This window comes from Carassius auratus, chromosome 24 (assembly GCF_003368295.1).
Source record: "Carassius auratus strain Wakin chromosome 24, ASM336829v1, whole genome shotgun sequence".
NCBI lineage: Eukaryota > Metazoa > Chordata > Actinopteri > Cypriniformes > Cyprinidae > Carassius > Carassius auratus.
In genome coordinates this window covers 19,868,268-20,012,446 of record NC_039266.1, presented here as the reverse complement: position 1 = coordinate 20,012,446, position 144,179 = coordinate 19,868,268, and the positions used below count along the sequence as shown (strand labels likewise).

General features: G+C 34.6%; 9 protein-coding genes, 2 long non-coding RNA genes and 1 pseudogene across 17 annotated transcripts in view; 4 read left to right on the top strand and 8 right to left on the bottom strand.

Annotated features, from left to right (window-relative positions):
- The window catches only part of LOC113042559 (calponin-3-like), a 12,539-nt gene extending 12,415 nt beyond the window's left edge, over positions 1-124 (bottom strand). Inside the window, exon 1 of the mRNA XM_026201499.1 lies at positions 1-124. This exon is cut by the window's left edge and continues 102 nt beyond it. The gene's annotated coding sequence lies outside the window, so the exon portion shown is untranslated.
- Positions 125-2,444: 2,320 nt separating this feature from the next.
- On the bottom strand, positions 2,445-13,585 carry LOC113042558 (UDP-N-acetylglucosamine transferase subunit ALG14 homolog). Its single transcript, XM_026201498.1, has 4 exons — positions 13,263-13,585; positions 12,408-12,559; positions 11,964-12,086; positions 2,445-3,057 (listed from the first exon to the last, which is right to left on the bottom strand). Exons 1-4 carry the CDS (start codon positions 13,402-13,404, stop codon positions 2,827-2,829), a joined length of 648 nt encoding a protein of 215 aa, XP_026057283.1. The 5' UTR covers positions 13,405-13,585; the 3' UTR covers positions 2,445-2,826.
- A 10,623-nt stretch (positions 13,586-24,208) lies between these two features.
- Positions 24,209-29,626, bottom strand: LOC113042775 (uncharacterized). 2 transcript variants are annotated; one of them, XR_003275626.1, is made up of 4 exons: positions 29,532-29,626; positions 28,294-28,427; positions 24,791-24,903; positions 24,209-24,694 (listed from the first exon to the last, which is right to left on the bottom strand). It is a non-coding gene; the product is annotated as an uncharacterized LOC113042775 (long non-coding RNA). The 2 variants fall into 2 exon arrangements; XR_003275627.1 differs by having other exon boundaries at positions 28,307-28,427.
- A 635-nt stretch (positions 29,627-30,261) lies between these two features.
- On the top strand, positions 30,262-34,004 carry LOC113042556 (tissue factor-like). Its single transcript, XM_026201497.1, has 6 exons — positions 30,262-30,451; positions 30,547-30,655; positions 31,412-31,605; positions 31,691-31,875; positions 32,744-32,912; positions 33,308-34,004. The coding sequence occupies exons 1-6, from the start codon at positions 30,373-30,375 to the stop codon at positions 33,448-33,450; spliced, it is 879 nt and encodes a 292-aa protein (XP_026057282.1). The 5' UTR covers positions 30,262-30,372; the 3' UTR covers positions 33,451-34,004.
- Positions 34,005-34,405: 401 nt separating this feature from the next.
- On the bottom strand, positions 34,406-39,420 carry LOC113042555 (tartrate-resistant acid phosphatase type 5). The gene is made up of 6 exons (XM_026201496.1): positions 39,201-39,420; positions 38,803-38,993; positions 37,256-37,383; positions 36,982-37,173; positions 35,476-35,623; positions 34,406-34,827 (listed from the first exon to the last, which is right to left on the bottom strand). The coding sequence occupies exons 1-6, from the start codon at positions 39,271-39,273 to the stop codon at positions 34,570-34,572; spliced, it is 990 nt and encodes a 329-aa protein (XP_026057281.1). The 5' UTR covers positions 39,274-39,420; the 3' UTR covers positions 34,406-34,569.
- A 1,506-nt stretch (positions 39,421-40,926) lies between these two features.
- On the bottom strand, positions 40,927-50,349 carry LOC113042554 (ATP-binding cassette sub-family D member 3-like). Of its 2 annotated transcripts, none has more exons than XM_026201495.1 (23): positions 50,195-50,349; positions 49,676-49,709; positions 49,378-49,476; positions 48,629-48,717; positions 48,452-48,521; positions 47,737-47,834; positions 47,056-47,179; positions 46,909-46,965; positions 46,681-46,823; positions 46,520-46,589; positions 46,002-46,071; positions 45,822-45,919; positions 45,633-45,724; positions 45,449-45,540; positions 45,303-45,369; positions 44,834-44,897; positions 43,853-43,930; positions 43,674-43,739; positions 43,500-43,589; positions 43,267-43,386; positions 42,050-42,154; positions 41,895-41,951; positions 40,927-41,810 (listed from the first exon to the last, which is right to left on the bottom strand). In XM_026201495.1, the coding sequence occupies exons 1-23, from the start codon at positions 50,302-50,304 to the stop codon at positions 41,733-41,735; spliced, it is 1,971 nt and encodes a 656-aa protein (XP_026057280.1). In that variant the 5' UTR covers positions 50,305-50,349; the 3' UTR covers positions 40,927-41,732. The 2 variants fall into 2 exon arrangements, with proteins under 2 accessions (XP_026057280.1, XP_026057279.1); XM_026201494.1 differs by lacking the exon at positions 48,452-48,521 and adding an exon at positions 48,091-48,160.
- Positions 50,350-54,365: 4,016 nt separating this feature from the next.
- Positions 54,366-61,425, top strand: LOC113042552 (cAMP-responsive element modulator). Of its 3 annotated transcripts, XM_026201491.1 has the most exons (6): positions 54,366-54,450; positions 54,862-54,919; positions 55,806-55,971; positions 56,410-56,556; positions 59,697-59,847; positions 60,343-61,425. In XM_026201491.1, exons 2-6 carry the CDS (start codon positions 54,866-54,868, stop codon positions 60,485-60,487), a joined length of 663 nt encoding a protein of 220 aa, XP_026057276.1. In that variant the 5' UTR covers positions 54,366-54,450; positions 54,862-54,865; the 3' UTR covers positions 60,488-61,425. The 3 variants fall into 3 exon arrangements, with proteins under 3 accessions (XP_026057276.1, XP_026057277.1, XP_026057278.1); XM_026201492.1 differs by lacking the exons at positions 54,366-54,450; positions 54,862-54,919; positions 55,806-55,971; positions 56,410-56,556 and adding an exon at positions 57,438-57,586 and having other exon boundaries at positions 60,717-61,425; XM_026201493.1 differs by lacking the exons at positions 54,366-54,450; positions 54,862-54,919; positions 55,806-55,971; positions 56,410-56,556 and adding an exon at positions 57,438-57,586.
- LOC113042553 (uncharacterized) lies at positions 59,273-61,858 on the bottom strand. The gene is made up of 2 exons (XR_003275593.1): positions 61,741-61,858; positions 59,273-59,899 (listed from the first exon to the last, which is right to left on the bottom strand). It is a non-coding gene; the product is annotated as an uncharacterized LOC113042553 (long non-coding RNA).
- Positions 61,859-61,900: 42 nt separating this feature from the next.
- Positions 61,901-73,061, top strand: LOC113042551 (copine-3-like). 3 transcript variants are annotated; one of them, XM_026201488.1, is made up of 17 exons: positions 61,901-62,124; positions 63,658-63,798; positions 63,883-64,062; positions 64,147-64,221; positions 65,484-65,555; positions 65,642-65,722; positions 65,811-65,900; positions 67,192-67,290; positions 67,379-67,465; positions 67,566-67,625; positions 68,698-68,831; positions 68,917-68,971; positions 69,055-69,106; positions 69,192-69,325; positions 69,406-69,642; positions 70,425-70,545; positions 71,862-73,061. In XM_026201488.1, exons 2-16 carry the CDS (start codon positions 63,667-63,669, stop codon positions 70,533-70,535), a joined length of 1,599 nt encoding a protein of 532 aa, XP_026057273.1. In that variant the 5' UTR covers positions 61,901-62,124; positions 63,658-63,666; the 3' UTR covers positions 70,536-70,545; positions 71,862-73,061. The 3 variants fall into 3 exon arrangements, with proteins under 3 accessions (XP_026057273.1, XP_026057275.1, XP_026057272.1); XM_026201490.1 differs by having other exon boundaries at positions 70,425-70,535; positions 71,862-71,991; XM_026201487.1 differs by lacking the exon at positions 70,425-70,545.
- Positions 73,062-73,204: 143 nt separating this feature from the next.
- LOC113042703 (cyclic nucleotide-gated cation channel beta-3-like) lies at positions 73,205-83,425 on the bottom strand. Its single transcript, XM_026201726.1, has 18 exons — positions 83,315-83,425; positions 82,117-82,180; positions 81,663-81,744; positions 79,462-79,622; positions 78,492-78,791; positions 78,207-78,415; positions 77,514-77,564; positions 77,307-77,393; positions 76,369-76,433; positions 76,155-76,277; positions 75,774-75,915; positions 75,538-75,697; positions 75,319-75,416; positions 74,381-74,464; positions 74,156-74,274; positions 73,712-73,864; positions 73,453-73,606; positions 73,205-73,346 (listed from the first exon to the last, which is right to left on the bottom strand). The coding sequence occupies exons 1-18, from the start codon at positions 83,423-83,425 to the stop codon at positions 73,320-73,322; spliced, it is 2,190 nt and encodes a 729-aa protein (XP_026057511.1). The 3' UTR covers positions 73,205-73,319.
- A 757-nt stretch (positions 83,426-84,182) lies between these two features.
- Positions 84,183-93,624, bottom strand: LOC113042774 (cyclic nucleotide-gated cation channel beta-3-like; annotated as a pseudogene).
- A 1,017-nt stretch (positions 93,625-94,641) lies between these two features.
- Positions 94,642-134,924, top strand: cnbd1 (cyclic nucleotide binding domain containing 1). The gene is made up of 13 exons (XM_026201486.1): positions 94,642-95,072; positions 95,319-95,382; positions 95,547-95,642; positions 98,457-98,576; positions 114,740-114,885; positions 118,630-118,721; positions 119,388-119,525; positions 120,792-120,924; positions 128,324-128,430; positions 128,548-128,698; positions 128,894-128,961; positions 129,635-129,694; positions 134,811-134,924. Exons 1-13 carry the CDS (start codon positions 95,024-95,026, stop codon positions 134,922-134,924), a joined length of 1,338 nt encoding a protein of 445 aa, XP_026057271.1. The 5' UTR covers positions 94,642-95,023.
- Positions 134,925-144,179: the final 9,255 nt, after the last annotated feature.

Here is a 144,179-nt window from a genome sequence, read left to right as displayed (position 1 = left end):
CAGGGAACGAGAGAAGTAAAGTCCTAAAGATGCAGTAAGATCACAGTAATTTACAGAAGATTCGGTGCTCCGCGTGCTTGAATAATCCGCGCTCAGTGAGTTTCTTCCACAACAGCGACTCGCGCAAAAACTTCTATCCTCTATCGAGAATTTGGGGTGGAGCTAAATGATGCGTCTCTAGAGCCAATCAGAAGCATCGATTCTGCATATTAAACAGCCTATTGTTTCTCTGGCACTACTTGGCGCCACTGCAGAAAGTAATAGATCACCTAGCACAACTATTATTCGAGTTTCACTTTACTGGAAAGCTGCTGCTTATCTCTGCAGTTATATGGAGTAATAATACTTTCTTTGTCTTCTTCGAGTCTTTATGTTTGCTAGTTTGATAACAGGATAAACGTTTCACGGTTAACTTTTGTCAATTTACAAACCTTATTGCTTAACAGATAAGAATGCAGTAGGCTACATACAAATAATATATTAAAACGAAACTAAATTCTATATATTAAGAATTATCTGAAACATGTTATTAATAATAAGCACTGATTAACTTAAAAAAGAAATTGAATTAAATAAATGACATTTTTACAAAATTTCTGAGTGTGCATTAATGTTTTGTTAAACATTAAATAATTTATTAATATTTGTTTGTTGGAAAGGAGCAACACATCCTGGGGGATACAAACATTAAATTCACATATAAGAATCAAGTTTTGAAAAAAAAAAAAATCATGATTTTGTATTATTTGAGTCCCAATAAGATGAAAAATAGCATTAAATTAATTTTCTGATGTCTCTTTATGGGTTTGCCCTTTTTGAGGTTAAAGTGGTCCAAATTAAGTCCTTAGCAATGCATATTAGTAAACAAAAATTAAGTTGTGATATATTTACAGTACAAAATTTATAAAATATCTACATGGAACATGATCTTTGCTTAACACCCTAATGACTTTTTGCATAAAAGAATCATCAATTATTTTGACCCATACAATGTGTTGTTGGCTATTGGTACAAATATAACCGCGCAACTTGTGATCGCTTTTGTGGTCCAGGGTCACATATAGCATGCAGGGCAATAAAAAAAATGAAGCTTCCAGATTACATGAAGAATAGAAAATGGAATAAGACTCCAGCCTTACTGCGGTAATACTAACTATGGTAAAATACCAGTAACCACAATTTATCAACAGAAATCAAACCATGTCTATCATAAAACACACCAAGTGTATGCATCCAATTTCTGTGTTACCATTTTTTGTATTTTCAAGTAGCTTTAAATGAGCAGTCGATGCTTTGAGCTTGAAGTACTGGGTGGAGCTATGATGTCAGGGTTATTTTTGTCTGAAAGGTTGAAGAGAAAACAACATGAGGAAAAACAACTATCATGGAGGTGGTTTTCTGAGGAGATCAGTATCTCTCACTGTCACTCGACCTGTGCAGTGTCAACAAGGAAGACATTTTCTCTAAGGTTGATTGCGTTTCGTGGATATTTCTAGTACATAAGTATAAACAAAATGCCAGAATGTTGTGTGATTTATCTGAAATAAACATATTGATGATATTGGTGATGTATCACCCAGTGAAAAATGAATGGGTGAGGTGTTTCCTGATAACTCTTATGCTGAATTACTCTTGCCGTTGGTGTTTGGTGCCTGTACCTCCTCCCAAAAAGTTCCATAAATGGTCAGATTTTGGCTTTACAATATGTTAATTGATAGACTGGAGTGGCGTGGATTACTGTGATGTTTTTCTCAGCTGTTTGGACTCTCATTCTGACGGGACCCATTCACTGCATTCATTGTTGGTGAGCAAGTGATGTAATGCTACATTTCTCCAAATCTACTCCAATGAAGAAACAAACTCATCTACAACCTGGAAGGCCTGAGAGCGAGTACATTTTCAGCAAATTGGCATTTTTGGGTGAACTGGTTCTTTAAAAATCGATTTCATAGTGGATAAAATAGATGGTATTTTTATTTCTGCAATGCTACGGTTATCATCTATGCTCATAATAACCGAATTCCACATGACATCACATACCTTTCAGACATGTCTGATGGGATCATCCATTTGCAGCTGTTCAGAAACATCACAGTCGCAGAACCTTATGCTGAGAAGTAAATGACTAAGTTACCTGTATGAACTTGTTATGCAAGACAAAAGAAACCACCAGGTTACGCTCTACCTCATGCTGCAGGAATCAGAGTGCCGTCTCATCTCTAAAAACAAGAAGAACAGGATATTATAGACCCATAAAACACTACAGCTAAGAATTGCAGCTTTTTCATCTGTTTATAGTCTCTCTTTCACACCATTTCCTCTAGAATCACATACCAGCACAGGAAGACAATTAAGTACCACTGAAATGCGTAGTGAGCTGGAAAATATTTCACAACAACACTAAGAAAAAATGCATTCACATTTAAGAATGAGGAATCACAATCTAGATTTAAGACAAGTCTTTTATTTATCTGAATGACAGTATAACCTTGAAAAGGACAAACCTTTGATCAAAAGCCAAATACTGTTTTCCATGAAGTGGTGCATGAAGAAAACACTGAAACTATAAGTGCTAATAGAAGCACCTGCATGTGTAAAAACTTCTCTTGGTTTAGTTTTGTTGACTTCAAAGGCGTAAAAGGTAGAACAGGACATCTCATCAGCCTATCATGTGTGTTTGGCGTAAAAAAACAAAACTCAGAGATAGTTGTCATAGTTGTGTATTCAGCACGTCAGTAACGGCATAGGAATGAATTCACCTTGAAGAACAGCATCAAAATGTAATGGAATTCTCAATACAAAAGTGAAAAAGTCGACAGAAAGGGATCACACCAGTCTCCCTAAGTAGATGGCCTTTGGGTATTTGTCTTTTAGTGGTGCCCACTGCACAAAAAAGTAGTCAGAAAAGTAGTAGAGGATCTTTCCGGATAGAGACAGCGTCTCCACACGACAGATGCTCTCCACATAGACGATCAAGACTCTTTTTAGGCCCAGGATGCCCAGGAGCAACCCAGCGGCACACAGTGGGACACACGTTCCTGGACCGTTACACAGCACCTGAAACACAAACAAACACACAATAAAATAAAAGAAATAATAAAAATTTATAATAGGAAAAAATACAAATTATATGTACATAAAAACGTAATATGGTTATATATAAAGTTTTTTCTCATTAAACATAACACTTAAAATCATTACTCAAATATAAGTTTGAAAGTAATTAATACTTGTATTCAGAAAGGATGCATTAAACACAAATTAATACAAGAATGATAATAGTTACTGATAATAATAATAATAATGTTTCTAATAAAGCAGTTAATCAGTTTATTAGAATGATTTCTAAAGGATCATGTGACTCTGAAGAATGGAGTAATGATGCTAAAAAAAATCAGCTTTGTGTTACAGGAATAAATTATATTTTACAATATACTCAAATAGAAACAGGTACTAGAAATTATTTTATTAACTGTAATAATATTTTACAAAATTACCATTTTTATGGCATTTTTGATAAGGCTTGGTGAGCTTAAAACACTTCTTACAATAATAGCTTCAAAATCTATAAAGATTTTAAGAGAAAAAAAAAAAAAAAATATATGATTTTAAGAATTAAAAATCCATGATTAGTCAACATGCAACATGTTATCTTTAAATAAGTTCACTCTCTGAAACAACCAAGTGAGGTAAACTTGTGGACACACACCATTTTCTGTAAAGCTACTTTCAGACAATGAAAAGTGCTATACAAATGAAAAATGAATGGATTTGACTTAAATAGTAGGGCTGCACGATTATGACAAAACTCATAATTGTCGATTATTCCCTTGAAATTGTAATTGCGATTATATATTATGATTAGCACAATTTAGATTTAATAATTTTTTTAACAGCTTTATGCCATTGTTTGAAGCCACTGCATGCCATATTGTTATATCAAAATAAACCAGCGGAAAACACTCTTCCTGAAAAACTTTTTTTTTTAAGCCTCAAATATCATATATATATATAATTATTATTATTATTTTATTTATTTATTTTTTCTGAGAAACCAAACCAAAGTAAATATATGCATGGTATTATGTTATATTAAAACAAAGAAATTCAAACAATTGGGAAAAAAAACAGTTTAAGATAATCTGTAGAGAGAACAACAACATATCTTATGCACACAGAATGATGTAAGTGAACTTTTTTTTTTGTGTGTAATTGTGCCTTTAAACGATTACATAATTGTGTCATCTGTAATTGTAATTGCGATTACAAATTCGATTAATTGTGCAGCCCTATTAAATAGGCTAAGACACAACATCAGAAAGACGCCAGGATAAAGTCCTCTGAGTTGGAGAAATATGAGCTTTCTGGTTCAAAACCGGAGACAGCGAGCGGCACAGGAAGGCGGTCAGACTTCGGTGGAGATGAGCCATGGGGTCTGGAGAAATCATCTTACACCGACTGCTCAGACACATTAACACTGGAAAAATCCAGCCTCTGTCTGCTCAGAGCTGAAACCGATACGCGGCAGGAACCGAAGACAACGACCCAAGTGAGAACATCAGAGGTGAGGGACGTTTCCACCCACAAACGCTTCAATTCATTTCTGTCTGCTTCAAGGCCCACCGGTGCTCAGATTGAGTTTATTGCCAGTTTCCAAGCAGTCTAAAACACTCCATTTCCCATCCTGCACCTGGAGGCAGATGAGCGATGGGGATGGGCAGGGACAGACCACCAGGTGGGCAATCCATCTCGGCCTGTATTTACATTTCACACACACCTGCGAGTTCACTTGGGGGAATGAGATTACTGTCACCCAACAGAGAGACGCTGACTTCAGCTCTGAAGACTGCTGGACTGTGTACAGAGATTGGGGAGCGTTTGCTATGGGCACAGGCCAAGCTGTCAGAGCGCTATTTGAGTCTGTCATCAGAGTGGTGCAAATTTAAATAGCCATTATGTGAAACTTCAACACGACATAAATCAAGTGTCAGAAAAACACAATTTCAGGGCTGTCAGATCGGCGGGGCACTGAATGCGCATAAAAAAAAAAATTAAAAAAAAGCTTGTTTTTCACAAGTCTCTCTCTTTTTGTGTGTTAAGGAGAAGAAAGACTGAAAGTGAAAGCTGTATATAAAGCACACTCTTTTTAGGCTCTTCTGCATTTTCTCAAAGAAAAAAAACATTTGCCATTAGTAATCGTACAACAGCTAAATACTGCTCCACCAACCTTGACTTCTTAAAAAAAAAATTTGAATGTATATCTAAGCAAACATAGCAATAGCTATATCAAAAGTGCAATCCATATATATATTAAATAAAAGAGCCTGGCCAACATTAAAAGTGTTGAAGTGACTTTCAATCATGTCAACAACCAGAAGCACTAATGCAACCCATTCTACTGCACCGTAAAACACTTTTTTTGGTGCAGTAGTTGTGAGTTATACAAGGAAAGTGAAATTCTCATCAATAGCTGTTGATGGCCAGTGCATGTTAAACTGCTGCTTATCTAAAGCCAGTGGGGATTATACACTAATGCTGAAACATTTTCATAAATCAAAGGTCTCATGGAGTCATTGTTCCTCTGTGAGACATGTTCATATAACAGCTGCACAGACAAGTGCTGAGAAGTAATTAGAAATGAGGTCATTGAGGTGGGGCCACTTTATTACTCCACATCACACAGAGTAGCTCCAGGTGAGATTAAACTGTTACCAGGTTTTGTTACTTCTCAGGCGGCTTCAGATGAGTCAGCACAGACCAGACTGCAGGTGACATGGCTAAATGACAGACGAGTTCATTCTGAGGCCGTCTATACAGTATCGTAAGAGTAGCATAACAAAATAAATGCCCATAGAGGACCATTATTTTACTTGTCTGTGTTACTGCATTAATGGCAGCATCCTATTTTATCCTTTTTTATTTTAAATAGTTTGTATATTGGAATGTGTGATTAGGATTATGCACTGATTTAGATTTGGGGGATATAGTATGTATAATGTACGTACATATTACGAGGGTGATTTTATATTATATATATATATAAAATAGCATAATATGTATAGACATACTTGCATTTGTAAATCAATAAAATAAAATAGAAAATAATAGAAAACTAAATTTAAATTAAATATTATGTATTACATTATATATACTTAGGGGAGTTAAAATAAATAATACATAATTATAATTATAATTATAATTATAAATATATATATATATATATATATATATATATATATATATATATATATATATATATATATATATATATAAGATAATTTAATAGTAAATAATAAATACATATTAAAACATACAAGTATATATGTATAATTGGTGTTTAATTTCCGATTCATTTATTGTAATTCTTTTTAATTATTTAAAGAAAGAAGTTGTATAAAACTTTTAGTTCTTTAACAATCTAGCATGGCTTTTTTTTTTACGTTATTGCTTATATTATATAATGTGACATTAGATTTGTGATTAGGACTACACACACTAACTGCTTGTTTATGAACATTATGCATATCCTGACATATTCTAACATGCAGTTCTTGTTTTATGATCTATCCATCACTAATTATCATAAACATACAGATGAACATTAAATAAATAAAACATACAGTGCTCTGTCTGCTGCATTTCCAAATAAGGCTAAGAAGAAACATATGGATGGAGATGGAGTCAAATAAAAAACTGAGGATCAGGGAGGAGTCTGTGTGGAATGTGAGGGGATGTCCAATCGCACATCGTCCAGACCCCGTTATTTGTTATTGTTAATCGTACAAACCTCCTCCCCCTCTCACAAAATCTATGGAGCTCTTGTTTTCCCGTATTTTTGCATCACAACTGGAATCACATAAGAAACTAAATGCATTTCCCTGACAATCTGATTGCATAAGGTAGATTTCTGTTTAGATTAGTTTATTTGATCAAGATACCGAAAAACTAAGTAAGCACTAATTCAAGTCTAAACTCGTCAATGGAAGTCTAAGAGATAGATAGATAGATCAAAAGTGAAAACAAAAGTCCCACCTCTCCATTAAAATAGCCAGTCATCTTTTCGATATTGCTTTTTTTGATTGCTCAAAAATATTCTTGCTCACACCTAAAAAAAAATTACCATTTTACATTTATTTTGAAGCAAAGAAGCTAAAAATATAAAAAAACAGTGTAATCAGTTCTATTGCTAATTTAAAATAAATCATTAAAACAATCTGATAAACAGTTTTTTAGAATACAGTCTTAGTAAAAATGAGCTGTTGTTATTATGCAACTATATTACGTTTTATACTAATTCAGGCTTTTGCCACGTCATGCCAAATCTGATAAGTAAACAAACAAACGCAAATATTTATTAAAGTCACACAGATGTACACACTTGAGTCTAGACTGACGTATTAACATAATCTGTAAATAGTGAACAGTAGTATTCACTATTAACTGCTCCTCGCGGCATGCAGAACCAGGCCCAGACACTTGGCTTGTGTTGACACATCTGGAGCTCATGAGGACCCGTGACGCACTTATTTCCTTTTATGGCTATAAGAGGACTGATTCCACCTCCTCTTCACCTCCGGATTTCAGACCTGACCCCCCACTTCCCCCATTGCACTCTGGTATGTGGACGAACGGGCCCCAGCTCTCACTGACATGCTCAAGTTTGGTTAAAACAAACAGCTGACATTTGAGTCATGCTGAAGGACGATCTCTCACCGCGCAGACACAATAGGGGTGCCGGACCCCCTAAAGAAGATCTTAGACAACGTCTGCTGGACTAAAAAGGAAATCCTGCTGTCAGAGTGGGCCAGATCAAAGGCCACCTGGTACTTATATTGTAATTTCACATTCCAAATAAACAACAAAATTAAAAAAAGTATAATTTAAACATACATTCATATATATACATACATATATACAATCTCTCTCACACACACATACACACACACACACACACACACAAATCATATATTTTATATATCTTTTGAGGTGGCATTTAGCAGATATTGCATTTATATATATATATATATATATATATATATATATATATATATATATATTTATATTTATTTATATTGTAATTTTTTATTATTATTTAAATTATTATTACTGTTGATAATAACAGAAAGGGTGATTATATAGTATATAATCAATAATGAGAAATGAGCTAAGAGTAAAGAATAAGTAAAAAAAAAGTTATTGAGATATTTATAATTGATATAAACTGAATTTAAATAAAATATAAATATTAGATGTAAACATGAAAATTAGAAATGTGTCATTAAATTGAATTATTAAAATTGTATGTAAATATATAATTATACATAATATATATATATATATATATATATATATATAAATAGTATACATGCATACATACATAAATACATACACACACATATACATATACATATATATATATATATATATATATATATATATATATATATATATATATATATATATATATATATATATATATATATATATATATATAATAGTATACATACATACATACATAAATACATACACACACACACACACCGAACACATACAATATAAACACAATCTACACAATATAATTTTTTTTTCATAATAAAAGACTAAATATATGATCATAGAAATTCATATACAATTGAATTTAACTAAATAAAACATATTTTTCTTGTTTTTCTTTTGCTTTCATGGTCAAATATGACATTACTTTATGAGATGAAGTAAGTTTATCTAAACTATTACCATGAAACTAACGTGACAACAGGTTGTACAAATCTTTCCCATTAAATAAACTCGGCCGACTGGAAAACTGGGAAATGACGTCGGCATGAGATTAAGAGAATACTATAGCGTGGTCGCCTGTGAGAGATTAGACTGGTTTATTCTGACCTTTGAGCTCTACTGCTCGAGCACTGCAGCGCCGGCAGCTTAGTCATGCTCCGCCTCCTCTTGGCCAGTCGCCACAGCAACACAGAAACCCGATGCTGCTTGGGCCCGCCCCCAGGGGAAAGGAGTCAAGCAGCCGGGTCGAGGAGCCAGTCAGGTCTCGCCACATCCTGAGAACAAGACCCCTCGGCTGCTCCGCTCACAACCCTTCATTACACAACCACAGGAGGAGGAGGAGAGAGAAAGAGGCCCTGGATTACAGACCATTCCTGAAAAAGGGCTTAAAGGCTGCCCATCCCTCTCTCTCTTTTCCTAAATCAACCCCCTACCTCACTCCTTTATCTATCTTTGAGAGTTTTCCCAGCAACTCTCTCCCTCTCACTCTCTCTGTTTCTTGCTGAAGACAAGCAGAGAATCAGCAGGACTAGTGTTTGTTTATCCAGCAGATAGTCTTCCAGTAGTAATGCGATAGTCTTATCATCTGCTGAAGGAAAAAAAACATCTTCATCTCCTGCTTAAACATTCCCGGTGCTGCTGCGGGACATGCACAACAACAACTGCTTCTGTGTTAAAGAAGGGTTTAGTTCACACAAAATGACCATTCTGTCAGCATTTACCAAACCTGTATGACTTTCAAAAAAAAAACTATTTTGAAAGTCAGTGGGGTCCAAAAACATTTTCGATACTTGACATAAATGTCAACTGAAGAAAAATGAACCACAAAAAAGGAAAATAGGTCAGTCCGTGTCAACTTGACCAGAGTTCCCCGTCTCAAATGTTTGATTTTGCAAATATCATAATGAGAAAGACAAACATGTAAAATGATGAAAGACAAAATATTAAGATATTATACAATATTTAAAAATATTAAATGTCATTGATGTATTGACTGAGTAACTTGTAGAGGGGATTCAGAGCCAAATTACAGGGGGTTAAAATGACTTCAGAAGGAGGGCAGCATCATTATGTTATTTTTACACAGAGATTGGTAGGCGTGTTAGAAAATCTGTTGCCTTCAGCAATCTTTGTTGCATCTGTGTGCAAAAGGTGACCATTCAAAAATGGAGAAAGGGCAACAAGTTTGCAAGCCTATAACTCAAGTATTAAATATATTTCTATGCCCTTTTAGATTCTCAGTCTTAACACACTTTCCTTTTAGCATCTTCATTTTTAAGGCCCTGTATGGTTCAGTTCCAGAGATACTGGACTTTCAATATGGCTTCAAGGGTAAATTGTTAAATTATACAGATTTCCTTTGGTCAAAAACCAAATATGAGTCACTCTGCATAAAAATGATTCTTCTTTTCTTTTAAAGAGCAATGTCTAAAGAACAACTAATGTTGAAACTAGAACTGTATTTCATTTCCTTCTGTCAAAAAACAACTACACTGAACATACCTGTCTGAGTGCATTCATTTCCAAACTTTGCGTGCCTATAACTCAAGTAGAGTTTAAGATATCACAATAGATTAAATTCTAGTCCTTAATTAAATTTTCTTTTTGAATCTTCATTTTCCTTTAAGGCCCAATAACATTCAGACTTAGAGAAATGGTGACCTCATTGAGACTCCATATTCAGACTGTTGAATATAACCAATATTTAGTGGTCAAAAACCAAATGTGGGATCACATTGACTGCACCATTTTAGATGTTCAATGACATGAGGATGAGGCAATGGTGACCGAATGTTAATTTTTGGGTGAACTTGGTTCAGCCCGGTTTAATTAGCATTTCACACGTCTTTGAATGTCTTAATTTCAGCATAACATTCTCTCATGCACTTATTAATCAAGCCTGCACAGAATCTGTGCCTGCAGATCTGAAAGGCCCATCATTACCCTGTTTTAAAGTCAAAATGCAATTGAAGCCAACTTTACTTCTAAAATGTGACATATTTCAAAGTGCAACTTTAATATTCAATGATCATAAGGTAGGAAAGGATTTGATTTGATCTAACAGGAGTCTAGTGGTCTCTGTGTTGAGCAGTTGAAAAATGAGGGCAGATAAAAAAGGAGTTAATTCAGAAGAATGAAACATTACAAAACAAACATTTAGCTTCCTTGGCAAAACATGCACTGATGGATCACTCACAAAAACCAGAAACACGCAATACGAACGTACTGTAAACAGAGTCTGTTCACATTTCATGCAGACGTTTTTGGCTAATCCGGTAATGTTTTCAGCTACCAATAAGTTTGCATTAAACACATTCTACCATATTTAAATCCATTCCAAAGAATTTCCCTCCACAGTTAGTATAGAAATGAGAAAAAGTATGTGTGCTGACTTAAAAACACTAACACCATAACTGCATTTCTCGGGCTGAACCTTAAGCAAAACTACTGAATTTGGACTAGATTTTGCAGATGATCTGAACTATAAATAATAGAGGGTGGAGATATTTATAAAAAGCTATGTTTTCCAAAACAGTGCACAGGATGTTTGAATTCTAAGGTTATGGACTGGGCAAAAGACGCCACAGCTTTAATCTGAAGGACTGATGTGGCTACAAATATTCACTTTAGAAATGTATTAAAGAAGGATTAACAATGCAGCACATTCATAATACAATATAATACATGTACATGTCACTTAAGCCGGATAATTGCACTATTGTAGAGCTGCCTAGAGCTTAAATTAACTTGTTTCATAATTGATCAACTTTGCAATATTGACATAGTTACTGAAATGGAAATAACTGATCTACATAATAACACTACGGTCTTCATTGTATTGAATTGCACACTGTATTAAAGTGCTAGAAAAATAAATTACATTCGTCCACTTAACATTTTTAAATTCGAGAATGCAAACTAATATTAATCACATCCACGTATATTGTTATTATATATTATATATCTAAAATCCATAATATACTGTATATTTAAATATCCATTTAAATTTCAATATAATGTCTTTATCATCCTCAAAACACAGCTGGAATGCCCTTAGGCATAATCTCATAAATATGTTATGAATGTGTTATTTCTGGGGGGGCGTTACACAAACGTCCTGCAGAAGAAAATAAATTAATACTTAATAGGACATGATGGTGGGATGAATGAGAGGAGAGAGAGCCCACCATATCCGGCTGAAGCCTGAAGACCAGCGGGACAGAGGACATCAGAGCGCTGAGGGAACTCAAAACAGAGGAACTCCACGACTGACGCACCTCCCGACTGCGAGGGATCCGGAGAATGGTGAACTGTGATTAGAAAAAAAAAGAGGAAAACATAAGGGGGGGGGGGGACATATGCAGAAGAACCTGATTAAATGAGGGTATATGGCTGACTTGATTATCTATTTATCGTTTCAAATCCACAGTCATCTGAAAATGCTTGAAAGAAACAGAGGATCTGCTGCCATCTGCTGGTCAAAACATGTCAAAACACAAACTAACACTTCCCACAATTAGTTTCACAGAAGAAAGGAAATCAAATGGGTTTGGGATGAGGACAGAATGGTTATTAATTGGTCAATAAATCCCTAAGTGGTGTACACAGAAATTTAGGATAGACCAATCAACCTGCGATGGTAAACCGCTTTTCTCCCGCTCCGCTTCAAATGTTCGGATCTTCTCTTCGCTCATTTTATCAGTGTCTGCGATCACATAGTGTCGAGGGTTATACGACTGAGATAAACTCCCCATCAGACGGACGATTTCTGTTGTGTGTCCTCCTGGGTGAAACAGAAAAGAAAGATTTATAATAATGATAATAACTATTATTATTATTATTATTATTATTATTATTACTACTAACTAGAAATATTTAAAATATAATTAATTTACTTAATATTATTTTAATTACTTATAATTCAAAAATTTTAAATTGCTAGTTGGCAAATAAAATGGATATGACCTTTATAATCAACCTTTTATAAAAGCTAAACAACAATGAAAACTAATATTTAAAAAAATGATATTTTAAATGACTAATAAATACAATACAAAAAACCTTGAGTTTAAATGTGTTTAAATGATTATTTAACAATGTGTCTGTCTGTGTGTGTGTGTGTGTGTGTGTGTATATATATATATATATAGAGAGAGAGAGAGAGAGAGAGAGAGATTATTTCGTGTTTGTATATATGTATATATAAGTGTTTTAAATTATTATTATAAATGATTGTATGATTAAATGGAATATTACAATGATTAAATTATAAACTATTATGAATGAATGAATGAATGAATGAATGAATGAATGAATGAATGAATGAAAGCAAAAGCAAAACACAGACAGTTTGCATTTCTAAAAACGAAAGGATATCTATGTTTACATGTTATGGTTGGTGACGATTTCCTTCTGCAATTAAAAATCACATTATGGTTTGTTTTACATTCAAAATAAATAAATAAATACAAGAGACTAATTCTTACCTGATCCTGCCACCACCAGGACTGACACAGAGCCCTTCTGTCCGGGTTTATATTCAGAACCATGTCGCAAAATCCCAAATAATCGTAAAATGATGACTGTTAATAACACTAGACTCACCACAACAACATACAGCAACGCCATCAGTTACCAAACTAAACTCTATCAGGGATTCTAACAACCGAGGCTCAAGATGTTAGTAGGCTCATGTCTGTCAAAAACGAACGTACATTTCTCATTTTAACTACTGTATAAACTAAACCTGGACGAAGTGCTGTATTTTTGGAGAATGGATGGAATGATCATTACACGTACAGCCGCTACGGAAAGTCATAAAGGACAAACTTTATATCACACTTTTACTCAGAAGTTTAAAAACAGTGACATCTACTGGCAGCTCTTAAAAGCGAACCTAATCAGAACGTGGTTTTTAATGTTTTTGATGTTAATGCCTTATAATAAATAAATAAATAAATATATATATATATGTATGGAGCTTAATCGTTTTTTGTTTTTTACTAAAATTTTAACAGTAAACAGCTATGAAACACATAAAAGTTACAAATCTACATAATTAAATTTAAATATAACTAATAAAATGTTTACATTTAACCTGGTACATAATAAAAAATTGCCTCGAACTAAACACATTTGTGCGATAAGACTTTTCAGTCAAAAATGGTTTCCACTATCCATATCTATGGGATATAAAATGGTTGAAACACATTTTAATAATGTTAAATAACAATTTAGCTTTAAAATCATTGATTTAGTAAATATAACGCCTATAATTAATGTGACTAAACTGAACTGATATCCCACGATGTGAATTTAAACGGCATTTCCTGAATTCAGAACCAAATGTAAACAACACGCAGCATGGAATCTTTCCGGTGTATTTATTTAAAGTTCTCCTATACTCTATGGGAAATTCTTGTGTTTGTTGTCTCATGGAAATGGTCCTCAGTTGTTTTGTCTGTGGTGATCCGGTGCAGTGCTGCTCTTGTACACTTAACTTTTCCACTTGAGTGTCTTGTAAACTGGCAGACAGACACTGAATATGATTTAAACTCATTGTCACAAGCTCATTTGCTATAAATATTTGTCTGATTGCTTCCAGCCGAGTTAGCGGCCTATTCTGCCACCTCTGATTGCAACATTTCTTGATGTGTTCGTCATAATGAGTTTATATTATGTAATAGTAATGGCTTTTCAGGGCATTACTATAATCAGATGAGACACAAAAACCTTTCACAACAGCTCACACTCAGACCACCCGCAGCTGAGACTGCATTCATACAGAGAAAACTGTCAGTTAACATCTGACATTGTGTTCAACGGCTGCTTTCAAGATGTTAAGATCTCCCATTTTTTCAGTTTCTTCAAGTTTACGTGGTTTGTGCTGGTTTGATGGGCTGTGGCTCAGAGGAAGAGGATGGATAATTTCCGGAACAGGGCCAGGAAACATTATATATATATTATACATGACTTAAGGAGTAAAAAAAAATACATATTAGTTTTATTCCGAGGCCCAAACTGAGTAAAATGTGCATTATATATATATAAACTCTCACATCTCTTATGCATTCCTTTACGTAAGCCTGAACGATACAAAAAGTTTTGTCATAATGGTCAATTTTCTAAATAAATAATCTGAGTAAATAAGCTTTCCATTGATGTATTTTTGTTGTATGGTTTGATAGTAGGCTTCAATATTTGGCAGAGATACAACAATTTGAAAATCTGGAATCTGAGGGTGCATAAAAATCGAAAAATTGAGAAAATCACCTTTAAGGTCATCCAAATGAAGCTCTTAGCAAAGCATATTAAGCAAACATCACATTTTGATTTATTTAAGGTGGGAAATTTACAAAATATCTTTATAGAACATGATCTTTGCTTAATATCCTAATGATATCAGGCATAAAAGAAAAATCAATTGACCCATGCAATGTATTTTTCGCTATTGCTACAAATAGATCCCAGCGACTTGTTACTGCTTTTGTGGTCCAGGGTCAAAAATGCTATGATTAATAACTCTGTCACAATGTAGGTTAGCCTTCAGTCAACAGATCTCAGACTTTATTTATCTAATGCCTTATCTGAGTACAGCCAGATTCCCAGCAATGCAGCCAAATAGGCTTTTTAAAAACGGTTCATTCACGGGCCATGAGGTGTGGTATGTTTGCCTGTAATAATTCTTAAAAGCACCACAAGGGGACTTACTGTGCAGTTTCAAACATCATTGTGGTTCAGATTCCACAACACAAGCCATTGGACAAAAATAGAGTCTGATGATAATTAGTGTGAACATGCACTGCTTTGATGTTAAAGATCTTATATACCACATATATCTTGCTCTCTTCCTCCCACCAGAAACCATCTGTTACAAGATTTCCATGTCTTGTTTAAAATGTCCCACATCAATAACACAAGAATTTACAAGTTGTTTTTGGACAGAGACTTTTGACCTTTGGACCAGATTCCAGACAATCACTGTTGACATCTTACAACTTCCTTCGCATGCAACCATGTTGACCATTTCACACAGGCGTCACTGACTTCATTACTCTCACTGATTTCACTCAATCATTTCTCAGTAACAACCTCTTACTTCTTTCCGACAGCACAGCAATAGCATGTTTAGCTAGTAAAGTTGACCCACAATGAAAAATCCATCATTTATTATTCCACAAAGTTATTCCAAACCTGTATGAACTTCTTTCTTCTGCTGAACACAGAAGAAGATATTTTGAAGAATGTTGGAAACCAAGAAGTTGATGGTCCCATTGTTTTCCATAGTGTTTTATTTCTCTTCAGAAAGGGCCTGTTTGCTTACCAGCATTCTTAGTTTCAAACATCATTATACGTATAGTAAACTAGGATTTGTAATGATAATAAAACCATATTGGACTGCATTAAGATTCAGCTGTAACAGATGTTGCAGTTTTTTTCAGTCGCTTTGGTGCATTTCTCGGTTTAGAAATTAAATTCTCCAAAACTACTTGTTCAACCGCCACATCATCCAAACACTTGTGACTGGCAGATCAAACACTAAACCAATCCAGTTTGCCTGGATGAAGACATGCCAAGAGTCCTGTTGCAGGTCGACATTGTATTTGCACAAAGCTCCTGTTGAACGTGGATCTGGCAAAAACACCAGGGTGTATCCAGCCCTCAGGGAGCAATAAGCAGTGACACTAAATAATCTACAGTTTTAGCAGTGAAAGGAGAGGATCAGGTGCCTTAATGCCGTTACTGACCCACTTTACTAAGCAAAGTGCAATCAACAAGTTTTTTGCATGTGTAACCATGAACAAGTTTTAGGGTGGCTAGTTATAGTCACTCAAGATTTCAGCAACTTCCTTGCTTATTTGTTTCGGCTTTGTTCATGTGACTGTTGCTTGGCTATAGTGGGCTGGATGGAGCAACTTTCAGGTTGACACAGCTGTCTGCTGTGAGACAGGGCTGACTGATGTATGACAATGATAAAGGGGAGAGGTATCATGCCCTAGTCCTTTCGCATCTGCCATTAACCATTTTTAAGCATTTAGTTGTGTTTTAATGAATGTGGGGTGAGTAGGTCATGCACCAAGGATGTGAGCTTCGTGATTAGAATCATTGCTGAAGGTCTTTGAAAACTAGTTTGACAAATAGAAAAATAAATACAACATTTTAATTTGTTACTAAGCAAACTAAAAACTACAGTAATAAAAATGGTTTTCTGATATCTTAAATCAGTGCTCACCACAACCGTTTTATTCAGTTCCTGTTAAAACAACTTTTGTGATGTTTTAATCTATTTGAAAATAATCTAAACACTTACTGTTATCGTTTTGTAGACAAAAAAAATAGACTGGGTAGTCTTTCAGACTGTCATTTTAAACTAAACAAAAAAGTAGTTTATTTATACATTTAAAAAAAAAATGTTTATGTGAATCAGGCTGCACATTCGGTCTGTAGCCTAATTTTTGTTCACTAAAATAAACCAAATAATTTGTTCGGGAATTGGGCTACACTCACTGTGCTGTATGTTTTTGATTCACTGAATGAACCGCTTCATGAGAGTCATTTGTTTGAGATTTGGAGTACACCGGTCACACAACATGCACACACACACACAAAAAAAAGATAAAAGTTCAAAATCATTTGTTCTTGAGTCAGATTACAGTGATCAGGCTGTATTTTTTTATTCACCAAAAGAATAGCCTCATTCATCATAGTCATTTATTCGTGAACTGGGTTACACCGGTCGAGCTCTGGCTTATGGTTTTAATTCTCTAAAAAGAACCGGCTCAATAAGTAGCCTTAATCAATTTGTGAACCCTGCTGTACACTGTAAGTTTTTGATTCACTAAAACAAGCAACTCATAAAAGTCTTTGATTCACTAAAAAGAAGTGAACCACTTCATAAGAGTCATATTTAGTGAATTGGGCTACACTGTGCGCACCGCATGTTTTTGATCGTATAAAAAAGAGCCGCTTCATAAGAGTCGTTTGTTTGAGAATGAAGCGCTTCTTTTAATAAAGTGGTCACTCTGCATCTTTTTCAGTCGATACATGAATAACTGAAGCCTGCGAGGATGACTCATTGCAAACATGTTTTGCTATTATTTCGTGGCACATGATATACAGACTACTCTGAACTCAAATTCAAAACTTAGGTGAAATATTGGTTTCATTTACAGTGTTGAATATTTAGCGGAGGATATCTAGTATTTTTAGATTTTACATGAATCAAATCTTAAAATATAAGCGAAGGTCTGTGAGAAAAGCACCTCCCGTGAACTTAGTAACACAGAGAGGAGTGATCTTAATATGCTTCAGTGTCGCTCCTACACATTAACATACTGTACCATCTCCATCCTACACGCACCGCATGAGCAAGCAGTGACTCCCCTTACTAACTCATTATAATAGTGCTGCAGTGAGCAGAACGGTGATGTCATGTCCTGTCAGCAGCTCTGAGTGGATGGCTGATGACATGAACCATGATGAAGAAGCCTCTGGAATGCAGTGACCCTGTCAGGCCTCCATCTATGTCCACGCCTGATAAAGATGTCACTCCTCAAATCCATTCGGGGTTTGTGATGTCAGCTTTGGCTCTTACCTGCCATACAAGGATGTTGTTTGAGTGATTCTTCCCTATCTAATCCATTGTGTAACTAAACAAGGCCAGTTCATTTCCCTGAAGACGTTTCCCTTGAGGCCCCAGACAGAATTTGGCTGAAATCAGGGTCTCAGAGCCTCCTTCAGAGGAAACTAGACAGCTTTTGGAGTCCAGTGTCTGAAGTACTGTGAGAAAAAGCTGAACGCCGGACAGAAGTGATTTAGACATGAGCTCTAGAGACCGTGGGGCCGCAGAAATTATGCAAACTTCTGATGCATGGTTAGCTGGTTTACCACTGCACACTATTTTTAAGTGATTTCCCAGATATGAGGGGAATTATTAATGCTGGCCACCCAGAATATTCACACCAAATTCATATTTTTATTTCCAATAGAGTTCCATTACTATTTTTAGCCTTTAACTGTAAGCAAATAGTATCAAGCAATGCAATACTGGGGTAACACCTTACAATACTGCATATGTAAAGAATGACAAATGAAATAATACTCAGTTTTTCAGAAACTGACCATTTCTTGAACCTTATATAAAAGAAAATCTAAAAACCTGGTTTATGATAATTGATACAGGCTTTGCTAGTTGATGGCACAGTGAGAACATGACTTAAGGAGTAAAAAAAAATACATATTAGTTTTATTCCGAGGGCCAAACTGAGTAAAATGTGCAATTTTGTGCAGATGATTTTCGAGTTGAAATTCTTAGCTTGTATCTTGAATGAGATTTTTATAATAATAATAAAGGAGAGTAAACTATGTGCTTAAAAAATGCTTTAAAATATCAGTTGTCACACAATATCTCACAATAATATCTTAAGACATTTAAATGTTTAGTTTTATGATCAAAGCTCTGTCATGAGAGCAAATATATAATGCAATGAATTTTAATAATAAACATTATTAAAGCCTTTAGCATTAAAAAAAATGATGTATGGATAATCAAGTAAAAATTCCATAGGATGCTTCTGTCCATAAATGTTCATGGTGAAATATTAATAATAATTTAAAAGTTAATTTTACATAAAAAAAATAAATAAAATATTTTACTTCCAAAAACATAAAGACATAATCAGAATTTTATTAAAAGGCCTGAAATATCGATCAGATGACAGAAGGCATGTAGGACCTTTAGTACACCAGGTTTTTCATCAAGTTATTTCTAGTCAAATCTAGAGATTAGAACATCGTTTGCAACCACCCATCAATCATTCAGAGCATCTTAACCAAAGCAACAAGTTAGCAGAATGTGGTTGGAAAACTGTAAAAAAAAAAAAAAAAAATCTTTTATATCTGATCTTTAATCTCAGAGTTAATTTGAGTCCTGAAACACTGTCTGAAAAGAAGATGACAACTCAAGTTCCCTGAGGAATTCACAACTGAAGTGGAGGGATTGGACCCCTTTGAGGCCCCAGCATTGTTCCCTCGCTCAGAGGATCTTCCACTAGAGTTCATCTAATCTCGTCATTTAATAAGCAAACCAGACACATACTGCTCTGATGACAAAGACTATTCAAATGTTGGTTGAATGATTTCAGACTGACGTGTTTTGTGTTTGCTTACAGTTGGAAAGTCAGCTTTCTGTGCTCTGTGTATTTTGATGTCCTCAAACAGAAAATGTCTAAGATCCGTAATGAACCGGTCACACTCATTTTAAAGGCGTGCGAGAGGAACCACCACAGCTCTTCATTACTCATTGAACACCATTCACCCCAGGAGAGAGCTGAACCTTTGGTCTGAAGGTCACTGTCAAAAACTTTTTCCCAGATGAGAAGATAGATTAATATTTTCATCTCAAAAGGCTTTTGTAAACTGTGAACTGATGCAAAGCTTAGACTGATTTATTGCCATTTTTATGTGTAAACCTGATGATTAAATACTTGTGATAATCTCTTTCCACTCTATTACTGAACTTATCAAAAAATAAACTTTCATATTTAAGCCAAATATAATAAAGGGAAAAGTGTTTTCAGACTGTTTCAGATTTCACAAACAGTCCAACATGCATTGTCTAAAACTGGCCACAATACATCATAGCTGTCAAAATGAGTCTAGATTATTTTAACGTGCACATAGTTCCCTGTGGGCATAGATAATATTAAATTCTGTACAAGTGAGGTAACACCAGTTTGGGTTCGTGTAATTAGCTGGTAAAACATGCTCCTCTTTATATGCAATTGAATTAGTCAATTGCACATGGCTAAACTTAGTGAAATTTCAAAGAAACGCTATAAATATTGACATGATCAGTTCATTGTGACTGCAAATAAATGTGACTGGAAATGTAACCAGCACTAGACTTTCACGTGTCTCGAATAACACTGTAGACTTAACAAACGCAAATGGCACTTGACTGTAGAGGAAATAACCTCAGGATTGCAATCATTAATATTACTGTATTATTGTTGCACTGTTATTGTAAAACTATTTTAAACATAATGTTCAAGTAAAATTATGATTCCGACTCAAATCAATATTTCTTGTCCATATGCTACTTGAGTCCTTTTCATTTTTATAGTTGAATATAAAAGTTTATTTAAGAACAGATAAAACATAATCATTGCAGTGGCATGTTGACAATTTCCTATAAGTTATAATAAGATAAGAAAAATAGTTCACTAACGAGGAATGTCATTTCCATAATAACAATTAGAGGAAGTCAGACGCTTAATGGGGCAACAATAACTACGTAATCCATGAACTACATCCACAACAAGTTCAAGAGCTATTGTTTTAGAAAGAGCTATCTCTTTCTCCATTATACACGTTCAGTCAAAAAGTGTATCATTCTGTATTGGGTTTCATATTTGAATCAATTTCAACAGCAAGATCTGTGTTTGTACAAATGATCCGACAAACTAAATAATAAGCCCATGTAAGCGCAATGGGAATTTATTGCACATTATGTTATATTATTAGTTATGTGATTGTGAGATTGAAGCTCAGTGGTTTCAATATATATTATTAATAAAAAGCCATTATTTAATCATAAACTGCATTTTTTTTGTTTGTTTATCATTTCTTAACTGTGTTGACATTTCTGTATTTCTACAGTTTGCAATATATCATTTATATAAAAGTTACATCAAACTGCAAAAAATAAATACATGAATGTCAGATAATGCTTTGCCATTAATAGAATAATTAGATGACTCAAAATTATACTTTCACATCTCAAAGGCAGGGCCCCTAAAGTGACATTCATAAGATTTTCCCATGTTTGTGAAAAACTTGAAAAAGTTGCAAAGTTTCTTATGCTCAGGTTTTTTTCTGCCAATGTAAACATCGCTCTTTGTTTGACTGAACACTATTAACTTATAACTTTTTACTAAAAAATCATTTCTTTCTAACTTTGAAGGTTAGGATATACAATGATTCTCATGTAAATCATTTTACAAAAATCGACATTTCCAAATTGACCTCCCCATTCCTATCATAAAGATCTCTCAAAGATCGCAATAAGGCATCTTCTCAGTCGTTGTAACATCCTGGCAGCAGGCCATGAGACACATGTTGGAAGGCGTCTGCTTCCACTTAGAAAATAAGAGACTCAGAGGACCACTTGAGTCAGAAATTTGTGTCCCAGACCTGCTTACTCTGCATGCCTGGAGTTTCAGGAGTTACTCCATGTTTATTCATCTCTAGGAGGTGAACATGATACATCCTGAAACCTTCTAGAGATCAGCGTGTTAAGAGTCACAGAGTTGACTTAGTCACCTTGTAAATTCTTACAAAGTATTTGGGTCACAAACGAGGGCGTCAAATCAAGGTAGCAAGTTTGAACGCTACAAAAGCTTTGATTTATCACCATTCTAGCCTTAAGTAATAATGCATGCCCATACACTACACGATCTTCAAAGTCATTCCATCTCTGTTCTTTTAATGACTGTTTGAAGTAGCAGATGATTAAAGGAATAGTTCACCCCAAAATAAAGATTTGCTGAAAATGTAGTTGCCCTCATAACATCCAAGGTATATTTGGATAGATTTGGAGAAATTTAGCGTTGGATCACTTGCTCACCAACAATGGATTGCCTGCAGTGAATGGGTGCCGTCAGAATGAGAGTCTAAACAGCTGATAAAAACCTTGCAATAATCCACAAGTAATCCACATGACAACAGTCCACCAAAATAACATCTTCTGAAGCGATAAAGTTAAGAAATTCATCATTAAGGTGTTTTTATCAGCTGTTAGGACTTTCATTCTGACGGCACCCATTCACTGCAGTGGAACCATTGGTGAGCAAGTGAAGTCATGCTAAATTTCTCCAAATTTGTTCCGATTAAGATACAATGGATGGCCTAAGGGTGAGTAAATCTTTATTTATGAAAACATTAATTTAATAAGAGCTGCTCAAGGCTGGTAACCAGAAGGCTGTTGGTTTTACTCCCACAGAGCAAGTTATGAACTGCCACCACTTTAACCAAAGCTCAGTAGGATCAGAGGAGATTATTATCTCTGTAATGAGGCCTTCTGTTCCCACACATGCCATTGCATGCACATTAGATTTCAATCCAGTTTGTGGGTTACTGTTACTGAAATGCATTTATCATTCAGGGAGAAAAGTGAAGAGGAAGCTCCACATTATTTAAAATCCGACAAGCTGCATCTTTGGTTTGGTCTCTTTTTGCATAGCGGTCTGAATAAGATTATCCTACTAACACCTCCACAAGCCACAATCATACCTGCATGTTTTCTGATATCTGCAATAAATAAGAACTGTTCTTTCCCGGACAAGCATGTCCAGCAAGAAACAACGTGTACTGAGAGAACAGATTATGACATTAAAGCCGTTCTAGTCTACTGTATCATGCAGAGTCATCGTAAAAGAATTTATTTTGTATTTGCTTTGGACACAATGTTCAGTCTTTGATATGTTTAAGGAACAACCCGCCCAAAAATGAAATAAAATAAAAAATCTCTCATCCTAATATCGTGACCTTTGTTTTAGCTCTCAGGCCCAGGGAGTAGTATTTTGTAAATTATTAATTCCCTAAAGTCAAATCTTGTCAGTGAAGCAGTTGAGCCAGTTACTGAACCAGTTCATTAATAATTTATTCATAAATTGAACCAATCAATCTGTTTCTTGCCCAAAGCTACAGTATTTTTATTATTACTATGGTTTGGATACTTTTGCATAAGTTTTTTTAAATATTAATACTATTTTTCTGGAATATTCTGGAAGGATAAAAGTAATACAGGTTTAAAATAACATGAGGATACATTCATTTTAGACAAACTACTTCTTTAATTGTAATAGTGCATGGAAACAAACAAAAGTCATCAGATGATTAAAGAAAATAATAGTCAAATGTTAAGGGTGTGTTAATGTTTCAAATAAAAGGATGTGTTTGCCAAGTAAATATTTGTGTGACTCTTGTGAAATATAAATTTGTTTATGATAATGACTTTGCATCTTCTATTCAGTGTTATGTTAGTATCAGTAAGATACTTTTATTGTTTTAATAATATTTTGAGTCAGTATATTTTCTGTTTTCATTTCAAATTTAGTTAAAGTTGCAGTAATTTTGTTGCATGTTTTTGTCATGTCTGTAATTTTCTGTATTTTAATATGTCTATTTTCTCTTTTATACTGTATATGTTTACTTATTTTTTTATTATAATTTACAATTGCATATTTGTAAGTTATTTTACTACATCAAGTTAAACTTGATTAAAATAAGAAATGCTATTTTGGCAACTATCTGATATATATATATATATATATATATATATATATATATATATATATATATAATTTTTATTTTTTAATTCAGTTAACGTTTATTTTATTTCAAGTATTGGAAATGTTTTTATTTTATGGGATTAATTATATTTTAATTTTAATTTTAGTTAAATATGTATTTTTTTTTTTCCCTTCAAGCAGATGTGTTGTGTTCGTTTTTGTATTTTTGAGTGACTATAAATATATCGTACTTAGAGGAGTGATTTGTCATTTCCGCTTTTAGGCATTTCATTTGTTTTGAGTGTCTGTCTCTGACTCATGGCACTACTGGAAAGCTTTGTCATTACAGTCTTGCATAGTCAGTCGTTTTGACTGTAACTTCAGCTTATCTATAAAGGAAAATGTGGAAAATCCTCAAACAATTGCACAGCAGTGTTGATCACTAGGCAGATGTAAAGAGAATGTAGTGTGAACACAACATGTATTGCTCCTAGTCTATGCACATGTTCATCAAGTTGTGTTTTTTTTCTCTTCCACTCTCTGTAAAGCTTTCTTTGTAACTGGCATCCTAGAGGGAGCAGGCCGAAAGGTCTGAAATCTGGACTTTTAACATCTCTCCAGGATGCCTGTTTGATGAGGGAAGGAAGGTAAACAACTATTAATGAATTTGTGTTGCTCATTGGCTCAAACACAGTCACATGATTGGGGAGAGGCGGACTTACCAGTAACTCGGAGCCAAAGATGCAGCTTTGCATTCTGCTCAGCTAGCAGATGTTCATCATGTTGTTTTGTACTTTTTGGTCTTTTGTGGCTTTTCTGCCCAATGATCACTACACTGAAAAAATCATTAAAAAAATTCATTTAGAAATTGATAAATTTCACACATAATTAAAGTAATGAGTTGAATGTAAACATACTCCAATCTTTGTTTTATTTATTAACTTTGAAAATGTATATATTTTTGTATTTTAGTTTAATCCGTCAGGCAAGGGACTGCATTTATACATAAGTAAAGATTTACATTTGCTTTTAAAATATAACAAATATAAAAATATTGATTGTTTAAGGCAAATATGCTGATGATTTCAACTATTAAAAAAAGCAACGCAAAAAAAAATTTAAGTTCTAAACTTAACTCTTTTTTACAGTGTTTACCGCTATCTTTAATGGCCGCATGTTATTGCCCTTGCTCATAAACCAAAGTCCTCTGAGTGTACAAATCCACTCTGCCACAAGTCAAGCCACATGCAAAAGAATGTGGTCGATCCAGATGTTCTTTTTCCGAAGGGACTCTCAAAGGGGTGCCTGTTTTGTTACAGAGTTCCCTTGAAGAATTGAGTACAAAATAATAACCTTAAAAGTTTCTGTCAATAAACAAAAGAGTTAATGTAGTGTGGGAAAATGCAGTGCATCTGGACCGGATTTTGATGTTGATGTTTCAGACAAGCGAAACTGATCGCCAAGGTGTTGCTATGCAGTTGCTGTGGTTGTTAGTGCTTTGCTATGCTACACATCTTTTGACCGTTGTATGTTTCATTCTTAAGTATGTTGTATGGCTGTCAGCTACTTAGAAGTACTTTGTTTAACACATTTGACCATGTTTGGTAGATTTTCCACAGATTCCACCTGGGCTTTTGCAATAAGCATGTAATGCATAGACAAATAAATCAACAAATTACTCGTTAGCTTTATTGAGAACCGGTCACAGGTTCAAATGAAACTAATTATCTCTCCTGCGAATGTTGGTTTTGTTCAGATTTCAAGAACATGCCAGTAAGTTCATGCCAGCCTGCCAAGAATGATAATGGCAGGACCACATTCTTGCTTTTGTGAGATATTATGTTTAGTTCCCTTGCACGCCTTTTCACCCAGGAATGCAAGTTTGATAAGTTTGTCCACTGTCTTGAAAGAGCTTATATGCTCTTTAAAATTTTTGCAAGCTTGTGTCTATTCATAATTAACCAAGCTAGTAAATAATGATATATTTTTGGCATCGTGTTTTTATAACTGTTGAGCTTTGTATTTAAAATTGCAATCAGTTTGTTTCCTGAAATCTTACTATGTTACCTGAACTCTTTCCTTTTTGCAAGTTCAAATGAAACAGTCGAACATTTTTTTTTTTTTTTTTCTGTTTCAGGACCATAAGGCAACTGTGTATTCAATGCATCCTACAAGAATATCAAAAAAAAAAAAAAAAAAAAAAAAAAAAAATGGCAACACTTTATATTAATGACCAATTCTCACTATTAATTAATTAATTAATGCATTAGTTGTTTATTAGTACTTATAAAGCAGATATAATGCTTTATTCTTATATAATCATTAACTAATTATTTTTTTATATCTCCTGGAGAACTGTATACAGGTTCATAATTATGCATAATGTATAATTAATTCTAAAGTGAAGATCATGATAAACCACTAGTAATGACTCGAGTATTACAAAATGCCTCTAAAGGAACTACTTGAATCAGTATCCTAAAGTGAAATGGATGATAACGTGTCATTGTAAGCGTTAGAAATATGCAATATGTAAGGTTTTCGAATCCAGAGCTGCTGTCTGCTCTGAAACGAGTGAGCAAAATCTGTCCACATGTGCACCGATCCCAATAATGAACATAATTTTGAGAAAAATGCACAAAATCTTGTTTTATGTCACCGGAACTCCAGCCTCTATTTGAACTAACAGTAAAGAGATGACAGATGAGGCCCAGAGTTAGGAAGTTGCTTCCAGACTTGCTGTAATGGTTTGAGTAATAATGCAGGACATGCATTGTCAACCTTCAGCCGATGTGGAATTTCTGTTTCTGGAAGTTCTTACATTGTCAGTATGGAATTATTTATTCACTGGCTATTAGTTTTTGGTTATCAGGGTTTTTTTGCTACTTTTTACAGTAAAAACCTGTCAAAGGTCGATTATAAAGTTTCAGGACGTGTGATTCAGGATGACACACTTAAAAATAAAGTGTAATGACATCTTAGTGTAACGAAGAATAGCCTGGAGACCGTCTGTAAAAACAGAAAGGTTAAACTCACAGCAAATTGTGTTTTTAATTTTTAGTATTTCCTCTGTCAAGAAAACATGAAAACAATTCCATGAAATGACCTCATCAGGCCACAGGAGTCTGTTTACCTGGATTATGAGCAAAGAAATGAATAAATATGTGAAAAAAGTTATCTTCTCTGTGTGTTCTGAAGGAATCGGTTTGGTTTGGTTCTTAAAATGTGTAAAGCACTATGTATATGCATTATGCAGTATATTTAAGTTTGAATATAAACTTGGAAAAATTTTGAAGTAACAAGCTAAGACTAAATAATATTTCAACGGCCCAGGGGACTTTCCAGTGAGGCATAATTTATTGATCCTTAAATTAGGATGTTGTTTTTTTTCCAATATGGAGAGCAAAACTTGCCAAGGCAATACAGAAACATTCATAAACATGAACAATTTGGGTGTGTGATAAAATGAGCTGATTTCCTTATATTGTGCCTTTTTTAAAAGGAATAATTTGGTCAAAAAAAAAAAAAACATACAGTCATCATTTATTCATGTTGTACTTCATGTCATCACCACATGTTGTTTAAAGAATGTTCACACTGTTCTTTATATTGTGACCAAATCCTTTTAAAACAAAAAACATCATAAATGTATGATATGATGTATATTTGGTGCCATAACTATCAACCAATATTAAAAACATTTAAATGTATTGATATTTCAATCGATATTTAATATTCAGTTACAGTCATGACCAGAATTATTGTCACCCTTGGTAAATATGAACAAAGAAAACCTGCATTGCTAATCCTTTAAATCTCTGACAAAATCCTTATCTTTCATTAACTGAAAACGGGTGGAAACTCTCATGATTTAATGAATGCTTTTTCAAATACATGTTGGCCACAATTATTTGGAAAAAAAAAGTGTTTTTATTTATTTGATTAATAAGGTTATTAATGGTTTAAATTAAAATTAAATAATAGATAAATAATTGATATTTTTTATATAGCAAAATACAAAAGGAATCACTTGCACAAAGGTTATAATGTCACTTTGCTGTAATCTCTGGAAAGGTTAAACAATACAGTTATTTTGTGCTTTAATTTTTATGATTATTTTCCTAAATCTATCATTTTTATTAAAGTGCATATGGCATGGTTGTTTTTTAAGCAGCATTGAGTTTCACAGAGTACAAGTGAGTTCAGCCAAACCTCAGGCTCTGACCATTGTTTCTGACCTCACATCCTCTCACAGGTTTCTGGTGAAGCAATTGAGATGATCCGGATAAACAGAGAGGTCAGGAAAACCCCAGAGCCATAATGATGAGGAGGAGGAGGAGACACCGCAGTGGATCAGTTCTATTGTAAAAAATAAATAAATAAATGGATTATGACTTCATTCACATGAGGAATGCAATTCACATATACTAATATATAAAGAATATCAACTTTCCAACTTCTGTTCAAACAGAGCCACTGGCCCTCGAGAGCCTCATGACTCATTGGTTTTATCTCTGGATATTTGGAGTGGTCAAATAATCACATTTTCCTTTATATAAATAATCTGTATTATTCTGTTTTGAATAAACCCATAACCATAAATATCAGCACTGTTTGTGCTCTCAGCATGAATGGTATTTCAAACTGTGCAGAGTCTAATATTTCTAACCCATCAGATTTATCATTTTAATCTTACAGTGGCTAAAAATGGTTGAAAAAAATCTCATATAGTCATAGCTGAAAAAAATATGTCCTGAGAACATTTAGGTAACATTCCCATGAAAATGTTATTTCTATTTCTTGATTATATGAACATTCCATTTCAGCTTTTTGCAAATATTGTGGAAAAATTACTTTTGAATGTTCTCAAAGATGTTGGTTGAATGTTTTGCGCTCACATTTGAAAGCATTATAGTTCAACCAAAAATGAAGATGCTTGATGTGATCATTTGATTTTTTTTTAATCAGCTGTCTGATCTCTCATTCTGACGGCACCCATTCACTGCAGAGGACCACTGGTGACCAAGAGAAGTAATGCAACATTTCTCTAAATCCGTTCTGATAAACTCATCTACTGTTGGATGGCCCGAGATTGAGTACATTTTGAGTACATTTTAATTTTTGGGTGAACTATTCCTTTAAAGACCAGATAACATTGAATGAACATTCTATTAACGTTAAATTAAGAATGTTTGTTCATTCAGAAAAACTTAACATTCCCAAAACAAGCTTATAGGTTTATACTGAATGAGCTCTTTTTTACTTGCACCTGTATGAAACTCCTAACAAAAATGTCTTTGATAAAACATCTTTCAAACAGTTCAAAGTTGTTAATTTTTGACAAACCCTATTGTTTAGGCATTAAATACCCACATTTGGCACAGCCAATTGCCTAAAAGTTGCACAGCCAATTGTGTAAAGAGATTCTCAAATGGCAATAATGAGACTTAAAGGAAAACCAACCTTTTCCAGTCTTATCTTATCCCTTGTGGTTTTGGGTGAGTTTCACTGGAAGCACTGGAAGCATTTTAACATGCAAAGCCACAGGCTAGAGTGAGGTACCAGCTGCTGATTTACATAAGGATCTGAATGGGCAACAGACCCCTGCTGGCATTCAGCGCTCTAGAGGTGCCTGCATCACATACCGGCTGAAACTGGGACAGAACTGGAGTCATGCTTCCCAAAATACAAATCGTGACCATGTCATGAGTAATATGTTGTCATGGTGGTCATCAGAAGAGTTAATGCCCATAAGCAGTTACGTGACATAATGCATGATTAAATCATGTTTAGTTTGCATCTCATCCCTTAGAACAATGCTTCAGATCAAATTTTTAATTCAAACGCAACAATCTCAAAACTGTTATATAAGGTTAAATAAGAATTTTAAATATCAGCACTATCAGTGAATAACTATTAAATTATATATATATATATATATAGTCACATAAATAATTGCATATTATTTGATGATTAAAATATTTTTTTCCTTTTTAACTTGCATTCTTTAATCACTAAAGTTCTTTAGTCGTTTATGTAATAAACTGTGTGAGTATATTTGTGTGTGCATAGACAGAGACAGACTCACTTGTCCTGGAGGGCGGGGCTTCCTGAGGGTCGCTGGAATCTGGGTGGGTTTTCTGAACTCACACACACAAGGAGGGTGCTTCAAAAACCACCTGCGACGAGTTTTCACCGTCATTTTTATCCTGCCTGGTAAAAGGAGTTTTACTTGGTCTTCGTACCGATTTTTTTTCTTGGTCTTCGTACTGAAATTGGATTAATTTTTTCGCCTGGGGACAGTATGGAAAGTAACAGGCAAATGAAATATAGCCGGCTTGAATTGGTACTGGTTTTATTTTTCACGAGCTCTTGCGCCTCAGGTGAGTCGCGTACCTGTGTCGAGATGACTGAATGCGTGTTATTCATTTCTATCGTTCTAGTAATGTATTGATTCATTCGCTTTTCTGTTTCGTAGAAATCTTTCCAAAAGCACAAAACGTATCCTGGTCCTCTGTCAATTTTAAATCCATATTAACATGGAGCCCAAAACCAACCAATTATTCCTACACTGTCGAATTTTCAAAGTAAGTCGTCATTTTTTTTTTTTTTTTTTTATTAATATATAGCACAGTAGTAAGGTTGTATATTTTACATTCACTGTCTTGAATGCAGCATCAGAGTTATGAAAATAATTTGTTTAGGAACCACACCCTTTCCGGGTTCAATTAAAAAACACTTTAAAAGGTATTTTCCATAATAGCGAAGGGTCTAGATCTGTTACAGTTTCTTCTTGCAGGTTTATATAAAGTAAAACGTACACTATGAGCTTCAACGTTTTAGTGTCATACAATAGCGAAAAGACTAATATTACTTAGATCATATTGATTCTGACCAATCAAGTCATAATTCGTTGATTATATCAAAAGGTTTCTCACTGTGTAATCTGAAAAGGGCAATAAACTGATAAAAGATCATAAAAGTGTATTATGTATTTTGTTTCTATTGTTTTAAACTTTTCTGTTAATTTCTACTCAATCAATTTTCCTCAGTAAATGAATTAAAAGTGCATTGCATTTATCTCTGCAGTCAATTTAACTTGATTTGATTTAAATGTTAGTGGGTTTAGATATTCTTTTATTAATATTTAAAGCATAAGAACCTTTATGAACGATAAGCTCTGTATTAATCTCTCACATGAGGCAGATTTGGCAACTCTTGCACTCCACCCCCAGGACTTGTTACAGCAGGGCACCAACCTGTCACTTTTTTCTCATCTAATATCATTTATTATTTCTAAATGTTTGCTTTACTATCTTAATGTCTGTGTAAAATGACTGTAGACTCGGCCAGGACAGAGAACGGATGCAGCACTGTGTCAAGATGATGGAAACTGAATGCGACCTGACAGAAAGGTTAAAAGACCTGAATGCCTCTTACAGCGCTGACGTCCTGTCTGAACCCATGCGGGGCGTCTCCTCAGATATGGTTGAGTTCCCTCATGTCAGCTCGGAGAAATTCTCCCCTTACTATGACAGTCAGTATCTTTTACAACCACCTTTATTTAATGACAAAAAGATATTGAACCATTGTAAAGGTCTTCTGTTTTGATTCTCTTTCAGCTGCCATTGGCAAGCCAGAGTTTACAATAGAAGTAAGCAGCGACAAAAGGAAGATAACGCTGCTCGTAATGGACATCCCCACAGCTCTCTTTAATGAGGATAAAAAGAGACTGAATATTCGGGATGTTTTCGGAGACAACGTGCAGTATAAGGTTGCCTACAGAAAAGCCAAGAGCACAGGAAAGGTTAGTGTTGACTGTAAAGTGTGCTATCTTTCATTTGTCAAATCTTTTTTTATAAGCAGTAAACAGACTTTTCTGAGCTCTTTCACTACTTTTTAAAGTCTAGTGCTATCCCGACTTCTAGTATAAAACAACATTTCAAAAAAAAAAAAAAAAAATTTCTTATTCAAATGTATGTTTAATTCAATGTATTACTGTTTTTCTTTAAAAATATATATTTTTTTAACTTGAAGAGTAATTATATGTCTTTCTAAAAATATGACAATTTAAAAAAATATTTTTATTCACCTAGATTTATTATGTAGTGCACAATAGAAATGACAATTACAAAAATATCTCAAAAGTTCTATTCAGAAGATTTCATAAAGATTAAAAAAATAAATTTATACTTTTATTTATCAAGGATGCAATATATTGTTCAAAACTGACTGTGAAGACAGTTATAATGTTACAAAATATTTATAATTACATTATTTAAACGCTGATTAATATGCTGCTATTTTGAATATCTATTAATCAAAGAATTCTGGAGAAAATTAATTTTTGTTTCCATAAAAAAGCCATCACAACATTCATCTTTAATAATAATCTTGAGCAGTAAATTAGCATATTAAAATAATTTCCGAAGGATCAAGTGACACTGAACACAGGTGTAATATAGCTTGGTATCACAGGAATAAATTATATTTTAAAATAAATTAAAATAGAAAACTTTTATTTTAAATTGTCATACTATTTCACAATATTACTGTTAATAAATGCATAAATAAATGCAACCCTGCTGAGAATAAGCGACATTAGAACATTTTTAAAAATCGTTATTATTGCAAACTTTATATATTAAACATATTTTATGTCTTTGCCTCTTCAGAGAGAGAAGATCAGTAAAGACAGCACCATTGAGCTGACAGATTTGGACCGAGGAGAGAGTTACTGTTTTAACGTTCAGGCTTTCCTACCCTTCCGCGCTCTAGACAAACAACACGGGGAAGTCAGCAACATCCAGTGCTCACCAGAAGAAAACACATCTGTCTTTGCAGGTAATGCTTTCACTTTTTACACTAAAACATGGTCTGTCAGGGATTTTCAACACAACAATCTCAGGAAATGCAAACGTTAGAGCGAATCATTTTCCCAAAATAGACACTCTCCCGATCTGGACTCTGGCTGTAACACATCCCTGTATGAAGTGTCAAAGAGCTGATAAAGTATCACATCACAGATTTCTATGGACTCTATGAATGTGTGCTTCACAGAGACATTTAATCCAACCGATAGCACTCATAATTGCTAAGAAATGTGTCCGTTGGGTGGATTGTAAATTAATCATCACAGCGTCTAGGGACCAATAGAGCTGCAAAATTCCTGCGGTGTCCATCACAAGCTCATCGAACCAAGTCTTGACTTTAATGACGATGATGTAATGTTTTTGCAGAGTATGGTGTGGGTGTCATCTTCGGAGCCATATTCATTATCATTTTGGCAGTAACAACAATCATTTTCATCGTGATGTGCTACAGACGAAGACAGAGAGAAATAAACAAAGGAAAAGAGGGATCACCCCTGAAAGGTGTGTGAGGAGTGAGGATGCTTTGTTTGGTAGATCTCAACTGGACTCCCTTAGGGAGGATGGCGTCCCGTTCTATTAGAAAACAATGGGAGAATTGTGTTTCTGTGAAACCTCAAACTGTAGATATGTTAGACATATTATTTAGCAAGACAAGACCTTTATGCTGTCTGGTGGTGGGTTCTTTAGTCTGGCACTGAAGTGTAAAATATTTTATATTTTATAAGCACTGCCTTATTTCTTCTACTTTCTAACAAACGGAAATACTGTATGGTTTATAATGGGTTTTTATTGCGCGCACTTGGGAGAATCAAAATCAGAGCACATTTTATGAAATGAAAGAACACTAATTTATTTTTTTAGCTATTAATGTGGTAGACTATATTTGTTTGTAAAGTATTTTTGTGACAGCAAAACATTTTATTTTAGGTTTACATGTACGTGGGTAACCAGCAATCATAAAATAATGTTAAATCTGGTTTATTGTTGTCATTTTGATCAACTTTATCATTATTCTACAAACCTGTGAAAACAATAGGAATGGTACTGAGGTGGGATTTTATTTTATTTTTTAAATAAAACTGTTATATATACAAAAATGCACATGTGTCGTTATATTTTATGTTATGTTTCATATTGCTTCATCAAACTCATTTAGATGTCTATCAATTAAATAAATGGCTCAACTGCGCCCTCAAATGTAAATTAGAGGAATTATTCCATTAAATGTAACTTCACCCATCAAATATTTTAAGTGCAAGCCTCATTTCTAAAGAATATATATATATATATATATATATATATATATATATATATATATATATATATATATATATATATATATATATATTAGATCCTTTTTATTTTGATTCACAACCCATCTGACTGCAAACTCACATTTGCAACTTAAATAAAATATATTTTATAAAAAAATATCTGTCTATACAAAGTCCAAGACCAGTGCACTGTATTTTCCAATAATCAACAATAAAATTTTTTTTATTTTGTACACACCAAGCTAAACAGACAGGTAAATCTAAATTAAAATGTACATAAAAATATACAATAAAAAATTGTTGGTGCAATTAGAGTGAACTTTTGTGTTCACTGAGAGTAGACTGGGGCAAATGTTATAATGACGTCAAATGTTGAACGTTGCGTTTTGGGACGGATGTCTGGAACACACACTTCCCGTCTTCCTGGATGTAATTTATCAACATCTCACTAGTGCTGACCTCAAAGTACACAAACGCTCCTGTAGTCTGATTAATTGCGTTGGAGAACAGCTGCCAAGAAGACGGGAAGCTGTTTTTGTGGTCGGTGAAAATGTCCGCATTGATTCCAGTTCCGCTGACAACATATGAACTTCCATCGTCTTCTCTGATAAACTGATGAAATAGAAAACATTTAATAAACAAGTAAGAATCCCCCCAAAATGTATAGATCAAATGTGTGCACCCTCAAGCCTTCCTATATGTAGATGAGAAATTTAAGCACTGCATCACTTGCTCACAAATGGAAATAGGTGCCGTCATAATGAGAGTCCAAACAGCTGATAAAAACGGCATAATCCACAAGTAATCCATACGATTATATCACATCATTTAATATCTTGTGAAATTAAAAACTGCATTTTTATAAGAAACTAATCTATAATTTCTGGAGAAAGCAATACAGTATTATAGAGGACTCGTATTTTAGCAGAAAGCAAAAGTTTCGACAGTTTCACTTCACAAGACATTGATGTACTAGAGTCATGTGGATTACTTGTTAATTATTGTGATGTTTTTATCAGCTGTTTGGATTCTCATTCTGACGGCACCCATTCACTGCAGAGGATCCATTGCTGAGCAAATTATGTAAATTGCTCCAAATTAACGAACAAACTCATCTACATCTAGGATGGCCTAAGGGTGAGTACATTTTCAGAAAATGTTCATTTTTGGGGGTGAACCTTTAATAGAATGTTTTATTGAAAAGTTATAGTACTATTTAGATTTTCTATTACGTGATGATGTGATGTTGAAGATACCGACCTGTAGACTGTGGTCATGACCACTCAGATATAAGGAGACGCGGTACTTCTTCAGAAGAGGTCTGAGTTCTGATATCAAACACTTGGTCGGACCGTGATGCCCAATGGACCAGACTGGATAATGACCGGCCACAATGACAAAATCTGACCTGAGGATTAACAGATGCATTTATTACTAAACGCATTTGATGAACATAAACTTTGTTTCACTTCTGTTGTGGAAAACAGCTGTGAGAGTTGCTGCTATTCTTCTCAGTGGTATTTTTACTGTAATTTCCCCTGCACATGTGAGGCCATGTGCAGTTTGAGTTCAGTTTCATCTGCCTGTTTACGGTTTGTATATTAAACACAAAACTCTCAAGCGCATCACCTTATGTCCATAGTGCTGAAGTCATAAAACTGGGCAAAAAGAATTGCCTTGTAACTTCTAACTTAAATTGTTGCATGAATATTCTTTAACCCTGTCTGAAATATGAATGAGTAGTGTTTTAAATAGTGTTTTTGTTTTGTATCATATCTGACACACCAGGTTCTTGTAGGACTCATATAGTGTATAAATATATAAATATATATATATATATATATATATATATATATATAGACCAAAAGTAGGAAGAGAGAGAAATTCTGATAGCTTGTAATGTAAATCAGTGAGATCTTTATAACCATAAGCTCATCATTTACATAAAATACACATAAATATCAGGTCCAACACAATATCTTTCAGTAGAATGTCCTAATAAGATGATATTTAAATCCTTTTTTGATCAAATATTGGTAAAGGCTGATGTATCATATCTGAAACTCACATTTTAGCATGATTTTTCTAAAACATGACATATGGATAATCAAGTAAACCTAAATTGCTTCAGTCCAGTAAGTGTGTTAATACTGAAATATTAATAGCAATACATAAGTTGTTCTTACATTTACTTTTTAAGATTTAAAAAGACTTACTTTCTAAGATTTCACGTCAAGAAGAAACCTGAAAGTTATTCTAAAAGGCCTTTTACTTTCGAAAAAAGCGTAACTTATCAATCAGACGACATAAGGCCATTTTTTTAAGCAAAGTTTTGATCATGTTGAACAATTAGACACCTTAGAAATGAATGTATCATTATATTTGAAACATTTCTTCTTCGTTGCTGCTCAGAAAACAAAGCTGCATTTACAACTGCAATGACAAAGGGGTAACCGATCTCATTTTTGAGTGAACTATCTCTTTAAGAGCTGGGTCTATTTTTATTATGGAATGCCGGGAGTGTTTTCCAACTCATATCTGGGATTTAGGAGGATGTGATTGACTTGGATCTGAGACAGTGAAGAAGTGAGAGAGAATAAGTGAAAGGCCTTTAAAAACAAGCCCTAAAATTCCTGTAATGTTTGCCCAGTAAAAGGAAAACACATCCTGTGATTATCAATGGATTTCAATGTTGTTTGTTCTTCTATTAGGGCCAGACTGCTTGTATTTGGCTCTCATGTAGCTACTGTTGTTCTAATAACTCACTTGGTGTTTTGAAGTTTCTCCTCGATCCATTTCAGATGTTGTTTGGCAGCAGCGTAGCTCTCCGGACCTACAGGGTCAAGCCCGTCATAGGTGTTCCCACACAGAACCACCGTATCAATCATCAGGACCGTGATGGAAGTGTTGCTGTGGGGAACCTTGAAGCTCAGCTGATAGTAGAGGTCTGGGTAGATCCTGCCACACATTAACACCAGCACACTGAATGCCCATGTTCACGTTCTTGAACACATAGAGCCTGACCTTTGACCTCACTCACCATCTTTCAGATCTGTTTGAGTAGGCGATCTGTGCTGATATGTTTCCACGGTGATCGTGATTTCCTGCTACCAGGTACCACGGCACGGCCATCAGCGCAGGGTGAGAGAACACACTCTCAAAGGTGGACTGAAGAAGAAGAATTCTCTTCTTTATTATTACAATTATGTAATTTATGTGATTTAAAAACTATAATATTATAGTAAATAATAATAATATTTTTTAAGTAAGTAATTATATTTTTAAGTTATTTTACTTAAAACTGGCCATGGTATTATGAAGTTATTTTTGATTCAAAACAACTGAGCACCTGTGGCAGTGCGATTTGTAGTTGTAGAGAAAAGCCACACATGTGTATCAGTAAATTTGAAGCCACAGAGGGAAATGTTTTAAGAGTTGCAAACCTGTAGCCTTTTTTTCTCTCCTACAAACACAACACAACAGTTACACCTTCTCAAATTCTTCATTGCAGGTGCACAAATCCTATTCTACAAATCACACATTTAGAAACTCGTACGCTCGCATTTTTGATACAATTGCTGCAGTGAATGTGGTGCAAAACGCATTTACACACCCGCATCAAGAAATGTGAAGTCGTGGAGAAATGTTAATCATCCGCAAATCAGTACGTCAATTCATCAAATGAGAGTTGCACACTTGTAGAATATTTTCTCAAAAATGTCTTGTATATTTTTCTAACACAAACACAAAGTACATAACTACAGCTGCTTGAATCTGCTGCGATGAATCTCAAACACTGTTTTTCGCTTTCAAGTGACAAGTTTCGCGCTCTCCCTTTTGCACCGAGATATTTGGTTCAAAAGTGATTTGTGCATCTGTAGAGGTAGTGGGCGGGACTATTTAGAGATTACAGAATTTCAATTTTATTTTATTTATTTATTTATCTATCTAAATACTAAATGCAAGAGGTAAACCATATAGAATACCATAAAATATAATATTTTTAATTTAATTTAATTTAATTTAATTTAATTTAATTTAATTTAATTTAATTTAATTTAATTTAATTTAATTTACAAAAAAAAAAATTATTTTATTTGTTTCGACTTTTAATAACAATTTTCATCTAAATATGGTGATGAGGATCCATCCGTGGTTTTACTCGTGTTTACTAAATGCAACAGGTAAACCATATAAAAATACCATAAAATAAAGTACCCTGGTCCTTTTATTTTATTTTATTTTATTTATAATAATGTAAGCTTGTAGGTATGGAGAATATAAGCTTGACTGTATTCTGCTCTTCTGCCACTAGAGGTCACCAATTCATCTGTGACACTGACTATATCAGGTTAGCAGAGAGTGTGAAGAAGAGCTGAAGTACCCTACACACCATTACCATCTGCTCTTTAACATGTCTGGTCCTGGTCATCAAACTTCGATGCTGTAATGCCAGTGTAAACATTAACCTGAGAAAACCCTACATCTTGCATGACAGATCCCTCAAAACGTCTGTGCAAATTCCACAAGCACTTAAGACAGAAATTTCAGAGGTGAATCATACAACTGACTTAACCTGGCGTTCACCTTAAAGCGGGTGTCATCTACATCTCTGACCCCGCTGAAGTAGAAATGATCTCCAAGACTGAGGACAAAGTCCAGCCCTGAGCTCTCAGCAATTCTGCCCAGTTCATTGGCCGTGTCAAACTCATGTGGTGTGTAGTAGGGGTATATAGGAAGTCCACCCCAGTCTCCAATACCAACAAACTTTAGAGAAGCTGAGGAGAAACCAAACATGTAGATAAAGAGTTTATATCAAGGCATATTCCACAGACTCAAAGTGAACTCATGTCACACTTGATCACATGAAAGATTCTTACTGAACCGGTTTGTCTGCACTATAGTCATGTGCCCAGATATGTTTACACTTCCTTAAAGACTATAATAATACAGATCATAAAGAAAATACATCAAATATACTCTACCTTGTTCATTCGCCTGACATGTTGTGTAGAACGTCTGAAGGCAGGAGATAAGAAGGAAGACCAACCGCGCCATATCATGATCCGATCCTGCAAACAGTCCCAGTGTATGAGAGCTTTGAGAGTCACACAGACACTGACAAGCCACAAACAGCTTAACACACAGTTCTGCACCTAAAGGGAAACTGCATGTGGTTTATGACAAGCTTCCTGTATTGAGTACAACATGAAAGAATGAAGCACATGATGACCAACGTTCACCGGTTTATAAAGTAAACAAGTGAATGTTATTATCAGCTATCAGAAAAAAAAGAACTTAGAAATGCAACAACAACCATTACTACTATTATATTAGTTGTTACTGTAAATATATATATATATATATATATATATATATATATTAATAACATGGTCAGCAAGCAAATATGTTCATAAAAATAATGATTTTAATAATTAAATACATTTTTTTCTCACATCTATCTATCATCTATATCTAATATTTTATTTTTAATATTAGCTGCTAACAAAGTAAAAAAACGCAAAAGATAACAACAGCAAAAATAAAGTAGTTCTTGTTTAGTAGAATATTTTATACAGTTTAATTATATTATAATTTGAATAAGCTTACCAGTTACAAACATAAGATTTTCTTTTGTTCTGTATTATTTTAATAATAATTTAAATTAAACTAGAAATAATGTGCAATATTTTACACACACACACACACACACACACACACACACACACACATATATATATATATATATTTCTAATATATTTTCTAGTATTTTTCAGTGTGTTATGACAGCCATGGTAAATCTTTAGTTACACAGCTATTTGCAGTTGCATTGGTAAAATACCAACCCTTATCAAGCGGATTTGTGGTTTAAACGGATCTAGTTAAGAGTTTACAGCAGAAGCTCTCCAGCAGATCTCATAAATGATTAACTACAGTACAAAACAAATGCAGTGTCAGTGTGCAGTGATGGTTTCAGATATTAATACTACGTTCATATATATATATATATATATATATATATATATATATATATATATATATATATATATATATCACAGCACTTAATAATTACTATATACACTTCAGGACAAAAGTATGATTTCTGAAGGATCATGTGATACTGAAGACTGGAGTAATGATGCTGGAAATGTACCTTTGTCATGACATTAAAATATATTTAAACAGAAAACTAAGTTTACACAATATTACTGTTTTAACTGAGCATTAGAGACTTGAAAATATGAATTATTCCACACTTAGGACTGGTAGTCTACATGTGCAATAATGTTTGCATGGTAATGTCATAGTGTTTGTTAAGGACAAAGACTTTTAAAACAATAAAAAGGGATGGACTGTAGTTTGAAACACAGTACAGTGGATCAGGTCAATCCTAAATATCAAATTGAATTTCTCAATCATTCGTTTGACCAATAGGACATCTGAGTTTGTCTTTTACCACCTTTGGCCAAGAACAGGTGACTGAAAAAATATAAAATACATTGTCATGTGGGGGGTGAAAGGTCAAAGCAGTGTCTAATCTAAATGACCTTTCGCTCACATTTGAAGTGTGTTAAAGTTCAACATTCAAAGATTCCCTAAAGTAACCATAATGTGCAGTAAACCAGTCCAACTGAATGCACTCTCTCCTGAAATCATCAACACAATCTCTAACCATTTCTTCAAGATAAAAAAGACCACTAAGAGACTTCATAGTATTAATATCTCCTTTTTTAATGAAAACATACAGCAAAGTGGTTCATTTGCTCAATGTGTGAAGTGCTACAACAATGTCTCTTACAGCTCTTACACACGACAACCGTTCCTGATTCCTTCCACATCAAGAAATGCCAACAGTGCTGAAGTAAACAAGTGCACAGGCAACTTCTCATTGATTAGACGCGTAACGGTTGCACAAGGCTTCCTGGTTTTCCAGAACACCACACCAGGTAAAGTGCACCAAAAAACAACTTGCACACATCCAGACCACCCAACCATGCTGCAATTAGCACGAAAGGCCACTTAGTAGCTTAAAGACAGGCTTAGCTGATGAGAAAAAGGCAATATTAGATCATTATCGGGTATCTAATGCTCAGTTCAGCTCGGCCTATACAGACAAATTTCATTTATTAAACAAATCAGTGCACTGACACAAGACGTATTTCCTTGGTATACGCTCTCACGCGTGATTAACGGATGTCCTATAAATTGGACTGCTTAAATTACAAAATTATATACAATCACTGAGGACAAAAGTAGTGTTAATAAATCTCTAAACACAGTTTCATCCAAAAAAAAGGTTATGGCTATTAAAATCAAACTCCTAGATTAGGTTGGCAGGTGACTCCTTAAAGGGAAAGGCCACCCAAAAACGTCAACAGCTACCTTATTTTGGTTTCAAGAGAAGAAAGAGTAAATTATGACAGAATTGTAATTTCTGGGTGTACTGTCCCTTTAAGAAGTGAACAGTTAGGGCCCCTCACTAGGGCCAATGATAGTATAGAGCTGTTGTTTTTCCTCTAAGAGCCGAACTCCACAGTTTCAGGGGTGATGAGTTTGAATTCATAGTTTCCTCTGCCGTCCATATGGAGGTAGTACTGGAGAGAAGAAAGGACACTTTGTGATTAAGTATACGGTTCATGTCGGTAGATATTGATGACGGGAAGCAGCAATGATCTCACCTCATGATGCTTCCACAAGGACTTTCTGTGAGAGACTGTGAACAGGGTGATGCCAACCTGAGGAACAAGAAGAATAAACCACACATGAAGGGGAATTCCAGCAAAATACACTGCAATGTGAAGGGAAAGTCTCTTTAGGATAGAGAAATGCGCACCTTTCTGCAGTGACTGTAGATGTAGTCCTCCACATCTACGCTCACAGCACTGGTGCACTCGTCCAGGATGGCAAACTGAGGCTTGTGGTAGAACAGCCTGGCCATCTACAGAAAAAAACAACAACACATCTCTGAATTCTCATTTATAAGCATACAAATGTAATTTGCATAATTAGTGGAAATCCATGTGGGATTTGAGTGATTTTTTTCCTATAATATCTGAATTGGTCTGTGCTTGATGTTTAATATACACTACAATTCAAGATTCAGTTTTAGAATTGTATTAAATCTATTATTCATTCAGCAAAAATGCTTAAAATTGTATAAATAATGAGTATAATGTTGATTTCCGTATCAAATAAATGCTTTTATTTTTATTTTTAATGTGTATTTTTTACAAAGAATCCTGATATTATGAAGCAACATTTTTAATACAACAATAATAATGATAAATCTTTCTTGAGCAGCAAATTAGCATATTAGAATGATTCATGCGACGCTGAAGACTGGAGTAATGATGCTGGAATATAATTCCTGCACTTTAAAATCTATTAAAATAGCACAGGTGTGATTTTAAATACTTAATATTTTAAAATATTACTGTTTTGATCAAACAAATGCAGCCGTTGTGAGAAGAAGAGACTTTAAAGTTTAAACATTCTCACTGACCATTAACTATTTAATGGTAGTGTATATGGATTGAGGACCGATATTTTGGACCAATCAGATTTCAGTGAGGCCAGGGATACGCATTGGAAACCGAGTGACCTTATAAAATGCAGTGTCACTCACTGAGGTTGGCAAGGACAAAATAAAATGGATGATATCAGGGTTTTATGAAACAATACTTGTTTTTTATCAAGTTAGGAAGAGTTAATGTCATTTCAGCATTACTGGAATTATTGTAGATCCAAAGAACTCTTTATACATGATAGAAAAACTCTGACCCCTCCCACTTGACTGTTTTAATGTCTTATAAAAACTATAAAACTACTGAAAACAAATGACAAATTAAATTGTGAAAGATCTGTGTTTTAACACAAATTGTGGTGAAGTGGTTCAAAAACAGGATGTTAACGAGACAACAATGTAGCCCTTATCAGTGCCAGTGACTTCTGCTTGTCCCATGAGAACTGCCCCTCCATTTACTGGAAGTCATTTTGCATTACTGTACAAGTATGGGACTTTGTTTGCAGTTGTTAAAAATGTCTGTTTACCGCCATTCTCTGCTTCTCTCCTCCACTGAGCACATCCATCCAGTCCTGAACAATGTCCCATGACCCCTCTCTCTCCAAAATGTGTCCTAACTGGACATTATCCAGGTATTCCTTCAGCACCTGCACAAAAAGAAAAATTGATTGATTGATTACTATGAAATAAATATAGGTAGATCTACACATGTTAAAGGCTTTTTAGAACATTTCAGATTTAAAAAACTAGTTTATAGTACCTGGTCAGAAATGCCTTTCTTCCTTTGGTCCTCATGGGTGTCTGGGTAGATCACCTGATCCCTCAATGAGCCGATGGTCATGTAAGGCCTCTGAAAACAGACAAAAAAGGCAGTTATTCAGCTGTTGTGGACTATTCAGATGGGTAAAGTGGGTTAATCAGGTTAAAGTTTCACCTGAGGGACGTAGAAGAGCTTCCCCCTCTCTGGTTTCGTCAAACTCCCACCAAAAAGGGGCCACAACTAGAGAGAGACCGAAGACCCACGATCGGATTTAGCAGATAAAATGGAAGAATTTTCACAAAGAACTAAGAATGAGAGCAGAATTTCAGTCTGAGTAGCTCAGATGTGCTCACCTCTCCAAGAACCCGGAAAAGTGAACTCTTTCCGCATCCGTTGGGACCACACACCAAAACATTGGCTCCGGATTTCACCTTTGAAGAGCAATACACAGATAAGATGAGCGCACACACATTAACATTATTCTAACAGAAATGGAAGCCCATTTCCATCCCTGACTAAAAAGTAAACAAGGTTATTGTGAAATAAAGTCTAATTATAAAACGCAATAAAGTTGCAATTTCAATATCTAAAGTCATAATCATTAAAAATACTATGCAAGCCTTTTCCGGCATGGATAAAAAAAAAAAAAAACTTTTCTCTCACCATTTTTTTATTATTCCATGCAATTGCGTATTTTATTCCATGTATTTTAATATCTTGCGAACAACTTTTTTCTTCGCAATTTGGACTGACAATTATGACTTAACACGCAACTGAAAAAAGTCAAATCTGTGAGTTAAAAAGTCACAATTACCTTCTATGGGCTTCCATTAAATAGTCACAATTGCGAAAAAATAATTTGATACAATTGTGAGAAAAAGTTGCAAAAGAGAAATATTAAAAGAAAAAAAATTACAATATGAGAAATAAAGTTGCAATAATGAAAAACAAGGTCACAATTGCAGGATATAAAGCTGCAATTTTGAAAAAAAATTGTTAATGTGAGATATTTAATATATTTAATAAGAGAGATTGCAATAATGAAAAACAAATTAAACAAAGAATAAAAGAAACAAAGTCACACTTATCAGAAAAAGACGTGAGAAATTAAATCACACTTTGACAAACAAAGTTCCAAGAGGGAAAAATAAAAGTCACAACTGCGTGAAAAGTCGCAATTATGAGAAACAGTTGATATGTAAAATGAGCGGGAAAAAAAACAAAACTGAAAAGGCACAAGACATAAGAGCCAAAATTTTAAGACATTAAGAATTTCTATTACATTTATTATCAGTGGACTGACAATCGATTTATGGAAATAATGTGAAACACACCTCAAAACACAGATCTCTGATCAGAATGTCTCCATTAGGTGTAGCCAGGGGCGTGTGATCGAACCTGAGGAGAAATTAAACTTAGCATATTTATGTCTCCTAACAGTGAAGTAGGGCTGCACGATAAATCGCATGCAATATTTAATGCGCATCTGGTCAGTAAAGCTTTAAATCTCTATCATGTCCGTGCATATGAGCAGCATTTACTACACAGAGTTGTTATACACTGACAAGCTGCGCAAAAAATGCACATGATATGATTATGGTTTTGCAAAGCTTGTCAGTGAATAACAGCTATGTGTAGTAAATGCTGCTCCATGTGAAAGCACACACATGATAGAGATTTAAAGCTGATTACAGAACCAGCTTTACTGACAAGATGCACATTAAATATTGCATGCGATTTATCGTGCAGCCCTAAAGTGAAGCACTCAATCTGAGATAAAGGACTGAAGGAAACTGCTCTTACTTGATGATATTGTCTACATTGATGATTCTTCCACTTCCAGGTATCAGTGTGAGCTTTTCTGAACCATCTGTTCATAAAAATCTATTAAAACCAATTACATAGTTCTTTGAAGTTTGTTTCGGACTTCAAGAATCTCTGAAGCTCACCCTTCTCTGACTGAGACACCATGGTGCGTTCGTATTTCCCAGAATTCAGCTCTTTCAGGACCTTCATGAGCTCAGTGATGCGAGTGGTGAAGCTGAAGGGAAAAAACAAGTCATTTTATAGCATAGTTCATATTAAATGGTAAGTAACCATGGTGTGATGTGATAAGGATGTGTGAACTTTTACCCTGACAGTCGTGTCATTTCTCTGCCTGCAAGCACAATTCTGCCCAACGCCTGTGACATACGCAGCAGCATACGGCCGCTCTGGTAGTAGTCCTGCAGAAGAACATGTCAAGACTTAAATGCTTTGTAAAAACAATTGAGGGCCACTAGCTAGGAATAATCGTATTATCATTCGGGAGTGAAGTTTTACCTCCAGCAGTTCAGCGTGTGAGCTGGTCAGATGTCGAGGATGAGATAAATCAAGGAAAGGACGACTGACAACTAAATACCCAACAACGGTAGCGAAATCTAAAGCAAGACAGAACAATTTAGTCATCTTTTACTGCCCATGATCATGCATTTTAGGGAAGATAATGAAACGTCCTCTTACACTTGGCAATAACGCTATCAACCATTCCCATGGTGAAACGGAAGAAGATGAATTTGTGCAGATGATCGACCTGCAAACAAACTCGGAAATCAAGATGCAAACCTATAAGGCTATAGATTACTGGCCGATATTAGAGCATTGGATATTTAATTGTATATGCACATGTATTTTTATTTTTAATTCCTTTTAATTTCATCTACTTTTAATAAGTTTTTAGATTTGCCACAAAATTAATTTAAAAAACACACTAATAATTGAATAACACTGTTAAATGTAATTAAAGTAAACATTAATTTGTCATAATGTACATTATAATGTTGTAATGCCTACATTTACTTGCAATTCCAAAATGAATAATTTTAGTCCAGTTTTATTATTATTTAGGTAAAATAGTATACATTTTAATATCGGCCATTTATCAGCGAAATAATTATTGGCTTATCGGTAATTTTTCAGTAAATACTGATGCAACCCTTTTGATAATAAACACTCACAGATTTGTGCAGTCACATACTCACCAGTTTCCTGAAGGTTGAATGAATTGTCTGTTTCTCCCTTACGTTTCCATTGTAGAAGGCGATCTCTTCACTGGGAAGGAAATAATGACATTTGAGTATGCATCAAAATTTGAGAAAAACTAAATTATAGTACAAAAACAGATACAAGGAAGACAAGTCACCTGTTTGTGATGAGACGAGAGTTGACGTATCGGTATTCTCCTTCGTACTTCTGTTCGCTCACTGTCATCTTACCGATAGGTCTACGTAGACGGGTCAGGAAGAGGCCGGAGATCACCAGGTAGGCCATCATAGTTGCAGGACCCTGTGTAAAGAATGCAAAAGATCCTCAAAATAATGTCGAATGGCATTGATTCACAGTAGATTTTCACAATGTCTTACACTCTCACCTGGGCACCAATTGCTGTTGTCAATTTGAAAATGTATAAACCGATATCCAACAGGGGCTGGATGGGGAAAAGCAAGAAGAACTTAGGAAATGCCAGGAAATATACAAAGGAAGTAAAATGGGTATTTTGGACGAAGGCGTGTCGTACCTTGCTGAGGTTGGAGTAAAGATCCACCACACTGTTACAGAACTTTTCCACATCCTGTGTCAGCAGCTGATCTGCATTAGCAATGCGGTTATCCAGGTTTCCCATTTTGTAGTATGTATATCCCCTGTGAACCCAAAGATAGTGACATTAGTAACTAGACTCATAACAAATTAACTTTTTACTCACTCAGAAATAAAAAATAGAAAATATCACCTCAGTTGAACAATCTGGTTCATACCATATCGGTTATCGGCCGATAATAGTTTTTTTTATCATTATTTTATATATATATATATATATATATATATATATATATATATATATATATATATATATATATATATATTCTTTAAAATTACCTTTGTACATAGTGCTCAGCAGCTAATATTTTTTAAGACTTAATGTAAATGCAATCTTCAGCAGATCTTAAAATTATAGTATAACTTGCTGTTCTAAATGTAGTTATACCTAAAGCCTTTTTTTTTTTACACAAAATTATTTTTAATATTAATATCAGCCATTAATCAGAGTTTTAATGTCAATGCATCCATTTTAACAATTTGTATTTAAGCACATTATAACAAACAGTCTGGTGTGAGCAAATATAACTGTAATGCATTTTACTGTTTTTTGTGAATAATATTTAAGTTGGAATAATGTCATGGCAGTGATGGGCCTTACTTAAGGTACTCATCGTAGAGATGCTTGGTAAGTCTCACGCGAAAGCACAGCTTTAGTTCATACAGGCCCAACTTCAGGAAGTTGTTCACCAGGGCGATCTAAAAAATTGAGATGCAGCCATTTACAAATCTATATGTTTTCATAACAACAACTTCACATTTTTTCATGCTGCTCTCTTAGCCTCAGAGATGTTTCTATGTAAACAGGAAGCATATATTTAGTTTGGTTATTTGCTTAAGGTGGTTATATGGAAGCAGTTTTAATTTGATAGTTTTGACATTTAACAATTTCAGAACTCCTCTGACTATTAACATCTACTTCCATGTTCCAACTTTGATAAAAGGAGAGACTTACAACTGGCATGGCTGTGATAAAGTTGATTAAGTACTTCTTGAAACCTTTAGTTGACCGACCAATGATTGCACTGCAAACCACAACATGCACACAAACACATGCAAACATGGTCAGAGTTAATACAGAAAGTGAATAAACACTCATCCCGCTGGCCTGTCCTTCATGTGAAAAATTAATACAAATGATTTGTGAGGAAGCACACATTAACTAAACACAAACGTGCATTTAAACTGCAGCCTAGAGGAGATCTGAGAGGTGAGCATGTGAGGAAACACAATGGACTGGTTCAGTGATGTAAAACACATGACATATATGTAGCAATACATTAGTTTTCACAGCACATGAAGATACAGTAAATTACCCCAGGAATGACAGTCAGGTAGGAATAAAAGTGCCTCTTGAATACTTTGATATCTCTGTTAATGATTCCACTGTTAACATGTCAAAAATAGAATCAAATCACATTCAATTAATATTTAACTGGGTGCTTGGTGTCTTTGCAGAGTGTAATAGTTTGAGATCTAGATCCATACGGTACCTTTCAATCAAAGTGCCGTTCTGAATCATCCAGACGTCGCAATAGGTCCGAGTCACAAGCATTACTGCAATCAGGAGCAGGTACCATGTCTGTGACATACAAAAAAAATCTAAATAAATAATCTGAAAAACAATAATGAGCTGAAATGCTTCGCTTTTATTTAGCAGATTATTTAGGAGTCGATAAGTTTTTATGTTTTAGAACGAGGTTTCTAATGCTCACAAAGGCGGCATTTATTTGATCAAAAATGTAGTATGAACATTTATATTGTGAAATATTACTATTTAAAACAGCTGTTTTAATTTTGAATATGTTTTAATAAAAAAATATTAATGTAATTTATTGTAAAATTTGATTACATTTTTTATTTAACAAAAAAAAATTACATTTTTAATGTAATTTTCTTTTTTCTCTGATGGCGAAACATCATTACTCCAGTCTCCACTGTCACAGAAATCATACCAATATGCTGACTTGCTGCTAAACAAATATTATTATCAATGTTGAAAACAGTTGTGCTGCTTAATATTTTTGTGGACGTTTCTTTGATAAATAGAAAGTTTAAATGCATTGTTGAATTAAAAATGCACAAGAAAATGTGCTATAAATGGCAACACCATGTACAAAATCATGTTCTTGATTATGACATAAAGTAAAGGTGATTGGCTGTTGAAAAAAGGTAAACCTTCAATTTATGCCTCACCTAAACTTGCTGGTTCAGCAACAACATTCATGAAGCCAATTCTCACCTCTTTGCAGAAGAATCTCGGCACCATAACCCTGATGATCCGTGAGATCCGGATGAAAAAGAGCTTGTCCACAGCAGCTTTCTCTTTCTTGACAACTTTCTGCAGGTTGTAAGAAACAAGAAGTGTTGAAAGTCAAAGGAAACTCATGAAATATAGTCACAGTCAGATCTTTAACTAAATCGTCAAGAATGCAAATTATATATTACTTTATTAAATTGACATTACATGAAAGCAACTCACACCGCATTCTCTGTGTATACAGTTTTTAATCAGTTCATGCTGAGATCATTTCTCTTACCTCATTGTTCAGATCATTTGAAGAACCCTTCTTCCTGTTGAGGATGATGAAATAAATCTATATTAATACTAACTATTGCAGTAACGTTACATCCAATAACTTTTAGTGAAGTATTGCATAATAATTGCCATTGCCATAGTTCAAGGTGCAAATATGATCCATTCTTGTCTATCATTCTTGAGTAAAACATTTTTGAATGCATACTGTGGCCACATTTATTCAACTAACACTATCCTTCTATGAAAGAGTCCACTGTTGGGACTGCAACAAGCATAGTAATATTCAAGAAGCCTAATGTGGGTTTCTAGGACTCCATTTCATTATATAGGATTCGTCTCAAAACCTAGTGAGGTACCTACCTACTGTACACTAAACTCTACACGCTCATTAGGTTTTGACACATGGCCACAATGTTGGCCAGGACTCATTTTGCTGTAGTTGAACCGGGGTCACTCTGACACTTAACTTTATTTGTGATCCGATTTCATGCATTAGTACTTTATGTGTGTTTTCACATACCTGTTCAGTCCAGCGGATCTTCGCCTCTGCTTTAGGAAGTACAAAACGAGTAGGATACCGCCAGCTACAGCGGAGTTCTTCGCTGTCAAGTACTTACTGACGGCCGCCATGTTTCCTACTGAGACGACCGGAGAACAGTGGAGGGAGAGAGAGAGAGAGAGAGAGAGAGAGAGAGAGAGAGAGAGAGAGAGAGAGAGAGAGAGAGAGAGAGAGAGACAGAGAGAGAGAATTCCGTCCCTCTGGCTGCCGTACTCATGACCTCATCATCACACCATTATCGTGGACCTGCTCAGTTTATTAACCCCTTAGGGATCAACCATACAAATACACAGTTTGAATACAATACACGGGAGAAAAATTCAGTCATATCAACCGTGCTAAAGTAAAACAATTAACACTTTCATTATACATAAATGAAAGATTCTTATGCATTTTACAAGACTGCCTCACAAACATAATGTAACGTAACGTAACATAACTTTCCCCATAGTTCCCCCTAGAGTTTGAATTATGAAGGTGAATTTTTTTATACATCTATACAGTAATGCTATATATATATATATATATATATATATATATATATATATATATATATATATATGTGTGTGTGTGTGTGTGTGTGTGTGTATGTATATATATATATATATATATATATATATGTGTGTGTGTGTGTGTGTGTGTGTATGTATATATATATATATATATATATATATATATATATATATATATATGTGTGTGTGTGTGTGTGTGTGTGTGTGTGTGTGTGTGTGTGTGTGTGTGTATGTGTGTGTGTGTGTGTGTGTGTGTGTGTCAAGTCTACTTTATGGTAAATCCTTCCACATGTACAGCACATACATTAAGAAAGGTGATGTTGCATTAATCTCAGACCCTTGGTGCATACATATAACACAAAAAGTAGAGCATAAAAATAAAGATTAAATATAAAATACAGGTGTACAAATAAGAGAATGTAAAAAATAAAATGAATAAATAAAATAAAATAAATAATTATAAAATAAATAAATAAATAATAAAGTAAAATAAAGCAGCACAAGGCACAAGGCAGAAAGAGTGCTGTAAGTGCAAATCCCACGTTTGAAAGCTAATAAGGTGCAGTCACATTTACTGTTATGAATTTTCCCAGGCGAAATCTAGTCAGTAGGAGTGTACGAATTATTCCCATTGGAGAATTTCTGGAATTTCTTTTGAGGACGAAAGGTTTCCTCACGCAGATTTTGCATTCGGTTTAAATGGTCACGAAAATTTGCTAACAGACAGATGCGTGGTTTGCAAGTGACTTCATACATCGCTACATTATTTTGTTTATATACGTTACTACCCATGCAGATTTCGTTTCAGATTTATGCGGCGTTCCAGGCAACCCATAACCTGTGTTTTTCCAACAGATAATATTGTGTACGAATGCAGTGTTAATGCAAGTGGTACACGGTGAGAAATAGACTTTACGACAATATAACATTGCAATAAAATTAATAATCTAGCTATAATTCCTTGCGCTCAAGCAGTTTGGCGTGACTTGCTTGGAACGATACAAAGTAGTGAGTCGTAGTTTGAAGTCATGACTTGCAAGCTCAAAAACCTGCCTGGAACGCAGCTTTAGGCCCTGTCCACACAAACACAGGTATTTTCAAAACCGCTGATTTTTTTTTTTTATATGGTTTGGCCATCCGTCCACAGGCAAACGCAGCACCTGGTTACTGAAACCGAACATTTTTGCCAGGGTGAAGATTTTCAAAAACTCGGGTTGAAGTGTTATCGTGTAGACAGCGAAACCTGGAGATTTTGGCTTGTGAAAGTCAGAGCATGTGCTGTTCTCTCCACCTACTGGAAACTTTTTCAGGCTTATGATTGGCCAACATGGCTTTACAATTGAGATTATATCGCCATCTGTTGGCTTGGCATGCTCCTGACAGTGCTTCATAGCATGCTTTTGCTTTTTTATGTGGACGGATATTTTTTTGAAAAAGAAGGAAAAACTTGTTTATAAAAATATCCATGTACGTGTGGACATGGCCTTAGTAGGTCACGCAAATTTGCTGCATTGACTGGCAGAAAGATGTTTGATTCAAAAGTTACTTTGTATGTCATTACAATTTTGACAATAGAACATTTGCGCCCACAAAAGATTTCCTCTTGTAGATTTCGATTAGGGTTGATTTTATAAATTTGCTGAAAATGCTTGGTTTAAATGTGACTTCATGCATTATTAAATGTATGTGCATGGACATATGAATGCTTATATTGTTAGTAGAATCTATTCTATTAATATAGAAAATTGCGGTGGTACATTTACCCATGCAGATTTTTCGTTGGGTTCAGTTGGTCACATAAATTTGCTGCATTGACTGAAAGAAAGATCCTTGGTTTGAAAGCAATTTCATGAATCACTACATTATGTGACTGCACCTTTACTGTCTTTATACTCAAAAAATAATCTGATGTTGTCGGTCCCTGTGTAAAATAATTGTCTTTTTGTTGTCTACAGGTCAAAAGATGGTAGATATGCATTCTCACAGTCCAGTATTTTTACAACTGGAGCTGACACTACAAGTGTTATCAGCCAGTTGCTCTTCCTTCCTAACATAATGTGAATCCGACTCCAGTTGGCAGTCGAAAGGAAAGAGTATCTTCCCAGTCCGGCTCCATTACTACTTCCCATCCTTCACTCATTCTACAACATATCTCACGGCCGAAGACCAGACAAGCTCTTCATGCTCAATTGTGTTGTGTGGACTGTCTTGCAGTTTTTAGCTAACTCTTTAATTGGTGAAACCGGAAGGGAGTTGGAATTAGTTTTATTGGAATACCTATTGAATGCATGTATATATTTAAAATAGGAAAACAGAAACAATAAGAAAACAACAGTGCTAGCTCATTCTACCAGCTATTACAGATGCAAAACCATCAGCAGTTATCTCAAGCAGAAATCCAAAGGGATGGGGAAAAACAACTGTATATTAAATGCATTGTCTTAATTGTTATTTCATACAAAATATTAATAACGTTAGCATTTAAAAAGCGTCATTTTTGTTGTTTTCCTGGTTTTAATTTGGGTATTTGTAGCTTCAGGCATGGTTCGTCTTCTCTGGGTGATGGTGTGTTTGATGCTACCGTGGCCTGATGGGAAGACGGGCCCTTAGGGTTTGTGACTGCGCTTCATATGCCTGTATTTAGTTGATAAGTTTTTATCACTCTACATGCTCTCGCTACAGTTTATTGTTGCACTAATTGCCTGTGTGTACATACATTGATTGATTGAGCTGTATTGGTGCTGAGAGCATGCTAACTCATTTGTGTACCTCTGGTTTGGTTTTCTTAACTTTTAAAAATCTGTTCGAAAGAATTAACATTGAAATTGCGGCGAGCTGTGACATTGTAAATTGTTGATGTGGTTAAAAAAAAGAAAAGAAAAAGGAAACTCAATTGAATTGATTTCATAACACTACTGGTTATATATGAGGAGGATAATTTTAGTTTAATTATTATTGACCCAAACATCACTTGCTACTTCAAAATTACACCGTAACTGACTGAATTCGGTCTTATTACTTTATACATCGCCTATGTCACTTCATTTAAAGAATGTTTTGTAATGTTTAATGTGGTTTTTTGTATTTTCAAGAAAGACCAAAAAATAAATACAATAATAAGGGGTTTTCTGGTTTAATTCCTTATATACTGTACACTGTTTAAGGACACTGTCTTAACTTTAGGTTCCAACAGTCATGGAGAACCAACTCTTTTACTAACAAATCCATCTGAAATTTTAAGAATTTGAAAAATAATCTAGTAATCATAAATGGAGATGCCATGAAACTTGAGATAATTGCTGTAAGTGCAAGAAATGACAAAAGCCAATTCCACAAAGTCTTTGTTTTTACTAATTTAAAAGTTATATAGGCTTAATTTTTTAGGCTTAATTGATTTAATTTTCATAGGCACAAGTGGCAGCAACATAAATTCCACCTTAAATCACTGGATGTCGCTAAATTAATAACTTCTTTGACGTCCTAACCATGGATGTTGTTTAAGAAGATAACATATATTAACAGTTAAAATAACAGTTTAAATTCCCAAAATCGCGCGAGTCCGTTTGCATTTAACGCAGCTTAAGCGCTCGCTCGCGCTCATTAGTAAATTGACCGTTACAAATCTAACCGCTTGCCTCATCGTGTACTCGACGACTGTACTCGGTCAAATTACATTTTAAACACCCCTTCTCCTAAAAAAATAAGGTAGGAAACTGGTTAAAACGACAATATTAGTGTCCACATTCAACGAATTCGTTAACTTTGCTGTCCCTTGAGTTCTTTTAAAGCATTAGAATCACATTTCGTGTTTGTTATTGTGAGAGAACTAGTTAAGTTAATTATATTATTGAAAAACGATATCCCAACACACAATTTGTTTTGAAACTTAGCCACTTTAAACTTTAAAAATATCCAAATTATTTAGATTATTTAAATATTTATCTATGTGTAGCTCAATGATGGAAAGCTTAGTTTAGGCTAAATCTCGTTGCTTGTTTTATAAACGATTATAATAATGCATTATATGCATAGATACAATTCACATTATTATTATTATTAAAAAGAGTGTATGACAGGGATTGTATTACTTTTTATTTATTTATGTTTGGTGTAAAGCAGTATGGATGCAGGTGATGCAAGTCAACCAATGACTCAGTCTGCAGAATATGAACAGGTAAACTTTACTAGCTATTGGCTCACATGCCACTATCTTTACTGATATTTATAAGATGAAATGGGTCAGAAACACACTGCCTCTGGTCACAGGGGTACCCATTAAAACTCAGTTGAACAGCTTCAGTGATTTGTACAATAATGTGGTGCCTCAGGGTGACAGAGTAAGACCGTGTGGGTTCAGACCATAGACTGTATAGTTCAGACGTGTGTGATCTGGTCACGCATGTAGGTGGCATGTGGAAAAAAGCGTAGGAATGACCTTGTGTGCTTTGTAAAATCGTGTGTGTGTGTGTGATCTAAACCTCACTGTAGGAATTCATCACAAGATCATCAGAAGGTCTTCCTTGTAAATGTAGGCTAACCCTATCTGGTGGGTTCAGAAATCAGGGATATATTGAAGGAAAAGTGATATATTGAAGGAAATGTACTCACCCCCCGGCCATCCAAAGTGTAGATAAGTTTAATCAAAAGAACTGGAGAAATTTAGCATGACATCACTTGCTCACCAATGGATCCTCTGCAGTGAATGGGTGCCAGCATAATGAGAGCCCAAACAGCCGATACAAACAAAATAATCTACAACACAACTCAAGGCAGTGGATTTATTTCTAACAACCACAGCTTTTCACTTCAAAAGATGTTAATGGATGGACTAGAGTTGTCTGGATTTCTTGTGGATTATTGTGACGATTTTATCAGCTGTTTGGATTCTCATTTTGACGGCACCCATTCACTGCAGAGGATCTAGTGGTGAGCAAGTGGTGCTAAATTTCAAACTCATCTAAATCTTGGAATACCTGAGGGTAAATACATTTTCAGCAAACATTTTTTTTTGGTGAGCTATTCTTTTAATAATCAAAAACTGTCTTTTGATTTTTCCTCAGTCACCATTAGTAATTTGCAAAGAGGAGAACACAAAAGTGGTTCTACCCGACTCTTCAACCAGTACACATCTTGGTGACTCTCCAAACGATGAAGATGCAAAACAGAAGTTGGATGTCGAGACATCCGCCAGAAATATTTTCAACAATAACAATGCAGGCCCTTTCAGTGAGATGTTTCATATACATGTTTCACATGTGCTGTGGCCTCAAAAACTATTTAGATGCTTGTGTATTCTCAAGTCATTCTTAATGATGTATCAATGCCATTGCATTCTAAAACAATATATCAAGCCAAATGGCATCCCCACATAAATGATACTAAACTAACATTACTTTTCAGAGCCTTTTTTGACTTTATCTTTGATTTTTTTTAAGCAGTTTCACTGGTGTTTCACAATGAGGCGTTCAAATACATTTTGTGTAATTTGGAATAATATTTTTGTTGTTTTGTCATTTAAAGCTTAGCAAACCACTTTTTGTGAAATAATTTTTTGCGGCCACTGTAGGTGAAACCAAACTTTATAAACATTTTTGTCTCTGACAAATCAAAAGTATGATGTGCACAGACTTGTCCTCATATGAATTTTGTTTTGTTGCTCAAAAGTCTCTGTCAACCACAGCGGCGGTGTCCAGTTTATCCCCTGCCAGCAGAGATATGATACCTTCACCTCCTGGCCTGGGTCTCCCATAATGCAGTATGCTGTCCACTCCAGCAATGGCACTTACATTGTGTCTGAAGATAAGGGCCAAGGTAATGACATCGCCATTTGGATTTGAAGTCATTTATTTGGATTATACTCTCGTTTTAAATAATACCATATGTACACCGTAGATGTATAAATAAGCACATGGGGGACTATTAGAACATGTCTTGGCCACTTTTTGCAGCAAAATAAGACATTAGAACCAGTAGGATTATTTTGCATTTGACATCGTCTTCATGATAAGAGATGTTTGTTCATTGAAGTATAGGAATTCTGGTGAAGAAAATGTGCAAAATGCAAAACCTTAATGTTCCTTAAAAAAAATAAAAATAAAGTAAAACTGTAATATTGTATTATTAATAATCACATTTAAATAATTAATAAATAAATAAACTTTTTCCAATATGACTATACTCTAAAATATAAATAATCCCTATGATGTAAAAATCATTTTTCAGCATAATTACTCCAGTCTTCATTGTCACATGATCCAACAGAAATCATTCTAATATGCTGATTTGCTATTCAATAAACATGTCTTCTTATTATTAATGTTGGAAACAATTGCACCACTTAATATTTTTATGGAAAGTGTGATATATTTTTAATTGGTATTAAAAAAACAACAACATTTTGAATGGTTAAAAGTGATCTGAATATGTTCCTGACATTTGTTTATCAATCTGGAAGCTCATTTATTTAGACATTTTAAGACTCCAAAAAACAATATTGCATGCATAATACATCTTCTTTTTGTTGAAATTCAATTGAAAAGAAAATCTAAGGACAGTCCTTTTAAGCATAAAAAACTGCCTTCTCTAGCCTGCTTTGGTCTGGCTCTGTGTCTGATGTGTGAATGACGGCAAAGGGGGGTGGAGAGAGAGGGAGGGGTGGCTCCGCTAGCCACTGCGTTACTGACATCAGGAGGCTAATGATGTCATAGTGATGTCAATGGCCCTGAAAGTGACTGCACAGTTAGCTTGTGGTTTAGGAAGCATTGCATGCTGACAGCAGAGAGAGAAAGAAAGGCTTTCAGCTCACTATACATGGCTGTGACTGGAGATGAGACAGAATCAGGTATGTCCGCTGTTTTCTGTGGCTCTTATGTGGTTTTCAGCATGTTTAACATTGGGAACTTGTCTTAAACATTACATTTTAAATGTCTCAGTTTAGTTTGGTTGTGTTTGAAATTGATTGGGTCATTTTAATTTCAACTGACTGTGTTCAGGGAACATGAACGGAGAAACAAAATTTCAAATGCTCAAACAAAAACTTTGAAGTTTTGGTAGAGGCACACAGAGATTGAAGTGAGAAAACTATATTGATTTGAATTAAATCTGTTCTCTTGTAATATTGTTGTTATGAATCATCTCTGAAGCATGCAACAGGCTGAAAGAATGAAATGTTCACATTTTTGCTTCCTGTTGAGTTCCTCTGTAGCTCTCACTCGTTTCTTTCAGCACCTCTGTCGCTCTCTCTCTCTCTCTCTCTCTTTGAAACGCGTGAATGCGCTGCCCACTCACAGAGCAGCTGACGTCATGCTGTTTCCTGGAATTGGACACCAGCAGGGAAATGTAAATGCTGAACGGCAAATAAGATGTACATTGACGTCAGTTCAGAGTCATGCTGTGATTTCAGGCAGTTCCTTTTGCGAGAGCAAGAGTACCAGATTAATCATCTCTTATATTATGCTACAGTCTCCCCAGAGACAAAGAAAATCAGACACATGTAAAGAAATGTAGCTGTACTTGTTTTTCTCCATTGTTCATGATCTTTTTGAAATGAATTTACTTGCTTCAATGACAAGATATCAAACGTGTTAATAAGGTTTTTTATTTTATTTAATTTTTTTTTACTGTGAGCACACAGTTTGTTGCTACTAGAGGAAACTGAATCACTTTGTTTTCATAAGAGCATTACACCCTGCACAAATATAAATGTTTGAGCTCTTTTTGGTAAGCAAACCAGTTTACAACCACACTACGAGTAGATCTGTGTATAATCTAGCAATGTGACAATACTCAGAGGTCACACAATGTGTTTGCTGATCTCCAGTGGGTATTAATTCACCGCCTTTGGTCCTTGCAGACATTTGATTCAGTTTATCTTTAGGCCTGTTTATAAATATGGTTATATTCATGGACTCATGGCATCAGACTCTTTGTCAGTATAATCTTTTTCAGTCTGTTTAATTTAATTCTATTTCTATTATATTTATGCATGCATTTGGATAAATTCTTCTTTGAAATTTGAGATAAACATCAATGTAACTTTAGATTAACCACTCTGATTTTATGTTTTCTGACTTTCAACCACAATGACATCTAAATGTCACCACCACTTTGCTTGTGACGTGTGTATTTGTGTTATGTGGTTGATTTGAACAAACTCCATTTCAGAGTGTAATTTTTTTTAAATTAGTTTGCCAGAAGTGTTAGTATGTCTCAAAAAACAATAAACATAAAATTGCTTTTATATGTTCATATTAGGGCTCAGTCCAAAATACCTGGGCCTGGAAATTAATCTCAAAATTCCAAGCTGGTACTTCAATACAGAAAAAGAAAATATTATAAGACAAATACTATTTTCAGTAGTTAAATGTCAAAGTCATTAAGTCATTCATCTTTGCGTCATGACATGTTTATTGGAAACTGCCAGGGTTTTCACTCATTCTCGACAATCTGTAACTTTGTACTGCATGTTATGGCAAATAGAAAATTTTCTGAAAATATTTAGTTGTTCTTGTTTTAGTATAATGTTAACTCTTTTCTTTTCCTTTCTTTTTATCCTTACTTACTTAATATATTGGCACTATTTGACTATAACTCGCTAAACAGCCTTAACATTAACTGCAATATCACACTTCCTCTCACTGATTAAATATTGTAGGTTTGGGGATTACAAAAATGATGACCTGGGATCATTGTGAGAGAGTTTTGTGCTAGTTTGTTAAATAGTTTTATCCTTTTGTAAAGAAAAGTTACTGTACAATTTATTGAAAATTATAAATATTAAAATATTTTTGTGTTAACAAAATCTGAACTGCTGACCTGGTTGGGCGGGCAGAAAAATCATTTTTATCTGTAATGGAAACACAAAATATGCAGCCAATGTTATGTAAAATTATGTCTTTGAAAATATTTGGAACTGTTCCTCTGTTAACTTATGTGTTGGTGTGTTTTTGCAGCCACCACTGGAGGTATGTCTGGGTATCAGGTTTCCTCTCCTGCATCTGGTCTTTCCCAGGCAATGGATGGCTCACCCGGCTCTCTGCCAAGCCCTCAGCAGCTGACTGAGGAAGCATCACGTAAGAGGGAACTCCGACTGATGAAAAACAGGTAATGTCCAGCTGCCCTTCCCCATCCCAGAATTACCACTGCATTCTGTAGCCTAAAAGCACAAAATCATTATAGCAGCTCATTGCAGTCCATCTTGGTGTGTTGCTTGGTCTTTTCTTCAGTTCTTTCAGCACCTGAGGCATTACATGTTCTTATGCTGCATCGATTCGTCTGCTTTCAACTTCTGATGAGGTCAAAGGCTTGTAATTCTTTGCTTGTAGCCTATCACTGCATCGTGCTTGATGATGTGGAGCATGTGCTAAAAGCTTTCTTTGTTTCATGGTGATGCTTAGAATGGAAAAACCAAGCCTTGTGGAATCATTTGCGTTATACATGCAACTAAAAAACTCATTCACAACTCAAGTTTTCCCGGTTTGGACTTGCTTTTACAAGCTTGCTACGAAGATGCACTGCAGTTCTGACTTGCATGAAGTGAAACACAATGTAAGATTTACAGTATTCACGCTCACAGAGCTTCTCTGTTATTGCTTCCAGGGAAGCCGCCCGGGAATGTCGGCGGAAGAAGAAAGAATATGTCAAATGTCTCGAGAACCGAGTCGCCGTGCTTGAAAAACAAAACAAGACATTGATTGAAGAACTAAAGGCTCTTAAAGACATATACTGTCACAAAACTGAATAACAGCAGTCCTTTGCAAACCAAAACAAGAAAGACTATACCGTTTACAGGGCAAATGCGCTTTTCATGTAATGTCTAGCCTCCGCTCGTTATAATAATCGGATAAGGTGACAGCTGCATGGTTTTGTTGTCCTGTGTGCGAAGATGGTGATGTGTGCATGTGTGTATGCTGGAGGCCCGAGCGCTCCAGAGCCAATGTGGTGTGTTGCCCGTGTTGCTTATGCTTTTTCAGGACGGCGGCCAAAGAGTACAGACGGAGGAAGAAGGACTATGTGCGGAGCTTAGAGATGCGCATCGCCATCATTGAAAACCAGAAGCAGAAAATGACAGAAGAGCTGGACAGTCTAAGGCAAATGTGCACTGGAAAGTCCAATTCAATTTAGTGGCACACTAGACCACTGCTATCTGTTTTGATTCTGTTTTACTGTAAAATATTGTTGTGATGTGTGTGTTTTATATCTTCTGCAGAAATTTTACTGTAGACCAGCACTGCCTATTCTCATAAGACTTTTTTGAAGATTTCATATTGACAATTGGATTATATCTTTCAAATGTTTACTTTATCTACTTTAAGAGAAATATTTAATTTAATATCAAAGGACAGCGTATATGAGTAATTCACAAACACACCAGCTCCAAAACTGATATGAATATAGCTACTGTATATACTTACTGTAATAAATATAGGATAAACAGATTTGTGTTGTATAGATGAAGTGTTTTTGTGTTTATAGCATATTAGTCCATAGTTCAGTTCAAAAAATTTAACTAAATGCACCAAATATTATAACAAAAAATTCTTTTTTTAATAAATATATTCTTGAATCCTTCCTGGTATTTTTTTCAAGTAGTACAGTCCTTCAGCGTTTCCATTGAGACTATCAGCACAGTTTTATGTTTGCCTTCAGCTTTTGTTTAAATAAATTTATCTAGATCTCTAATGGGTGACGTTTTGTTGTTGATTTTTATGTGGAGAGATCTGTGTTTGGAAATGTTTTACAGTGCAGTTATTAATCATTTTAACTTCCTCTTCTTCTTTTTAGTACAGAATTACATTTAAATGTTTTCTGTGTATTCCATGATCATTTTAAAGATATTCCATGATAATTTTAAAGACATTTGGACTAATATAATAATAACGTATTAGCATTTTAGCACATGAAATAGTGTATTTGGATTTCTTACGATTACTCAAGAGGCAAAAAGCAAGCCCGGTTATTAAAACATAACACATGAAAAAAATTATTCAGACTCACCATATGTTCATTTAAGTATAGGAATTTAACAAATAATTTCGAAATTTCCAAGGCAACTTTTACAGATACATTTTTACAGCCAAAAACAAACGACCTTTGTATCTGTGTGTAGACTCCCACTAGCTGCAGAGTAGTTTCCTAATCGACTGCGCATGCGCAGTATACCATCAGAGAGGGGCGACGCAGCTGTCCGACACTATCAAGAAAGGATCAAAACAGACGTGTTACATTAGATTTTAGGAACTCGGTTGTTATTTCTAACAATATTTAAAACAACAAGCTTCCCAACATCGAGGATACTGAGGAGACTTAACGCCAGGAAAATAAACCAGACTAAACCGAAACTAGTAACACAGTTACGCAGTCAGACACTAACGACTCAAGGTAAGATATTCATAACGTTACTTTTAACGGTATAAAATGGAGACCCTTAACTTACAGTGTTGCTGTAGCTGATTTTCATAGCTATATGAGTGTAACGTCAGACCAGATGATGACGTCATGGTAAATAAAGATAAGTTCTATGTTTCACAAATGGAAAAGAAAAAAGGTTTTTATAGCATGTAGGCTAGATTTATTAGTGAATACAATGTTGATATATGAGAGAAGCAGAACGTTTTCCTATACATGTACATATTTTCTTTTCTTTTTCTTTTTTCCCCCCGTAATTTAAGTGAATATGTTTCTGCGTAGCCTTAATACTAGTAATAACAATACCAGGGTAATACCATGTTTCTTTTGGATATGAACCAGTTAGTCTGGGAAGTACCTCGGAGTTTATGTACATACACAAATATGATGATCATGTAGTGCTAAGTTTATAGGAAAACTTATTCTATTACCATTTGATACTACCCTACTTTCATCATGGATAAATCATTTAAATAAATGCCTTAACCGCCTATAAAACGTCTTAGAAATCTACAATCAGTGGTGAGATCTGACATGTAATGACAGCACTGATATTAAGTCAAGTTTTCCATTCAAGAGCCTCGATTGTTCCTCCCACAGAGAATTGCACAGTGACTCCTCACACACCTTCTCTCATGCTCAAGCTTTCTGTCTGAGTTATTGTAGCCTACAGCTCATTCTGCTCAAGCACACACACCCTTCTGTACGAAAACACCTCTTAGCAGTCACACTACTATATAATTCACTCTTAAAGTAAGGTTATACACTAAAATATTTTATTGTGATTAAATGCATAGTACAAGGTATAACTACTGGCTGACGAGAGACTCTAGTAATCTGTGTGAACAGTTATGTTGCAACTAGTTGCAAGTTGACTTAAGATTTGCGAAATAGTGTTGTTTCCAATTGTTCATTTAAATGAAATGGGCTTTGAAAAAACAAAACAAACGAGCAACATTACGGAGTACAAATGAATAAAGTATAGACTGTACAGAGTACAAATGAGATATGACCTAAATCAGAGTCTGCTATGAATTTATTTGAGCAGAGCGAATGCAAGCCACTATTATTAGTTCATCATAAACGACTATTTAAAACGAAGCAACATCAGCGACAGTAAATAAATTCATTATTGATTCTAAACTAAACACATGTCATTCTTTAAATACAGAACCGGTCTGATTCAATCAGAATGTGTTCTGACAAGTTAGGCTAATTAAACAGATAAGTAGCGTGGGAAACTAAAACTAGCTCTGTCAAAGTGTTTTCAACCGGTACATGTCTAGGTACATTTAACTAACCCTAAGAAATTAAGTCAGTGATATATATCTATATTGCAGCTTGGCCTGATTAAATATTGGTTACAGAGGCCACAACATGCAATGTTATCAAGCACAAAGGGAAATACTGAAACCACTGGAATGTTCCTATGATTATCTACCAGTTTGTGGCATAGAAAGTGCTGTTATTTTTCCAAAAGCTTTTATCAAGTTTCCATGTAAACAGATCAGTCCAATGGCTGCGTCGTGTGTGACCAAGGTGGAGCTGACAGTCTCCTGTGAAAACCTGCTGGACATGGATGTGTGCTCCAAATCTGACCCGCTGTGTGTCCTGCTCATGAACACATCGGGAGACCAGTGGTTTGAGGTCAGGTCACTTGTTGTGCACATAGTTCAGATATCTATGTGGATGCCTGGGCATATTTGGGAATGGGAATGTTTTGTTTCCTAGGTCAATCGCACTGAGAGGGTTAAGAACTGCTTGAACCCCAAATTTGCCAAGAAGTTTGTTGTCGATTACTACTTCGAGGTTGTTCAGAAACTCAGATTCAGCGTTTACGATATTGACAATAAAACCGTTGACTTGAGCGATGACGACTTCCTGGGTGAGTTCGAGTGCTCGCTGGGACAGGTAAGACCACCAAAGATCCTAAACATCCATGTTTTGAAGCCATTTTTACTCCATGACATTGTCTGGTGTGTGTTTTCTACACAGATTGTTTCCAGTAGCAAGCTGACGAGACCTTTAGTGCTGAAGAACAAGAGACCTGCAGGAAAGGGAACAATTACGGTGAATGTTCATGATATTTCATCACATTTACTCTCTGTGTGGTTGCTAGACAATAATATTTTTCCATAAAGTTGTTATGATAAAGAACACCAGCTTATTGTGGATAAAATTGATGGTGGACTTTTTAAAACATAATACAGATTTTCACCAAGGCTGCATTTTAGTCAACAATACAGTAAAATCAGTAATATTGTGAACTATTACTACAATTTAAAATAACTGCTTTATTTTAAAATGTAATTTATTCCCGTGATGTAAAGTTGCATTTTTGTTTAGCATCATTACTCCATTCCTTAGTGTCACATTGTCAGGGTTCGGCAAAGGGAGGAACTCAAGTGCAGACAGGAATCAGGTTACACAGAGGGTTTATTTACACAAAGGGGAAAACAAAACCCACGAGGGGGAAAACACTGACTAAGGTAAAGACTAAATAACTAAACAGGACTGGGCTCACATGTACGAACACTCACATGTACGAACACTCACATGTACGAACACTCACATGTACGAACACTCACATGTACGAACACTCACATGTACGAACACTCACATGTACGAACACTCACATGTACGAACACTCACATGTACGAACACTCACATGTACGAACACTCACATGTACGAACACTCACATGTACGAACACTCACATGTACGAACACTCACATGTACGAACACTCACATGTACGAACACTCACATGTACGAACACTCACAGTGTGGAACAATCTCAATTGAACACATATGAGGTACAATGAACCGACCAAAGACAGAGCACACTAGGAGATCTAAATAGGGGAACTAATTAAGACACGACAGGTGACACAGATACAGCAATCACGATAACACTAGGATAACAAGGGGGGCGGGGCAAGGGAACGAGACAACACAAGCACATGGCCCAAAGACAAGGCCATATGCTTGTACACAAAACACGGGTCTGTCAGGATCCTGCCTCAAGACTAGGGAAAAATCAAGGACACGAGGGCAGAATCATGACACACATGGTATTTCAGAAATGATTCTAATATGCTGATTTGCTGATCAACACACATTTATTAATATTATTATCAATGTACAATGTTTTTGTGCTAGTTTATATTTTTGTTGAAACCGCAATGCAGTTTCTTTCAGGATTCTTTGATGATTTGAAAAAAAAAAACTTTTCAAAAAACTGTCACGTTTAAAGAATTGAATATGTCTTTACTCAATAAAACAATTATACAATATACAAAAAGGAAAAATTTCTATATTTATATTCACTTCAGATCAGTGCGGAGGAAATCAAGGACAACAGAGTAGTGGATTTTGAGATGCAGGCCAGAAAACTGGACAAAAAGGTAAGACATGAGATGTGAGTTTGTGAATTTGCCTTACTTTTAAACTGTAAGATGCATTCAGTGTCTAAATTTGGGTTTCCCTGCAGGATTTCTTTGGAAAATCAGACCCCTACCTGGAATTTTACAGGCAGACGGAAACAGGCTGGCAGCTTGCTCACAGAACTGAGGTGCATCTTGTGTTGTGTGTTGGTTTAGATGCGGTGCATTGACTCGTTAATGTTTATTATAAATGTTAATGGTTATCTTTCATACCAGGTTGTGAAGAATAACTTGAACCCTTGCTGGAGGCCTTTTAAAATCCCTCTACAGTCTCTCTGTGCAGGAGACATGGAGAAACCAATCAAGGTAGAGTCTGTGGTTACTGGCTATTAAAACATTAAAACATTAAAAAGCTCTCTGTTGCTAACACAAGTGTCATATGAAAGGCTGGCCAATCTTTAATAGTTCTGGCTTGACCGTAGAGACGCTGTAAAACTCTGGCTTTGCTTTGTCAGTCAGAGGGTGTTTGGTGGCTTACAATCAGTGTTCTTGACTTTGTGATTTTTCTTGCAAAAGCATCTTAAAGGAAAAGTGACTGTCGGAAAAAGAGCAGGTATTTTTCATTTGCAAATGTGTGTGTGTCACTGAAGAGCTGCTAGTTTGTCCTTCATAGATCTGTATAGAGCTATTCTGTCCAACTGTTGATTCCTGAATGAGGTCATTTCAACCCCTTTCACGTGTTGAAGTCTTTAGGGTTGTTCACAGGAAACAGTGGCATTCGAATCTGTGAATTTTAAAACCTCACCATTTCATTTGAAAGGTTAAAGAAACCCTAACCAAATAGTTTCAAAAAGTAATGAATGAAAGGTGAGTTCATAAGGCTGAAGTTGGGGGGACCTTCTCTCAAACCCTATTATTTTGGATAAAGCATTGTGAAAAAGAGAAAAAAAACGTACATGTACATAAGCAGTAAAAGCAGGATGTAAACGTATAACAAAGATTATATAACATATACATTATGCAGTTAAAATAATTTTTAAATTGAATATAATTTATTGTAATCAAACAGTTTTTTTACTTACCAATTTTATTTTGTATTAAATATTTAAAGGTAACTGTTGAGTACAAATAAAAATATGATGATTTATGGCGATTTTTAAATGTTTAACTTTTTGAAAAATAAGATATATTTTTATTTTCTTCTGCATTCCACAAAACAGTTGTAAATACTGTTAAATATATATATATATATATATATATATATATATATATATATATATATATATATATATATATATATATATATATATATATATATATATATATATAATTTTATTTTTTTCAAATGACTGCTTTTCTCAGTGAAGGATTCAGAGAACACATGGCTGCTAAAATATTCTTTCACAACAGGTTTCGTCATATATCTAACCTTATGAAATGTGGAAAGTGGCAGGGCATCCAACATCTTTCATCTATTCATTCATTTAGAGACGTCCTGTGTGGTGTGCTGTTCTGCTGGTGTCTTACTCATTTTTGAATGAAGAGACCAATAGACCTGTGCTATGGTTCTTCATTCTTCACTTTTTGCATGACCTCTTTTGCCCTCTAGTCTCATTCCCTTCAGATCACTTCATGCTGTATTTTCAACCCTCTCTAGGTTGAATGTTACGATTATGACAACGATGGATCTCATGATTTGATAGGGATTTTTGAGACCAATATGAAGCGTCTGCAAGAGGCATCCCGCAGCGCTCCGGTGAGATGATCCTCAACGCAATTTTGATTTCATTACCTGATGGATTTCTGAATGGTCCTGAACTAAGGAAGCTGATTTTCTCCTGCAGGCAGAGTTTGAGTGCATAAACAGTAAAAAGAAACAGAAGAAGAAAAATTATAAGAACTCGGGAGTCGTGAGTGTGAAGCTTTGTCAGGTACTGTGTCACATTAACACACTCGTCGGATTTTATTCTCAACGTTCAGTATTAAACCCAATGCAAACTTTTCTAGACATGATTGTGTTTGCTGTCTCAGATTACCAGGGAATACACCTTTTTGGACTACATCATGGGAGGCTGCGAGATAAATTTCACTGTAAGTCATTAACTATTTTTTCACAAAAAATATAGGGAGTCCTTTTACATTAAACTACTATAAGGTTACAGTTAACAACAGAGCCCAAATATTTGTAACTATAATAACCAACATTCAGTCTTTGCAAACGTAAATTGCACATAATGCCGTTTTTTAATTAACTTCTAAATGATACAATTGCTATTTGTTGTTGAAACATAATCATTCACACAGTGGCTGTCATAACTTGTTTCATAAAACACATGAAATATTTACGACATCACTAACAGGTAACAAGTCAAATATAATTAAGTATATAGTCTATTATATCTCAAAATGCTGACTTCATTTTTCTATTTTTTTTTTGTTTATCATAATAATATTGCATGTATTATGTATCTATAAAATAAATAAATTCCTTCATGTTGGAGCAATATGTTCAATTAAATGTAAAAAAAAGATTCTACATTTAATATTATGAATAAAAAGAATTTTTTTTATAAAAAGAAATCATACTAAATAATAAATACAATATAAGTTATCCTTGTTTTATTTATTTATTATCTTTTTATTTATTTGTTTAATTTAGTATAGATAAAAAGACACATATTTGTGTAGAATTATATTTGCAGATAAAGCATAGTATGTTAAATTATGTAAATTCCATGTTGTAGTAATATTTTATCATATATATATTTAAAAAGCTAGATCAGTGCATTATTATAAAAACAATAATGTTAGCCAATAATAAATGCATTTTGATATTTTTATATAAATAATTTTTATATGATTATTTTGGATTATATTTGTTTATATTATGTCTCAATAAATTTAATTAATTTGCTGTATGTTGGAACAACATGTTATAATATATATTATAAAATAATATGAACGCATTATTTATAAAAACAACAATAATAATACTAAATACATTTTTTCGATTTTAATGAAATATTTTTTTATTATTTCAGTTATGATAAATAAAAAGACAGACATACATAGAACTATACTGAATATACTATGTCTCTATGAATTATATTCCCTCATGCTGAAGGATGGTAACTCGTGTCATCCCATCACATCTTTCTTCCAGGTGGGCATAGACTTCACAGGGTCAAATGGTGACCCCAGGTCACCCGATTCTTTACATTACATCAGTCCTCAAGGTGTGAATGAATATCTCTCAGCCATCTGGTCAGTTGGGCTCGTGGTCCAGGACTATGACAGGTACAAGGACACCAGTAATATATTTATTCACCATACTTTCAAATAAAAAAGCCATAGTTCTAATTCTTTCTTTCTTTTCCTGTAGTGACAAAATGTTTCCTGCGTTTGGATTTGGCGCCCAGATTCCTCCTTCATGGCAGGTAAATTAAATGCCATCTGCTGCTGTTGTTGTGAAAAACTCCCAGAAGCCTCAGTTTTACTAAAGGTTGTTTTTTTATTTCAGGTGTCTCATGAGTTCCCTCTCAACTTCAATCCCGCAAATCCGTTTTGTGCTGGTATGTCACAATATCAGACTTCAACCCTCTGGACTTGACAGGAAATGATGTGTATAAACAGCCGGTTGTATTTCTCTTCTTGTAGGTGTGGAGGGTGTGGTGGAGGCCTACAGGATGTGCCTTCCTCAGGTCAACCTTTACGGGCCTACGAACTTCGCTCCCATTATTAACCACATGGCTAGTTTCGCACAGCAGGCTTTACAGCAGAAGACAGCGTCGGTGAGATTCAACCCAAACCCAAATAGTATATACACACTGACGCTTTATGTCTTTCTGACTCCGCCCTCTATCTGTTTCAGCAATACTTTGTCCTGCTGATCATCACGGACGGAGTGATCACAGACATGGACCAGACGCGTGGAGCTATAGTGGCCGCCTCCCGCTTGCCCATGTCAATCATCATTGTGGGCGTAGGCAAAGCCGACTTCACAGATATGGAGATTCTGGACGGAGATGATGGGCGACTGAGGTCTATCACGGGAGAACCGGCCGTACGTGACATTGTGCAGTTTGTGCCCTTCAGAAAGTTCATGAACGTGAGTGAAAAACCAGTGTGAGGAGTTTAGTAGACTAGCAACTTAGGCTTGCTCTTGCTTTGGCTTTTCCCTTTTGGGGACTCTTGCAGCTCTAGGTGCTTTCTAAGATCTGATCTTGGTTTATGATTGGCGTATAGATTCGCTTTCGCTGTTAACTGTGTTCAGTATGCATCTGTTCGTAAAAGGGTGTACGTTTACCGTATTTTCCGGACTATAAATCGCACTTTTAGTTCATAGTTTGGCTGGTCCTGCGACTTATAATCAGGTGCGACTTATTTATCAAAATTAATTTGACATGAACCAGGAGAAATGAACCAAGAGAAAACATTACCGTCTACAGCCGCTAGAGGGCGCTCTATGCTGCTCACTGCTCCTGTAGTCTACACTGAAGATATAGAGCTCCCTCTCGTGGCTGTAGACGGTAATGTTTTCTCTTGGTGCTTGGTTCTAAATAAATGCAACTTATAGTCCGCTGCGACTTATATACGTGTTTTTCCTCGTCATGACGTATTTTTGGACTGATGCGACTTATACTCAGGTGCGACTTATAGTCCGAAAAATACGGTATGTGGACTCTTACATAGTTATCTCCCTCGGTGTGAATGAGCCTTAATGAACATGCAAAACCTTTTTCTTTTTTATAATAATTGTTTATGCCAGTAGACACTGAGCAAAGCCGAACACAACACAAATTTATATTTCTAATGTTTTAGTCCCATATATCTACCACATGTTATGGCTTGGAGCATCTCACCTGTGCCTTTGTGTTCATTTCATTTCAGGCTCCCAGGGAAATGCTTGCCCAATGTGTACTGGCAGAATTACCACAACAAGTCACGTCCTACTTCAGATATATAAACCTGTCGCCTCCACACGAGCCAAAACAATCATAGGCATGGACATGTAGGGCTCTCTTCTTTATCTGCACCTGTCCCCCTGTCATGCGCCTGTCTGAATTATTTATTACACATTAACGCTTGTCACAGCAGTCATATTCATCTGCTTTATTGAAAGCAGCCATTGCTAATGCAGGATTAGTAGTCACTGATGCTGTATTTGCCATTAACTGAGGGAAGGGAAGATGTTGAATGATGATCAAACTCAAAACAGGAGGTTTTCCTGAAGCTTGATGATTTTATGCTGCATTCATGTCATATCTGAATTACAAAACTGGGAGTCGTTGGACTCTGAAAGTTGTCGTTTCTGTGGCAACCTTCATAATTGGAAAAACAAATCCATGTCTATTTATACAATTTTAAACTATGTTTTGGTTTAATGGTTTATATAGTGTTATATATGTAGTTATTGATTTGAATGAATCCCTAACCAGTTTTGTCATTGCTTACTATAACAAAAAAGTAATTCTATTAAAAACTGTTCATTTAAAAAAGGAAGCTAAAAAAAAAAAAAAAAAAACAACCACAGAATTTTGTAATGGCAACTAATTAAAATAAGTGCTAGTTACTAAAACTGAAATAAAAAAATATTCAATTTAAGCAAAAAGAAAAAAAAGAAATATGAGTGCATAAAGAAATACTCAAATTAAAACTAAAACTAAAAGAATAAATGCTAATTCAAAATGTTAATATAATAAATACAGTATGATATAAATATAATACTACCGTATATAAATAATAAAAATGCTACTGTGCCAAACCATAAATTCGTCTAAAAATTTTCATAACATTATATTATATTACATTATATTGCATATATTAAATTGTATTGCATTCTGTTGTTTTTCATCGTCTTGTCAAAAACGCTAAATATGAATAAATATGATATAAATATAATACTACTTTAAGAATAAAATTGCTACTGTCACAAACCATAACAGCCTAAAACATATTATACATATTTTTGCTGAAACATTGTATCATTATTATAAATTATTTTATAATTATATGAATTATTCAATGTAAATGATAGAAATTATTTTATCTATTTAATTCTAAAATTATATTATCTAAAAATTATTGGTAATATAAATGCTAAAAGTGTCATTTGATCAAGTGCTCAAGTCCAAATAGTCATAAAATTGTAATAGTTTAATATTGGCTAATCGATAGCTGATATGATATGACATGATGGCAGAGTATGGTTTATGTTGTCTGCACTTGTAACTAACACTATGATGTTATTTAACCCCTTTCACGATTTGTGACCATGTGCTGCTCAAAGTCAGAAATACAATGACTGATGTTTCTCTCTCTCTGTAGTCTCCTAAAGAGGAGCTCTCCAAGTGTGTTCTAGCCGAGGTTCCTGGTCAGGTCGTCAACTTCTTTAAAATGATGAAGCTCCCGCCTCCGACGTCAAACACTCCAGTGGAAGCTCAAAACGGGCCGACACAGAACTGAAAGACACATACAACTCCACAGCTGGACATCATCGACCTGCCCATCTAACTTAAGGCCTTCTTAAAGAGACATACAGTACCACTTGATACATTTGTGTTGGTTTCAATTTCAGTTATTCGTTTGTTTACTTTTAAAAATCATTTAATATGTCTTCACGTGTTTTGTTCTGCCAAATGATCTTGCAGTCGTCTGTTATAGAGAGCGTTTGGATTTAAGTATCCTACTCTAAATGATCAGTTATTGAAAAATAAAAATAAAAATCGGGTATGGAGTTTAAGTTTAACGTCAACCTTGTTAGTGTTGCAGGTGAGATGACCGAATACAGCAATGGTATGAAGGCATTTATTTTTTTTTATCTCCAGTGTCATTCCCACTAACTTACAAAATTGTTTACAGTCTGCATTATCTCAATAATATTTTTGTGTCATTATCATTCTTATATTCGTATATTTGTATATGATTTTTTTAACCATTGCCTGAAAAAGCCATTTCTTCATAAACTCTGTCTAGTGCACAATATCATATTGATCACATTAATGTGCCTGATCTTTTGCAGTTTCTATACAGAAAGTCGTGCATGTATGTTTGATTTATATCTATGGATAGCATGTGGCAGCTTTTTACCTGCCATGTTTTCATTTTAGCAGAAAGCACTTACAGCTAAAACCACTGAGGAATGGTGCTCAGATCTCAATCTATAAAGATGCAAGCCATTGATACTGACGTCTGGATGAGTCAGTCCTGTTATGTGCCTGAATGCACTATGCATTAATACAATAATAGTACCGGTAATATGCTCAGGTAATCGTTTTTTGAATCAGTATTAACCATTTAAGATGCAAATGATGTTTAGTTTGCTTTACATTTGATCTGTAACAACACATCGTGCTCAATTAGTGCTGAGAGGAGTATAATTAAATCATCTTAAAGGTAATTTAAATAAAACCGTTTTTGTTTCATCAGATACGGTATCATAATGTAATGTGTCAGCTCAGCAGTTGCTGATATGCCTGTAGCATGCCTTGTTTCACATACAGTAAATAAAACACCAAAAAGTGGATTGTGATTTTTTTTTTGTGTGCAATTTTATTAAGGTACAATAAATAAAGATGACAATGAAACTAGATTATTAAATATTTTATTTTTATTTCATGAAAAACTTGCAAATTGCACAGCCAGGAAACCCATCCACTGTGACACTGCCTATCTATCTATCTATCTATCTATCTATCTATCTATCATAGATGGATGTACTGTAATTAATAAATGTGTGGATGGATTAATGGATGTTTTAGGAGGTTGGGATGGATGGATGGATTTTCAACTCTTTTTTTCTGCAGCTTGAGCCTGCAGGAAAGAGAAGTGTTACCGTTATTTCAGATCGCTCAACTATTTATATGCAAACGTTTAATCTGTATTACTGATCAGATCATTTTCAGATCATCACACACACCCTGAGTTTCTCCAGTAATCCTCCTTTCCCAAAGCCTCCAAAAGCACGTAACATTTTCGGAGTGGGTGGTTTTTGTCCGAACATTGCCAATCCCTTCTTCTTTTCTCCTTCATCTTTGACGGGAGCAGCTTTGCCTTTGGCCTTCATCAGTTTCCTGCGCAGAGAACGAATCGTCCTTTATTGTAGCTCCTGCATTTATCTATTAAATCTGTTCTTGGAGAAACGGTGCATGTTGTAGGACCGTGACCCTCTGACTCACCGTCCCTTCCTGGCCAGCACTTTCTGAGACTCGGGGTAATGGACCAGGATGTCATTGAGATCTTTCTTATCCAGTACGAAAAGGTTGGCAAATCCGTGAGCAGCAACATTTGCTGTTCTCCTGTTGCCTCCATCTTTTGCAGACTGTAAAAGACTGAAAATAAATAGTTTTTTGTTTTAGGAACAATCTTATTTATTATTGCACTAAATTTCAATCAGTATTTTATTTTTTTATTCAGCAATGATGCATTTATTTGATGTGATGTTGCAGTAAAGACATCTATAAATTTATCTAATTAAATTATTCAATTTTATAAAATTACTGTTTTTAATGTATTCTTGACCAAATAAATAGCCTCAGTTAGATTTTACTTTTAGAAACATCAAAAAAAATTTAGACCACACATTTTTGACAAGTATCCTATATAGATCATCTTTCAGGTACCTGATCTCTCCGAACACACAGCCTGCTTTCAGAGTCACAAACACAATCTTATTGTCCGGTCCACCAATGACCTGCACCTCTCCGGCTTTAATAATATACATTTCTCTCCCAATGTCACCCTGCATGAAGCGACGGAAGACATTTGCTCATGATAATTGTCTGAATCACTTTGTGAAATCAATGTAATATCAGATATACATGGGTCATTATATTTGATGTTCTCACCTTCTTACACACAAAGTCTCCTGGCAAGTACACAATGGATTTCAGGCGCAGTAACATGTCCACAAGCATCTGGCTGTCACAGCCCTAGATAAATACGTTTGAAATAGCAAAAACTTGAAATGAAATCAATCCCTCACTTGTTTTCCCTTTTTTCCCCACACTTTTTATCATTCTAACACGGATTTACTTCATTGAAGTGCACAAGAGTAGATTAAATAGATGCCACCAGTAGGAGGCAGTGGAGTTTTTCCCCCGCTGTTTTTAAAGTGTTGCTAAAATGCGTTTTAGCCTTTAGCACTTCTGGTTCCATTGTCCTGAAGTGTTTTTTCTTTTCTTTTAATGAATAATTTTCTGTTTTGTTTTGTTTTAGTGCTGGACATGTTATTTAGGCTCCAAAACACATCAAAGTTGCATTAATTTGTGAATATTATCATTATAAAAATGTGTAAGAGTCATAAACTTTTGGTCGCCAAGCTTATTTTCAGTAATAATCCAGAATCCAGTGATGCAACGTAATAATCTAAAGCCTAATGTAAAAAATCCTGTTGGGTTGAATCATCAAAACAATAAAAGATTGAAAAAGCTTAAAATAAAAAGGTTTTACCCATTTGTCAATATGAGTTTTTAAACATTTACAATATAATCAAATTTAGTATGATCACTTTTTCATTTATATATTTTAAGTACAGGTCACAATATTAAGTTATGCTGAATGACAATAGAACATTATATAACCAATATTTTAGCATTTTATTTTCACAAAAACATAAGACTGTTTACTTGATTTAATATGCTTTTTATGCATATTAAAGTAAAGTTAATTTAAAGCGGACACCAAAATTTGATGTTTCGTCTTTGACCCACATGCAACACTCCATAAATGTCAATATCAGCAAATTTTTTACTTTATATATTTCACTGACATTATTAAGTTTTACCTTGAAGAGGTCGATCTTCTGGAAGGTGGTGAGGTTGATGTCCACAGCGATGGCTGTTCTCATCACCAGAGGCATCTTTTCTAATAACTCCGATTCATCTGTGGAAAAACAGATTTTTTTTTTGCATTTTGCATCTGTTTAGATTTATTGTAACTGTATAAACGATCATCCCAAAACTAGCTGTTTTAATCAAGCACTTTTATTAAGAATAACTCTTACCCAGCATGCCCTGGGAGTCCCAGGTGTAGTTGTACCAGGTGCGTACTCTGTTCTGCACCAGCTTTGGGATGGTGTAGGTGTTCATATACGCCACACAGGCGTCCATAGACGCGCGGAAGTAGGTCTGTCCCGCCGTAGCTGCTCCGATGACATCTCTCATCTGGGTTTAAACAGATTTTGATCAGTGCTGTGAAGTTATTATTCTGGGTCATGTGTTATAGTATTATTTAACTTACCTGTCCAATCAAGCTAGAGAAGACGAAGACTCCTGTGAAGAAGTTGACCAGCTGGAAGATGATCTCAAAGAGCGTATGGGGCTCGGGGAGACCTCCGATAGTAATCAGCGTCCGAGTCGCAAAATAATAACAGCGGAGATACCTTGACAAAAAAAAGGACAATATTTTCAGTATAATATTTATTTATATATTAATATTTTATTTTGAATGTATTTAAATGTATTGATTTTTAAAGGGCATAAAAAAAATTATAGTATAATTTAATAATTAAGTATAACACTGTAATTCAATTTTAAATAAAGTAAATTTTAATTTATTAATAGCTACTTTTTACGAAATATATGAAATAATTGAAAAAAAAATAATAATTATAATTCATACGCATTTCCTTTTCCATCATATGTCCATTTTGTGCTGCCAAGCCCTTCGTATTCTGATGCTACATAGTAAAGGCAGGAGTTTAAATGGAGACAGAAGAGCAGATATCCTGTAGTGCGGCCAACTCTGAAAAAACCCCCCAAAAAAACAGCATTACTATTATTATTATTGGTCAAACATAAAGAATAGTAGATTAGCATATAGAAATCACACATGCCTCCAGATATACGCCTTAGCCATGACGCTTTCCAGACGATCGCTGAACTCAAAAAATGATTGATACTAAAAAGAAAGAAGGAATATGTACATTAAATAGAGCTCATTACACAGTACACTAAATAGTAATGTACAAAACTGTAGTGGAGAACTACTGTTATTGTTAACTAAAACTATTAAATCATTTCCATTAATTGAAATGAAGCTAAAATAAGTTCAATCAAATATTAGATTAAGAAAATTAATTAGAAATGTTGTCTTAATTGTCAACGAACTGAAATAAGTTACGTTTTAAAATTAATAAAACTAAAACTGAAATGAAAAATTGTTTTTTTAAAGGGATACTCCATCCCAAAATGAAAAGTTAATTAATTAATTACTTATAAAAGGTATCAAGCGACGAGAATGTGCAAAGAAAACAAAAATAACGACTTTATTCAACAATTCGTCTCTCTGCATCACAGTAATGCTATTTTGGAGAATATCAGCTGACGAATTGTTGAATGAGGTCATTATTTTTGTTTTCTTTGCATATAAAAGGTATTTTCATTGCTTCATAACTTTATGGTTGAACCACCGATGGCAAATGGACTATTCTGATGATGTCTTTCATATTTTTCTGGATCTTGACAGTGTAATTTACTTTGCAGTCTATGGGACATTCACAAGCCTCTTGGTTTTCATCCAAAATATCTTAAATTGTGTTCTGAAGACATGGGGGTCAACAAAGTTTGGAATGACATGGGGTAAGTTATTAATGACAAAATTTTCATTTTGGGGTTGAGTATCCCTTTAAATGAAAGCTATTATTAAAGCTAAAAATGAAATGAAAACTGAAAATCAATTGAATAAAATGAATTTCAGATATGCATAATAATGAAATAAATAAATAAATAATCTGAATGAAAGAAAACAGATTTGGCTGGGTGAGTAACTGACCCGCATAAACCGGTTCATCCTAAAGATCGACGTAAACCCAAAGTGGAAACACAGCAAATCAAATGGTATGATGCTTATCAGGTCTGTCTGTTGAGAGAAAATATCATCAAATAAAATAAATATAATATGCATATTTTTAAATATACGTTTAATTTTATTATTATTATTATTTTTATTAATCGTAGCCTATATATAATTTTTACTCACCTGAAATCTGGCAGATTCCCTGTACCTCCGTTTTGCCATTATTCTGTCTTTCTGAGGAAACAAATGTGCAGGTTTTTGAGTGGACGTCCTAAGCCCCTTTCACACTGCCATTCCGGCAAATACAGGGGTAAAGTGTTCCTGCAATTGTTCCCTGGTCGCTAGACTTGGCACTTTCACACTGCCAGTGATGACCCGGTATATGTGCGTGCTTTTATACACAACCCTTGAAGATCCCGTAAGGACACGTGACATCAGCGCGTGACGTGTAATGTACGAGTCGACAACGCTTGGCACGTTATACTTTCACTGAAGCAAGCAAACGATCTCTGCGTCAGCGCGGAAAGTGAGGAACTAACTGATCTCTGCTTCATTACAGTTTGCACATGTGTTTTCGTCGCGAACGTTGATCTTTCCTCAAAACAGCCGGTAAAAGAGTCGCGCGATAACGCACGTCATCACTTCGATATGGAATTAGATCTGGCTTTTGTTCACACAGCGCTCGTCCCGGGTCGAACCCCGCAATGTTACTAGGTCCCCGACCTGGGTTTAATTCGGTAATCAATTCCGGGATGTGGTTGTTTTCACACGGAAGACGACCCGGCAATGTTCCGGAAATATTGTGGGTCAGACGTGCAGTGTGAAAGGGGCTCTATTGACACAGCTCCAAAAGTGTCTATACCAAGATCCACTTACTATGATGTCTCCTGCTTTCACAAACTGCAAGCGCGGCTGAAACATGGTGATATCTACGATGTTCACAAGGTCTGCCAGGATGTCAAAAAAGATCCAGAAGGGGATGGTCCCAGGCGTGTGGTACGGGAAACACAAACGTGCTGTGGCCAGCCAAACGTTGTAGTTAAAAGCGATTGTCACGACACTCAGCCATTTAATATACCGCCGATCTAGAAGGAAGAACAAACATGTGTAGGTCAGTGTTTTGTACTTCAAGAGGCATCTTCAGTTCTCATAGTGTCATACCTGTGAAAGGGTCAATGGTTGTCCCCAAATATGCGTCCATCATGTCTTCGAAAGGTTTGAGAAGTGCGTCTATGCACGTGCATTTGATTTTTGGGCAGATGGCTTCAGCCGCCTCCTTATCGGCCTTCTCCTTCTCGGCTTTCAGCTTTTCCTCTTTCTCTTTCTTTTCTTTCTCCTCTTTTTCTTTCTTCGCCGCTGCTTTCTTAGCATCCTCCTCTTTTTTCTTCTGCTCGGCCTCTTCTCGTTTTATTCTCTCCGCTTCCTGCTTTCTGATCCAGTCTCCCTTTCGGTAAACCGGTGCTGGATATCAACAAGTAGACTAAAGTTTAGAAGAGGACAAACCTCTAACCTGGAAAATCCAAGTGGGAGCTAGTTTTTCATGTTTTTTGCTGGATAAAATTGGTCATTTATAAGCATTACATGGTCCAAGTTGGTGTAGATGGTTGATAAGATTAAAGAGTTAGTTCACCCAAAAATAAAAATACAGTTTAAGATATTTTAGATTTAGCCCGAGAGCTTTCTGTCCCTCTATTGAAAATGTATGTACATGTTACATGATGATGTTTTTCTTACCTTTCTGGACATGGACATTATACCGTACACACAGCTTCAATGGAGGGACTGAGAGCTCTCGGACTAAATCTAAAATATCTTAAACTGTGTTCTGAAGATGAACGGAGGTCTCACGGGTTTGGAACAGCATGAGGGTGAGTCATTAATGACATAATTTTCATTTTTGGGTGAACTAACCCTTTAACTATCAGCTGTTTTTGATCTGGCAGACAGCAACAAACCAGCAATATTTTCCAAAGGCCACTTTAAGCTAGAATAACCTGGTTCTTCCAGCAGGGTAAATAAGTCAAACTGTAAGAAAAAAATCCTTGAGGAACAAAAAAATTAGAAACACCTCCTAGATTACATTACTGATGTATTGTCTTGTAACAGCAGGATTCAGAGAGACTTTACTCACTGATTGGTGGGCTGCGCTCTGGGGACGAGGAGTAGGGGTCTATGACTTTCTCCTTAAAAAGCTCGGTCCTCTCCCGTAGTTTTTTCACGATGTCTCGCAGCTGGTCGTCACAGAATCTGTTGATGACGAAGGGTGGAGTTGGTGTTGATGGTGCATCCTCACTATGTGAAAAAGACACATAGGAAAAAGAGGGCTTAATTATGTAAAAATCACTAGTAGTAGTAACAGTACTAAGTTGTAGTAGTAATTTAGACTACGGAGAGTCCTGAGATGTTCTGTTTCCCTTTCTAAACCTGAGGCAGAAATGAAAGAATCAAGAACAACCACGCGTATAGCAGTTGTATAATTTGTGTGCATTATAAGTTAATTTGTTATGTGGTGTATTGTTAAGGGATAATGTACATCCAAACGGCTGTTATCGAAAAAAATATCGCAGAACAAAGCGGAGAGGTCTTGTATCATCCGGAAGGGGGTTATTCTGCTATAACAACCAGCTGGTTGTACATTATCTTGCTTATTACATGGCTAAATAATTAGACGAGAATTATTGATTTGAGTTGAAATATTTGAATGAATTTGAATGATGCGACTGACCAATCATTATCAAGTATTCCACAGAGCTGTGTAATAATACGAATTATGAACTATGGACTGGTTTAGTTATGTGAACATAGAGAATATTTTGCTTAAGCTCTTTCACCACTACTGCAAACAACACATCCCATGGCCAAGACTTGATCTGATTTCAGAGGAAGTTCAGCAGACGGTGTAAAACTGTACCTCATCTATTTATAATCATTGTAATCAATGCAATTCTGCCTTTGTGACAAATCCTGGCTGCACAACTGTTGAGTTAAGATTAGGACTGCCCCAAAACACTAACATGTGTTCCTCTTTTCCATCTGGTGTTGTCTTGTTTACTGTTCATCAGCTAAAATGGGCCCATGTAGTGAATTTAGTACTCAATTTAGTCTGGCAGCAGATGTTAGTATCATTGCATTCAGCACATTCAAGAATTGTGACTGGAAAATGATGACAGCCTAGCATGGTTTGCTGAAATCAATATAGAGAGACACAAAGAAACTCCTGTTCACACGTGAGGACGTTCTCGTGACCTTCTAAAATCACAAATACTGCAGATCCCCTAATCTACTTTCAGCTTCTTTTGGAGTTACACGCTAAACATCGAGTGGAAGATGACAGCAAAGATCTGCTCCAACAATGACATGAATGGACAAAGTCACTGAAACTTTCTGCTGCCAAGAACCTGCAAATATGATGATCCTTTGACAAAGTACCCATTCCTAAAATATAAAAAAGCAGATTTGCATTTATAGTGTGTATTAAAAAAATATTAAAGGTGATGTTTAAAGACAAAAATATGCAATCTGGTAAATGTTATATATACATATATAACATTTACCAGATTGCATATTTTCTAAATATAAAAAAATAAATAAATAAATAATAAAAAATATATATATATATATATATATATATATATATATGTGTGTGTGTGTGTGTATGTATGTATGTACTGTGTATTAAATACACACACACATACAGTATATATTTTGAAAATATTTACATGTATATACATTTATATATTTCTTATATATTATATATAAATATATTTAATACATAAACATAATATATTTTTCTTAAATATATACATGCATGTGTTTGTGTGTGTGTATGTATATTTAAATAATAAATATACATGGTATACACATATTATGTAAACAAAAATGTTTATTATGGATCATTTTATTAATCATTTGACAACACTAATTATTTATATTATTATTATTATATCTTTAGAAATAAATCTATTATTTATTATATTCATAGTATTATAAGCAATATTTATGTATTTATTTACTTAAAAATACTAGTTAAATACTACTTAATATACTAGTTGTGGTGTTATAAAAGACAACAAAATCGAATTATTTATTTATGGATTTATTTATGTATGTATTTTGTATAGGATATTTAATAATAATATATTTAATGAATCATATTATTAATACTCAGAATAATTCAACATTTAATCTTTTTTTTTTTTTACTTCTCTTTTCTTCTCTAAACCTTTTCTTCCAGCTCTTGTGGCCCCTTTGTGACTTCAGGTCCCCAGTTTGAAAACCTTTCAGTATAGAACACACTACATATAATGAGAATATTTAAGTCTAAACTCTTACCCCTCTGCGGCTGCTGCTCCGGGATCAGCTGGATCCGCTGGTTTGGCTTCTGGTTTAGGGGGCTCTGGAGCAGGAGCTGGTTCTTAAGAAGCACGGGTCAGAATTAGAGGTTTTGGGATAATGATTTGCTCATTTCTGGATTAGCACATAATTAAAAACAAACTGTGCACAGAAAAAAATATCTTAATTACTACAATTATGTTTAATGTTTTAATAAGTTAGGCTTCAGCTTCTCCTGACATGCTGCTAATTAATAAAGTACTTTAACAAGGGGTCCATTATACTTCAAATGCCCTACCTAAAATACCCTTCAAATGAGAATGTCTCCAGGATTCCAGATGAAAACATCAACCGTACTTTCTAAAACTGTCCCTCTTAAAAAAATGTACACAAAGAATTGTAGTTTCCCTTAATGGAACATCATCTCGTGAAGTGCAGATGGATGAAGACTCACCGGGCTTTTCCTCCCTTTTCTCTTCTTTTTTTTCTTCAGCTTTCTTTGCATCTGTATTTTCCTCCTGTTAACACAGAAATTTTTCACAACACATTTCCAGTTTATAGCAGTGATGTTTGAACGAATGAGTGGTGTGTCATTATCTGTTTTACACTCAGTGAAAGGCTGCATCAACTGACAATAAGATGTGTACATGCAAATTGTTTTACAGTATTTGTGAGCATCAGGGTTATCATCTTTAACTAAAACCATAAAAGATTTACTTGAAAACATTTACTCATTACTTGAAATAAGACAAAAACAAAAAAAACTTATTTCAACTAGTTGTAACAGCAGCAGTTTTAATTTGTGTCTTCTTTAAGTTGAAGAGCTAAAATAACTAAAACTAAGAAATAAAAAAAGACTAAAAATGGCAAAAATAACAAAATTACTAAAACTTAAACATTTAAGTGAAGCCATAAAATATATATAAAAATACTAGTATATCAACAATACTAAAATAACACTGATGGGCATTACTAGAAACATCAGTAGCCTGATGCTGACATACAGTAATGGTTTTTATATATTAATAATATTTAGGGAATAAACTTCTGTAAATATAATTTGATTACTCAAGTACCATTATATACAGTTTTATATTAGTTATATTTATTTAATTATCAATAGATATTATAGGGTGTTAGACGATGGGTATTATGTAATAAATTATAACTGACCCATTTTATTTACTTTGTTCTAATTATTATGCATTTAGATGCTAATTGACATTTAATTTGATTATTGGTCCATTTCATGCATGCCCTTTTATTAAACTGTTAAATGTTTAAAGTATATTTCAGACTAAATCAAAAAGAAGTACCAGAGACAATTTCTCTTTTATAGTGTCACAGTCAAGAAATGATTTGCTCTTTTAACATGTATAAATGTCTATGGATCCTTCCATTCCCACATAAATGTCTAAAACATTATTAGTAAGTATTAGCTATTATAAGCTGTTTAAATTCACATAGTTTATTCAGATATCTTATCCTTTGAGCTGCCTTTCCAGTAAAGCAGGATACATTTATTTGGTAAAATTGCTATCTATTTTTTTTTTATAAAGAAAAAAAAACATATCTCTCGGAAACTGAAGTAAATTGTATGTTATGGGATGAATCTGGTGCTGTGTTGTGCTAAATCAAGGTGCTCGTCGTACCTTTGTCGGAGGAGCAGGTGCAGGTGAAGGCACTGGTGTTGGAGATCCAGGGATCTGAGCGACTACCACCTCAGTTTTGGGCCGAAAAAGCGTTTTCAAAGTGCTGAACATGGCTGCACGGGTTCGAGCAGGCACGCGATCCCATCCAGATTTATCCTTCCACTCTCTTTATCCACCTGTCGCTGATGTGTGAACTCTGACCTGCTTCAATTAATTCTCAGAGCTCTATTAATTCCCTCTTAGGAACGGCCCTTTTCCCCACAGTTTGACTGACCTATCACTGGCCTTCTCACTTGCAGTCAACCAATCACAATCATTCTATTCAAATGGCATTATAGGGTGAGCTTTAAAGGGCCATTTCTATTTGTAAAGTCAAATTTGCGCTGCTTTTTACAGATATGAGAGATATTCATGCACGACTGGCTCACATTTGATTACTCAAAGTGTGCCAGACAGCACTTTAATAGTGCATTCGTGGGCTATTCTGGAGCAGCTAGATATTCCTGCAGTTTGTGCTGTGGGTCCACATTTAGAAAGACTACTTTGTTAATTAAAACTCTCAGCGTCCCTGCCAGACTAAAGCGATTAACTGTGAGATCCCACGGCAGACTGACTCAACTACAGTCCTTGGCTAACTGAGAGCAGAAGCCTGTGTAAATTCTCAAGTATAAATAAACCTCTGCAGTTTCAGAAATGACGTTCACTGTATTTTGCAATTACAAAATGTCTTTTTATTTAAGTCTCAAAAAAGTGCAAAATAGACCTAAAACATACTGTTTAGGAAAGAACTGAAACAAATTTAAATCAAACAATCCTTGTATTACAAACAGCAATACCATTCACTAATTGGCAAGTACTGCAGTTAGCAGGGAAAGAAGCTTGTTTATTAATAATAAAAAAATACATTTAAAATGCATAGGTTATTCTAAAAGGAATGAAATCCTTACAGAGAAATATTTAATGTATTTCATGAGATTATTAATGTTCGGAAGCAGCAGTCTAGAAAAGAAAAACAGAAATAAAAATGTATTCTTTGAACCATCTTTTTTTGTTATTGTATTGTATTATACATCAAAAGGTCAATGTTTTATTAAATATACAGTAACATTAAAGCATTTGGGGTCAGTAAGTTTAAAAAAAAAAATTTTTTGAAAAGAAATCTCTTGTACAGTAAAAGTAAAGTGCAATATTATGAAATATTATTTTTCATATTTTAATTTCACTGTCTGTTTTATTTATTTTCAGCTGTAATTCATTCTTTAAATGCAAAGCTGAATTTTCAGCATCATTACTCCAGTCTTCAGTGTCTTCAGAAATCATTTTAATATGCTGATTTGCTACACAAGAAACCTTTGTTATTATTATCGTCAATGTTTAAAATAGTTGTGCTGCTTAATATCATGGAGGAAACCATGCCACAATTTTAATATTCAATGTTAAATCAAATGTGAACAGCATTTGTTGGAAATAGAAATATTTTGCAACAATATAAAGGTTTTCACTGCCACTTTTGATATTTGTTTTCTAAAAAAAAAAAAAAAAAAAAAAAAAAAAAGCATTCATTCTTTTAAAAAACAATAACAAAAAAAAATGTGCAGGCCCCAAAATTTTTAATGGTACTGCATAATTTAATATATAATATAATTCCTCTACCTTAAGTCTGTCCATAAAGCCTTTTTTGGTGAACGCTCCTCCTGCAAAGGCACGCAAAAGTTTGGGAGTGGGAGGTTTTTGTCCGAACATAGCCAGTCCTTTCTTTTTTTTCCTCTTCGCCTTTAGCAGCAGGAGCTGGACCCTTGGCTTTCAGCAGTTTCCTGTGAAACAGTGTTAACCAGCATTTTCCAGATTTAACTATTTCAAGACCACTTTTACAGTTAGTGATGATTCAAACAAATCAGTGAATCGGTTAGTGAACAATTCAGTTCGTTAAAACAAAACACTTTCTTAATCCATATTTTTGCTTCCTTATTCAATAAAATTGCTAAATTTACTTCAAAAGCTAGTATATAAAGTAAATATTAGGACTTACGGCAAGTGTATTTTCCTACCCCATTAGAAAATAGTTTTTTTGTTTCTTTCTGTTTTTTTTTTTTAAAGCATAAAATCTAAGAGTTCTTAATGCCTTCCCAAGTCTTGTGATATTGAGATAATTTATTGCTAAACAAAAATTATTTATTTTTTCACTGTGTGGGGCATCAATCTATATGAATGTCTGACTGAAAGGATCATGTGACATAACTCACCGTCCCTTCCTGGCCAGCACTTTCTGAGACTCTGGGTAGTGAATTAGGATGTCATTGAGGTCTTTCTTATCCAGTACGAAGAGGTTGGCGAACCCATGTGCCGCTACATTAGCGGTTCTTCTATTTCCTCCATTGGCTGAAGACTGTAGCAAACTGGGGTCGATTATAAACACATGAGTTCATTCACGACGTGTAGTTCTAGAGGCAGATTCTCATTTCAAAAGCTCACCTGATCTCTCCGAACACACAGCCTGCTTTCAGAGTCACAAACACAATCTTATTGTCCGGTCCACCGATGACCTGCACCTCTCCAGCCTTAATGATGTACATTTCTTTTCCAATGTCACCCTGCAGAGAAACAGGAGAGTGAAGACTTGATGTGCTTGGAGTCTATAAATAAAAGGCAATATAACTCACCTTCTTGCACACAAAGTCTCCAGGCAAATACACAATGGATTTTAGCCTCAATAACATATCCACAAGCATCTGGTTGTCACAACCCTGTGAGAAAAAACACAGAGACATCAAGAAACTGAACATGTCACAATCTATTTCCTTTCTTAAATCAAGCCCACCTTAAAGAGGTCGATCTTTTGGAAAGTAGCAAGGTTGATGTCCACAGCGATGGCTGTTCTCATCACCAGAGGCATCTGTTCCAGAAGCTCAGACTCATCTGAAGAGAAGCCAAACATTAATTGACAGGACCCTGCTATTCATTACTAGTCGTTATTTACATGTAAATACAAATTTTACCCAGCATGCCCTGGGAGTCCCAGGTGTAGTTGTACCATGTGCGCACTCGGGTTTGAACCAGCTTTGGGATGCGGTTTGTCACCATGTACGCCACACAACCATCCATAGATGCACGGAAGTACGTCTGACCGGCCGTAGCTGCTCCAATGACATCTCTCATCTGTAAAACCAAAGATTTACATCTATATATCTGATCTGGATGCACTATTATGATGATTCTGGCTGATACTGGTAATATTTTCAATTTAAAGTCAATAAATGATAAACAGCCAATATTAAAATTCTGTACTTTTTAAATTACATTAAAAAAAAATGCTAAAAGTAACACAAAGTTATAATGTAAATCATGAAAATGTATTTTGAGATTTATTAAAGATTCCCTAGTTAGTTTATTGTTACTTTTATTAATTAATTCTTTCATTTATTTAACCATTATTAAAATTCTGGACAATATTGATAAATCAATCATATTTTCATGTCGTGGCAAAACTGAAGTTGTATAATATTTTCCCTAAAAAAAAATTAAAATAAAACACTAAAAACCATTTAAAATGACCATTTACATTAAATACAACAAGTCAATGTAGGCTTAATTATATTATAATGTACAGCATAAAAAATTGCTATTTATTATGGGACTTATTAAAGATGACATTTATTACAAAGATTTTTTTAAACTTTTTGTTGTTGCTGTTGCACCAATATTAAAATTATGCAAAATTATTGATAAACCAATAATTATTTTAATGTTATAGCTGATAACTGACAAATGGCCGATATTACAGTTTTTTAAAACATTGATTAAAAGATTTAAACTAGTTTTACATGACAGCAGAGGTAATTGAAATGTAAAAATAGCATAAATGAGCCTACACAATGAATAAATAAATGAAAAAAAATCCTAGTCACATTCTGTGTGTGTCTTGTGATTTAGGCATCTTCTTTGTCGAGCAACTATCTCTACACAAACTCTCTGACACCTACAAATGATCTCGGTATAATCTTTAACATCTAGTAAAGAAGTGACTCATCCTATATTCTTAAACAACAGGAGCACCATCACAATACATCTACATGGTTCCTGACAGGAGAACTGGATGAGGACTACAATACGATTGGCTGCCTGGGATTAGGGGGAGGAGCTCATGATGTTTACATCATCACATCATGTACCTGTCCGATCAAACTTGAGAAGACAAAGACACCAACAAAAAAGTTTGCTAACTGAAAGGTGATTTCAAAGACTGTGTGAGGCTCAGGCAGACCACCGATGTTGATCAGAGTGCGCACGGCAAAATAGTAACTGCGCAAGTACCTGGGAAAGACAAAGAGATGGTACAATTCAGTATGTAAGGAATCAAAACATCTTTTAGTCAAATCCGAGTCTTTATTAAAGATTTAATCACATGTGACCATTGACCACAAAACCAGTCATAAGGGTCAATTGTTTTTAAACTAGGATTCATAAATAAGCTTTCCATTGATGTATGGTTTGTTAGGATATGACTATATTTGGCTGAGATACAACTAAATATTGAGAAAAACCAAATGATTTGTTCAAATGAAGTTCTTAGCAACATGTATTACTGATAAAAAATTAAGTTTTGGAACAATTTCATGGAACACAATCTTTACTTAATATCCTAATGATTTCTGTCATAAAAGAAAATGTGATAATTTTGACCCCTACAATGTGTTGTTGGCTATTGCTAAAAACATACCTGTGCGACGACTGGTTTTTGTGGACCAGGGTGACATATTACAGTGTCAAAACAGCCGACATCGAAGCACATCGCAAAGCCATGGCCAAGCAAGAAAGCCAAGTGAAAAAAATCAAAACGGAACCAAAAAAAAAACCACCAAGCGCTTCAGGAGCATAAGCTTTAGAGACAAAAGCTTTGGAGACAAAACGTCTACCTGGCCGAGAATGATGGACAAAAATAGAGCACCAAAAAAATAGTTGGTCATCTGAAAGATCTGACCGAACATGGTCTCAGGAAAAGGAAGTTCTGCGATCATCAGGAGGGATTTCTCTGCATAGAAGAAACACCTCAGGTAGCTATGGGAATATGAAAGAAATAAAAAAAAATCCCAAAACTTGCAATTACTGCAAACAAATGTAGCTTTTTCTGTTGTTGTTAAACTTGAATTGTGAATGAAAAAATGACATTACAAATTACATGAGCAGTTTCTATTACTGTTTTGTGCTGCCAATGGTGCAGAAGTTATATACTTTACCTTTACAAAACTAATCAATAAAGTGAATCTGAACGGTAGATGGAATTACATACGCGCTGCCTTCTCCGCTGTACACCCATTTGGTTTTGCCGATCCCCTGGTAGTCAGAGGCCACGTAGTAAAGACACGCGTTGAGATGGAGAATAAACATCAGGTATCCAATAGTGCGAATTACTCTTTAAAAAAACAAAGGAGAATTCGGTCACAATGATTTATAACAGTAGTTCTCAATCAAGGCTTCGGGGCCAAGCAACAACAAAATGGAAATCTCGAGCCAAATTCAGAATGAAAATGTTTTCAATTCTTAAATTCTTGATTTCATTGAGGTAGCAAACAGAATTTGTATTTAAACATGAAGAATTACAGTGCAATCAAGCTCAAATAAATGTCTTAATATATGTTTAGCATTATAAAAAATCACTTTTTGGACCATATAGGAAGAACACTTTGATTTTTCAGAATATTCAAATTTTCCTCAAAGTCTTCCAAATGAAGCCAAACAGCTTTCTAATTCCTGAGAGGTTCAAACTTATGAACTGAAAGGCTGTCTATTCATAAATTCAAAATTTTCCCCCATCCCTGATAGAACCAGTCAGCCAGATCCGCTCTTACGTTTTGGTTACTTACCTCCAGATGTACGCTTTGGTCATGATACCTTCAAGACGGTCACTAAACTCAAAAAATGCTTCAGACTTTAGGAGAAAACATAAAGAAAACAAGGTTAAGGCAAATTAAAAAATATAATCAGCTCATGAATGATTATGCATCTCATAGCCAATCGAATCCTGCCAAAACACAGGTGATTACAGAAACCGCATTACCTTCATCAAACGATTGAGCCTGAAGACAGACTTGAATCCAAACGGGAAATATAACAGGTCTGAAGGCAGGACGGATATGACATCATTCTGAAAGGACAGGAAATATATTTTGTGGCTTTCTATTGGGGGATAAAATGCTATGTGGAAGATGAAAGTCAACTGAAATACCTGAAACCTTGACGATTCGCGATATTTCTTTTTAATCACAACTCTGTCATACTGAAAGAAAATTATGAAAAATATTAGAGGTATTCATTAGTAGTATTAGAATTTAATAATAGAACTTACAGTAGAAGTCTATGGAGCAAGACGGTGTTATATAAAAAAACATGAAACAAAATTATCAATCAACTTTGTAAAAAAAAATGTCTTACAATGATGTCTCCCCCTTTACAGAACTGCAGTCGTGGCTGGAAAACGATCATGTCGATGACATAAATGATGTCAGCAATGATGTCCAAGGTAAACCACAATGGGACGGCCGCTGGGTCATGATATGGGAAGGCCATACGGACCGGTATGAACCAGAGGTTATAGTTGAAGGCAATGGTTACCAAGCTTAGCCAAGCAATATACCTGCGGTCTGGGGAAAATCACAAAAACAGAGCAGACGAAAGCATAGAAAGGTGATAATTTTATATCTGTATATTCAGATGTTGGCATATTTTGAAATGTCACCTGTGAACGGATCGATGGAGGTGCCCAGTCTTTTGTCCATTCTGTCCTCGAAGGGCTTCAGCAGGAAATCTACACAGGTGCACTTCATTTTTGGGCAGATGGACTTCTGCTCTTTGTCTGCCTCGTCATCTTTCTTCTCCTCCTTCTTTTCCTCTTTCTTTTCCCCAGGCTTGTCTGCTTTTTTCTTCTCCTCCTCCTCTTTCTTCTTCTTTTCTTCCTCCTCTTTCTTTTTTCTCTCTGCCTCCTCTTTTTTTTTCTTCTCTGCCTCCTCTTTCCTTTTCTTGTCCTCTTCTTCTTTTCGTTTCCTCTCCTCCACCAACTTCACGTAGTCATCCTTTCTCAGGACAGGTGCTGAAACAAACACAAAATACCTGTTAAGCCAATCCTTGTTGTCTTGGTATGTGGTAATGTCCTATCATATTTACATATTATTATTTAAAAAGTGCTGTATTGCAGGTATATCACTGATTGCAGAAGCATGGATTGACTTGTACTCACTGACAGGAGGACTGCGCTCTGGAGAGGATGCATAGGGGTCAATGATCTTTTCTTTAAACTGGTCTGTCCGTTGCCGGTAATGCTGAACAATCTCAATGAGTTGAGCATCAAAATGCTTGCTTATCACAATGGGCCGGGACTCCGGGAAAGGGGCCTCCTCTCTATAACAATTCAACAGATAATAACACAAGGTGACATTAATATTTTTAACAAATATAGTAATATATCACTTAATATACAGACATTGATATCCTTAACTTCCAGAAACTTTAAATAAATGCTCTTCTAATAAACAAAAACCATGGTTTACCTATAGTAACCATGTTTTGGTTTTATTTGTAGTAACACAAAGTGAGTTTACAGTAACACACTACTGACGTCTGGCAAAAATATTGTTGATTAAAAGTAGAAATATACAGTTGTGTTTTTGTAACATACCTTATATTTATTCCTTGATATAACATGAATGTTATTTAAACTGTAAAGTTGTCTAAATCGTTCTTTGTTATGGGACTACTGTAACGTTACTAGGCGAATGAACTTCCGGTTGATAAATCTCCTTGCGTGCATAATCACACAAGCTAGTTTTAAACTGGATCACAGCTAGTTTAATTTTACTACTTACAATGTTCATGTTTTCTGTAAAATATGTTCGTATTAATATTCGTCATGCATAGTGTGTTATTTAACCCGTAAAGCAGTTTAAATAATTTTTAGTGGGTACTTTTACGTTGCTCCTTGTAGGCAATTAATTGAATCCGTGTAAACACGACTTCAGCTTGTTCATATATAAATCTGAGTTGAAATCCTACTTGTTTTCATTGGTTTAACTTTTTTTACTTTTGCAAGACCTGAAACTGTCGATCAGAATTGTGCTTTTACATGCTGACCTCTGCTGGTCATGCAGGCTTATTACAAGTGTACGTGAAGACCAAGTGCCTTTTGTTTTGAACGTTAATGTTATTAATGTAAAACTTTATAATATAATATATATTATACTGGAGCAGAATTTTATTTTATTTTATTTTATTTTATTTTATTTATTAATTATAATAAATGAATAAATGCTGCTCCAGTGAATGTGAATATATTTTATGGATCATATCCATCATAAAACTACTCTGGCATTTTTCCACTGTTGGTGTCGGTTTTTGTTTTCTAAACTTAAGTAGCTCCAGGGATCTTCTTATATCAAATGCACTGTAAATCTTGTAATCTGCTCTCAGATCCTGGTCTCGTAATCTTCCAGGTCTCAGCTGCACAGTCTTCGATCTGATGTACAGTGTGTGAACTGATGACTTACATGCTGTTCTCACTTACTGTGAGTCCTTTCCAAGACAATAAGAGTCTAGTTCATTATAACCATGATTAATTAAAGCTTATTAAACACATTCAGGACATCAATACTTTCTCCTGGCACTTGTAGCACATACAAGTGTTTAAAATAAACATGAATTCAAACTCAACTCTATTTATTCTCTTGGCGTTATATTTAAATAACTTCTGACTATGCAACATGATTTACCCTTCAGCAGGTGGCTGGCCGTTGGCCGGGTCTGCAGGTTTCTCCTCTGGTTTGGGGGCCGGTTCTGGTTTTGAGGCCGGTGCTGCTGGTTCTGGAGCTGGTGCTGGAGTCGGTTCTGGGGCTGGGGCTGAGGAGAAAATGGTTCATTTTTCTTTACGATTCCCAAATGAAGGAAGATTTGGGTCACAGATGGAGGACTGACCCCTGAAGCAGCTTACAGACCATCACATGCTACTGAACCCATAACAAACACACTACTGCAAGAAACCTGTGACAGACTGTAAGAATTATTTCAAATGCCTCTCATCTGGAAAATATCTTCTGCAGGTGCTTACACAAAGAATGATGAGATCATTTGGTGGATAATTACAATGATAATAGATGACTTACCAGGGCCTTCATCATCTTTCTTGTCTTCATTTTCCTTGTCTGCAGGTTTTTCTTCCTGCCGGGTGCAGAGATTAATCATTATCCCAGAGCGCTTTTGCAGTTATAAAAACATTCTCATAAATGACGCATGATGGCTTCTATTATTTATAGATTGTTGAGCTAAATTGTCTATTTGAAATTACTCAAACATTTAGCTAATTTTAAGATAAAAACTACCAAAAATGTTATGGTACCATAAAATGAATTAATATATATACAATATTATATATATATATATATATATATATATATATATATATATATATATATATATATATATATATATATATATATATAAACAATACATTATATGAACTATTTAACATTTTTTTGTACTAAATCTTCAATTTTGCATTTTAATGACCTTTTTTACTAACCTTTTACTGTAAAACATCTTAAAATCTGCTATATCTGCCAAAGCAACATTTTCATTTAGTTTAAATGTACTATGTAAAACTAATGTAAAATAACTAAATCTAGATCTGAAATAAAAGTCTATAAACACTATAAAGATATATTTTTAAAAACAATTATAAAAAAATTACCAAATTATTTAAAATTAAAATGAAAACGGAAAAATACTAATTCAAAATATTAAATGAAACTATAGTTTATATGTTTGTTATAGTATGTCAATGATAAACTGATTAAAAAAACATATGCTTTAAAAATAATAATAAATGCTCTGTATAATTTATTATATTATCAAATAATTCATAAAACTATACACACATTACAGATGCTACATATACAAAGCATTTATTACATTTAAATAAATAAATACATTTATTAATAATATATTGCATTTATTAATATAATAAATAGTATAAAGCATTTATTATTAATATTATTATACTATTATTATATTATTTTATCTAAATTTTCAATTCCATAATTAAAATGGTAGCTAAAATGTTTACTGCATTTTAGCAAAACATTTTTAATTTGTTGCATTTGCTTAAGATAAAAATCAGCAGTGAGTTGCTTGTACCTACCTTTGCAGAAGCCGGTGCAGGGGCTGTGGTGGGACCAACAGTTGGACCCCCGATGATCTTCTTCAGCTTGCTGAACATGGCTCAGTCGCAGGCAATGCCTGTTGTGTTTATCCTTCTTGTGTGACCACAGCTCCAGTCCTGCTAATGTTGCTGCTTGATGCAATTAGCACTTTTAGACCACTAATTCCCATCTGCAGCAGACCTCAGAAGTGAGTTCAGGCCACAATTCATCACTGTGTCTGTCAACTGCAGAGTGAGTTCAAAACTTGCCTACAGCCACACACACACACACACACACACACACACACACACACACACACACACACACACACATATATATAACAAAGTTTCTGGTCAGTGTAAACCATAAATATATAAAGTTTGATTCACAGTATGTTTGTATAGTGTTCACAGCATTTCGAAATCTCCATACAGTTCAAAGAATATCAGTAAATAGTCATTGAGCTTTGAGCAGATTTCTCTGGTGGACCTGCGAGCTGTTCTTCTGGATTAGTTCGGCTCGTATGGAGCGGTGGACCACTTACTTAATTAAACCTTATAAGCTTTTAGTTCAGCTGAGGGGATTTACTGTTGTGGTTGCAGGGAACAGAGGAGGCTAACAAGAAGAAGAAAAGATGTCTTTGATCTTACAGGCCTTCCATCTCTTTATTCTACACATATTCATTTTTAAAAATTCAGAATGGAGCCATTTTAATTTCATATTTTTGTTTCAGTGGTTAAACTGGGTCAAGAATAGATTAGATTTTTATCTTTTATTATTTAAGGATATGCTCATGAGTTGCAGGTAATTTTTTAATGAGCAAATTAATATTCATATACTATTAGGTTAGTTGTTAATTTTTTGAGTTAGCTTTTATTAGTAATATATTCGATAATTTTAGATTACATTTGAGTCATTTTGTGTGCTTTAACAATTTGATGTGTTTTTGCCATTTTTAGTTTTGTGTTATTTTTGTGCCTTTTTAAATAGGTTTTTTATATGCAGGTTTGTTTTATTTCAAGGCAACATTTCAAATTTTTCATTCGAATCGTTCAAAAACAATGATTGGTCTAGGAACCAAACAAATGTCCAAAAAGTGATTTAATTTGTTCAAAATAAACGACGCCTGTTGACAGTCACTTCCGCTTTTGCATAGTTTGGAAGTATTTTGCCGCCGGTGATACAAATATAGACAAACTAACTTAAAATATTATTTCTAAAAATGTAAATTACTCAATATTAACTTCATGTTTACGAAGTTGTTAGCCTGTTAGCTAACTTGTACGTTACACCGTTAATGTGAGTGTTAGCATAACATTGCTGTGAGCTTGGAACGTTTAGAACGCGTAATCCTAAACCCAATAAGATATTAATAATCACGCTTTAGTAACGATCTTTTAACACGATAACATTGTACTACTGTCTGTAATACGAGTAAAGGACTGTTGCCATGAAACGGGCCAAACACACTTCAACAATAATTTGCACTCGAGTCACCTGATATTTCTCACTGTTACAGTGAACCCTCATGAAATCATTTGCTGTTTTTACAGCCATGCACCGATACCGACATTCAGGTACAGAGACATTTCAAATAAACATGTTAATAATGTAAGGAGTCAGGTGTATTATACATAGCATTCATTGTTTACATTGTATTGGCTCGCTTTTATAAATGACAAGGCATTTCTACACTGCGTAGAACAGACTGAGGAGACCGGGGCTGGTTGTCATATTTTTACTTAACTGAATGTTTCTAGCTTTGTAAAATTGATTTAAAACCAGATGTTACTGATCTGCTAAACTTTCTCCTTTTAACAAAGCTGAGCAAAGACTTGCAGACATTGACTACACACAGCTGGCACAGCTAACCCAGCTAAATCAAAGGTAGAAATGATCATTAGTGTGCTAAATCCATTTGTGATATTATTCCTGCATGTTTCAGTTGCCTTTGAACTTGTTGAACTAGTTTTTTAATATTACGTTTTAAAAAACAAGATGGTAATACAAATGAAAATGGCTAACTGCTTTGCTTCTCTTCACCGTATCAGTTCTGAAGAGGCCCATAAAAGATTCATGAAACTTTATCAAGAAATATTCCTGCACCCTCAGACCTCTTTACCAAGAATACAACTCAAGACTAGGATGTGAGTAACTTTTTTTTTATTTTTTAAAACATTATGCACAGTGCTAATTAGTGATCACAGTGTGTAGGCTATTATGGGATCAGACCATTAGTTAAAACATTCACTAAGTAAGAAAAAAGTAAGTTTTGCATTGAATTCTGTGGGGCAGACATTATGGAGTCCAATGCAGTATTGCTACATTCATAGTACTTCTTTCTAATATAAAGTGCAGATCATGTCTGCTTAGTTTCAGTGAGCTGTCTGTGATCAGTTCCAGGTAATGTAATCCTCTTACCCTGAGAAGTAGTTTATTCAGCTGCAAAACCTAGTACTTAGTAAACACTGTAGCAATATAAACTCAGTAAGGCTCAGAATAAGATCAGATTACCATATAAAAGAAAACACGTGTATAGTTCAAATTTAATGTAATCAAAATATAACATACTTTTATGTGTTTGTAAAGTAAGTTATTTGATTCAGGGTTTGTTTGTAATGTCCCTTATACAATTTCACATTCAAACTGAATGCATGTAGAGTACTGCTTCTCACACCAAAGATAATTGTATTTAATCAAGAATACAGTAAATATTGTGAAATAGTATTACAGTTTAATAGAAAATCTGCTTAATATGTTTAGGAAACCAGGACAGTGTAATTTTAGTGTCACTGATATTTGTGTGTGTGTGTGTGTGTATATATATAGTATATATTCTGCATATATGCATCATATATTCATGTTCATTTTAGTTAAAGGTTTAGTTGTGTTTTTTGAGATTTTGTTGTGTTGTAATTTTTCTTAGTTTTTCTTGTTTTTAAATATGTCTATATACTTTAGTTTTTATAAATTTCTATTTTCTTTACTTTATTATAAATGTTGTGGAAAAATCTTGAGTTATTTTAATACATTGTTAAACTAAATGTAAACAAGAAATGTAAAAAAAAAAAATTGTTAAAGTTTTTTTTATTTTTTATTATCGTTTTATTATTTTTTTTATTATAACAAACCTAAACTAGGATACTTTTGTCAAGATAATTTTTTCAAGATTCAAAATAACAGCATTTTATTTTTAAAGATTTTTTTTTTGTAACATTATAAATGTTTTGATCAATTTGTACATCCTGACTGAATGAAATTAATTTCTTTAAAAATAAATTACACAAACTTTAGAACAATTGTGTATATTAAAATCAAATGTGACAGACGCAGGGCTCTGCATAAAAATTAATTAGTAAAATTACTGTTATTTTTACCGCTTGGGAAACAAAAAACTGTATTGTACTTACACTTTGCTAATAAGAGTGTGCTGGAGCAGATTTAACCTCAACGTCAAACCTGCGTCATTATTCTAAAAATTGCCTTAGTGCCTTTTTTTGGGAAAGTAGCATCTTGTCGGGTGAAAGTCACAAACAGGAAGTGCTTTATAAAAGACACGTGGGCCGCGCCCCTGCAGAGGCGTGATGCAGAAACTAAGGACCTGTCAGTCATTTCAATCCCACTGTAGTCCCACTCAGAGATCTTCTGAGTAATGTTTACAGTCCTCTCAACAGCCTGCTGGTGCAGCAAAAATGAATGTTCTTGTGGGAAGTGAGTGACATATGAGTCATGGCTCTAATTGGCTGGAATATAGATCTGCTCCCTGTAGGAATCGTGGGGTCTTGAATAGCGCTCGTAAAGAAGGGTTATTTAAGGATTGGTTAAAATGAAAAATGGTGAGTGATTATCTTGTAAATCAACTTTAGGACTGTGGTTAAGGTAATTCTGATTGAATGCACTGCTTAATGTGGCTGTGCTTTTCAGTTACACCATCAGTCAAACGTTCGGACACACCTACTCATTTTTTATTGTTAATAATAATAATAATAAGATCATTAAAACTATAAATTCACACCAGCTGACGTATGGAAACTCTATCTTATATTTGAAAACAGTATATACCTTAGGCTATAGTGTATTTGTAGGGAAAGTTTGTATTTGTCTACAAAACTAATTTCAAACATTTAGGCAGAATATTTTATATAAAGCTTTTTATGATCATAAGATATAAGACAGCTATGTTGTTCAACCAAAAAACGAAATTAGCTGAAATTTACACACCCTCAGGCCATCCAAGATGCTTTTCTTTACTGCAACAGATTTAGAGAAATGTATCATTACATCACCTGCTCACCAATGGATCATCTGCAGTGAATGGGTGCCGTCAGAATGAGAGGTAAAACGGCTGATAAAAACATCACAATAATCCACCAGTTAACAATTTTTGGGAAATTGTGTGTTTTTAAGAAACAAATCCATCAAGAGGACAACAGGGGATCAACTTGTTCCACAGGACAACATTTTATTATGAATTATAGACTGCTGTTTTGATTTAACCCTATCTTAAAGATAAACGTGTTTATTATAAACACAGCTTTTCACTTCACAAAACATATTAATTGATGGACTGGAGTCATGTGTGTTATGTGACTCTTTATGTGTCATGTGACTCTCATTCTGACGGCACCCATTCACTGCTGAGAATCCTTTGGTCAGCAAGTGATGTAATGCTACATTTCCTAAATCTCTTTTGATGAAGAAACAAACTTGGATGACTGGAGAATAAGTAAATTTCAGCAAATGTTCATTTTTGACTGAACTATTCCTTTAAGATATTTTCTTCTGGTCATGCAATGACTTACAGTATAATCTCTTTTTTATTTCTTGCAGTCCAAAAGTGATAAACTACATTTCATACGGAATATATTACATTCTGATTCAACAGCACAAACTTTAGAATTGGCAAATGATGGATATAAACTTTACGATAATCATCTGATCTTCTCTATTCCTCTTGGCAGCCAACCTCCAGTGAAGCTGAGAGTATTTGAATCCATCCAAGAGGTCAGCAGACATCAGCCACATGGAAAACTGGCTCACAAATCACTCATGAATCATGTGATTAAAGCCCTTAAGAAATTGTGAGTATGAAGTGTTCTTTGTGGGTAGTTTAAAGGCCCTCGGGACATATTGATGATACAAAATGAAAAAAACACACATTTATACGGTTTGTCAGGCCTGATTTGAATCTGCTGGGTGAATTTCATTAAATCTGTCAAACAGGTCAGTTTTCTCCCAAAAATCTAAAGCTCATTGATTTGAATGAGCACATTTCCTCCTGAACTTCTCATTACTTTCACACACACACACACACACACACACACAAAAAAGAAAAACAAGAAAGACTTTTATTGTTTGAAACAAAATATGCATTTTAAGCTATTGTTAATGATATGTTTTAATGCTTTTATGCTGATTTTAATAGAAAAATGTGTTCAGATTAGACAGAACAGTTCTTATTACTGCATAACAGATGAGAAATTAAACCACATCCATATGCATTACAATAATGCAAATTGTGTTGACTGATTTATTATTAATAGACAGACACTGTTTTATCTATTTCTAATTTCTAATTTTAATAAAATTGACATCTGACTCTGCATCAGCTAGTGTTTCCGTCTACCAGCAGAGGGCAGTGTAGCACCTTTTCAGCATGTCAAACGAACATGACTTATTTCTGCTCAGGGCTACATGCATCTCAGAATTTCTTTGGTTAATATTTAAAGTGACACAGTTTTAAATAGTTTTAGCTGTATGAAATCTGTGGCAAATTAAAACCATAGCTCGCATAAAAATGAGGAGGACATTCTGAAAATTCACTGCTGAATGACATCTGGAATCACTTCATTAAGAGCATAATAGAGAATGGGACTAATCTCCTGCGCTCTCTGCCGCTATCTCACAGTGGTATCTTAATTCATATCGGAAGGCCCTGTTTTACTTTCCTGCTGTCGCTGTTCATTAATGTGAGAATCGTTGAGTGGGAGAGAGAGAGAACAATATAGCTTTCTTTAGCTCCTGTGTTGAGCGACACAGGACTGAAATCCTACAATATTATTTCCTCCTCTTATATGTTGCTTGTAGGTGTTCGGATATTGTTCCTTGTGATATAATCTCCCTCATTCATCCACTGAACTTCCCAGGGATAATGCATCTGTTTTTTAGTGGTTGTTCTTGAGCTTTGTAGGACAGATAGACACTAGAGATGCAGGAAAGAGGATATGGAGATCTTTCAGTGCAGGACTGGAGCACGGTCGGTGTGAAAAATAAATATGAACCAGATTTTTATATGTTCTGTAAGAAAAAGGCTTAACCGCAAGCCTCTATGATATTTTACTCGCTATTATGGCACAGATCGCTCTTTTATTTTAAGCTATAATTCAAAAGTTTGTGGTTGGTACGTTTTTTTTTTTTTTTTTTTTTAATGTATGAAGTCTCTTACCAAGGCTGCATAAAAAAAAAAAAATTTTTTAAACTTTTATATTGTGAAATAGTATTATGAATTAAAATGACCGTTTTAAATTTAATTTATTCCTGTGATGCAAAGCTGAATTTTCAGCATCATTACTCCAGTATCACACAACCCTTCAGAAACATTTCTAATATACTGTTTTGCAGCTCAAGAAAAATGTCTTATTTTATAACACTAGAAAACTTACATTTTTTTTTCAGGATCCTTTGATTTATAGAATGTTTTAAAGACAGCATTTGTTTGAAAAACAAATATTTTGCAACAACGGAAAAAAGTATTTTCTGTCACTTTGTCATCAGTTTAATGCGCCGAGGTTTAATGCATACAATTTTTGAAATCTTTAAGCATTAGCAAGCACCGCCATCCCATAGGAGAAGCTCGCACAAGTGCACCATGGTAGAACATAATCAGAGTGAATACTGAGCACTCAGTTTGTGATAGATGGACTGTGCCTTAGGCGGAGTTAATGGAGGCAGATGGCAATGCATTTCTCCTGGATTGCTTCACTACTTTGATGTGCTTTGCATGCTTAGTTATAACAAGGGAACTTGTGCTTTAATGTGCCATATTACAGCTGAGTATCATGGTCCACGTACAGAAAGCTTCATGCATGGGCAGCTCGAAGGAGAACTTTTTGTGATACCCGTTCTGCATTTGTAGTGACATTACCTACGGGGCTTTGCAATGCCCTTGTAGACAGTTCTTAATGCTTTTCCATGTCTTCACGTGTTTTTTTCCCTCCCAGCTCAGTTTCTAGATATCTGGGTCGTGTATGCCAATTGCCATCGGGGGAATTTGTTTGAAAGATGTGAGCTGGATAAGAGAAATAGGTCACGATTTTCTTCGATTTGGGAGACATAATCGTCTCGTCCCTGTGAGGTTCTGCCTTGTGACATTCAGCAAAATGTATTGTGAAAGAATCTCAGCCATGTGGAAATTAGATTAGAAAGGGTAAAAATTCACACGGCGGTTTCACAGGAATCACTATTAAATGATGAATGAGGGCCCAAGGGTTTGTTTTAAAGGAAAACAAAATGCTGATATGGTTTAAATTTTCCCTTTTTACTTTTGTAAGCACATCGCTGGTCATATGGTATGCTCTTTAGTGCATAGTATTCTAAAAAAAAAAAAAAAAATCTTTTAATGAAAAGGCAATAATATTCTTCGTTTACAAGTAAGGGCATATCATTTAAAATCACTCATTTCATGGCCACAATCCAATCCATCCCAGATGGATAAAATGAAGGGCTAGGCTGTGGCATTCTCATTGAATTTCCTGTTTCATAGTCAGCCCCTGCTGGTAGATACCATAACTACATCATTTGGACCAAGTAGCCTTTTATTTTTACAAACAAGCAAACTAGCAAAGTCTTTGGTATAGTAAGTTTTGCATATGGCTGCATTTTTTATTTCAAATGTTTAAATAAAAAATATAAAATTTGTAAAAAACATAAATAAATTTTTCTTATTTTCTTATGTTAAAAAATTATGTTAAATCTCTCTCCATATAGTAAAATATGTGTGCGTGTGTGTGTGTGTGTATATATATATATATATATATATATATATATATATATATATATATATATATATATATATATATATATATATATATATATATATATATATAATTTTACGGCTGGGCAAGTTAACACGTTATTATCCGATTAACGCATTAATTGATTAACGCAGACAATTATTTTATTGCACGTTAATGCAGTTTTTTATTATTATGAAAGTCCGTTGCTCACTGGCTCTGAATACACATACAGACAAATCATGGGTCACAGGAGGGGATGCTCCCGATCAAATTATTTAGGCTAAGCATCAACATTCACAAACCACTGTCAGCTGTTATTTTTAACAGAAAAGAATGCAACGAGCTTGTAATCATGACTTTATAACTTGGAAATAGGAAACTTCCGATAGCACATGAAGACTGCAGAGAAGTGCTCTTGCTGAACACAGTGGAGTGAATCATTTTGTAACTTTGTGGTTTTTTACTGTGAGTCATATGGGATGCAGTAACACAAGTCCCTCTCACAATATATTGCTTTACAGATCTATCGCTTTTGCCGCTCAGAAATAATCACGCACCACGTAGGCATATCAGAAGACGTTTACTCCAGCGCGGTTAACGCTCACACTAACTGATCTATATGTAACCAAAGACTGTAGAATACCCAAGACATGTCACTCGTATAGTTCTGAATGGAGGAAAATCTAACACTCAATATGGCTGCTCAATTGCAGGAAGCCCCGCCTCCTGAATGAAAGAGCCGATCGACCTATTCTGCTGCGATGGGTCCCGCGATCGTGCAGGTCTCTAATAGGAAGGTGCATATTATAATGTTATGATCGAGGCTCTGGATTCAGAGCATAACTTGTTTTTCTATAACAAACTATAAAATATTTTCTATAAAAACGTTAATGTCCTGGCAGTGACAAATAGCTTGTTTTTTATTTAATTAAATTACATTAATGTTTTAAATTGAGATTTGCGCTATAATAAATAAGTTAACTGCTACTATGTAAAAGGAACACTGCTGTAAAAAGTACCTTATTTGTTTAAATTGTTATTACACTTTCGTTCATATAGCAGTGGGGCTACTATTGAATTAAAAAAGTGCACAATTCACTACTTTTGAATGCATTATTAGTTTTTGCATAACAATGCAATTAATTGCGGTTAATCGCAGACAATAATACATAATTAATACAAAATAAAAATGGTTTAATCGTTGCCCAGCACATTTATATACTTAATAGCTTGACTTCTTAGGATTTAATTTTTTTTATCTCCAACTTTTGACATCACAGCTAGGGATAGCCACTAGTGAAGGGTTTGGAAATGTACTTATTCGTTATAGTGCCATCAACCATTAAAGTGTTGTCATGATGTAATCTTCTGGTGGATCCAGAGTAATTAGTCACTTGACAATTGCACCTCAGTTGATTAGTCTCATAACAACTTAGATGTGGAACTGAGTGCACTGCCCGTGAGCAAAGATGGCAGATTTCAAATCGCTTAATTTCAGGGTGTGAATGTTAATTTTAAATCTCCTTGAATGTTGAATATCCTCTTTGATATGTATGATTTCAGACTGCGTTTTCTGTTGACTGCAATACAGGTTTCATTTGCACCTCAGTGTCATTGCTCACGACTTCTAAGTATATTTTAAACCCATCTGAAGGTCATCCGGTGACCTGGTGAGTGTACATACACTAACCTATATGGGTTTGTTGTCTAGTGTGTCTTTACATATGCTCTTGTCATAAAGCCAGTTTTCCCCATCCAGGTCTCATGGGGAGCTGGACCAACTGTGCTGGCAACACACACATACACACACACATATACACACACACACTTCCTGCTCTTGCACACTGTTCCCGTGAGAGCTTGTCTCTCTGCCAGCTCTGGAGGCAGGAAGTGCTTGGCTTCCCCCCGCACTGGCTTCGCCCATGTAGCTCCACGTCCAGGAGGCCATTGTAACAGTCAGAGCAGGGCAGTGATGGGGGAGAACCAGCGGAAGACGTTCAGCTTATTTAATGAGGAAAGCCAGCCAGCACAACCTGCTTTGTGTGCACTTTCTGGCTGTATTTTTGTTATAGTTCATGTATTTATTTTGCTCTGTGTTTCAGGGCTCTGACCCCTCCTCAAGACTTCACCCTTTCCCACAATCCTCCTTCTGTGTTTCCTGGGGATGTGTGCTGGTCAGAGAAACACACTTTGACCCAGAAAAGTTTTTAATGTTATCTGAAACTATAATCCGGGCAAATATGAGTCACATACATATGTATACATATATATGTATATCTATCTATCTATATAAGACAGTTATATATAAAACAATACAATTTAATATACAGTGCATTGTGTATTATGAACAATTGAACAATATCTTCACAGCATTTAATCTAGATGTAGATGTCTGCATTTAGTTGTTGTTTTTTTTTTTTTTTACATTTTTAGTCCTATATGAACAATAAGGTATTATGAATGAAAATTAAGAAATAAAAAACTATTTAATTAAAAAAAGGAGTATTTACTTAGATGAAAGCGCTGTTCATTATTAGTTCATGATTCCATTAGAAAATTTCCATTAAATAATTAAAATAACTGGAAACGTATATTATTATCTTATATGGTTCCATATAATAAGACATAATAATAATAAAACATGTATTTAATAATAACGCAGCTCATCTAATATTATTATGTATATGTGGAACTATATGTATGTATGTATGTATGTATGTGAATATATATATATATATATATATATATATATATATATATATATATAAAATGTGTGTGTGTGAATATATACACACATATACAGTATATACTGTATATTTTTACATTTACATTTAGTAATTTAGCAGACGCTTTTATCCAAAGTGATTTACAATTGAGGACAATAGAAGCAACAAAAACAATCAAAAACAACAAGAGAGCATTGATATGTAAGTGCTAGAACAAGTCATATGTGTGTGTGTATATAAAGACTCAATAATTGGCTCAAAAGTAAAATATTTATAACCACCTCCTCATTTACACAGTTTTTCACATATATTAACATTTCAAAATCGCAATTTAACATCTGTCACCATCTGTATATTCAGCCAATGGGTGTGATAATCATCCAGTACAGTTCAGATGTGTCTGTCACGTGAAATGTTTAGTTTTATGGGGTTTTTCTTAAAGTTTAGATCATTTGGAAAGCTCAGGGGCTTATGATTGGCTGGGTTCCCTATCAGCCTACAGCTCTAAACCGCTGATGTATTTGCTGTTTAAGATGTTGTCATGGTAACAGCTGATGAGGGCTGCTGAGTGTGTGAGGAGGCCAAATGAAGATGGAAACAAATCCTAAACTTTTCACCTCTTTTGTATATTCACTACTTCTCACTACTTCTTGAATTCACTTTTTTTCTTGATCATTTCTTTTTTTAATAAGGATTAATTTCTCATTAGTGGTGTATATAATAAATGTCCATTTAAAGGTCAGTGTCTTAGTGCTCAATAGACTTTCACAGATATTTTATATATTAAATCAACACACTTAGGCATATTAAAACATGGGTAAATCGCAGTGTGTGAGGCTCATGACCTTTTATTATAAATTGTGCTCATTCCTGTTACATGTCCTCAATCCAGCATCAGCATTGTGTCTTAAAAATTGATGTGAGAGAAACAGCTCCCTCCAATATTTTGAATTTAGACTGCCATTTCACCTGCTAGCTGTCAATATTGCATACTGCACCTTTAAACTGATTTTGGTAACATGGTAGATGGTTTGTTAAAAGTCCAGACCCTGTAGTCTGGCAGTGAACTGTTTTTCTACCTGTGCCAGAAAATAATTTCTTCTCACTTTGGGAGTTTGAAGATCATGATCCATTGCTGTGGATCAGGTTGTTCTTTCTGAAGACATTTATGATCAGATATTTAATATTTTGGGACATTAAGAAACTAGAAACACCCAGGTTTTCATTACTCTTCGCTGTGGGAAAGGAGGGCCAGAGAGAAATTAACCAGCCTGGGTTTTTTTTCTGGAAATATGACCAGGATCAGGTGCTGTTCGCAAATTGTATCGCTGACGGTTCTGAGTGATGGAGTCAGGGGATAAGTGCACTGGTAAATCTCTTTACTGGAGGAGTGAGGTTTCTGAATATAACAACAGCTGCAGTGGAAACTTCATCATCATCATCATTGGAGAGGTTGAATGGGATTGGGAAGAAGGGAAAGTCCACTTCTGGGCAGGTCAATCAAGGCTTGGTGTTTTGGACCAGACTCTCTTGTTGTCAGGCTTGAGAACAGAAAACATAAACACCTAAATGATTTATTTGTCCCAAAGCTGAATAAATGAACTCTTTGACTTAACTGGATTTAATCTAAACCAGGTATTTTGAGTGTTTGTTTCTTAGTTATTACTGACTTGACTGTTGTTTTCATGTCAACAGTGCAGCTAGTAGAAAATAAAAAATACAAATAAGCTCAATTTAATCTCTATTGTTTCTTCGAAACATCAATGAGATTAAATGGAGAGCAAATGAAGAATTTAACTCAGGTCTTTTGCTTTACAGATTTTTCCTTCAACTGCTGTTTGTGAGTTTCAGAAAATGTTTCAACAACATATCCCAACTGTCTTTAAATCTGAGTCTGCAATTAAAGGTCAGAAGCTTTATTTTTGCTCTGAAATATTTTGTAATCAGATTTGCGAAATCCTAAAATTATGAAAACGTAATTAAAAATCAATACTGTATAGAAATAAAAGAACGGAAAACAACGAAAACAAAATTATTTAAAACTTAATCTAATATGAAAAATAAAATTGAAAATTAAAAGACTGCTAAATGTTAATAAATGATAGTACAGTGTGTATATATATATATATATATATATATATATATAAAATGTAGGATTTAAATCAAACCAATTAATATCGGTGCTACCACGACTAACTTTTTTTGCTTACCTGACAAAGCAATTATTGCTTCTATTATTTATGTATTTTTATTTATTTATTTATTTTCCAGCAAGTGAAAATTTATGAGCTATGAAAGAGCAACCTTTAAATAATAACATTTTACTTTTTTAGTGAGTGATTGGCCCAAACAAAAGCAAAGCAGAAATCTGCACACGTCTTTGCTTTATAATATGGCTTTATAGCAGAAATTTGGAAGAATGATTAATCCCTCCAGGGTGCCTCTGATAAACCGCCTCCCTGTGCCCAAAATGTTTATGAGTTGCTGTATCAAGTCAGAAAATGTGTTTTGTTTTTCTTACACGACGATTTAACTTTTTCCATTTAGCAGAATCTCCTGCTAGGCGTGTGAAAGGGTTTTGTTTTCTCAGAGTGGTGTTTTGGTCCAAAAAAAACGTTCCCAGTTTTGATGACATGCACACGTGTTGGCTGAGGAGTCTTATTTAACAGTTCTGACAGTTATAATTTGTGCTTGAGATCTGTTTTGTCAGGACTTGGGACTCTTTGGTCGGTTAGCAGGAGAAGCTCAGAACCAGCTGCAAAACGGAGACTTCTGACAGCTGCTACATTTAAGGAAACCGATCTCTTTCTTTTCTTTCTCGCTCACACATCCATGGCAGCCAAGCTATGGTTGGTGGATCTCAATTATAAAAACTGTACTTGTTTAATCCTCTCAAACTAATGGTCCCCAACATGTCATTTAAGTTGATAGTTCACTCAAAAATGAAAATTAATTACTCATCCTCATGTCCTTCCAAACCTTTTTGGGTGGAAATCTTGGCCTTTATCAGTATAGAAGATATTAGACTGTAAAACTGTTGGACGTGTCTGTTAAAGGAGTTAAGGTGGTATCATTGTTGGCTTTTACAGAGCTTGTCTATTCCGACTTTCTTGGTGGGATAAAAGAACAGCGAAATCATTTTGTTTCTAAATGCTAGCTTGACTTTTCCCCCCTCCCATTGTGCCTGAGCTCAAGAAAAGCGCTGCAGATAATTTAAGGAAAGACAGTGGAGGTTATCAGCAATGAGATTTGCGCGTTCAGATTGAATTGATTACCCGGAGAAGGTTTCCCTTTTATCTTCAAAGTAAAGTGCCACTTAGAATTTGAATTAAGTTTGCTGGCCATTCTGACCCCGAAACAGCTTTGTGGCTTTAACTTTGAGATAGCCCTTATCGATGTACCTCTTTCTCTGTGATTTATGTCAGTGGCTGCTCTCGGTTTAGTGGCAATTTTCCTGGTGCATTCTCTGGAGATAGTTCGCGGGAAAGTATTTGGTGGCTGATAAGATAGTGTTGTAAAGGCGGCCCGCTCGGCAGATAAGGACCATTACAGTTATTTGTTGAAAGACAAAGCCTCTCGCTGTCAAACAGACCTGAGAAAGCGGCTGGCCGCTGAAACCCTGTGTAATTGTCTCACAAACGGAGCAGCACAAACATGGAGAACGGTCCTTGACCCTCCTCAAGGGAGGTGAAATGAGAGTGTTTTTGCCGTGGAATCGTTGTGACACTGGTTTTCTCTTTGTTTTGTTGAGGTTGTTGTTGTTCATTGTTCACTTTGATTCAAAATGGTTTATTTTATGAAACGGGTTGAATTCTCAGTTAGATTTAAATCACTTTATTAGATTAACCATGAGTGTTTGCATTGTGCATCAAGTTTTAACGCATGTCAGGATATAATTATGTTTTCGGAATGTCTTTTACAGTTTAACATGTCGAAGTTTATAAGGCCAATATTAATGCAAATCTTTTTTTTACTGATTTATTACTTCAAAAAGGGAAAATTGCTATTGTAGAAGTCTTGATAATCTTAAATTTGGGGAAACAACTTCATTTCATTTGTCTTTTGAGGAATTGATAAGCTAAATTATTATCTAAAATAATCTCAGCTGGTGATCCACTATCTGAACTGATATTGAAAGTGTAAAGAATAGTTGTCCTTCACAATGGACATATTTTCTAATGCAGAGGGCAGAAATGCATTATGATTATTAATGAAAATGACTGTATGTGTGGTGATGTGAATGACTTTATTAATATTGTAAAAGTGAGCATCCACTATTGGTTGTTTAAATGGTTTTTTACACATGCAAATGGCACTTATTTTGTAGAATGGGACTCGTTTGGAAATTCAATAGTTCACTTTTTCACCTCTTTCCCTCTCTTTCTCTCTCAGTGTTTTTATTCAGCACCACAGGCTCTGTGTGTACCGCAATCAGCAGATATTCTCACAAAAGTTATAATTCAGTTTTTCCCTTCATTCAGTGTGCGATAAGTTCCTTCCAGTTAATTAGAATCTTATGGGGGGATTAAAGCTTGCAATTATTATTATCTACAGAGTATTCATAATTAATGGAAGTATATGGAAATGTCAGCGAGAATCCTGGAATTAAGCCAGAGATCATTTCCTAGCCAGCTTCTATTTCGAAGTCATCGGTTGCAGAATTTAGACTCAAAAATGGTTTTCAGGTTCAATTTGGCCTTTAGGTTGAAATGCTGTTGTTTAGTAACAATGCACTTTTGTTGAACTAATATAAAGAACTGGCGAGGTTTATATCTGATTGGTTGGGCTTCAGTGTTCTCTGACTCCCAATCAAAGAGAGATCTGATTTGACTTACAAGGCATATAGCTTTGGTTTGATGCCTAAAGTGAATTATTCTGTATATTTGAACTGGAAAAATAAAAATCTCTGGCTGGTGGTCAAACAAATTCTCACCCCAGTCACATGGTTTTTAATCATATGACTGTTTCACAGTCATTTTTGTACCAGCCGTATCTTGTGCCTGCCAAAAATTATCTTTATCTTACAATTTTAACGTTTTATCTCACAATTCTGTTTCTTGTTTCCGCCACAGAATGAAAATTAAAGGGGGGTGAAATGCTATTTCATGCATACTGAGTTTTTTACACTGTTAAAGAGTTGGATTCCCATGCTAAACATGGACAAAGTTTCAAAAATTAAGTTGTACGTTTGAAGGAGTATTTCTGTTCCAAAAATACTCCTTCCGGTTTGTCACAAGTTTCGGAAAGTTTTTTTCGAGTATGGCTCTGTGTGACGTTAGATGGAGCAGAATTTCCTTATATGGGTCCTGAGGGCGCGTCTGCCGGAAGAGCACGCGCTCCCGTATAGCAGAGCACTGAGAGCACAGCAGACATTCACTGATCAGAGCGAGAGCGTCGCGAAATGTCACAAAAGGAGTGTGTTTTTGGTTGCCAGGGCAAGACAACTCTCCACAGATTACCAAAAGAGAAACAGCATTAAGGGACCAGTGGATGGAGTTTATTTTTACAGAGCATCAACGGAGTTGTGCAAGTGTTTGTGTTTGTTACCTGCATTTCGAAGATGCTTGTTTTACAAACAAGGCCCAGTTTGACGACGGATTTGCACATCGTTTATTTCTTAAGGATAATGCAGTCCCAACGAAAAAGCGTCACGATCGTGTGTTGGAACCGCAGGCGGTGAGTAAAACTGCTTCAAATATCTCTGTGTTGTTAACTTAGCTATCGGCGCGTAAGCACATCAAGTAAACAACATGCGATGTTGTCATCAAACTGAACTTTCCACATGTACAGCTTAAAAAAAAAAATAAAAAAAAATAAAAAAAGACGACAAAGTGGAACTTAGTCATTTTCCAAAACCGCTAAGCAAATATATGCAGTTTCAGTACATACCACATAGAGACGTTGTTGCTGATGCTGCTCTTGTTAAATTTCAGACTCTGGATCTGTGTCACAGCTTCCACATGCTCTCAACTCAAAAGCCTACAGGCGCTCGTGATTCTTTAGCTCCGCCCACACGTCACGCCTCCAGCCGGTCGTGTTTTTCCGGGAAAAATCGGTACAGACTATCTTTCTCTTATGAATATAATAAAACTAAAGACTTTTTGGAGTTATGAAGGATGCAGTACTACTCTATAGGTACTCAAGATTAACAGGATATTGAGTGAAAAGTTGCGACTTTTCTTCTCAGAATTACTGTACAAGTTTATAAATCTAATTCTGAGTTCTCTTTTGAGTTAAAACGTTTTTTTTTTTCTTTTTTATCAAACCAGATTTGTCTGTATTTTTTAGACTCTAATTAGTGCTCTTTAATTGGGCTAAAAATTAAAAAAAAAAGTACTATTGAACAGTGAAACAGTCCTCAAAGAGGGGTTCATGGACATGTCTTTGTAATTCTTGTTAAATAAAAACTAATTAGGTAACATCTTTTGAATGTGAATATTCTGTAGAAACCATGAGAATTTGAAGTTCCAATCATGACTCATAATGACCTTAAATGTTCAACGTTGCCTTATTCCCATCCATAGATAGAAGATGCTACTGCTAATTGTATCTTTTAAAAGGCACTTGCACTCTCACCCCAGAAATGACCCACAGTGTAAACGATGGTATCCCATTATTTTAACGGCATAATGTGTTTTTTTTTTTTTCACGCAGCGCTTTGGCAGGAGGACGGGGAATTACAAATTTGGTGCACAGAGGATGTTTTGTGAACCCTGAAATTAAGACTGCCAAACTGTGAGCGAGACGTTCCTGTAAATTGTAAACTCATGCTTGTACATCTCTGCTAACGCTATTAGGACTAAGCTCTGCCATCTGTGTAGTGTTTTACAGTGAATGCATTTGAGTTTATTGATTTGTAGTCTGGAGTGTATCAAAGATGGAAAATATAGGTGTATAAAGCATCTGAAATGTTTGGAGACTCTTTGGTGAGTCATTTATGTTGTTCAGCACCATTTGAACTCTAGTGAATATGCTTGTATAGTAACTTTAACAAGTATTTCTATATAAATGTACAGTAAACAGACTTTCAGAAATATGACAGTATAACTTTAGTTATTCTAATAGGATGCATATAAGAGATATAGTTAGCCATTGCTTATTGAGTGATTAACAGTTAAATTGCTTGAGAGTGTCAAATTGAAGTCAATTTTTATGTTTTAGAACTCACTTTAGAAATTTTGATAATATTAACAAGTGAGACAGATCAGGCTGAAGGTCTGGAATTCATGGCAGCGTTCATTGGCCAAGTTCCGCCCATGAGGCCGTTTGACTGACATGTCCAACAACCAATCACAATTCGTTTCGTTCATCATCATGTTTCGATGTGTGGAAATTTCGCCATTATCACAGACCGGTGTGTAAAACTCTCGGACTTACAGTATTTTAAAGATTCTGTGTCGCAAACTTTAAATATTTCACATACTTTTGAGAATCCACTGTTTAGTTGATCCTGATTAGAGCTTGTCATCACAGTTGTAAACACGACGACTTTCATGAGGGGGTTTGGCGCCACTGTATCTTTGTTTCCAGGCAGAACGTTAAAGAATGTGACACACACGTCTCACGGAAATCCTGAAGAATTCAACCAATCCGATAACGACTTCAACGTTTCTGAAGTATTTCTACTTTTGTGACCCATATGCATCAGACGTTTAGCCAACGATCCGTGTGCGTGATGTATGATGCTGAGACTTTCATTGGCCCAACAAAAATGATAAAACAATAAAAGTGTGTGTGTATACGAGTATAACAAAACGGGCTCCTTATTTCTTGTTGTTGTTGAAGCATTGGAATGGAAGGTTGAAGGTTGTCAATCTTACTTCATAGATAGAATATTCTGGTACAACACAGAATACTTTGAGTGCTTTTATTCTTTTTGCCTGTATAAAGCTGGCTGTTTTGAGACTGACACTGATTTACCGAACCCACAAGCACAAGCAAACACCCACAAAGGATTGATTGATGGATTTGACCTTCATCCAGCATAAGCAAACTCATGTGCACACAGTCTATTGGCATTGTGATTACAACGTTTGCAGCATTGTGCTCTTGATGGCTAAACTCCTTCCCAGCTATTGGTTTTGAGTTTTTTTTTTCTCTTGGATGCCCATTAAACTAGACACCACACTAATACCATCATCATCACACATCTAAAACACTCGTTTTCCCTTAAGCATTAGCTTTAAACATAATAACACACTGCAGAGGGGTTTCTTCAAAGCAAGTGTTCAGGTTTCATTATCTGAGATGGTGCCTGTAGGATAGTGAGGGTGTAAAAAGATTAAGAGTTTTTTGTTTGGGTTTCAGGGGTTTGTCTAGGACACACATTTACTTTAATGCAGATGAGACCAGATTTTGAGCCAGTTTATCCTAGAGTCTTTTAAAGAATTTCTTTAAAGGACTTTAAAGGTGTGATTAAATAGCTGCAGTTCGCCAAATCGCTGTATGGTCATATAGTTTTTATTGTAATTAAATTTTCTATTTTTCTGTTTTACTTTAAGACCATTCATCTCAATAGACTGGTTCCAATGCATTTTTGAAAAACTTTTGTGTATAGATGTGTGTGTATATATATATATATATATATATATATATATATATATATTTTTTTTTTTTTTTTTTTTTACTTTGTATTTTAAAGAAGGTGTTATATTGGTATTTATTTATAAATAAAATCATTTTATACAGAAATACTTTATATTTTATTTTATAGCAAATAAAAATGAGTGCTGTCAAATGATTAAGTATTTTCATAGTCGAATCTGAATTTTCGAATCTTGCCGATATTCGACTGATAGTCGAATCATATGTTTGAGGGCGGGGATAACCTTAGCAGTTAATGTTCTTCATTTCTGTTTTGATCTGTATGCGCTAAAGATGACGAGTAGTGTGACGCATTTGATAGCAAGTATTTAATCAATGGGATTCAACTCATAATTTCATATAGAATATGCTTCGTTATTTATACAACATAACGTTAATATTAAGACTTAAGCAAAAAGAGCCCGAATGCACATGAACATATCTGCGGGGCTTTGAATACGAACTCCTTTTATGGACGCGTTCTTCACGAAAAAATTTGCAAAAACACGGCAGCTAAACTCTAAAAATTCATAGCATTTTAGTATAATGGTCTTCTCATTATAATTGTATGTATATAGCAGTCCCAGTCATAGTTATTAATATTTTGCATTGTAGTTTGAGCTGCTCGCGCTGAAGAGATATCACCGTAGTACAACAATGAAGCGCTTGACTCAAAACTAAATGCATCAAATATAAGGTAAATAACATATCCACTATATATATATATATATATATATAGACCGGCTGAAATGTTTTGAAATCACTTGTACCCTACCTGTTCGAAAAAATCCAGTCTCTGTCTGTGTCAGTTTGAGTCTTGGTAAAGTTTTAAATCCCTGCCGCCATGATGCTCCTCTGTCGGTCACGGATTATGGAAAGTGAAACATAATCTATTGGGGTGGTTGGATTTATTCACGCAATTTAAAATATGAATTTGAAGCTTCTTTCTTTTCAGATTTTTACAGCTTTATCATACTAGGCTGTATATTAACTTATTGGGAGAAAACTGGTAGTTCTATATGAAATCAGACATTTGAGCTCCCCATATAGTCAAAATGTCATAATCAATAACACTCCGCGAATATTCGACTGTTAGTTTGGTAGTCGAATCAGGCTCCTCGAGTCAAAGCATCGATTCATCGACTATTCGTGGTCACCCCTAGTATTTACGTGTATATATTTTTAATTCATAGAAATTATATAATATATAGATATATTTACTATATAAATATAACATATTGTTCGCAAATATATACATGCATGTGTGTGTATTTATATATACATAATAAATATTCAGAACACACACATACATATTATGTAAAGATTTTTTAGTTTATTTTGGATGTGATTAATTGCAATTAATTGTTTGATAACACTAATAAAAATGCATTATTTCTATTCAGATAAGTACTGCTGTAGTTGCCAAAATAAGTTTAAAATGCCTTAATAGGTATAGTTCAATCAAAAATCGCGATTCAAGCGTGTATGAATTATCTTATTCTGCTGAACATAAAAGAAGATATTGGGTATATCTATATATAAAATATATAGAATGTGGCTAACTAAACAGTTGATGGTAAACATTGGCTTCAATAGTATATTTTTTTCAATGCCATTGACATCAATGGCTGCCGTCAACTGTTTGTTTACCATCACTCTTCAAAATATATTTTCTTTTGTGCTCAGCAGAAGAAATAAACTCATACTTGTTTGGAACTACAATAATAAATGATGACAGAATTTTCATTTTTGGGTGAGCTATTCCTTTAAGTAGCTCCAAAGCAGTTAGATACTTTGTCTGTATTTTAAATGCTATAATTAACGAGTAGCTTCCCCAACATAGGTGTGAGCACCCACTGAATAGAGTTTGCTGTTTAGACTCCTGAAAAATGAATTTGTGATTCTTTGTGTGTTTTGCAGCCCTATTGAGAGATCCCATTCAGAGCATCATATCATTTATAAACTACTGAAGGGAGTCCACAGTCTGACCTCGCAGCTGGGCTCGCAGGAGCTGAAACAGATTAGTACCGTCACCACCCTCGAGACCTGGGACCGCGGACAGATCAGTGAGATATATACTGTATACACACACAGTCACACTCTTAAAGGAATAGTACACCCAAAAATGAACATTTGCTGTAAATTTATGGCATCAAAGATGTAGATGAGTTTGTTTCTTCATCAAAACAGATTGGAAGAAACAAAGTTTTAGAAGTACACCACTTGCTCACCGATGGATATTCTGCAATCAATGTGTGACTCTATCCATTTTTATGTTTTGTCCATCCTTATGATGGAACAAATTCGCGATACACTAATTGATGGACTGTAATCATGTGGATTATTGTGGTGTTTTATCAGCTGTTGGACTCTCATTCTGACGGCACCCATTCACTGCAGAGGATTCATTGGTGAACAAGAGATGTAATGCTTTATTTCTTCAAATCTGTAACTTTGAAGCAACTCATCTACATCTTGGGTAACCAAAGGTGAGTACATTTTCTACAAATTTTCAATTTTGGGCAAACTATTTTTTCAAACTGATAGTTCACCTTAAAATGAAAATTCACTTAAGATTATGTCATTCAAAACCCATATGACTGTATTTGTTATGTACTATAGGATTGCATAAAGAATATTTTTAAAGAACATTCTAGCCATTATTTTCAGTTTGATGGAGGTGAAGGACAGCATCATTAATTTATCATAGAAGTACTATATTCAGAGTTTTCAGAAGTAATACAAAAGCTTTGTGTGAGAAACCAAATTAAATTTAAGTAGTTATTGCTTATGAGGTATTGTAAAGTGTTACCCATAAGTCATAGTATATAACATAAGAGTAGCTGAACTAATGCTTTAAGAGTGTAGAAAATCAAATGCCAGAGTTCTGCAATGTTATGTGTCAGGAATTGTCTTATTCAAAGATAATTTCATCTCTCATTTTTCATCCACCATTTGTGTTTTTGCACGATGGAATATTGAAATCTTCGATAAAAACACTCCACAACTAAATCATGCTTTTAAAAGCTTACTGTTTCTAGTTCAGCAGGTTTAACACCTTCAGAACAGTTTATCCACAATTGAGAACATAATAGTGTTTATATACAGTATAGACTTCATTATCCGTTTTACTTCATTGTCTTGTTCTGATCCAGAGGCTTGCAAAACATTTGGCTCAATCCCCAAAGAAGAAGATCCTGTCATCCAAAACTGTTAGCTCATATATTATATATCAGTGGCCACATGCAACACAATCTTTCAAGACAAATCAAACAGATCTTTCATTAGCATCATCTTTCAGTCTCGCCTGTGAATATTGTCAAGTGTTTGGATGTGTTTCTAAAAGGTTGAGAGCCCAACCTGGCATGTGTGATTCTCTATCGACATGTTCGTTCGTCTGCTAATCTGTGCTCAATAACAGCCACGCATTCTTTAAGGGCCACTAAGCAAAAACATAAGGGAAAGACAATTTGTTGAAAGCATGAATACGTGTCTCCAGACCGATGGTTGACGTTTTGCAAACGTCTGGTGTTTTGGAGATGGAGATTTCTTTATTGATTCATCTAAAAGGGCGGTAATGGCTGTGGTATGTTGAATGTCACAGACGGAGGGGGGAAGGGCTTCGTTATGGATGCAAGTTTTAGCTGCAGATGATTACAGAGCATAAACACTGTGATTTGCTGTTGATAGGCGTCTGGACCAGGCTGAAAAGTTTGCGTGTGAGGAGTGAGAGATGTTGTGGAGTGTTATTACTAGTGTATGGAGAGTTTGCTTTCAGAGAGCAGTTTTCATCTCATTCAGATCTTTGTGTCAAAGTGATTTATTTGTCTGAAGATAAAGATATGACTGAAGGATATTCAGCTCATTTCATAATGTGTGTGAAAATTCCTTAAAGGGGTCCTATGATGCAATTTTTATGTTTTCCTTTCTCTTTGGAGTGTTACAAGCGGTTCGTGCATATACCAACGCTACTTTTGCGTCATCGAAGGGTAACGCCCTTTTTTGGGGGAAAACAAACAGATTCCTCTGACACAGAACTCGCTCTAGTTTCTTGATAGCAAAAATGGCACAAACATACACACTCTCTTTGCCGGCCGAGGACCGTGGCGGTATTTAAAGAAGCTACTGGATACGGTGTTTAAAGAGGTATCCCTTTGAAATGGTCGAAAACTGGATTAATGACCCCACGCAGTGGCCAAATATGGAAATCTAACGTTACCATTATCTTGTGGAATTACCAAGTAGCCTATTTTTTGTCATTAACACACTCACAGTATGATAAACTAGACGATGAGCCATGTCAAGAGGAGTGGGTGGTTTACTTGGATCATATTTCAGTTGATTTAAGCTATTGACAGTTTTGTTGACTACTAGCTATACTAGTTGAAAAACAAAAGGTCCCTGGAGCGAGTTCTGTATCAGGGGAATGCGTTTGTTTTCCCTCAAAAAGGGGCGTTACCCTTCGATGACGCAAAAGTAGCATTGGTCTATACGTAGATAATATCCCTAAAGTTGCAAAGACTAACGTTCCAAACCCAAACCCTAAAACGCCTTGTTTAAACACACCCCCACATATCTATGCCACTGTGTGGGAAGATTTGCATAAGACCGCCCAAATGTTCACGTGAAGAAAGAAGGTGTAACTTTAATTCTGCTTTAGTATTGTTGCATGTTGTGGAGATGCTGTGTGTTTCGTTGTGAAAGCGAAACTACTTTGTTTTGCCTTCCAAAAGAGGACACAACTAGAAATCAGTGGTTAAGTTGTATGTGCAACACTGTTCCAGAACAGTTCATCCCAAATATTCAGAGGACTGTTTCCTGAAACTGGGAGAATAGCCTATAATGATATCTGTTTGCAAAGGCTGTTTCTATAAAGTGGGATATAAATCTGACTCACAGCCTGTAAGTATGTTTTCATATTTAAAGGATTTGCCACTGATAATTCAAATGTGAGTTATCTCTCACTTCTCTGATCACAAATGCAGAAATTGTCTCGTTGCACCTGACACACATCACTGTATGGTAAGGGGCGTAAAATTTCAGTCACACTTCCATCCCTGGCGGCCAATCAGAGCACACCTCACTTTTTTTGAACAATGAGCTTTGTAAAAAATTACGTGTTTCAGAAGGGAGGGCATAGAGGAGCAACAATAATGTACAGTATGTGGAAAATAATGTGTTTTTTTTTTTTTACCTTAAACCACATAAACTCATTGCATTACCCTAAATACACAAAATAATGTTATTTTTAGGAGCATCATATAACTCCTTTTAAAAGATTGAGTATATCTATGTGTGTATATGAAGCATGTTTTATCAAGAAATTTGAGTCATTTGGAGTGACATATTGCAATGTTGAGTAAATGAAGAAAGGATTAAAATTTTGGGGTGAACTTTCCCTTTACACATGAAATTCACTGTTCCAAAGAGAACCATTCATTTAAATGCAGTTATTTAGATTTATCTACAGTCAAATGCAAGAATTATCTTCTTTTAGAACCCATCAGCATGAATCCATTTATGCATATGCTCTTACTTAGGATGAGATGGGATCCGGTGACTTGATCCCTAGTATTGCTTTACTTTTTAAATCTTTGTAATGTGTAGAATCTTATTCTGCATGTGCAAAGTTTTTTCTCTACATAACAGAAACAGCGATAAGATTTAATAGTCAGTCTCTTGCCCACCTGCATAATGGGGGTCAAGCATTTTGACCTGAAACAGCTGAGCCGTAACTGTTGAGTGGAGGGTTTTCTAATCAAGTGTGTCTTCTGCCATATTTATCTCTCTTTCTCTTTCTCTGATTACAGTTTTCGGACATAATGGATTTTACCTCATTCTGAAGGGCTCAGTGAAACCGTTCAACCATGAAACCCTTAAAGAGGATCAGACAGTCTCTACGGTATAAATTATGCTACTTGGTTATCAGTTGTTGAGTTTAAATTGGCCTTTTGCTTTGCCTAACATCAGAAACATTACCAATCCTATCTTGGAAATTGTTGCTGACAAGCATAATCTCTTTTGATCTTTTCTAATGTACAGTTAAGACCTGTTCTCAGCAAGAATGAAAACTATAACGATAACTATATTAGCATGCACACTGATTTATGATTAAGGGCACTGCTGCAGTCCAGATTTTGTAGTGCACACTTTAAAGTTGGATGAATGTTTAGAGTGAATTTTAGAGTCTTTAGAGTGGATCATTTGGATTGACTTGGTAAATTAATTCCACAACGTTTAGATTTTAACTTATTCCACTCAACATAATTTCTTGACATAGTGGTCACAGTTGTTCACAATAGGCCTGTATTACTTAAGAAATTTTTAGAATAGTTATGTCAAGTGCATGATTCAACCATTTCTTTTTAAAAAAAGTCAGCAGATAACATTCACTGAGTAATATAAATATCTATTCAAGTGTTACATCCAATAGTGAAGTTTGTCAAAAATAGAAATGGTAACCAATGTGGCACAGGGTCATAACTAAGTACAGCATTTTAATGATATTTCTGAATTCTGGCCTCTTGAAAACAACATGTTTATACAGTGTATGTCTTTGTTGATTTAGATTGCAGCTGGAGGTTCATTTGGATGCTGTGAACCTGTAAGTGCAGTAGATGGAGGTGCCGTCATCCAGTGTGTCATGACACTCGAGACCTGCGAGATTCTCAGAATATCTCGTTCTGGCTACGAGAAGCTGAAAAAGGTGCAGCAACATGATGCTTCATGTAACACAAAAGTAAAAATTTACTTTGCAGACGAGAGAAACACTGATATTTTATATTCTGGCCTGTTATTGTTTTCATGTTATAGCCAATAAATGATAAATGACCAGTAATACAATTCTGTAATATTTTGTCCAAATAAATTAAAAATAGATTTTTTTTTTTAAATTGCTACAAGTGAATTTTGAGATTTGCTAACGATAACATTTTACAGTGTTATTAAATGATTTGTTTAATATTAATATATTATATTACTATAATCTGATCTTAATATGAATAATTTATAAATAACCAATTATTACTGTTAAGATTAAGTTTGAGCATTGGATGCCAGTCTAAATTAATAATAATAATATGTAAAATGTATTAAAAATATAGTTTATTCATTTTTATTTTGGTAATAATTAAATCTTAATATTAATAATTTATTATCCGTAAATTATTATTATTTTCAGGACTATTTAATACACTATTTAATATTAATATTTATTAATTTACTATAATCTGATCTTAATATAAATAATTTATGTATAACAAATTATTAATGTTAATATTAACTTTGAGAATTGGATGACAGTCTAAATCAATAATAATAATATGTAAAATGTATTAATAATATAGTTTATTCATTTTTATTTTGGTAATAATTAAATCTTAATATTAATATTTTATTATCCGCAAATTATTATTATTTTCAGGACTATTTAATACACTATTTAATACTAATATTTATTAATTTTATTACCATATTTAATATTATTCTTTCATAATATTAGTTAATTATTATTACTAAATTATTTATATTAGGATTAAGTCTGAGAATTACATGACAACATAGTCATTTTAATATTTAATATTGATATAAATGAATATTTATTGAGAATATAATGTATTCATATTTAACATTATAATAATGTAATCTTAATATTAATACATTATCAATATGTTATTATTGGGATTAACTCTGAGCATTAGATGATAACAAAGATAATCTAAAATATGGATATTGAATCTAAATATGTTTATTAACAACACAATTAATACATGTAATATTATAACAATCCAAACCTAATATTAATATTTTATTATTATTATGTGTTATTAATATATAGAATTAACTCACAATTCAATTCTGGATTATTGGTTATTATCCGAAACTAGGAAACAAAACAATTATTATTATTTTTTTTATATATATAAGCCAAAATCAGTATAGTACAGACAATGTCCTCTATTGTTATCTGCAGGACATCCTGGCACAGGACCATGAAGTTAAAGTGTCTTTGATCCAGGGTTGCCAGCTGTACCTTCACTGGCCAAAGCTTTCCATCAACCACCTGGTCGACGGCATGCAGCTAAAAACATTCCCTGCTAATCAAGGTAAATGGGTGTCTTGATTGAATATGTGTTGTCACAATGAATTATGGCAGCATCTCACGCACTTTAGTTTAGTTTTGTTCCATTGACTGATGCTTAGCACCTGGACGGCATAATGGTTTTCCTCACTTAGTGCGACACTCAACACGTTTGCCCCTAAATAAATGTGTTTATGGGTGCAGAGCACTCGAATATGATTAGAGTAAAATACAAGCTGCTCCATTACCCACACAGCTGACTTTAATTACCAGGAAGGCTGCTTTTACACCTCATTTGGGAAATATTGAAGCCTAGATATTCATTTAGGTGCATATGTTTATGTGTGTGTCATTGCAGGCGTGTCCAGCGACTATTGCTCTAATTGAGTTTGATTTCACTAATGCTGAGCTTTAGTTCGCAGGAAGTTGTCTTTTTTTATGGACATGAATGGAACTGAATTGAACAGTAAGTCTAGTGCGACTACCCTTTTAGCCTGTTCAATCTCACTTCCTGTCCTGGAGCTGACAGCGGGGCATATGGTGTGCTGTGGTTGCTCTGAGATATTGGGCGGAGATCAGCTATCATGACTGAACTCTTTATTTAGTTGCTGGAATCTCTACTCTTCCGTGGCTATATCCCATTATCTCCATCCTCCCTTCAATTATACGTATCCATTCGTATCTTCCTCTTTAATGAAAGGCTTTGGCTTTTAAGTCAGTCTGTTTTTTTTAAAGACACTTTTAAGTGAGATCAATCCATGCTAGACCAGATCTCCGAACACGTGCAAACAATTAAATACAAAAATGGTTCATAAATAAGTTCACTGAAATGTTAAAAGTTTTGATACAGTATGTCAATCTGAAACAACACATTGGAAAATCTGACACTTCAAATGATTTATTGCCTGACTCTTATATATTTCAAATGAACGTACATAAATAATATATTTATTAATTTATATATATATATATATATATATATATATATATATATATATATATATATATATATATATATATATATATATATATATATATATATATATATATATATAGATAGATATAGATATAGATATAGATATATATATAGATATATATATATATATATATATATATATATATATATATAGATATAAAATATCAAATGTTTTATATGTTGTGTTAAATAGACACCCATAAAATATATGTAATGTAATATTTTTTATAAAATTGTGGTTTCTGGATTCCATTTTAATTATTTAATTACATTTTAATAATCAAAAGCATCTCTAATTAATTGATTAAAATTAATTAGATAACATAAAAAATTAATTTGTGTATTTATTTATATATTTATTTTGAATTCTTTGTTAAAGAAATACTTAAAACTTGTTTGGTTAAAAGTGTTTGGTTAATATTTCCTGTAAAATAATGTTTTACTAATAATTTTAATAATAGTAGTATCATTACATTAAGTAATGTATTCCTGTCACAGCTTCTTCAAGTTAAGCCAACATTTTATTTTGACTGATTTCTGTGAAAATCTTTAGGTTTCTGTTTGTACTGTATATGATATGACAGTAATTTTTCTCAAAATAAGTGGTAAATGCTCATGGAGAGACTTTCTGAGCAGTTCTAGAGATTATGTTAGTGTGCTAATAAGACTGCAGATGATGAAAACACAGTGAACGTCACACGCGCTTTATGTGCAGTAAACAAAACTGTGTCTGTGCCATTCATTCACACACAGGGACACGCAGAACATGCAGGATTTATATTTCAGTGGTATTTTTGTGGCCTAATGTTCACAGACACTAGTCTATATGCATTTTGATAACGTGCACATCTATTAGTAAACGAGACCCAATGTGACGGCGCTGGGGTTTTGTTCTTTGCAGAATGAAACCCGAGTGTATGTACGAGACTGACCGTTTATCCGGCGGCTCAGCTGAGGGTTTGGCTCTCGTATCATAGCTGCTCTTTATCAGCGAGACGGGGAGAGAGAGACCTATGGAACGAGATGTGATTAGAGAGAAAGACAGGTGTGTGGGAGAGGAGATTGATTGGCTCTTATCTGAGTGTGCAGCCGACAGCTGATGGATGAGTGAGAGCCCTGATCATTTCAGATGGCAGAGGGGTGGCTATTCTTGAACCAACTTCATCAGGAAACGCTGTATTTCCTCCAACAGCCGTCATCAACATTGTCAGTTGGCATAAGATCACAGATTAATCTTAAATAAATACACACTGATTCATTAAATGAAATAACTCTGAATAATGGCACGTCAGTATTCGCTGAGAAAAGTCTAAAATAATAGAATTCAATTGCACTGTTGTGGCAGATGAGTAATTAATTGACAGGCTTTAAAAAGTGGCTCTAGAATTCAATAAATTAACTTTTTTGGCTGTTGCTTTATGCCTCATTCTTCCTTGTTGTCTCATGCCAAGTTTACAATTTGTTTTTTTTTTTTACAAATTTTAAAACAGAAAACTTGTTGTAATCTGTTATATTTTTATATTAATATTAATAATTTTATATTTGTTTTACATTTTGTAGAATAGTATTATTAATATCATTTTTTTAAATATATTTGTAATCAAACATACAAAATTCTATTAAATTAATAGCCCTAAAATAAAAATTTTTTGTCATTATACTACATGCACTTGTGTGGTATGAGCCATTCTTTAGTAATATTTTATGTTTTAGGATTTTTTTGTTTATTTTACTAATGAAGGTATGTTTAAAACTCAATGGAGGCACTGTTTGTAGAATCTTGTGTGATTTTGTGTGTGTAGTCCTGGTATTTCCTACATCATGGGGACCAAATGTCCCCACAAGTATATTAAAACCAGTGAATTTTGACCTTGTGAGGACCTTTTTGGGCCCCCAAGCTTATAAATCATACAGAATGATCTTTTTTGAAAATCAAAAATAACAAAGTTTTATGTTATGGACAGGGTTAGTATAAGCTGATAGAAAATAGTGTTTGTACGGTATAAAAACTTTACGCTCATGGACTTTCCCCCATAAAACATTGAAACTCAACGTGTGTGTGTTCAAAGGTAATGGTGTATTGTAAAGTCGTGCCCTCTGTGCTTACGTTGCACACTGTTTCAGCACCTTGGATAGCAGCACAACATGTGAACACGACTAACAGGTGTGAGAATGATGATAACTCGTGTGAATATGATAAACTAAGTGCTAGCCCCAGTCCCAGTTCAGAGATTAGTAAGAGGAGGAAAACCCTAATGGCTTTTCCCTTTGTATGACTCCTTGCAGACCAAACTTGACCGCCTAACAACCCGTGACCGCCCTGCCTCACCAAAGCCACTGTCCTCATTTGAACTTCCTCCTGACCGTGATGCATAACCCAACAGCCTTGATCCAGAAACCACTGCACTTCCCTTCGGCTGTCCGTAGCTGTAAACTTCAAACCATTAACACTCTCCTTTCCATTACTCACCGATGCATTTAAAAACTGTAATATAAAAAAAATATTACAACTTAAAATAACGGTTTCACTTTTAATATATATATTTTTTATGGTAATTGATTCCTGTAGGGCAAAGATTAATTTTTAAGCATCATTACTCCAGTCTTCAGTGTCACATGATCCTTTTTCTGCTTGATATTTTTCTGGAAACCACAATACATTTTTCAAGATTCTTTGATGAATAGAAACGGCATTTATTTGAAATAGAAACCTTTTGTAACATTACAGATGCCTTTACTGTCTCTTTTGATTAATTTAATGCATCTTTGCTTAATAAAAGTATTACATTATTTTTTTTACGATGAAATTAATACTTCATTTTTTCCTTAATGATGCATGCGTTGCTGCATGATACATTTATGTAAAAACAATATATAATATTTATTATATTGTTCAGAATTGTCATCTTACTCCATTTTGTTTTCTGTAGTAAAAATGTCTCGTTTTAAAGATATTTCCACATTTTTCGAGAAGCAAGTGAATAAAATATAAAGTACAATGATCCAGAGAGAAGAACATTGACTGGGCATGATGGGTACGGTGTGAACAGATGTTTATTGATTGCTCTCCACACTAATTACAGTTGCATCATCTGATTTTGGCTAACTGTAAGAAAGCTCTCAGTTGTGATTTTCCCTCCTTCTCTAGTCTTTTTCTGTTTCTCCAAACATGTCACTGAAGATCAGAAGTGATGTCCCTGCTCCATTAGTTCACCAGTCTGTGGGCTACTCAAGATGTCTCAGTTTGCCCCTCCAGAGACATGAGCTGTAAACTCGAATATCTTCGGTTCTCCAGCGGGATTATGCCAAACAAAAGCCTGTTGTCTCCAGCACTGCCCTGCGTCACCCCGCGACCACAGCTGTCCTGTTCTCATTCACTCTGGCCTGGACTGCCACCCCTAGGCTATGAATCCAGTCTGGTCCAGGTTTTTCTAGCCATCTTATTTTCTATCATGTTCCATGGCTGGACTTGCAGTCCAAATATCCAGTCCAGCATGACTGTTTTTGATTATCTGAGCAGATGTTTACTGATCTGTTACTGTTTGGCCCACCCAGCCAGAAAGAAAAGGGCGTCAATGTTTATGGTAACATTTAACCGCACAGAACACAAATTAATTTCTTTCTTTGACAGAGATCTTCTGCCATACATATCTGCTATAATAAAACTATTTAAAATAACGGTTTACTATTTGAATATATTTTAAAATTTAATTTATTTGTGTTATGCAAAACTGAATTTTCAGCAGCCATTAGTCAAGTCTTCAGTGCATTTATGAGTTTTGAATGGTAGTTTGTATAATATATATATACATTTTGGATGGTAGTGTATGTATAAGTTTTCCATATCCTTTTAGGGCTCAGTCACACACAATATTTTTTTTTCTTTCCACTTTTTTGGAATCAGTTTTTGTACGTAAACTTTCTAGGTGGACATCTTTGACCATTGTGCTTCTCTCCTCCATCTTTTGCTTCATCTCACACATGAATTCTTAGTTAAAAAAAGCATAAAAACATACATATCTCAAGACCTTGCAATTTTGCATTACCATTCTCATACATGAACTTGTAGTCAACCCTGTATTATTTGTTCTTTCTCTTCTTCTTCAGATTCAGTTTCTGGTTCTGACATATATGGCTGAAGTAAACCGATATTGGCACTTGTCGTTGTGAAGTGTTTCTGTTAAGCATGTGAAAGTGGAGCAGGTCCAAGCTGGTGTGATTGATGGGAGGTGGGACTAATTTGCATATTCCGCATACACTGAATGAGATAAAAGTGTAGAGTTATATTCAAGCCATTATAATGCATGCAGAAATTATTTCACAGGAAAAAAAATCCTGGGTTTCTGCAAGTCTTGAAAAGATCTTAAAAAGTGTAATATATATATATATATATATATATATATATATATATATATATATAAATTCAAATGCAAAAGGAATTGCGATTCCATTTGAGTTTTGGCAGTGTACATATGCAGTGCAGAGAGAGTGAAAAAGCAAATGTGGTAATTAATATTGCTATTTAAATATGAAAGGCTCATAGTTCGTAAGACATGAGAAATGCTTTGCAAATGGACTTTGCTTTTTCATTTGAAATTTGGCTCTCACTGTGTGTTCACGAAAGCCAAAAAAAGGCAAACGGAAATGCAAGATTTGCAATTGCATTTGGATTATGTTACAATTTATGCGTCCGCATTTTGAAAACGCAAAGGAAAACACAATTTGCAATTCAATTTGAAAATAGTCCAGAAAATCCTTCCATATCAAACTTTGAAGCTTTAGCTTATATAAGACATTTACATTTAGAGAACATATTGACATATTGTGTTACATTCTATTTATTACTTTTTTATTTTTATTTTTATTTTTTTTACTTAGTCTTAAGAACCACTTGAAAGGTACTACATTTACAGTCATTAAACCTGCAGAAACCCTATCCAAAGTTTAAGGGATACAATTAGTGACTGAAATGGACTTGCATAGAAAATGCATAGGCCATTGAGCGTGAACTGAGAATATATACCACAATGAATATTTCTCACAGTCCATTAAACTATACTTTCCATTATTTTTAATAAGCTCTGTAGTTTGGTTCTAATCACAATGAGATTTTTCAAGTAATATTGCTAAAGCAGATCTACCGTTGAAAGAGTATCGCTACGAAAGAGTCAAATCTTCCTGCTAATTGTGTTGTGCAGCACAGAAATGCAGAACTCTGGATGTTAATGCCCTGCGGGAGGAGGCGTGACTGCGGCGTGTTCATCTTAGAAGACAAACGACGTGTACCAGAGCCTGCTGTGATTTCCCAAGTGATCCAAACATTTGCTTTTTAATGGCTTGCGAAGACATGCGTAACGGGCGAATAATATAGTAACGACAGTTTTGCTCTGAAAAGAGGGAGAGAGATGAGATTAAAACTGGCTTCCTCCTGCCTCTAACGCTTCTGAAGCGGAGGCCTGGCTTCTGTCACTGGCCAGACAAATGGACTCTGCTTGTCCCGCTCGCTGTTTCACAGAGATGGGATTTACCTGTCAAGGCTGATATACAGTGTTTCCCCCTGATGTTAAAGGCTCACTGTAAATCAATTTAATCCTCACCTCCACAAACCAACCTCAGGTTTGTCACAATAAAGAATAATCCACCGCTTTTGGGGAGAGCTGCTGCCAAAACATAGAATACTTTTGTCGTAAACAGTCCACTTTTTTTCTCTCATTCTCTCCTGTTTGGGTCACTTCTGGTCTACATTCAGATTCATTAATTATGACAGGGAATGCCTTGCTTTTGTGTGGCACCAGATGCAATGAGCGACAAACAATTGAAACACTGATTTATATAAACAGAGATTAGAATGAAATGCTAGTGTACTGATTGGCAAGAAAATGTGTAAAACATTTCTTTATTATTTTGATTACATTGTATGTTTAATTCAGCAAATAGGATCCAGTTATCACCAATAACAATTTTCTATGAAATGTTGTTTTGGAGGTTCAGTCTGGTAATTAAGAAAAATATATTAAAATATTAGTTTAATTTTGGTTTTGGTTAATTCATCGAGTTGGAAGATCACATTTATTATAATACAATATAATACAAACCTATTTTTTTTTTCACATCTACAGTGTTGTTTAAAAGTTTGGGGGTCAGTAAGTTTTATTTAAGAAATTAATATATTAAATTATATTTGTATTCCAACTTTCTGTTTACCAAAGAATCCTGAAAAAAATTAAATAAAATTAAAAAAAAAAACAAAAAAAAACAATTTTAATAATATTTACAATTATTTTCTTCTCTTAGTTCAAAATCATTTTTGCGAATTTTAACAACCCCAAACTTTGTAACTGCAGTGTACTGTATGTAATATATTTGTTGAAATGATTTGCTGGTTGCAGTTTAAATGGGAATTTCATTTATTTACTGACTAAGCCCGTTCTTAAATCTGTATTAACAGTGCTGGTGAAGGAGGGAAAGATCTGTCCGTTTGTGGCCTTCATTGGAGGTGGAGAATGTCACATCCTCCAGGATGTGGGGTCATTGATAAGACCTGTTGACAAGAAGGTATCAGGACAAGCAATCATACTTAGAAACAAATGTCAGAGCATGCATATTCTTAATTTACTGCCCTTTTTGTCAGCAGTGGTTGTGTAGATAGTGGTTAGTGTTTGTGAATTGCAGGGCTGCAGGATCAGATTCGTGAAGGTTGGTACGCTGGGTCCAAAACAGTCATTTGGAGAGGTCAGCATCCTACTGAACCAGCCGTCCCCTTGTACTGTTATCACTGCCACTGAAGTTCATGGTGGAATCATTCAACCAGCATGCCTTAAAGGTCAGTCGCTACACTTTACTGCTTACTACCTGCACAGAGCAGGATCGCCATGACATTACACCTCAAGAGGTAATAGCTTTAGACAGACCTTACATGAACTCAGTAATGCACACTGAGTGTCCAGCTCATTTGAAGCATTTGTTTGTATTCTGCTTTGTATCTGAATGAGATTTTTTGTTTTAAACCCATGCACAGGACTGGACTCAGTGACCACTTCTCTTATACTGCAGACTGCACGACCAGTGTGTGGAAAGCTCAGTGAGGTAACATGAAAGGATCTTTAAGAGCAGGGTTGTGCAAAGAATTAAAAAATACATAATAATAATAATACTAATTGATAATTATCATTATCAACTAAAAAAAATAAATAATAATAATTTAGGGATGCACTATATTAGTACCATGTCAGTTAACAGCTGATGTTACTGTTTTAGATATGTCTAGATGTCTAGATATTGGAAATAATAATAGTAATAACTATTTTATTAGTGGTATTGTTAGTGATATTTGTTATATTGTAATAGATAATTAAATAATGATACAATAATGTTGATTAAATAATATAAAAAAGTATGAAAATATTTAATTATGAATAATATTTCACGTATAATATATTTAATTTTTAATAGAATTCAATTCTTAGGAAAAATAGCTGTATTTAGATTTAAAAAAAATTCTGTCTAGCCAAAATAATAATAGTGGTTCTTTTAATATTCCTAAAAGGAATTGAACATAGTCACGCAATGGAGTAATTTTGTAAGTCCAACACAGCAACACAATGGACTCATTAAAAATAGACTGCAGTGTTAGAGCATTCTGGGAAATGAAATGTTCTTCCAGCCGTGGTCCATAAAATGCAAGTTGCAGATATAAGGTTGTTTCACCTTGAGGACTGTTTGCTGCTTTTGTTTCACATGTCTGTTTTTCTTTGTGCAGGAGGAAGTCTTGAAGGAGTTCCTGACACAGGAGAGGATGAAGAAATGGGAACATGAGAAGGTTGTTCTCTCATTCTTCTTTCTTTCTGACCCTTTAACCCATAATACGATGTGTGTCCTCCTTCTGGGTGTGTGTTGTCCGTGGAGAATGACCAGCAGAGTGAATTATAGTGCCAAACCCTTCTGGAACACTCTCAAAAAAAAAAAAAATACTGAAATCAAGCAGTGAGTTCATGAGATGCATAAACTGTTCTTACTCCCAGACACCCGTTCAACCTCGACTCCAGACTCTGTGTTCACATGCTAGTTTGCCAAGCATGATAGCACCCACATGCTCTGATATGTTACAGAATGCTCCAGTTTTCTTTGGTAAAAACGCTTTCCAGACCAGCTTTATCCTCTGGACATTTTATGGTAGAGTTTTGGTTTCATTATACCTTAGTAGGCATTTACACACAGCAAAAATGAGCTGGACCTCTTTATTTACACACGACAGCATCAACAACACATGTACTGTACGAGAACAAAAACTCAGTAAGACAAGAGACGTAAAAAGTCGCATAACATGATACTGAGATGTTACAGTAATACATTTCAAACAAAAACGATCCATTTTACATAGTAGTTTGTATTCGTAGTTGCGAGTATTACGTTTTTGCACTAATGCCAGACCTGTCATTCATTGTTATTAATAATTGTATTTTTTGGTTTGCATCTGTACAGTTACAATTACAAAATAGAAAGTGATTAAATTACTGTAGATGAAGTACCTGTCAGCTGTAAAGTATTTAATTCATCAGATTACCCCAAAATAGGCTTTACAAAGTGGTTATTTATTATATAAACAGTAATTTCCGCTGTACAATAAATGAAAAACTGTATATCGTTAATGGTGACACTCAAATATTCCTCTCTGGCAAGCAGATCTTAAGTGTGTGTGGTCCCGTATGGAGCTCCCAGCGCTAATAAAAAGAAGAGACTGGTGTGTGTGTGTAAACATTTCCCTGTGATCCTCAGAAGTGCTCGCTATAAATGTTTTTCAGATGTGCCTGTATCGCTCCCAGTATGTAACTGTGCCATCGGGAGCTCTCGTTCAGGTGTAGCTTTGTAGTTCTGGTTATGTGCTTGACAGGCTGCAGTGTAACAGAATAATGTGTCTTCTTTTCTCTCTAGAATGTCACTACTTTTATATCCTATATGGAAAATGCTCCTTGACTGGTTCTGCATGAGAGCCGGACTGCATCCTAATTCACACACTGTGTACCTGAAGTACTATTAGAGTTTGGATGGTTGGCATAGGCCAGTTAGTCTGGTTTGTAACTTTTAAATCATTTTCTGTGATTTATTTTTATTTTTTATTTTTTATAGCAATATTTTTTTTTTCAAGTGTATACATGTGTATATATAATTATATGTAAATGTAATATACAAATTTCCATAAACATACATAAATATAAAATAAAAAATATTTATATATTCATTTATTTATGTGTTTAAATATTTAGAGTAATTTGGTCCTCCATAGTATAATAGTGTTAAATAATAAATAAAGTAATAAAAATAAATTATATATATATATATATATATATATATATATATATATATATATATATATATATTAATTAGTATTTATTTATGTATAATATATTTTTTAACAATTCTTATTAATGTCAAACAGTCTATTAATTTAAATATGTTTGACTATAACATAATGGACATAATGGGTAATTATAGTCGTTATAGTGTTTTTTTTTGTTTGTTTTTTTGCATCAGTATCAGCAGTTTTGACCTTGGTAGAAAACAAAGTAAGGGAAGGTGTAATGCAAGGGTTTGTGGGCAATATTAGCCCAAAAAGGATTCACACCACAACAAAATCTCATCCAGGTAGCCTACCAATTTTCATATTTCTCAATGATTTGGCACACACTAATCCTAATCTCATGTTTCTGGACCGATGGGATGTGATTTAGGATGCAGCCATTCTTCGTATCTTCCATATGGTACTGTACATACTCCACTGATTTTGTATGAGATCCAGGCTTTCTAAACTCTCTGGAGTCATGTGACCTCACCCCACTCTTCGCCCCTTGCGCATTCACACCTGTTTCTCATTCTCTCATCATTGCACACAACGAACAGCATATACTAGGCCAACAGAAACACATCCTTTATTACACATTTTTCAAACGCGATGTGATTTGGAGCTTGTATCATCTGTTCCCAGTGTAGTTTGCTTCCATCAAGGGTACCAGGCTGGAAAAATAGGTTAATGTAAATAGTGGCTGCTCTTTGGCAGCCAGTGATTATTCAGTTTAATGGTTAATCTGACAGATAAGCTATTAAGAGTGAGATTTACCATTTAGTTTTCTTGATTTTTAAATACAGTGTATTATATAACGATTTAGATTATATTTGAATTAATTAAAATGTATGTGGCACAAAAGCAGCCAAAGCAATCTGATTACAGTGTAAAGGGGTACAAGTCTTCAGTAATGTGAATTTGATTATACTTATTCCCAATATTACTGGACTGATAACCAAAAAATTGTTCAGAATTCAGAATTCTAAACACAAAACTGTCGAAAAAGCACCATAAAATAAGTTTTTTGTGCAGTTTGTGTGAGGAAAAATTTAAAAAATTGATTTTTTTTCAGTTATTATATTATATATATTATTAGAGTTTTGATGTAGTGCTCAAATTTCATTCTCACTCACAATCAGTATAAAACCCAAAAATATATAATACTATTAAAAAGTCTGACGCTTGTACGTTTTTTTTTTTTGTGTGATTTTTAAAGTGTTTTATTCCCACCAAAGCTTACAATATTTCTGTTATTAATATATTTAATATTTTTCTATTTTATTTTAACATTAATTATATTTTAATAGTATTAATATGAAAAGTTGTGCTACTTAATATTTTTTTTTTCTGGAAACCGTGATAAATGTTTGTAGGATTTTTTTTTTTTTTTACGAAAAGAGAGTTGAGCAGATTTTTTTTTTTTTTTTTTTTACATAATAGAAACCTTTTGTAAACATTGTAAATATCACTTTTGTCAAATTTAATGCATCCATGCTGAATAAAAGTATTAACTTTTTCTTTTTTAAACTTACAAAAAACATTTGAACAGTAGTGTAAACAAAATTTGTTTGTTGATTTAAGTAATTTTGAATTAAAGCCCCTCCTATATACAGTAAATAAATATAATTAAAATGCATTGCATTTGGTTCTGTGAGAAGAAATGTAGTTTGGCATTAATGGAATCAAACCTACACTAAAACAGCATGTTTAGCAGCAGTTTATTTAATTTAAATATATTATACATAAGGAACATGAGGGTGAGTAAACAATAGATTTAAAATTTCAGATGAGCTATTGCTAGAGCAAGACCTCAGACTGTATTCACAAAGTTTTTTAATTTTCTCCTTTATTGGATTATGTTCACAAAGTACCTCTGGAGTCGGTTTATAAATATGAATGAACTCAAACATGAGGTGTAGGAAAACAAAGGACATATATTAATGAATAGAGAACATAAATCATGCAGACTCCTTAGGGCGAGGTCAGTGTGTGTTTACCATCTGTGTAATATGTGCATGTTTTTGTTTAACCTTTTTTGGCCATGTAGCATAAAGCAAACAATACTATTATAGTCAGATAATGTAAAAAATATGTATAAACACCGGCGGCTTGTAAACAGTCTCTCTCTGGACGGACTCATTTGTCTTCAAGCAGACACTGTAAATCTCTGTAATCTGTGTCATGTATTTAGGGGTGTCAGACGGAAGGTTTTTAAAATGACTTATGGGCTTGATACTAAACACATGGCACTGTGCAAATTATACTGATGGAAAATAGAAACACTCCTGTTGTTGGACTTCATTCAGACTTTATTGCTGAAATAACAATATGGAAAAGAGAATAATGGGAGGAAATGGCACCGTAAAATGATCAGAAAAGCAATAAGGGCCTAAAACACACCTTAGAGTCAGTGGGACAGCGTTTATAGATCATCCTATACATATTGGATACTAAATCTGCAGTGCTGATTGAAATCAGTTGCATTCTGATTGACTGGCTTTATGTAACTTTCAGTATTATTAAGATAATATCGTTTTGCTTTTCTAATTCATACTAAAACCAAGTGACATTCACAATGCACAAGATTGATATAATGAGTGCTTTTTGAGGATGAAATACTCACTTGATATGAATATGAAATTATTGCATGTGATTGCGAAAAAGCGGGGTCAGATTTTTAAAAGATACAAGAAATTTTGTTTTAGGCATGACAACTTGATATCCACAAGTACAAATGTGTATTTCAGATGTTTATCAGTTGGGCTTTGAGAAAATTTGCATATGTTACTTTTGAATAGGCAGAAATTTTACAAACGTTGTTTAAAGGGGTCATGACATATTAATTTATATATATATATATCTCTTCCTTGAGGTTTGCTTTAAATAATTTAATACATGCTTTGTTTGTAAAGGAGGATGTTTTAACTTCAAAACTTGCGGGATGTCTTAATGGTACAAAGACCTCTTATATGCCAAAAGATCAAGGCAGATTTGATCATTATGACCCCTTTAATAGTGTTTTCTGTACTGTAACCATTCATGGAGGCTGTCATTTGCTATTATGCTGTAGTTCACAATTGATTTCTTTAGCTTGTTGAACTAGTTGACACCAATTTTGTAGGTCCAAAATGTTTGAATTAAATCTCTTTTTAAAGTTGATTAGACATTGTTCCACCTGAATATCATTCATTAAAAGTGCTTCTAATCATCGTAGGTATGATGGTTGCACTTTATTTTACAGTACGTGTATAACATGTACTTATAGTGTACTTACAGTGTATTTGTCTAAGAAATTTCTGGTAATACAAGGTAACTACATGGGGTAGGGTTAGGTTTAGGGGTAGGTTCAGGGTTAGTACCTAGTTACTACATAGTTATTGTAATTACTATAATAAGTACATAGTATGCAAATGGGGAACAGCACTGTAAAATAAAATGCTACCGGTATGATTGAGAAAGCCTTGATGCACAAACTTTACTCTTGTCTTATCAAAGGGATTAAAACGGACAAACCTTCGTAACAGTACAATTCATAAGCTATAGAATCATGATGCTGATAAAATACATACTCTTTTTTTTTTTTTCTCTCCCTCAGAGGAAGATACTTTCTGATGCTCTGTTTTATAATGGCGTTCACCCAGGAAGAGGCAAATGGGATTTTAACAGAGGACCAAGAGGAGTAACTGGGAAATCCAAGAAGTGCATATGAACTTTTGACAGATAAACACACGCACAAATACAAATGCAGTTATATTAGGGGTTGCACAGGCTAGTTCTGCCACCTCATGAGAGCAAAACGCTGAAAAGTGAATTTTCAGATTTGCATAATTCCAAATATATTTGCAAATGTCTTTGGAATAAACATCACAAGAAATGTGAAAAGAAACTACTGTAGGTGCAAGCATATTTAAGTGAGAAATTTCGGTTGCACTTTATTTTACAGTACGTGTACTTACATGTACTCATAGTGTACTTAAAGTGTACTTATCTAAGAAAATTCTGGTAATACAAGGTAACTACATAGGATAGGGTTAGGTTTAGGGGTAGGGGTAGGTTCTGGGTTAGTACCTAGTTATTACATAGTTATTGTATTAATATAATAAGTACATAGTATGTACATCTGGAACAGGACTGTAAAATAAAGTGCTACCGAAATTTCCTATATTTTCAGATAAGACAATTCAAACAAGTATAGGAAACATGTATTTGCAAATGCATTTAGAATTAATTTAATAAGAAAAATATAAATTTTTAAAAAAACACACACAATTATATATATATATATATATTCTACAATAAGTTTAATAAGAAAAATATGCATTTGCAAATAACATTTCTGAATTGTTCAAAGTGTTGCAGTGTTATGGCGTATGAGACTTTTTGTAAAGTTTATAACAGTGAAAGCAGCATGCAAACTCTCATTTCTCTCATGCACTCCATTATTGCAACATGTCAACTAGTGAATTTGAGTAGTCATGCAAACACTAAATGATGTATTTCTGAGCATATCTGCTGCCTTCATGAAGAAAGCCAGGCTGCTGAATCCCAGGGAAGACATGCAGACCTGTCCAAACTGTTATCTTGTGTTTTTGCTGGAAGTGGTGTTCTGGATCCCACTGCTGACACCCACTCCAGAGACACAGATACAGAGAAGCAGACCTCAAGGGGTTTATTTCCTTCACCACAGCATTATAATCCTTCACCTTCCGCCTTTTCAAAAGCATTTAGGTTTTGACAGTGTGCAGGGTTTTTCGGTGTGCAGCTTTCTAGAGGGATTGAAAATACAGAAACAGAAGGATGCAATTAAACCCACTTGGATCGACAAAATGGGATGATCCCCAGGTGCGTTTGCTTAGCCCGGCCAAGGGTGAATCAAACTTGTGGGTGGCCACCAAATCCACAAAGATCCAGCTACATCACTGACTCCCTGTAGCCTTGCATATGAAGCACTGTGCTTTTCTTGTCATTGCCTCTCATGTCAGAGTCACATCAGTTACAAAGGTGCAAATAAGCTTGTCAGTTCATTTTTTCCAATGCGTAAGCATGTGAATGTGTTTCATGTTGTGATATCAGGCTTGGGTGAGTATTTGCAGACTAGCTCTAAATAAGGAAAACTGTATTTTTAACATCAACATATATAGTAAAGGCAACAAAATGCTCTTAAATTATTGTTGTATCAACCAGACAGCCATGTCTCGCATGCATGCTATAAACTTTGGTGATTTAGCTCTTAAGCTAAATACTGTTGCAACTGCCTTGTGTCAACCCATATCTGACAGGCCTTAAATTAATAAATCCGTATGGAAACTCCAAGCCTAGAATATTTTAAGTCTGGTTAGATTCAAGGAACTTTAACTGTCCCCATTGGGGATGGCTAATCTCTGTTTCCTGAAGGAAAACAGCTCAAATTATTTTTATAACCTTAAACTCTTATTTAGTCTACGTCTGTCCTTAGATGATTGTGTCCGACCTTAGATGACCGACCTTGCACGGTTTCTGTGATTTGGTGACTGAGTGTAGACTAATGTTTTGTTTGGATGATCGATTGGTTTTGATCATCCTTGTTTGAGTTTCTGAGTGTCTAATTTTATTAAGTACCTCCAGACAAAAAACACTGTTAAACTGGTTGTATTAGATGTCTTAGCAAAATGCTAGATGATTTTTAATGTTTCAAAAGTAAAGTCTTTAGTCATGGTTTTTCCTTGCTTATGTAATAATACTCTTGCAGGTGAACGTTCATGGCAATATTTTGTCAGGTGGAGCATGCGTATTTTTCCATTTAGTGCATTTGTTTGGAAAAGGTCATTTGACTTCCCTAGAGAACCGACATCAGAGGTGCTGAGAATTTGTTGTAGACACGCTTCAGATGACCTCTGACCTTTCCTTTGAACCTGGAACTCATGGAAATCCAAGGTATTTCCAATAATACAATGGTAGTACCATGGTACCTTTTGTAAGTGCATTGTACATAACCTGTGTTTTGTGGAAATTTGCAATAGCAGTGCAATGGTAGTTTTGAACTTAACTCGGGATGTAAATACCATTGTTAATTCTACAGTATCTTATTGAATAATGCAATCATTTAAATTAGTTAGATTGTTTATTTGCTTCACATAGGCACTATATTTTTATTATTAAATATATCTATCTTATCTCTTATTAAAATAATGCTTATGTTTCTGACTGTACACCTAAACCGTAATAAACAAATTGCTTTAAAACACTTTAAAATAAGGTTCATTAGTTAACTACATTAATTAAGATTTGCATCTGTCAGACAGGTTGCTGACGTCATCTAGTTTAGTTTGAATCTGCCCGTCAGAAACGGAAGTGCTAAAAATAGCTAAAAATGGGCTTCACTTGTCTCAATTGAGTTCCAATGGGGTCGCTGTGTCCATTTCTTTTACTGTCTAAGGATGATCTGCATTAGATGCTGCATTGAAGACAACTCCGAAAATACGGGACAAACCCCATCCCGTATTGATTCAAAACGGGACGCGCTATTTTATTCTCAAATACGGGATGATTCCCTATTTTAAGGGACGGGTGGCAACCCTAATATGTGTGTATTTTAGACATAACAAATATATACAGTAAACACACATATAGTATGTGAACAAAAACTTTTTGGATGTGATGAATTGTTTGACATTAGTACTGTATTGTACTGTAATCTCCAAAATATGGTATTTTTTAAAACACGTTATTGCCATAGTATATGTCCAGAAAGGCATGCTTCTACATTTTGAATCTCCAAAAACATGGCATTGTCATACTATTTATGTAAAAAGTAAGTACCATGGCAGTGCAGAGGCGATCCAGCCTCTCTCAGTTTATAAACAGTTGCGTATGCTAAACAACATTAAAAAGTTGAAGAAATCCTCTCTACAGGAACTAGTAAATGTGCCGTAGGTGTTTTACAATGTTCGACTTCATTTACCTCACTCGACTTGTGACCTCATAATTAATGTTTGCCAAACAACAGGAAGCTGATATTTCACAGACACACACAAACACACATGAACGCTCCCGGTGACATCCACCATTGTTTTGCCTCTGCCTGACATGAACGGAAATAGTAATGGATAAGCAATGCAATTATCCTGGCGCTGTGCACGTCTCCCTCCAGACCAAAACCTCTGCAGCCTGCAGAACATCCATCATGCTGCCTCCACCATCACCACAAATACCTCACATTCAAACACAGCAAAGACTCGGCGAATCCATCTGCCCTCCCCATCCTCCTCAGACCATTAGATGCTTATCATCTGTGTCTAGAAGTCTCACGCCATTTATTATATTTGAATACATGACGTCGTTAGGAATTGTTTAGCATCTCGTTTCTCTTCAAACGCAAATCAGTGGTATTTCTCTCTGTTTTTATACCAGTTCAGGTTCAAGACAATACAAGGCTTTCTTTTGTGTCCCTTTAGGAAGAAGATGAATGAATGCAAATGAATAATTTTGGTCACTTTGTGATGCTGATTTCTGTTCTTCATATGACTCAGTCCCATCTGTTCCGGTCATATCATGTTCTGATATGCGTCATATCGGGGAAGGTTGAGATGTCCTGTAATTTTAGATTCTGTCACAGTTTATGGTCCTCTGATGTGCCATCACCCATCTCCACCTTGCACATCTGGAAGCATACGTCAATAACAATAATAATAAGAGTCTACGTTGATTTTACTTTATAGCTCAATGCTAGCTATCATTTAAATCAAAGTTTGCAAAGACATTAAGTTTTTGTAGGAAAGTCTTGATGTCATAGCCTACTTTTATTCAACATGAAATAGAAATGAACTTTTCTCATCATCAACAACAGTCTAAAGAGTTTTAGTAATATTGTATTAGTATATTTTAGTTCTGTACACTAGCATTTTTTTTTTTACTTTCAGTATTTAATACTTATAGACTTTAATATTTTCATTCAGCAAGGATGCAGTAAATTGGTCAAAAGTGCCATTTAAAATTATTTATATTTCAAATAAATGCTTTTTCTATTGTAATGGCCACTAAAAAAATCAGCATTGCCATTGCAGGAATAAATGACATTTTAAAATGTATTAAAATATAAACTTTTTAAAATAATATTTCACAATATTTTTGATTAAACTAAATGCAGCATTGTTGAGTATTAGAGACATAATTCAAAAACATTTGTGGTTGTATTTAGCTTATTAAAAGATCTTCCCATGATGTTTAATGCCTTTAATAGAGTTTAGTTGCTTTATAATCAATGTCTGTTAAGTCATTTTTGCTAGTGTATGATTTTATTTGCAAATACATTCTTTAAAATTTCCTGGTTGTTTCTTCCAGGAAAATACTGATTCTGCACTACACAGATTTCTGTCCAATCAGATGCTTTCTAGAATGTGAATGCCCCTCCCCCTCGTACAACATGCAAGATGGCAGCACATCATGGGTCATGGCTGATACTGAACCAACTAAATCTGATTAATTGTGTAAAAAGGCACAAGTCATAAGTCACAAGAAATGTCCTAATTACCATACAAAAAGCGTATGTTTCTTGGAGTGATCATAAAGCTCTATGTTTATTCAAAATTTCTATTTCTGTACTTTGAAGGAGAAGTCTGCCACATTTTATTAGCAGACAGCAGACAGCATTATTGGTCGGGGTTGGTGTAGAATTGCCATTGTGTCGCAGACAGAAGTTCCCAATTCAATATTTTCTTTGTTCATTAAGTCTGGAAATGCATAGTCAGGCAGTCATTTAGGAGCTTGTATGAGGAGCAGTGGTTAATGCACCAGGGTCTACAAATTAGAAAAGAGGGACAGAGAAAGAGATTGATTTACCAGCAGCCCCACTGATCAAATCCATTGAAGGATTCAAAGATAATTAAAAAGTCAGAGAAACAAAGGAAGACAAATCTTAATAACCCGCCTTTGTGTTAATTTTCTCCATACACATTTGTTGTTGTCCCTGGGAGTCAATAAATAGCAAGAGGAGGGGGAAAGTAATGTAGAATTAGCTAAAGATAAAGAAGTATTTGCTTTCACTCCTGGCTCGTTTCCTACATTTATATACAGAATGGTGATTCTTCATTGAAAATATACTTTAATCTCAAACTTAATTTTGTTCCTAGGAAACATCCCTCAGGTTGTGCACACTGGTGCAATCAAATTAAAATGCCTAGCTGGAAGCAAGCAAAACTATCAGATTTGATTATTTATTTACTCTTTTTCTTGTTTAGCTTCATTAGTTATACTTGTTAAGAGGGCTAACACTATTGTTATTGCTCGTATTTTGAAGGTTAGGGATTTAAACAAGCCTATTCTCAAATATTAAACTTCATGAGACCTCTAATCATGCGGCTTATTGATGGGAGTTATGATATCACTTTTTTATTTTAAAGCAGATTTATGAATTTGGTTTTGTGGAAAGAAAAAAAAGTGCACTTCCATAATGTACTCTATTTTCATGAACTATTTGTATTTAATATACTAAAAATTATTATTAAGTACTTCTAAAGATAATCTTATGAACAAGTGTATTCATTTTGAAAAGTGTACTGACGTTTTGAAAAAATGTAAACTGTGCAAGTTTTTCACAGGTAAGCTTATATTTTTAGAGACTTTTTATGGCATTATCCTGATTATGGTTGTTTATGTACAGTAAGTTGTGATTGGAACATGGACATGGAATGTTTTAACATGGAATATTTTATCATAAAAAAAGTATCACTGTGGGAACAGTTCTTGTGTTTTTGTCTGGGCTCTGACATGGAGCTGTTATGTGTTTGTAACCGCATCCCTCTCCGGTCTGACAGACGCAGGACTTGTTGTCGGCAGGACAGTTTGTCATTCTGTACTTCTTCAAGGATCAGGGTCTCCTTATGAAAAAAGATGTCTGGTCCTCATTACTTCTTCACTGTTGCTTCCATTAAAGGCATATGTCCAGCGATGATTTAGGTAAGAGTACCAGTAAACCCTGAAAGGCCTGCATGATGTACACAGCATATATTTTCTTATTGTACATTTGAATTGAGGAGATCATCCCACAGGAACCAGCACTGAAGCAAAAGCTTGTATCCATAAAGATTAATTGAGAAAATTAAAATGCAATGACATTTCGACTTTATTTCAATTGTTTGATAAATAATTTTTAATATTTTTAGTTATCACGGTGGTTATGGCATCAAAAGACATTTAAAAATGCAAAATGAATGTTAACAAGCGTGAGTGTGGTGAGTGTGGTGTACAGGTGATTGCATGCATTTACAAATATATCAATGTTATTAAAAATAGATGATTATTTTGCACTTGTTTTGTATTCAGTTTTCCCAAAACTTTGAATATCTAAACAAAAATGAAATTTACTTATACTAAATAAACTGAATAACTGAATTAAATTAAGGCTATAACAAAAAAACAACAACATAAAATTACATGCAATATTAATGTTATTTCAATAATAAATATGAAATAACTGAGTAATCTGCATTATTTTTATATTCAGTTTTCCCACCTAATCAAATAAGTTAAAACACTTAAATTCAATTATTTATTATTAATTGAAATAAATTAGTGTGTAGAAATATATATATATATATATATATATATATATATATATATATATATATATATATATATATAAAGAATAACAATGACAAAAAAAGCACATTTAAAATTGCATGAACAGTATGCAATATAAATGTTATTTCAATAATAAATATGAAATAACTATGATTATTTTGCATTATTTTATATTCCGTTTTCCAAAGTCTTAGACTAATCAAATGAGAAAATTATAGAAATATATATATATATATATATATATATATATATATATATATATATATATATATATATATATATATATATATATATATATAAAATAAATAAATAAATAAGAAAAAGCACATAACAAAATAGGATGAACAGTATAGCACTGTGTGATTATGTCAACAATATGAAATTAATATTATTATTTTGCTTTAGTTTTTTCCCCTAACCTTTGGCTGTCTAGTCAAGTACATCAGGTTAAGACTGAAATAATGTATGTAACTTGTTTGGTCTTCAACACTTTCTTCTATTGTAGTTTAATATGCAAAGACAGCTGTAAGTAACCCATTCATTTCTGCCGTTCTGATAGGTTGCACTAGTGCAGAAATTCAGCTTTATTCATCTATTTAAAAACGATGTAAAATCCAGTTTTGTATATTATTTGTATTATGTATTATTCTTTACAGTAGTCGATGCAGTTTGCCAACTTTACTGCGCTCGATGCATACTACAAATGCATATAGTTTTCTACACTAAAATGTGCGTACTGTGCGCAGTATGCACGCTGCAATAACCGCATGAGTAGAATGTTTGTTTTAAATGTTTAATGACGTTTAGCAACTCTGGTGGTGATGATGATAATGATGATCATCATCATCCAAAACCTCAAGTACACCTCATGCACTCACAGACATATAGTTTCACTGGAGAACAGACACAATAGTGGATTTATGACAACGGTGGTGAGGCTCAGTGGGCACCAGGTGTGGCTCAAAACCAGTTGCCAGCAATGTTCCATTTACGCGCGTCTACTCTTAGCCACTATTGCGAGTCTGGACACTGGCCAGCATCAGGAAGGCTGGGGGATGATTATTTGCACGGAGACATGGAGATTCCACCGTCGCAGGTGTTAGAAGCAGGAGGAGAGTTGTGATAAAGGATTGTTTTCCAAGAACGAAAAATGAAAGATGAGGCATAGCTACAATACATGCTCCGCTCCCAACAAACTCTGTGCTTTACGTCTGAGAACGATAAGGTTTAGATTCATTACAAAGACCAAAGATAAAAACCTTAAAGTGCTTTGAAACCAATCAGAGGCATAACATCTCAACCTTGGAAAGCTCATTTGCCTAAGTGTGTTTATATGCTATAGTATAGCGTTCAACAGTTAAGCGTCAGCATTATATATACATATTATTTTTTCAATAAGAAATTTGAATCAACCTAGATAGTTTTCTGTGATAGCAGACACTAACTTTTGCTGCTACATTTATAGTCAGAAATTGAATATAGATGCCCTCTCAAGTCTGTGATTCCATTTTTCTATTGTGCAGTTTGTTCTATTGTGGACTGATGAGGTTAAGTTCACTATTTGCAGCCGAATCTGATCATTTTAATGCTTTTATATAATGAAGTATGCATGTTTTATATGTTAAACATATATTTCAGTGGTTGCCAATGTAGAAAGATGCTTTTTTTGCCCATTGAAATGTTTCATAATCATTTAATCAGGACTGACTGAGTGTGACGATCTAACTCTGAACTCCAGCCATACCATCACAGCAACCCCCTTCATAGTCTTTAGTGTTATTTTTTTATGTAGACCTTCATAAATGATAACTAGAATGGTGTTCTGTCCAGTAATTATTCATAATTAGTTTGAAGGATGCCATACTGAAGCTCTTGTCAGAATCCCAGGCCAATTTTAAGCACTCTGTTAGGAGACCAGAGCATGTGCTAATAATTCTGACCTAATTCTGCCGTTTGCTGCATCGCATGAGGTCATCCATGAGACTCAGGGCTCTGCTGTCCCTATGGCAACCAAGGACAAATTGCTCCGTAATGCAAACATACAGTATTTGTTTGCAATTGGCCTCCGAAAGAGAGAGAGAAATGAAGACCTTGAAGCACTTTGAATGCTTTCTGTGATTGGCTGGAGGCTGGAAGCCGTTTAGGTACATAAGTTTTGTAATTTTTTTTTTTTTCATAATAGTAGGTACAATTGGCATCAGGTTCAAATATTTGAGACTCAAACCCTGAAAAGCTCATTTTACCTCTAAATTGTTTCAGATGGTAGCGTACAAAAGTTCATAAAATATTATGCTCCCGTCTTATGCTCACCGAGGCTGCATTTATTTGAAAAAAATTCAGTAAAAACAGTAATATTGTGGAAAATTATTCTAATTTATAATAACTGTTTTCTATTTAAATATATTTT

Coding starts and splice junctions, on each gene's coding strand:
- LOC113042558 (XM_026201498.1), bottom strand. CDS start 13,404: ATGGCGTTGCTGTATGTTGTTGTGGTGAGTCTAGTGTTATTAACAGTC. Junction 12,087..12,407: donor AAAGCGGTTTACCATCGCAG/GTTGATTGGTCT, acceptor TTCTAATCACAG/TTCACCATTCTCCGGATCCC. Junction 3,058..11,963: donor TCAGGCTTCAGCCGGATATG/GTGGGCTCTCTC, acceptor TTTGTGTTTCAG/GTGCTGTGTAACGGTCCAGG.
- LOC113042556 (XM_026201497.1), top strand. CDS start 30,373: ATGGAAAGTAACAGGCAAATGAAATATAGCCGGCTTGAATTGGTACTG. Junction 30,452..30,546: donor CACGAGCTCTTGCGCCTCAG/GTGAGTCGCGTA, acceptor TCTGTTTCGTAG/AAATCTTTCCAAAAGCACAA. Junction 32,913..33,307: donor AAACACATCTGTCTTTGCAG/GTAATGCTTTCA, acceptor ATGTTTTTGCAG/AGTATGGTGTGGGTGTCATC.
- LOC113042555 (XM_026201496.1), bottom strand. CDS start 39,273: ATGGCGCGGTTGGTCTTCCTTCTTATCTCCTGCCTTCAGACGTTCTAC. Junction 38,994..39,200: donor ATGTCAGGCGAATGAACAAG/GTAGAGTATATT, acceptor GTTTCTCCTCAG/CTTCTCTAAAGTTTGTTGGT. Junction 37,384..38,802: donor TAGATGACACCCGCTTTAAG/GTGAACGCCAGG, acceptor CTTCTTCTTCAG/TCCACCTTTGAGAGTGTGTT.
- LOC113042554 (XM_026201495.1), bottom strand. CDS start 50,304: ATGGCGGCCGTCAGTAAGTACTTGACAGCGAAGAACTCCGCTGTAGCT. Junction 48,522..48,628: donor AACGGCACTTTGATTGAAAG/GTACCGTATGGA, acceptor ACATGTTAACAG/TGGAATCATTAACAGAGATA. Junction 47,180..47,736: donor CTCTACGATGAGTACCTTAA/GTAAGGCCCATC, acceptor TTGGGTTCACAG/GGGATATACATACTACAAAA.
- LOC113042552 (XM_026201491.1), top strand. CDS start 54,866: ATGGATGCAGGTGATGCAAGTCAACCAATGACTCAGTCTGCAGAATAT. Junction 55,972..56,409: donor TAACAATGCAGGCCCTTTCA/GTGAGATGTTTC, acceptor GTTGCTCAAAAG/TCTCTGTCAACCACAGCGGC. Junction 56,557..59,696: donor GTCTGAAGATAAGGGCCAAG/GTAATGACATCG, acceptor GTGTTTTTGCAG/CCACCACTGGAGGTATGTCT.
- LOC113042551 (XM_026201487.1), top strand. CDS start 63,667: ATGGCTGCGTCGTGTGTGACCAAGGTGGAGCTGACAGTCTCCTGTGAA. Junction 64,222..65,483: donor CAGGAAAGGGAACAATTACG/GTGAATGTTCAT, acceptor TATTCACTTCAG/ATCAGTGCGGAGGAAATCAA. Junction 69,326..69,405: donor TACAGCAGAAGACAGCGTCG/GTGAGATTCAAC, acceptor TATCTGTTTCAG/CAATACTTTGTCCTGCTGAT.
- LOC113042703 (XM_026201726.1), bottom strand. CDS start 83,425: ATGTTCAGCACTTTGAAAACGCTTTTTCGGCCCAAAACTGAGGTGGTA. Junction 76,434..77,306: donor GGATGAACCGGTTTATGCGG/GTCAGTTACTCA, acceptor CTTTCTTTTTAG/TATCAATCATTTTTTGAGTT. Junction 74,275..74,380: donor GAGACTTTGTGTGTAAGAAG/GTGAGAACATCA, acceptor CGCTTCATGCAG/GGTGACATTGGGAGAGAAAT.
- cnbd1 (XM_026201486.1), top strand. CDS start 95,024: ATGAAATCATTTGCTGTTTTTACAGCCATGCACCGATACCGACATTCA. Junction 118,722..119,387: donor AGGATCAGACAGTCTCTACG/GTATAAATTATG, acceptor TTGTTGATTTAG/ATTGCAGCTGGAGGTTCATT. Junction 128,431..128,547: donor TAAGACCTGTTGACAAGAAG/GTATCAGGACAA, acceptor TGTGAATTGCAG/GGCTGCAGGATCAGATTCGT.